Raw genomic sequence first — 110,405 nt, 5'->3', positions numbered from 1 at the left:
AAAATCCGCGTAAAAAAACGTTAATTCAAAAATTGGCGTGAAAAAAACGCGTTAATTCGAAAATCCGCGTAAAAAAACCTCGTAAAAATCCGCGTATAAAAAACCGCGTAAAAAAACCTGACTGTATCAGTATCACAGGCCTCTTTATTTTTTAAATATCTGTATAAAAAATCTGTTCCGGATAATCGAGTTTTCAGGATAATCGAATCACAGAAAAAATATTCAAATTTGTGGTTAACGAAGATAAAAGAAATGTTTTCTATTTTTATTTTATTTGTATGATGCAGAGCCGTAGCCAGAGATAATTTCTGAGGCGGAAAGGGCTAAAATTTTGAGAAGTACAAAAAGACATTGGACTTTGATTATTTTTACTCAATTCGAACATGTCCCAAAACCGAAAAATGTGGAATTATTGAAAAAATTTCTCACAAATAACCTTAGTAACGGAAACATTAATTTACCATCCCGCCTAGTGGTTTTCAACAACTCAGACCAAGTTATGTCATCTGTTCCGAAGAAGCTTTCGGTCAAAAAGCTTGTTTTTAGCGTGCGAAACTCGTTATTCAGCCCTTGACGGTCAGTTGCTGATAGTTATTTAGGGAATTGTAACATCAAATCATTTAATTTTTTCGATTTTATGAACGTTTTAGGATTATTTAAAGCTGTCGGTCTTACAACAGGATTGGTGAAATCGAATCGCTTTGCAATTTGTTCACCGAATTCTCAACAGACATTCCGACAGTAATATTTCGAAACGTCAACTTTCGCGCATTGTCCAACCCACATCGATACCACCATAATCCTAATAATGTTTTTTTCACAAAACTTTGAAAATCGATTAATCGAATTCCACATTTGAAATTGACGGCACAGACAAACAGACGTGCCACTTGATGCCGATTTCATCGACCAGAAAAACGACTATTTTGAAGTTTTGCTTAGTGGGCAGTAATGCCGTTAGTGTCGCTATAAGCAAGCGTGCACATTCATTATCAAAGACAAACACTGTCAGTGATCCCATGGTGTTGATTTAAGTAAGCGCGCACACCCATTAGCAAAGACAAAAACCGTTTTACGTAAATAAGTTAGTAGACCATGTGACCTTATTACATAGTGGCGCATGAGTGTAACGTTTCGAATAAGGACGAAGATTTTTTAGGATTTTTCTTCGAAGAGGCACACCTGTTTATCTGTGGATTGGGTATTGCTTTTTTAGTTCAAATATCTGTAAAATACAGAAAAATCTGTACATGTGGCATCCCTTGACAGCTTCTACACAAGCTATACACACACAAAAATATTACCAAGCGAACACGTAAATATAGCGTAAATTTACGTAAACCGGAATGTTTTCACTGGATTAGGTACATAAGACGCATAAAAATTGGTGAAACGACGCAGCAGCGCAATAAAATGCGAATACACTACAGTCGCTTTTTACGCGGGGGATACGTGCCGCGTAGAAAAAAAAACTCGTAAATTCCGGAACCCGCGTAATTCTACAATCCGAGTTAAGAGAAACCGAAATCTGCGCAAAAAAAAATACCGCGTAAATTCCGGAATCCGCGTATAAATAAACCGCGTAAATTCCGGAATCCGCGTAAAAAACCGCGTAAATTCCGGAATCCGCGTTAAAAACCCGCTTAAATTCCGGAATCCGCGTAAAAAAACCGCGTAAAAAGAAACCTTAGTGTACCTAAATTCGGGTAGAAATTTGTATGGAGTTTTTGATATTGATATTGGTATTCAATTTTACCTAAATGATGACTTCCGTGCAGGTACTCAAAAGTAGGTAAATCACTTTTACCTAAAAGCACAGACAAACAGACGTACCACTACATACAAAGTTCTAAGAAAATTGTGGTTCAGACTAACTTCTGCGACACCTACTGGACATATTCCGCAAAAGATACATTTTCAGCGTTTCTGCTGGTTTTGGCAGCACGATGCTCGAATACTGTCAACTGAGTTCAAAGGAAAAGGTACATCAGCGCCACCACCGCTGCGGCGGGAATATTCCGCATAACTGATCCACGAAAACAAATCTGTTTGTCTGTGCTAAAAGTTACTTCCCGCCATCCACGTCCGCCATTACTGCTAAATTGGCTTTAATTTTTAGAAAATCTGCGCATTATAAGGAGGATCTGACAAAAATCTACAAAAACCATGGAAAATCAGCAAATAAATGCGAATTACCATGAATCGAATTCTAAACATCATCGTTTTGCAGACAAATCTGCACATTTGGTATCGCTGCCAGGTTCGAGCCTGTGCTGCCAGATTTGTTTTTTTTTCGAACAAAATACACACAATGTGTAGACTGCACATATTTTTTCGAAATCAAAAGTATAACATGGAGTGAGCCTAGGGCTAGACACATTTATTTTCACGAAAAATATTTCAGTAATAGTGTTCGATGTTGGTCAATATATTTTGCTTTTTTACCGTTTTAAATGGCATTTGCTCGTTGACCGAGATCTACGTCACAGTCCAAACACGTGCTTCTGTTTACCTTTTTTTTGCTGCTAATACAGACAAATGTCTTCTTCTTCCTCACCTGTGTGTACCTCAGTGTCCTTGGACAGCGCTGCTTCAATTCTCCCCATAAAAAATCTTACTATCATATTCGATTGTAAAACATGTTGCGTATAAAACCGGTTTTCAATCGATTTGAATGCTAGCCACTTTTCTTGGTTTGTATTTTCAAATATTTGAATATTTAAATTAAGTCTTATACTTGATAAGTATGTTTTCATGTTTTCCAAACATTTTGTTCCAAACTACGACTAAATATAATTGTAGATAGCTCTATCATTTTGATGTTATTAAGTTTGTTTGGTAGTAGGGTAGGGAACATATTCTAAGCAGCTTTAGGAACCGCCTGTGTATTCAGATGAAATACTCGAAATGTGTTGGGTGAAACTCAAACAGTTGTATATCAATCTGTTCTCTATCGTTTTCTCTGTCAGAACTTGTTTTCAGATTGTAAAACTAAGTTAGCAAACTTCAACAATAATCAATCAAAGTTACCAATCGAGGGACACTATTCCAATCACCCCGAACCTATTTTAATATTTTTCCAAGAAATGGGAATCTACAAAAAAAATATTGACATGCAATAAAAAATCTACAGCTGTTCTGTCAGCTGTATTTGTGATAAATTTGGCATCTAAAATACATCTTAGGTGGTCTTTTTATTTTGTTAGCAGAGGTCTTTGGGGCACTTTCAACTAATCTGAATTTGGAATAAGTTTTGCCTTTAGTGTTATCCATCTATCAATCCACTTTTCGGTAAATTTGGATACATTTTCTGCTTAGCACTTTTTCTTCGGAACGCTTCTATTCTTCAACCAATTGGGTGAATTTGAATCGTTTTCTTTTTGACCTTTTTCTCTCCATAGAACCAATTTATTAATTTGAACCAAATTCAAGATCATTTTCTTAGTTTTTGTTTTGATTTCGAGAGCCTTCCTAAGCTATTTAGGTGAGTTCGGATACCCAATTTGCTTTATCCGTTTTCTAGAGGCTTTTTTAACATAATTTTAGACGATTTTTTCTGCTGTTTCTTGTTTCCTGCGAAACATTTTACAGCCCTTTTTGGTAAATTTATGATCATAGTTTATATTTAAATAACTTTTCTGCTCTCAAATGCCACTTTTGAAAGATTCACATACCTGTCAAAGTTAACCCTTACATGCTCGGTGCAATTATATATATTATCAAAAAAAAATTCTAACTCCGTCAAAACTCAATCAAATTCATACAAACAAGTTTCCAAATAATAAAAAAAGTATTGAATTTACTTACAGTAATCTTAAATAGGGGTGAATTAATTTAAATTTGGAGAAGTAAGTAAAGTTTAATAAAAGCTCAAAAAAATTTATTTTCAACAATGATTATTCCATACCATAAAAAGTTATACAGGTGAATTTGTAGGAAACCACAGAGGTTTAAATTTCAGAGCTAGTTTTTAGACTTTCGCAACAAACCGAATTGAAATCGATCTAACGATGATCAAATGAGAGCAAATTTGGCAAACTGCAGCTTGTGAACCAAAATTAATACCCTTAAATACCGTTGTTTTCGTTCCCAAACTAGTTATGATTGATATGTTTTAGCTTAGGAATTATCATTTATCATGAACATGTCGAAAAAAGCACATTTCCAACAGAATGTATAGATTTCACGGGTGATCAATTTTACCCCGATTTATCTCATAGTACCTTATAGAATTCTCGAATTTATTTCATACAGTAGATGATAGAAATTTTTCCAATAGCCAAAGAGGTTTTCTAAAGCACATACCAGGACTTGTTTTGAATATATACTATTTACTATATGTACATGAAGCTAGTTAATTGGAAAATATTATAAAATATGATCAATTTCACCCCGTTCCATGGTACTTAATTGAGATCAATTTTTAGCTACTTTTCTTGTTAGAAAGGTGTTTCTCTGGTCATTAGAACAGTTTCCTATTAAATTTGAAATGCATTCATCGCAAAATGTCCACGCTTGCCCACGAGGGGGGACGGGGAGTCTATAATGACGATTTTTGCGTCAACGTGGAATGTGGACGGCCCCTTGCTACCTCAATAGTTTTCTCACTCCATAACCCCACCTACATTAAACTTAGGTAACATTCTTATATTAAGTAACGCGAAATTGGCAATTTTCAATACCTCCCACCAATCACCACGTAACGCATTTTCCATGATGGCCTCGCGCATTGTGACGCTTCGCTTAATACCCCTCCTCCCCTAAGTGCGTTACGTGTGTGACGCATTTTTTCCAACGGTCACAATATAATCCTTTGGTCACTGGGTCGGCTATATCGTTACATGTATTTATATTGTTAAAAGTTTAAGTGTAAAAATTGTTGTCAGTAAATGTTTAAGCTAAAATTATTCGTCAACGCTCCATAGTTTTATGCTTGAGTGATGTTTAATTTTTGCTTAATAGCCACGGGTGGTGTCATTAGAGTTAAGGTTTGTAAATATTCGATTCATTTGGTCAAACGTCATTTTTTCTATTTAATAATATATATATATATATATATATATATATATATATATATATATATATATATATATATATATATATATATATATATATATATATATATATATATATATATATATATATATATATATATATATATATATATATATATATATATATATATATATATATATATATATATATATATATATATATATATATATATATATATATATATATATATATATATAGATATATATTTAAATTTGCGTTTCTCGTTATTTAAAAGAAAGATATGATGTTAAAAATCTATTAAATAAATTTTCATGTAACTAAATTTAAAATAAAATATGTATTGGTAAAACGAAACAAGCGTTAGTATACAAAACAAAATGCATGTGTTCTAAAATTAGAATAAAATTCTATATTCAACCCTGACACCAACCCAAACAAAAACGATAAAAAAAATGTAAACCCTTAAACTCTGATACGGCGAGAAGGACAGGGCGGTGCGATGCGAGGCAGGGAGGGTCTGCGATGGAAACCGGACTGTTAAGGGATAAAAGGGGCCGGACAACAGATTCTCGCTCTCTTGATAATATTTCACCCGGAGGCGTAAGTTGTGTGTGGCCAACCAAGGCAAGTTATTCGACAAAGTTAGTGTCGTGTGTGCTCGAAAACGCCATTTCGTTCGTTGGCGGTACTTTTACGCCATTTTGGACATCAAGCCTGTGCAACCAACCGGTGGGAAGAAATTCATCGTGCCCGCAACTCCTCCGGTGAATTGGCTGCTCGTCATTAGGCCAATATTCGCCAGTAAATCCAGCAATCATCGGCCATTCGTCATCAGGCCAAGACTGGCTGAAAATCCGAGATTTCCTGTACCTGAAGCGGGACGCCGCTGCGTCCGTTACATCACGAAGACAACTTCAACGACGAGCATCGATCATCGTTCCGGAGCCCCCTCGCATCCCTTCAGTCGACCAACCAGCCCAGCAGCACAGAACGGAAGGTCATCTGTGATACGAAAACTGCTAAGTGCTCAGTGAATTTTGCAGCGCTCCCTAGGGGTGGAAAGTACGCTTTTTACACGGAAAATAAACAGAATTTATACTACTTTTATCAAAATCAATCAAACACACTGGTATAAATCTGTCGGCGAAAACATTACAGGTTAACCCTGCTAAGCATCTGTAAGAAGGAAAACACATTATTTCTAGGGGCTTGACAACTTTATTTCATGAAAAATATTTCGGTAATATTACACGATATTGGTCGATATATATATTAATATCTATCATTTTTTTATCACATTAACTTCCCAACCATAGCGTATAGGACATGGTGAAACGGTTTGATCAACAAGTAGGCACGAGTTGTGAATTGCTTCTAAAATAAATGAATATCAGTAGCAAGGTATGTAGCTTTACCGGATTTATAATTTGAATGCATCGAAATAGTATATTATAAGATGCGATGAATTTTGGTCATCGGTTGTTTTAATAAACATCTTTAGTCTTTGGCATTTTTTTTTTGCAATATAGCCGATTGTACTTTTGACATACCGTTTTACTATGTTTCTATACACCAACATCACAACGACGATAATATGAATTCAAAGAGTTTTGATGTAACTAGAGGAGTGTCTGAAAATGCAACGATAAACACTTAGTAACAATGAATACAATCGAATTTTGCTCGTTGCACTAAATTCGTAGCCCAACTAGTAAAGGATTTTCACTCGTTGGGTTGAGCTATCTAGGCTGCAAGATGACACCGGTTGTTTCTTTTTGTTAGGATTACTAATCACTCATTGGGTTACGCATTGTCTTGCCCCTAGCATCCTTCAAAACAGCTGACTCAGATACCGGCATAGATAATTGTAGAACTGTTCCTCTGTTGTTTTTTAGTAATCTACTCCTGTGAAAATAATCAGATTATTAACACGAGTTACATAAAGTGAGAGTCGCATCTTTTGTTTCAAGTCTCTAATTACCATCTCGTTTAGAGTCCTCGTAATGAATATTCGTATATTACGTAACGTGAAATTTGGCAATTTTCAAAACCCCCATCAACTAAGTAACGCAAATTTGCATGGTGGCAGTGTAACACTTCGCTGGATACCTTTTCTCCACCTCTCCCCTGAGCGCGTTATGTATTATAGGAATGTTTCCATATATGAACGAACGCTAGGGGTAAGGCACTATTGATATACAATGGTGATTCGCTCACCGGTTGCTCCTTAGTCGGGGGTTTGTTAGTTGGGCCCTAATCCATCTAAAAAGCGCTCTTATGTCAAAATTGAACGTCATTCAAATGATGCAAGAAACCCGAAAACTGAATAAATAATAAAATAAATTTTGACTTCTCGTACTTGAGTTTATTTGTCATTGATTGTTGATGGTTACCTTTGATTACTCGAAAAAAATGACATTGATTACTTCGGAGTAATCTCAGGTTACGACGCATTTCGAAACCCCTTGAAACGAACCTCTTGAGATCCTTTTTTAGTGTTCTGTAAGGTTGTCACTTTCGGTTGTCAGCAGGGATACCAGATTTGTCAGCAAAACGCTGATTTGTTTTGATTCGCAGGTATGTGCTTTTTTTTTCAATCTCCATCCCGCATAATCAATAACCATAAACGGATGATAATCCATATGGTTTAACGATACCCCATACAGTCGAAACTATATCCCGAACTAGTTGTTAGGCACGTTTTATGGTTATTGATTATGCGGGATGGTTAACTACATTTTTTTCCCTATGACTTTCTCAAAATGTGTGCAGATTTTTACAGACTTCTGCCTGCTCGAGCGCATTTATTCGAATCACGATTAGATTTTTATCAGATTTCAAAAAAAAAGACTGCACAATGAAACCGGTACCTTTTACAATCGCATTATTCGTTGCCCTAGAAACTAACCTGGATTTACTTAACCTTATTCTGCTTATTTTTATTTAAATGGCATGTCGCATGTCGCATCAATGAGTAGAAAATCTATATTCTCCAGAATGGACTAGAGTCAATCGGCAAAACATTTTATATAATCTAATAAGAGGATGAAACTAGTCATCGGCAAACATTTTATATAATCTAATAAGAGGATGAAACTAGTTTATAAATTTCATTTCCGAATAAAGATGTGATTCATTTATTATAAATATTCGGAAAATTTGCGTTAAAAAATCCATCGGTGCCATGATTTTTAAAAACTCAAAGTACTTTCTTGAGTTGAAAAAAAAAACTAACGAGCTGCATTTTATATTCTAACAATTTTCAAAAATAACCGTCTATAACACATGGTACAATTGTAAATGGAAGAATTGCAACATTAACGGTTTAAAACGCACGATTTTTCAATAACATTAATTGTGGTTCGTGTTTCAAATCAACATTTGTCGATTACAATACCTTCGTTACACTATGACAAACTCCACAAATGTGAATAATTGCGAATTTTTTCCAAAACGTTTTTGCATCGAACCTAATAGATTGTATTAAACGGGTTAAACTGTTGAAATAACCGTCAATTCAAAACATCGAATAAATTATGCCACATTATACCACTGGCAAAGCGGCATAAACGTATACGACAAATATATATTGCCCGAGAGCACAGAAAATTCAATTGTCATTTTTCAGTCCTTTTTGTGTGCACTTTCTGTTCGATCATATACCTGATGTTGACCTTCCGTTCTGTGCTAACACTCAGTTGCAGTTGCAATACACGTCGTGCCGTGTTTCAGATATGCCACTCTGTGTAGAGCGTGGTTTAGACATGGCTGCCGCTCATGCCCCGGCTTTGTCGGAAAGCCGATTACGGATTTTCTTTTCTTTTTTTTTTTATTCTAATTATTATTAATAAAATAAAGGCCCAATCGCAGAGAGCATAACGGGGCCGGAATTACTGTTGGAGTAGGGAAAAGCCTGCTTGAGTAGAATCAATAAATATTTCTGCTCAAACAGGCATAAAAACCCTCTCATCTTTTCATATATAACAATACAATTACAAATAAATAACAAGTCACAGCACTTAAAACTAGAAAATCTTCAAAAATATGATTCTTTCAGCTTTAAGAGTCCAAAATAATGAATTCAGGAGCATTCACATTCTAGTTGAGCCCGTTGAGCACATAAAATCTGAAAAGAAAACAAAAATGTAATAATTAGGAACATCAATGAATTTAAGAAAGGAATATAGAAGACGCATATAAGGGAAATCTAAATTTGCTAAGACATCACGAACAGGGACATTAGGTTGCTTATTCCGAGCTTTAAGAGAATTTTCTAAATTCGATCTAGCTTCACGATATAACGGACATGACCAAATAACATGTTCAATATCGTGGTAACCCTCGCCACAGGTGCAAAGGTGATCCTCTGTGAGTCCTATACGACGAAGGTGAGCATTGAACCAGTAATGATTGGACATAAGCTGAGACATCACACAAATGAAATCACGACCTACGTTCAATTTCTGGAACCAAGGTCTTAAAGAAACTTTAGGAATAATGGAATGACACCATCTTCCTAGTTCCCCATTGTCCCAAGAATTTTGCCAGTTCATGGGCGACCCTCGACGTATAGAACCAAAAAATTCATTAAATTGAATAGGTCTTTCATATATGTCACCATGTACCGTGCCGAACTTAGCTAATGAATCTGCCATCTGATTGCCCTCAATTAAAGAGTGAGAAGGGATCCATACTAATGTAACTTGTGATGCAATTTCGGATAAAGTACTCAAATGGTCGCGTATTCTATTTAAAAAATACGAAGAGTTCTTTAAACTTTTTATCGATCGGAGAGCTTCAACAGCACTGAGGCTGTCCGTGAAGATGAAGTAATTGTCCATAGGCAAATTTTTAACAATACTCAATGTGTATTGAATAGCAGCCAGTTCTGCGACGTAAACAGAAGCAGGGCTTTCGAGTTTGAAAGCGACGGATAAATTATTGTTATAAACACCGAAACCGGTAGATCCATGAATTATTACAGTTTATATTTTGATATTTTCACGAAATAGATTTGGAATCTGTTGTATACGTAGTTGATCTGGGATACTACGAATTTCATTCAACATGGATGTATCAAAAAATAAGTTAGAATCAAAAGTATCTAATGAGTAAATATTATTTGAAGAATGTGATGCAGGGTTAAAATTTTGAGACTTGTAATTGAAATATACAGTCATGAAACGAGTTTGAGATTGAAGTTCCACAAGTCTTTCAAAGTTATTTATTATCATTGGGTTTAAAATTTCACTTTTCACAAGAATGCGAGAAGCGATAATTAAAAAACGTTCTTTTAAGGGGAGAACGCCCGCTAATACTTCTAAACTCATTGTATGAGTTGAGTGCATACAACCTAAAGCAATGCGCAAACAGCGATACCACATACATAAGACATACGTAACACTGGCGTTTTTTTCTGGTACACGTTGCCCCATAGTACTCCGTACCTCGCCCTGTCAAACTGCTCGATAAATAATGAACAAAATGAATTTTCTTTTTCTCGGCCTTATCGAGCCCCAAAGAAAATCCCATAAGGAACTGTCGAAAAGTTATTTACAAAATCAATGCAGCATTTTTCGAGTAGGAACGAGACAAATGCAGGGCTGCGCAGGAACACTGCCTTCAAAAACAACTCAAACAGAGGTTTTTTTTACAGAGGTTGGTACTCTCGAGTAGTTCATTTTGTACCAACTTTTTTGGAAGATTTCTTCCTGAGTGTTACGTATGTCTTAAGTATGTGGCGATACTGTATTCGTTCCAGTTTTATTATATGAGTTTTTCGGCAGAACAAAAACAAAAACATCCGTATTCCAGTACTGATAGAATTGTAGTTTGGTAAAGTTTAATAAGGTCCCCTGGGTGCGCTCCCCACCATGAACCAGTTATTGTGCGCAAAAAGTTAACTCTTTGTTGACATTTTTGAATTAAATATCGAATATGACTTTTCCAAGTGCATTTTGAGTCAAACCAAACACCAAGATATTGGTGAACTAAAACTTGAGCTATGGGTTCTCCCACTAACATAAGTTGGAGCTGAGCTGGTTCATGTTTTCTAGAAAAAACCACGAATTAGTTTTTTCAACTGAAAATTCTATACCTAATTGTATCGCCCAATTGGTTAAGTTGTTCAAGGTATCTTGTAAAGGTCTTTGTAAATCGGATGCCCTGGGACCTGTGGCAGAAATCACACTATCATCAGCAAATTGTCTAATAGTACATGAATTTGCCAAACAGGCATCGATATCATTAACATAAAAATTGTAATGTAGTGGACTTAAACATGAACCCTGTGGAAGACCCATGTAACTTAATCTAAACGCTGACAAACTACCATGAGAAAAGTGCATATGTTTTTCTGATAATAGATTGTATAAACAATTATTGAATTTGGGAGGAAGTCCTTTTTGATGAAGTTTATCAGAAAGGACATTTATAGAAACAGAATCAAAGGCTCCTTTAATGTCTAAGAATACAGAAGCCATTTGTTCTTTTTGAGCAAATGCAAGCTGGATTTCTGTTGAAAGTAATGCAAGACAGTCATTTGTTCCTTTAGTTCTACGAAAGCCAAACTGGGTATGTGATAATAAATTACCACTTTCGACCCAATGGTGTAAACGATATAAAATCATTTTTTCAAATAATTTACGAATACAGGAAAGCATCGCAATCGGACGATATGAATCATGATTAGAAGCAGGTTTTCCAGGTTTTTGGATAGCAATTACCTTTACTTGTCTCCAGTCATGTGGAATGATGTTTAATTCAAAAAAATTGTTGTATAAATCTAACAACAGTTTTTTAGCATTGTCAGGTAAATTTTTCGGTAAATGAAATTTAATTTTATCTAGACCAGGGGCATTATTATTGCAAGTAAGAAGGGCAGTAGATAGTTCGGTAATTGAAAATGGTAGTTCCATTACAGATTGTTCAGAAAAAACATCACGAGTAATTTTTTGAGCAGAAACAGTGTCTGGACAAACTTTTTTTGTGAAATTTAATATCCATTGATTTGAATATTCTTCATTTTCATTAGCCACAACTCGATTTCTCATTCTCCTAGCAGTGTTCCAAAGAGTACTCATGGATGTTTCTCTAGAAAGCTCATTAACAAAACGTCGCCAATAACTACGTTTTTTGGCTTTGATCAAGTTTTTGAACATGGATTCTAGCTTTGTATATCGTACAAAGTCTTCGATTTTTCCTTTTTTCCAAAAAACCTTATACACCCTAGATTTTTTAATGTAAATTTTTGAGCACTCTTTGTCCCACCAAGGAGTAGGAGGTCGTCTTTTAGTTGAAACGCCAAGATATTGTTTCTTTTGGGCTAGTATTGCGGAATTCAAAATTAAACCCGCAAATAAATCATATTTTTCAAGTAGCGGAAGGTGTTGTACTGCCTCTAGAGCTTCTGTAATTTTTGTTTTATAAATTTCCCAATTAATATTTAATGTAAGGTCATACGGAATGTCGACTGATGGAGTAATTTTTGGCCCTTTGTTAATTGAAATTAAAATTGGTAAATGATCACTACCATGAGGATCGCAAACAACCTTCCAGGTGCAATCTAATCGCAATGACGTTGAACATAATGATAAATCTAATGCGCTTGGACGAGTCGTTGGTTTCGGAACACGTGTCATGTCTCCATTGTTTAAAACAGTCATATTGAAATTGTCACAAAGATTATATATCGATTATATAGCGTATAATCGATAGCGATAGCGATAGCGTATATAGCGATTATCGTTGTAAGATGAACCCCAAGCTACACCATGTGAGTTAAATCTCCCAATATTAAACGCGGTGAGGGTAGAAGTTCAAAAATGTCAGAGAGCATTCGTTGTCTGATTAGTGCTTCAGGAGGGATATATACAGAAGCAATGCAGAGATCTTTTTTTTTTTTTATTCTCGCTTATTTTCCGTCGGTCTAGTTCCGCCACTGTTGTGGCCAATCACCGACGCCCAGGGAGGCGACTCCACACCCAGGACCCTAACCCACGACCCGTTTATTAACGGACCGGCGCCAACGGCTTTACTTCCTCATGCGATGGAAGGCGTGATCCCAGAGATTTTTCGCCTCAGAAAATCTCCCGGTGTCGGCTAGGATTGAATCTAGATCAGTTGGGTTGGTTGTGAGTGTGTATTTTAATTTGACAAGCTACAGACTCGATGCCTTGAATTGAAGGTAAGTTAATTTTATAAAAAGAATAACATTTTTTTATCCCTAAAAGTAGACCTCCATAAGGAGCATCTCGGTCTAATCGTATGATATTGTGATTATTGAAATTGAGATTGATATCTGAAGTGAGCCATGTTTCACAAATAGAAAACACATCACATTTTAAATTATTAATCATAGCTTTAAACGAATCTAGTTTTGGTATGATACTCCTGCACTTCCATTGTAAAACATGTATAAAATCATTAGTTTCGGACGATAAGTTAGTCATCGAAGGATATTAATGTTGAAATGAGGGGCCATTGAAAGGTAAGCTGCTTTAAAAATGTTTTGAAAACAGGGAGTAGTGAAAGAATAATTTTTTTTTAGAGGGTCCGGTATGTTTAATGATTCAAGGATCCAATTTATTACAGTAGAAAATTTCAGAATTCCTGATTTTGCTTGATTAACTGAAGGTGTGAATGAGTTATCACAGTTTTTGGCTGATAGTGGTGGGAATTCTTGTGTTAAATTTAGGTTTAAAATTTTAGGAGGAGTTTGATTCAAATTTTCAACATCATGATTGGATTTGGGAATATTAACTTTTTTATTAAGTGTTATTTTAGGACCTTTGTTGGGAAGTTTCGGAGGAGAAAGATTTTTTCTTTTTCTAGACCCACCAGGATTAGAAAAAGAAGGACCAGCAAGAATGAGAGTACTTGCTTCGGATTTTTTGAGGAGATAAGAATAATTACGTTTAGAGTGGTCTTCAAGAGACCGTTTCATTTTATTTTTATGATGAATGTATAATGAACATTTCGTTAGTTCATGTTGATTTTCACCACAATAACAATTATTATTCTCTTGATTGCAAGATTCATCAAGATGATTCCCCCCACATTTGCCGCATCGGCTTTTATTGCAACAGTAGGCAGAAGTATGGCCTAGCTGTTTGCAATTGATGCAGTTCATGACTCGTGGAATATATAGGCGAATAGGCACGAGGACATTGTGAATGGAGATGTGAGATGGTAAAGCAGATCCAGCAAAAGTGACACGGAATGAATCTGAAGGGGAATATATTTTCTTTCCTTCTACGAAGGATACGGATCTCAATTATTGACAATCGAGAATTTTAACCGATGGAATTGAAGAGTTTTTGAAATACCCAAGTCCGTCTTTTAAAAGACATTCACTGGATAAGCTGGAATCGGTTACAACACCGTCAATTTCTACATCTCGTGCGGGAACATAAACATGATATTCCCTGGTAAAAAATTCTGATGTAGCAATTTTATTAGCTTGAATAAGGTCCGTAGCCACAACTCTCAACTTGTTGGGCCTGACCTTAGAAATTTCAGTGATGGACTTGAAATGAGACTCTAAGTCCTTGGATATCTGAATAATGTTTAAGGGCTTTGATTTAGGCCCTATTTTAGGTCGGAAATAAATAATGAATGAACCAGTCGATCCGTCTGGATAAAGTTTAACGCGCGGGGGAATTGAGGCAACAGAGGATAGAGGGTCAGGAGGTTTCGGAGTGGCGGGAACAGGATCGTTCAAATTTTTCTCATCCACTTCCATTGTGTGTAATGCACACTATGGCAGGGCAACAAAATATGGAAATAGATTATAAATAAATGAATTAAGTCTAATACTTAGCTGTTATAAAGTTACAGAATTCTTGATTTCTATATAGCTTGATGAGCTTGAGTTGTTCCTAATCTCTTGTAATCATCAAACCCCTGGAGAACTTTGAACAGGGTATCCTGAAGAGCTGTGAAACTTGAATTATTCAGGATCACTTGAAATATTCAAACTCCTCAAAAACTCTGGTCACGGTATCCTGCAGAACTGCAAATCCTGTTATTTCCGATATTGAATAATACTTTAGATCTGAAATTATAAGAAAATTTAATGACGGTAGCAGCTGTAAATAACTGCGACACTTCCCAAGCGAAGGTTGCTGAGCTTATGCACGGATTTTCTTAAAAGTTTTTTTCCGTTAATAATACACGTTTATTCATAAAAAAAATAAACCAGTTTTTTATGTACATCTATCTCTTTTGACAGCAGTAGTTTTTTTTTAATTTTAGTTATCACCCGTAAAAAGAATGTACATTCAATATCTTAATATATCTGTCTTATTTTTTATCAAATATTTTAAAACCTTCTTTTTGAGCTTCATGAGAGCAATGAATAATGAATAATTTCACCTATAATTTAATGTATAGGATGATAGTGTACCATTGATGACTCTATTGAATATTTTCTTTGAGAGTTACCGCACTCAACTTGTATTAATATTTATTATAGAGAAATCATGAGCACTCAAATGGAAGATTGTAGTAAAACAAGACGTTATAATGATACCTATTCGATCGAGAACACCCGTTCGATGTTATAAGAATTTATTGAAAATCGCATGATGCGTAAACCAAAACTGCGAAAGAAGTGCAAGATTGATGAAAAAGCACGTGGTTCGTTCTCGAACAAAGAGCAAGGTACAGTCGCAAGTATGCGTGAGAGAGAAAGAGAGAAATTAGTCCCGTTATTGTATATCTACCTTTTCCAGACTTCATTTTCCACCCAACCCCATCCTACGTATAAAACAAGCGTTTTGCAAGTGACTCAGCACTCTCGCTTAGAAGGCAGATATTAGGGCGCTCATTAGGTTGAACGAAAAACGGAGAGTGAGCAGTTGAGCAAAGTTTTATCGAATCGAATGATCCGTTGCGGTGCTGTTCACTATCTCTGGATCCGCGGCCGAACACGGAGCGTTTTTCTTCGAGTCCGAGTGTCTTGTATTAGTTGTTTGTATTACAGATAATAGTCGAGGAAATTCAGCAAATTCCGGGCTGCAAATTCTCCCTGAGAGCATTGCGACGTTATCCTTAACCGATATTGCGAATTTTACGAGTTAGATTGCTTAAGAAAATTCGCGATTTCCATCGGCCGTTTTCTTCTGTCAATTACCGGAGTATTAAATATCTAGTGTATTCGTTTCCTTTTTCGTTTAGACGAAGCGTTCCAGGATTCAGGGAGGCTTGTTAAGTGTAAAAAAATATCCATATCTGGATACCGAGTCATTGCTGGTAGATCGAAAAGAGCGAAAGACGGAAAAAGTGTTTACGTAATTTCGCTAAATTTTCGTTGTGTAATGTGAAGAATCATTCTCGTGTGTGCCACGAAGAGAAGGGCAGGCCAGTTTTAGCAAATTGTTCAGCGTGTAGAGAAAAGAAAGACGAGGATACCGATTTTGTGTGAACGCCCGTGTAGTGGTGTAAGCCCATTTTGTGAAATCTTGTCTCCTCCGCCAACTTCCACGCCGCCGGTGTCTTCGAGACTTGCGGTGAGTTTCGCTCCAACGGACAGTCTAACTGACTGCGCGCACAGGACCTTTTCAGTGGTGGTGATACGTTGCTTGTTGTGTAATGGCGTTTTTGCGTTCGGTCGTTCGGTGCAATTGTTCGGTGTCGCGAAAATTATCGTCTCCAATATCCCTCAATAGTGGACCGGTATCCAGTTTCCAGCGGGGATTACTATTAAACCAAGTGCTTGCTGCCGCAAGCTACCATGCTTCTTCGATCTACATAAAACAGGTGTTAGCAGGGGGTCAGTTCTACCAGCGCCGATTCCGATCGGTAGCCGCGACAACCAATGCAGGAGGAGTTCACGTTGCTAAGCAGCAACATCAACAGCAGAATGATCCCAGTTCACCGCAGCGAGATCCGTTGGATGTTGGCTTCAATGATCCGAATGCTGCGTTCAAGAGTAAAACTACTTTCGAGCTGATCCGGGCCTATTTTGTGTATATGCTGTGCTCCTCCGAGTTCCTGGTCGAGAACAACATGAAGGTAAAAGTTTTCAGATCTTCCGATTATGTCACCAGAAATTTACTCGAGTGTATGAAAAGTAAAATTAGATTTGGAACCTGCTAGACCTTCATTACGTCACAACAATGATCTTCCCTTGGCAACATTTATGTCTCGTCAGCAACCACACATTTACACTTTATTTAAAGAGTTTTGATTGTTTGTTTTTTTTTTCTGTTCGATAATTTTATATCACGCGAGCCCCTCTCGGCTATCTGTACTTACCAGATCAAACCGCATTAGTATGTTTTTAAGGTTGAGAACGACGTCAGGCAGCAATCGACAATCAGCAAAGGTCGCCACTTTAAACAGTGTAACGTTATCCACCATCAGTATTTTTAACTTGTAAATTCCGTTTTAAATCTGTACAGTATTCGTACATTACTCATAAAAAAAGGATAAATGAGCTATGCTATGTTTGATACGTATCGATTCCAATATTTGTTTGTGTATTTTTTTTTAATATTTTGATCGTGAAATGTTTATGATAATGATGCCTGCACCCCATCTTCTCCTATAGAAAAAAATATAGAAATATATTGAAAAAACACATTAAGCAAAAAGTTACAAAAATAAATATCAAATTTAGAAAATCTATAACGAGCGTCTTAGCAGAGTGATTGAGAAATCAAAGAAATAGTTATCGGTTTCCGTTATACTCTACTAAATTTTTTTTTTGGAAATAAATATTCAAATTCAGTCCGCAAATATATATTTCGACTGTGACATACAGTCTTCCTCAGTGCTTATGTGGAAAAATAAATATCGTGATCGATACGATATTTGTTTGTTACGGCATAACTCTAAATGTACGATGAAAATCGAAAAATTAGTAAATGATATTCCAGTGCCAAGAAAGAAACCACTCTGAGGTCATGGACCCTACCTATTTAAAACAATAAAGGGGTCATAAAAAACATTTAATGAGAAAAGCGGTAGAGTGGATAGCATGAAATTTCAAGGGAAATACGGCTTTTTCAGTCTTAAGGGTGTATCAAAACGCTGCTATGTCTTATGCCCGACGTTTCGGCCTTTGGACTTGGCCTTCTTCAGGGGATATAAAGTTGTACCGTTTTTCGTTCAGCGTACAAAGCGATAGGTTGTCATACTGATCGATAGGTTCTCCTTCAAAGTACCACATCACAAAGCACGATGCGTTGGTGGATTTAATTTGACTTATAAGTTAGAGTCCATCTTGGTGTTACCAGAGGTGCGATAAAAAGCCCGAGAAAACGAATGACAACCTATCGTAAAGCTTTGTACGCTGAACGAAAAATGGTACAACTTTATATCCCCTGAGGAAGGCCAAGTTCAAGGCCGAAACGTCGAACATAAGACATAGTAGCGTTTTGATACACCCTTAAGACTGAAAAAGCCGTATTTCCCTTGAAATGCCACTTCAAAATTATATGAGATTCCAAATAGCAATTTTCAAATTTTCCTTAAGCGAAGGCTACTGTGATGTAGAATTCAATTAAATTAACAAAATTACATCACAACAATTGATAAAATTTAAATAAAACAAAAATTTGTAAGAGAATCAAAAAAAAACTTTCTTTGGTCAGTACCCTGAGAGATTGTCTCACTTTTATTTTATTTTTAAAAATAGTTATGAATAATTGTTTCTCTTTCCTGACAGTCTCCATTGAACATTCATGAAAATAGAAAAATGTAGTAAAATAGAATTTTAAAAATGCAGGTGTTTCGTTCCGATTCAAATGCGACTTTTTGTTTATTCGATAAAAACTTCACAGCCAATTGTTGGTAGTGGTACAGGACAATTGCCGGGCTAGTGTAACGATGTTATTGGCTATAACGGTTGTTATACTATCATTGTACCTCGAAACTAAAACGGGGTCTCCTACAAAATACAGAAAATTGAAAGGTGGTATCGTGGAAAGCAGAATCACAAAAGGAAAAATATTTGATAAGGCAGAATCAGAATTGACATATTCACAGAAGGCACGAAAAGTAGAATTTCAAATATCATCGGTTACCATGGTAATGTGGTTGGAAATGTTTGATGTCTAATAAAATGATAGCGAACACAAAAATCTGCATATGTAGAGCCAATAAGGTACATACGAAGGAGCGGCAGATGAGCGTGGTTGCAAGTGTTGGATAGCAACATTTTATGCGTGCTGAGATCGTGACGTCACAACAACCAATTGAACACAGTTTGGCGTAGGAAATATATGGATTTTGTTCGAAATCGTATGAAATTATGTTGTATTATGACACTTTCAGAAACAACATGTTTCTTCCAGGTGTTATCATAGATTATGTTACTATTTTGGAGAGGGTTTAAATATAGAAAAGTTTCCATGAACTTTTATCATTTATTCCGTTTTCTCATTTTGGCCTACCCCATATGTTACAATGTTTTGAACCTCCTGGTTATGTGTGTGACACAATCAATCTAATCAATGACGAATCGTTGGTCTTTGAGTTTTCTAGTTTCTTTTTGACAATTGATCTGTGGTTGAATATCGTCGTAAGTAGAGCACTCAGGTATTGGTTGACTCGCTTCATTCAATAAGCCACCGCCGACCTCAATCGAACGCTTCCGCTGGTACTTTGAACCTGTTCGGCCGAAAAAGCGCATCTGCCTCGTGTTGCCTTGAAAGCTCTGCTACCAGCTCGATTCTGGCCTTCGCTCGCACCGTCCGTGAAGTGTAAAAATTGTTGAACAGCTGAAACGTGAACAATTACTGCTGGACAGCTACGAATGGTTAATTGAAACATTACCTTCCGATACTGAAATGCACCGGGAATCCATGAACCTGGAACCTATGCTCGAAATCCTCTGGCGAAAATGTTGTAAACAAATTTGCAACTTTGCGGGAAGATCTGTTACCCGACAGAACAAACGCCAGCGTTTCTCAACATCGGGATTTTTAGGAGAAGCATACATTTTGGCCTAATAAACTGAAACACACCATTATTGACCTGCACACGACGGTATTTGCGTTTTTGGTAACCGTAGAACGTTAAAAAAAACTAAAAAGAACAATTTGTCGAAAATCCGCACTGAATGCCGAACGTAAACTATTGTTGTGACGTCACAACTTTTTACTCGCCATCTCTGATCGCATTTTGAAAACTTATCTGCCACTCCTTTGTAATTTACCTTATTGATGTAGAGCGTTGTTTCATGATCAGAACAGCTTACTTTCGAGACTTCACCGTTTCACTTTGCTTGTGCTTGATATAGTGATGGATTTTATATAGGTGTAATTAATGGAAAAAAATTTTCCCTGAGAGTGCCCATGTTGAAATGTTAAGAATAGTTTTAGGTAATTTACCTAAACCAATTAAATTTGAATGAATCTGGGGCTTAAGGTACATTTTTGTTCTGATCATGATATTTAAATGAATTGACGTCGGATTTGCTATAAATTATTATTTCTGTAAACTAGACAGACAGATTGTTTCGATGAACGTAATTTGTTTATCATTACATGTGATATCAATGACAAATCATTGATCATTGATCGGTATACTGACAATGTTTTAGCCGGATTTTCTTCTTGATATAATTGAATGCAGCAGATTGAACGTTTCGAAAAATCTGTGGCATTTTAAAAAAATGCAGGATGTCGATTTCAAAATAACCTTTTTTAAGGCAGAAGTGCCCTTTTGTTATCGAACTGTAGTCCAATTCAAAAGCCCTATAATTCAATGATTAATGAAATTCAAACACAATTGTCCACTCGTTCCAGGAGCTAAAAATAACTGCACTTTTTCTCACCACGAACCGTATAGGAAGTGATAAAAAATTATGCCACATTCATCCACTTGCTAACCCGCTTTTACTGACGAGTGTTCTAATAATAAAAGCAAATATATCGCATGTCGTCGCGCTAAACACTGAATGTGCTCATAGGTGTCAACTAGCCGACTTCTTTTTCTCGTTTCATGTCTCGTGGGGTTTATATCTTTTCGCAAAAAATCCTTGCGAATGTTCTATTGCTCAGTTGTATTTAAAAATATATGCACGAGACTACTATTTTTTTCGGGTCATTCGAGCTGTACCAGTGTTCAGAATTGCTGAAAAAAATGTTTTTGTTTGGTACCGTGCTGGATCAAAATCCGTACACCTAAGCACATGATAATCTTCGACGGTCAATATAAAATCAAGAAATCACATATTGCTTTAAACTGACATGTTTAGTTATAGGTCTACTTATATTTTATCACTATTTTCCAGCAAAATGATTAAAATCACTCCGAAACTCGAAAAAATCATGTTTAAATATAACATGTTTGAATCAAAACCCGTACACTTTTGAATCGAAATCCGCACACACGCGATATAGACTGGATCAAAGTCCATACAACAATAAATCAAACTCCGTATAGATGAAGAAGTACAAAAATGAACATCTTTTATTTATAATTTATCTTTCAATTACCGAATAAGTATATTTTGACGATCAACTGGCTCCAAAAGTTTCACACGGTTTTCTAATTTTTGATATCAGCTGAAATAGTGCAATTTTTGTAGCGTTTCGTAGTAACCGGAACGCCGGAACCTCTCGAAGCTTCCCGGTACGACTTTCCCTTGCGCACCTCAGTCACAGCTCGTTTAAAATTGTTTGCCGTATATTTATACTTGTTTTCTTCCATTACATGCTGAAAACAAGAAGAAAGTTCAACCATATATGCATGATACACACGCTGTACGAATTTCGATTCAAGCAAATAACAAGAATCAAAATCCGTACGGCACAGTTTTTGTTGAATAAACACAACTTACACTATTTATTAGACAATATACAGCTCGAAAATGACAAAGACTTACCTTTTCCATCAATTTTAAAAAGATTCACAGAGTAAAACACTTATATCCCACTTGAAAATCGTTTTTATCTGAAGAACGTTTCCTTAGTAAATTCTCTAACGATACAACGAAATGACAACTGAAACCGATACACGATTGATTTTTCATTTTTAATATTTTTATTTCATGGCCTACTGGCGCATAGTTTAATTTAACAGAAGGTCAACAACTCAACGGATATGTACAAGTAACTATTATATGAATTTTCATTTATATAATACATAAAACTGAAGAAAAACATCCAGGTGTACGGATTTCGATACTGTACGGGTTTCGATCCAACACGGTATTTACGAGTTTGAAAAATATAATTAAAATTTGTGTTTGAATAACGGTGAATGTTACCAAGCAACCCTCTTGGTTAATTCTTTGCTTAAGGTTACGTAACTCAATACAAGTTTCTAATGATCAATATGCAATTTTGTACCATCAACTAAGATTATGCAGGCGTTGCATCCTTCTACACTTTTGACAGGCAGTGTTGCTAGCATTGACTATTCGAGACATATGTCTATAAAACGTAAACACAAAAAATCTTATACTTTATTGACAGAACTACGTCACACACATGTACAGTCACATGTGAGCAGGAATTATTGCCTTGTAGCTTGTGCACATTACAAATCACTAGGCGGAATTAAATGGCTCATGTACGCTTCCACACCGGCGATTTGCTCAAAGCAAGTGGGATCGAATAATTTACATCGTCTAAGCATTCTCAAACACACGAGACTAATGTCGTTCGGACACGAGTCATGCGCAGTGCACCCGGCCATATGATTCTGACAAGTCATAGCAGTATCCATGGGCGTAGCCAGAATTTCAAATAGGGGGGGTGGGGCAAGCTCTTCAAAATTTTTGAAGTAAAAAAATGGTACACTAAGGTCGCTTTTTACGCGGCTTTTTTTACGTGGATAGAATTTACGCGGTTTTTTACAAGGATTTCGAAATTTACGCGTTTTATTACGCGGATTCCGGAATTTACGCGTTTTTTTACGCGGCACGTATCCTCCGCGTAAAAAGCGACTTAAATGTGTTTTGAAAAATAGAAATAAATACTAGTCTTTAGTGATTGTTACATCAAGTCAACCAGTCAAAAGTTGTCCTTGACATCAGAGTGGAAAATTTTATTATTCTTTGTCCAACCTCGAATATAAATAGATGTTCTTTACTAAAAAGTCTTCAGTTCATTTAAACCTTTGGTCATATTATTTTGGCGACGAGGATCTTAAGAATCCACGAACATGGCAGAAGATAGAGTTGATCAGCAGCCGCAACCGGGAATTCAAGATATGATTCACAAGATGGCCCAAATTGTACAGCGAATAGCGGTCCAGCAGCAGCAGCGTCAGTATCAAACCCCGGAGCAGATTTTGGAGTCCCTCTCTTCGAACATCATCGAGTTTGTCTTCGACGAAGAACACGGAGTTACGTTCGGACGTTGTTGTTTAACCGCTACCAGGACCTCTTCGAGAACGATGCAGGCCAGCTGAATGATACGGCGAAGGTACGTTTACTTCTCCGAAAGCTGGATACCCATTCGCACAGCCGCTATCTCAACTACATCCTGTCAAAGCTTCTCAAGGACGTGAAGATTGAAGACACAGTCAAGATTCTCAATAAAATTTTCGGGCATCAAACATCAAACGTTCCGGAAGCGGTTCATGTGTCTTTTCACGATTGTTGTTGACCATCTGCCGATGAACACTCAGCAAGCAGAGAGCACTCAACCGCTGTTCAAATATTGTTGACCTCAGCCAGGTTTTCACCCAACGTAATGTGCTGAACGGGCGTTCAATCGTGCATGTTTCCATGGTAGAGCAAGTGCAATTTTAACTGCCTTCTCAGTCGCAGGGAAGAAAGAACGGGCTTTAGCTAGCAGGTCTATAAGATCCAACTCTTCCAAGTTCTTACGATCTGCCTCCCCTGCCCCCCTCTGGCTACGCCTATGGCAGTGTCACACACTTGTTCGTGTTTGCCATTATAAATCTGTCCGATGTATACGGTAACTCGCCGTTGCAAACTGTTTGGCACTCTTTTCGCTCACGATCTGTTCCTCGTCACGCTCCTGTCTACTATTATATTTTCGTCTGTATCTACTGGTAGCTAAGCAATTTCTGCTAACATTTTGACCTAAAATTTGCAGTGGTGAAGAAACATGTTGTGAAAACTAGTATGATGATAGAAAAATATCGCCTATATAATAGTAGTATTAGGTCTTATCCGTTGATCGTTATCTTCGCTATGTACACTTCCATAGAATTTAGAATTGGGTACAAACATCACTGTGACAATCGTGAAAAATGGCTTTTTAACGCTTTTAAAATATGCCGTACTCAGTAACTTAACAATCTAGATTACGCAGTGTGAGTTCAGCTTGTAAACACACCATTAACCCCACTAACTAAAATTAGTGTTGACAGGTGTGTTACCGTAAAATTATCAGCTCCAGCAAATTGATGCGACTCATTAAATGTTATTCAAAACATGTCAGCTCAATTTATTCAGATGGCCGAACGGGAGGTGAATGAAACGATTGTTTCAACGCTCTTTCTCGTCATGTGAGTTTAAAATAAACTAACTAATATTATTAACCACACTCCGAAAAGTTGTTTTCAAGTGTATTAATCACAAATCTAAACTCAAGTAGTAAATTACCATTACAATACCCATACGAAAAAAAAATCACCAAGTAATCATTGAAAGAAATTAAACAAATGTGAAATACTGTTTAGAACACTACTAGAATATTTATGTTTGTTGACTTATTATCATTATTATTATTTATTGAAATAAATTCATCCATACATCAATGGAATATTATAATAGATATTATAATGTAATTATATTATATTTTTCAACTTTCGATATGCATAATTTGAATGAAACATTGGCTGTGTTGATTTTTTATTGTTGTGTCAGTAATGTGGACGCACAGACACATGTTATTTGTACATATCGTCATTTAAGGGGGTGCACCGGTGCGTCAGCGACATTTCGGACGCTCTTTATGTATCTGTTTTAAAGTGCTATTATATTGGTTTTCAACCAAGTGTTGAAGCTCGTTACCTCAAGGTTACAGAGTCCGCTTTGACGAATTTTGGTAGAAGGACCGTTCGGTGTTAGAGGGATTTTTATGCATGCGTTTATTCTCAGGATCCCCCCCTCTCGCATCTTTGACTCTTCCCTCACGCTAATTCACAAAAAAATCTAAGAACCGACATACAGTGGAATGAATACACCTCTCCAGGCAATTATGATTCTCGATACTTGGCAAGAGTAATTAACGAGGCTCGGTAAACAGGATCAGAAGAGTTATAAGCATGGAGACTAGGGTGGGGAATCGTTATGTGAAAAAAGCTTGATAGCATAAAGCCAGAACCAAATGTTTTTGTTCTATTTGGGGCCCAAAACAGTCCTAAATTTTTTGGAAAACGATTGGTTTTGTCTCCGCTTGGCGCATTGCATTTCAAATTTATATGGGGTCATCCACATACCACGTGGACAGATTTTTAACGATTTTGATTATGGCGAAATTTATGTTGCAAATCATGTTTACTGCCATCACTGCCAGTGTACCGGCGTCAGTCAGATTTCCATCAGAAGTAACCTCTGAAACACGTTGTAGATTCTACCTACACCTGGAATATTGACCTAAATTTGTTTGCTTGATCCAGCTGAGAGTATAAACTCGTTACGATAGGTTACTTCTGATGGGAATCCTACAAACGCTGGTACATTGGTAATGTTGGCAGAAAACAAGATTTTCTGCATTTAAGGGGTTATATACCTTCTTGGTCGAGAAAAATGAGGGAAGTTTGAATTTATTTTTAAGTGCATAGCACCATTTTCATTGTATCAAAGTGGTATTTTTCTGAAAGTACAGTTTATCAACAACAAAAAAATACGTTTGATTTTGAAATATACCAATCATTACTGGAGTAATGGCCGTTTCCCCGAAACACTATTTTTTTGCAGAGGCTTGCGGTGATCTTGATAGAGACTCAGCGGGTCAACCGAAATTAACTCATATTATTTCATTAGTTTAGAAGTGTGCCGGGTCCTTGAATGGTCGCTTTTATGAGTATTTTGTTTTCAGTGTAAACGGGAACGTTTTTCCCAAAAAATGCACCTTTTGAGCGCTAAATATTGCATTAAAATGTAACTGTATGTTTCAAAAAGCGATCGTTCAAGGACCGGCGAATTTAATAACGAAAATTTAGAAAACCCTAAATCAATCCACCTAGCGATCAGACCCAGCCTTTCTCATCCATACTTTATATTTGTATGAATAGATTTACATGAACGCTTCAATCCAAAAGATGTATATTCACTCTTTAGGTTCTAAAATATTGATGTTGTAATCTATAAATATAAAAATGAAGTCCTGTCTGTCTATCTGTCTGTCTGATCCATATAGGCTCGAAAACTACCGAACCGATCGACGTGAAAATTTGTATGTAGGAGTTTTTGGTGCTGATAAAGGTTCCTGTGATAGTTTGAGACCCCTTCCTCTTCTGGAAGGGAGGGGTCCCATACAATTAGAACTTAAATTCCTGCTCAATGCAAGAACAAACCAAGCAAAAAACTTTCGCTGTTTTATTAACAATTTAGGCTGATACAAATTTTAAAAAGTTTTTATGTCAACGGTTATCAAAGTTAGCTAAGGGGAGGGCAAAAAATAAATAACACTGAGAAGAAAAAAAGGAATAGCTTTCATACAAAATTGTGTGCAGGTTACGACGTTTGTAACTGGTATGCAAAAATGTGTTTAAAAATACCACATTATTATCATTATTAATCATTTGACTTGTCTTTTGATGACACTTTCACTGTAACTGGACTTGTTTGTTGCTAAATTAAGCATATACGCTGTCGAAAAGTAATAATATTAACAAAACGGTATGAATTTTATTTTTCTTCCCCTTCAAATTTTCAACATTTTTGAAGGGGGGGGGGGGGGTGACATAAAATGAAAATGATATTTGTATCGGCCTAACGGTTGTTAAGTTCGATTATAATCAAATGAAATGGGAACATATAGGGCAGCCATACTTTGAAACCACGTGTTCAATCATAATTCATCAGTTAACCCTTAACTAGCCCGCTCATCTGATAATAATATTGATCACTTCGGTTGAGTAGTTTATGAGATAATGATGATTCGTGATTTTCACATTTCGATACATTACAGACGAAGTTACAGTTCGATTAGAGTAAAATTCAATATGGTGTTATGAGGCAGCTAGACTTATTAATTGACACTAATTTTGTGAAAATCGGGTCAGCCATCTCTGAGAAAAGTGAGTGAGTCCAAGTAGTCTTCGGAATATGTTCCTTTTCATAGCTGGATTTCACATTTTCAAACATAGCAGGCAAAAAATTTGTCCGGTTGCAAAACAAATCAATAGGGTCTTATGGGGCAACTAGACCTTCCATATGACACTGATTTTATGAAAATCGGTCCAACCATTTCTTAGAAACATGAGTGAGATTAAACAGTCCCCAGAATACGTTTCTTTTCGTAACTTTTGAACCACAAGTTCAATCTTTACAAAATTCAAAAGTCAAGGGTTATTCAGGTAGCCCGTTCATTTAAAACCAATTTTGTCCAAATCGGTTGTGTGGTTTTAGAGAAAATTATGTTTCATGATTTTTACATTTTTGATACATAACCTCTAAATTAAAAATCCGATTACAATAAAATTTAATAGGGTCTTATGGGAGAACAAGACCTTTCATTTGCAATAATTTTAATGAAAATCGGTCCAGTCATCTCTGAGAAAAGTGAGTGAGAATAGAAATTTGCACATACACACACACACACATACAGAAAATGCTAAGCTTGTCGAGCTGAGTCGAGTGATATATGCCATTAAGCCCTTTGTAGCACTTTTATACTTTCGGTTTTGCAATTGATTGCTATACCTTTCTAGGAGGAAGGCAAAAAAAGATGAAGGAAATCGGTACAGTAGTTTTCCCGCAATCAGGATCACGACAAAGTCATTTTTCGGAAAACACTATTCCGAGATAATCGCGTGTAAAACCAAAAATACTTGGTTCTGGAAAATCGATTACTTTGCCCCACCTCAATGGAGACTAGGGTAAAAATATAAAAATCCGTCACTTACCAGGGTGGTGAACAAAGTACCCTTCTTTCCGTCACAGTCGTTAGAGATGCAGAGAGAAACTCGGTCTTTACCAACAATGATTGTGACACTTTCTTCTCCTTTTTCTAACCCGACGTAAGAGCGTAACCGGCGCCGTTATTGATCTTTACAAAAAAAGCAGAAGTCGCTGAATTGTGTACATTGAAGATGGTAGATTAATCCCAAACAGCCACCAAGTGGTTCTTTATGTAATTTCACTAGCTCAGATCCCTACAAAATGTGCGGTCGTCAAGCTCAGGCTCAAGAATATTGCTTCCGAGCTCTGGATCCATATTCCCCCCTAAATTCAGTTTTTGGACCATTGTGCACTGTGCAATTTAAATGCGTGCGGCTAAAAGTTGACACATTTTAAGTGATTTTTGTTGCCTTCAGAGATGCGAAACTGAAAAGCCCTCTCTATCGTAACCGTGGAATAGTGCTAAGTGCACTTTTTATCAAACCACTAAACAAATGATTGTGTAACGAATCCGCGGTGCGCGGATATGTAAAACCGGCTTGAATCGTCTCGTGATCTGCGCTGATTGACGACACTAAGACGGTTGTTGTATGCATACAACTTTGTTGTTGCAGTTTGACGTATGCGGAGTATTAATATTTTATCTTATTTTGCTCTGCAGTTGTAGCACGAGCACAACCTTTTACTTTTGCGCTGCTATGAGTAATGTGGGTATGCAATAATTGCTACCGCGTACTGCCGGTGTCGTTAATTTTGTATACGTCAGATAATATTTATTGTGTTACTCAACTACAATGTATTCATCTCTGCAGTAAATAAAATTCCAAAAAAAAAAAAACAAGTTAAGCCTTCATTCCAGATTCCAGTGATTTAAGTATGATACTTACAACACTACGGCGATAAGCTGTTATTGTGAAACCAACTTAGAAAAATTATCTCCACAGTGTCAAATAATTTGCTATTGTGTGTGAAGTACAAAAAATTATCGTCTCTCTGTTTACGGCTTGACTAGGTATAGTTAGCAAGCATATACCTCAGTTTTTGCGTTGTTCTCTTCGTCGCTCTTTGATTTGAATATTTATTTATTTCCAACGGAAAGTTTCAAATCAACCAATTCTTTCATAGCGATCTTTCGAGGATTTAAAAAACGAACAGTATTTGAACAATTTGAAATTTTTATCTAATTCATACCATTCTATTGATTCATTTAAATGGCACTGCCAATAACAAAATGTTCAAATGGCTTAAAACTCCTGCTTAGAGTCCCTTTTTCATTCCAACCACATTTTGAATTAGTAATTGCGTTACAACAATTAAAACCAAATCGTCCTTGAATGACTGGTATTTCATTGTACAGGCTGTCCCAAAAAAATCGATGTTGAAAAAGTCAATGTGCTCAGCCCTAAATTGAAAGATAATGTTATTTATAGAATTTTTGTAGAACATTTCGACTTTCTAAAAAATCGTTTTCAGGTTGCCCAAACGTGATTTATGAAAAAATGACTTTTTCAAGCTACAAAACCACTCTTCTACACTTTTTTCAACTCTGTTCGGTTCCTAAATCTTTTCATATATTTTTTTATTTTTGTGGCAATGTTTTTGAATATTTTGCATGGTTTGGTTCAGCATCGCATTCAATTATTTGACTCACAGAGCCCATTGAATATCACAAAAAAGTGAATTTTTCTCATAATTTTCAGATAAAACCCTTCAAAACACATATAATTTTTTTTATCAAGAACTGAAATATTTACTACAAAGCGGGATTTAAATTAAATATTTACATGAAAAAAGATCCTTGATATCTTATCGGGGGACTGAGATGTTGGCGTTTTTACATGTGATGGAAAACTATGCATTTTGTTAAAAATGCAACTAAAGCTCAATATCTCCATTGCACAGTGTTTTATTTTGCCGTTTATGTGTATAATTTCCTAAATAGTGATTCAAATGTTGATTATAGCCATACGGTATGTTCGGAAAAGTTTCAGGATATTCAAAAAAGCATCTTTCAATGGAAAAAGATGGGTGATCAATCCACCAATGAGTGAGATAAAAAATTTACTTTTTAATCAGAATGAGATAGACGCAAGGTGTCTTCGACAAAGTTTTAGGTTATCTTAAAACAAGAAACTTTACCAAAGACATCATGTTTCTACGAGCGGGGGCCTGGTGTGGTTGGTAACGTCTCCGCCAACCACGCTCGACGCCTGGGTTCGAATCCCACCGCCGACATAGGTGTCGATGGTTGTGAGGTGGCGTGATCCACTCACAACCAACCCAACTGGTCTAGATTCAATCCTAGCCGACACCGGGAGATTTTCTGAGGCGAAAAATCTCTGGGATCACGCCTTCCATCGCATGAGTAAGTAAAGCCGTTGGCGCCGGTCCGTTAATAAACGGGTCGTGAGTTAGGGTCCTGGGTGTGGAGTCGCCTCCCTGGGCGTCGGTGATTGGCCACAATAGTGGCGGAACTAGACCGACGGAAAATAAGTGAGAATAAAAAAAAAATCATCTTTCTATCTCTTACATATTATGGACAACATTGAGTTTTCTATTAGAAGGCACTGAAAGTCGCAATTTTCGTTCTAACTTTTTTCGCAGATTTTTCCGAATTTTTAAACCTTTTACTAAGTTATCAGTCATCAAAAAATGCATTTGTTTGCTGAACATTGTTATTTTTTATCTCTCAAAATAAAACAGTTTTTTAACATATTTGTTAAAATGCATAGTTTTCCATCACAAAGAAAAATGCCTATATCTCAGCTCCCCGATAAGATATCAAGTATGTTTTTCAATGTAAATTTTCGTCGTCAATCCCGCTTTGCAATGAAAATTTCATTTCTAGATCAAAAAAATTTTTTATTTGTGTTTTGAAGGGTTTTATCTGAAAATTATTAGAAAATTCAACTTTTTTGTGATGTTCAATGGGCTCTGGGAGTCAAAAAACTGAATGCAATGCTGAACTGAACCATGCAAAATATTCAAAAACATTCCCACGAAAAAAAGAAAAATATATGTAAAAATTTAGGAATCTAACAGAATTGAAAAAAGTGCAAAAGAGCTTAAAAGAGTCATTTTTTCATAAATCACGTTTGGGCAACCTGAAAACAATTTTTTAGAAAGTCGAAATGTTCTACAAAAATGCTATAAATAACTTTATCTTTCAATTTGGGGCTGAGCACCTTGAATTTTTCAACATTGATTTTTTTTGGGACACCCTATAATGTACATACATATAAGAGTAATCAAACAGGTTCTTCTATCAATTTGCTGGTAGCATTTCATTCCCAACCGTGTGTTCAAAGATAAATTGATAATCTTCATTTAATGATCATATGGACAATAATGCACATCGCATGCAGTCTGCTTTTTATAGGCTCAGATTAAACGCCTTATATAGGTCAACATAGATAATATGCACACGTAAATGTCTACCCCTATTGAATTAGTGTTGTTCACCAAGTTAGGTTTATCCCCTGTATTTGTATATATTTGTATCGCGTAGAGGGTATTTGAATAGCTCAATTACAGGGGTATTTTCAGCAAAGAGCTACAGTTTAGGTAGTCATCTACATATTTAATACTGGAAAATATCACTTGTTAAAAATAATTGTTCAATTATGTCTACGTTGAACTAGTTTCGTGACTGCGTGTTTATACCTAGGCTAACAACACAATACTTCCCGATGATACTCACTACGCAGGTCCGCATGGTGCACTTGAAGGACACAAACCTACTATGTAGCTGACAACGTAGTATTAATGTTTTCAAGTTTATATTATAATTCATTTAATGGTTTGAAAAAAATAATCAATTTTCTTCACTGTTGATCTGCTCGACAGCATCACAATAGTATGCAGGCCTTTAAAATTGTTATTAAAATACATACTGGTTGATTCGATATCATAGTAAAATCTCTACTAGTCTTGTATATGCTGTTTTTATTGTTACATTATCCTATTTGCGTGTCAGCGATGGATTTGACAAAACATTTTGGTCCCAACAGGTCAACTAATCATCATTCTTCTGTATTACAAGAACAGCGTTTGTTTATTACATGGTAAAATGTGTCTGAATGAAGTGAAAGCTTATTGATATTTGGAAAAAAAAGTTACCTACTTAAGTCATTTTAATTAGCCGATCACTCAACGTTTGTAAGCAAACCTGTTATAATATATTTTAGATGAACAATAAACCGCAATTAAGCCCAACCTAACAATCGTTAGTCAAATTATTTTTTTTTTCAAATATTCGCCTCATGATTTAAAAGTTTAAATGTCTTAGAAAAAATTACCGCTGTTCGAATCTTCAACCTGCATTAAATTTTCATATGTAAATTTCATCCTCGGAGGATACTTTTCTATTTTCCCAAACTTGAAAGAATATGAATTTTTTTATTCATTTTAAAATGTGTTTCCAATGGTTCAAATAGCATGGGTGTTTTATAATTGTGATATCCAGCATTGCTTCAATATATGAGTTTTCTATGTAGTGCACATCAAAAATTGCATAAATACACCAATGTACTCCACATTTCCAATACCAGATGCCTCCTTCGCTCGGTGGTCCCACATGGTAGTAACATGGTAGTACTATGATAATATTTTTTGGAAGCTTGAAAGGCATTGGGCAGAAGTAGTTGTATTTTGGACCCGATGGCATTTTACGCATTTTACAAGATGCTCGAACTCACTGATGGAGCTGCTTGTATGCATTACAAATCTGTGCCCCAATTCCCAATTGATGAAGCAAAAACAGAGCAAACGGGCTGAGCTCTCAGGATCAGCGTAAGAGTAAAAGCGGCAAGTGTGGGTTAGGAATTTGCCGATTATCTTCAAATAGTAAAAAGCAGAACAGGGGCCAGTTGAGTTCCGTAATGATGCGTAGGTCATTTCGAGGTTACCTAAATAGCCTTTTGGTAACCACAAGGTTGGGATAGATAAACTGCTTAGCTTGTCTGCAACCCTGCGCATGTTGTCATTCAGATGCTATTTCTAACTTTTTTCATATACGTCTTTAATGGCGAATGTATAAGTACCCCGTACCCAGAAACGGTTAGGGTTCAAAGAACAGCTGGGCAGATCCTTGTTAATTTCCCTGTATTTCGTATTGACCGGGTACCCAAAGTAGCATAACTTTGTTGAGGCTGGGAAAGCTCCCTGAATCTTGTATTGCACTCCAGTCTGGAGACACATTTGGCATACTTTAATGCCAGTAGTGCAGCCTGACTATCTGAAGAGATTCCAATTTTTGCATGTCTATAGTTGCGCTTTAGACATATCGTAGCGCAGATGTAAAAAGCGTATACCTAGCGCCCTTGGTCGATTTTTCCTATCGGATTCGAGGCAAACACCACCTTCGCAGGGTAGTTGTCCGGCATTCTTGCAACAAGCCCTGCCAAGCGTATCCATCCAGCTTTAGCCACCTTTTGAAAACTGAATTCGCCGTAGTGTTTCGCGACTTCATGGTTCATCCTCCGCCCTCATATTCCGTTCTCCTACATGCCGCCAAAGATCGTCCACGTACACGTCGTTCAAAAACTTCGAGCACTCGCAAACAGGTGACCAGTTTTTCCGGCCCCATCTTTATAGGCCATGTTCCGAGGCCATTCTTCCCAATCGATTTGTTGTTTTTCAGCTGGTTGATGGCACCCTTAGCACGTCTACGTTTGTCGCACCGACGGTATCGCTTTCTCGGCCGCCATGATCCTCTGCCTGGGCGCCATTCAAGTGCCTTTCGGTCACTTTAAGATCGTCCGTCAGTTTACTTCCATCTTTATCCCGGCATGTTTCGGCTCGCGGCACAAAGTTTCTGCGGGATGCGTTTAGTTTCTGGTAGAACTTTCTCGTTTCTTGAGAATTATGCAGCTGTTCCAGCTCTACTTACTTCTCCTCCTCCTGCCGGCGCTTTTTCTCCCGGAAGAGTTGGATTCACTGCATCTTCTGTCTGTGTCTTATAACATTCTATCAAGTGGCACTGCTCGTCTTAGCCGCCCGCGCAGTGGTCTCCTCATCCATCGTTCTCCTATATTCGTCGTCGAACCACTCGTTTCATTGGGTTCGTCCCACATGCCCAAAGACGTTCTTCTGCTACGTTGTTGAAGGCTGTTTTGGTTGATGGTGTTCGAGAGGAGCTTCCTCCAGTTGGTCCTCTTCCGGAAACGCAGCTTTGAGCGAATCCGTGTAGTTTTCGGAGACGTTAGGCTGCGCGAGATCTCACCGGGGCGGGTGTCGGCACCGAATATTGTTAACAACGAAGCGTTTTGGGCGCATCTTAACCAGGTCCGAGTCGACGTTGGAGCTCCAATAGGATCTGACGTCGATGATGTCTGAGAGATGCCGAGTATCAATCAGAAGGTGGTCGTTTTGTGTTTCTGTCTGATTCGGTGACCCCCAAGTGTACTTGTGGAGGAGGTTGTGCTGGAAGCAGATACTACGTACGACAATGTTCTTGTAGGCGGCAAAGTCGATAAATCTTAGGCCCATTTCGTTGGTCAGCTGATGTGCGCTAAATTTTCCAATCACCGGTTTGTATCCGGCCGATCTGAGCGTTAAAATCCTCGATGACGATCTTGACATCATGTTTTGGGCAGTGGTCATACTCACGCTCCAACTGCAGAAGTGGTGTTAAGAACCGTTTGCGTTCAAATTGCATCACATTTGCATTACGCAATAAAAACTACGTCATCAGTATAACCAATTACTTCGTAGCCAAGCTGCGATAGCTGCTTGTTAAGGATAACGTCTACCACCAGTGACGATCAGGGTTGCCACATTTAAATCTGTATTTTCGTTTGAAAAAATCTGAGCATCGGTATCTGAAACAAAAATATCTGTAAAATAATCTGTTTTGTCTAAACATAAAGAACTTCGTATTTCTTAAGTTGTTATGGTACATATATCCATTTTTGAGCTGAACGTGTGAGAAATCGAAAATATATTCAATTTGCTTTATATTCAATGCATTGAAATTTGGAGTGTTCATTAAAATTAATGTCAGTATTGAAAAATCTGTAAATCTGTACTTTTTGACGAAAATCTGTATATCTGTATATACAGATTATGTAACGTTCCTTAAGCCCAAAAACCTGTAAAATACATATTAATCTGTATATGTGGCATCCCTGATGACCATAGCAAGGGAGACAGAACTCTTCTCTGAGGACACTCTTTTAATTGCCTCTACTGTGCTGTGGATGTGTTTCCAATGCAGCTGTGATTTTCCTGCTCGAAAGCATTGCTTGGATCAAGCGCATTGTATTTAGTATTGTCGACTCCTTTATTTTGTAGAGCCGTTTAAATAGATACAAAAAACGTGTTATCGGAAGCTCTCTCAATATCAAGAAACGCGTAGACCACTGTTTCTTTATATTTTAGTGACTTCTCGATCTTCGTCACTAAGCAGCACAGAGCGGTTTCAGTTGATTTACCCTGTTGATAAGCGTATTGACTTTTATGTAAGGTTAAATCTTTCTGGAAGTCGCTGCGGATATAGTTATACGTGATTTTCTCCATAAACTTGACGTCAGATTTAAAAGTCTGAATGCTTTGTCTTTTTTGCTCGGCTTTAGTACAAACACTACCCTAACGTTCCGCCAGCTATCCGCGATATGTCCCAGAGTGAAGCTAGCTGCAAAAAGGCTGATGAGTTCGGACATCAGCACGCCGAATGACTAAATGGGTTCAAGAGATTTTGGTGCCCAGCTGATAAAAGTCTACATGAACAATCGACGAGCAAGCCCTGCGGAGCCACGTGACGTTGTGCGTCTGGATCCGCGGTTCTGTAGCTCTTTAACGTTCGATCTGTAGGTCACTGTCTAGCCAGGAAAGTGGATCCGTAAGAATCTCCAGTGTTTCTTTGCTAGTGACTGTCATACTACCATCTTCTTTCTTCAGTCGACTTAGACCATTCGTATGATATTCGGCGTTTCGGCAGACTGTTTCGTTAACGGATAGTTTTAAGCAAAAACTTCCATGGTTCTGGAAATAGGCGGAGGCAACGACCTACGCTTGTTGGTTTAAATAATCGTTAGAACTTCTACCGCTGTTGGATGAATCCTGTAATAAGAACAAATTCGATATTTCTATTTAAAAGAATTTCCATCCTAGGATTTGACTGTTGGCTGCAATAGATTAACTTACGGTTTTTGTTTGCCAAACCAAGGATCTTGGCATCATGGACCATTGGTTCTTGGATCTTCATCGGTTCTGGTAGAATTCCGATTGGCGCACGGTTGCCATCAGCGGTTGCGTTGGGTTAGGCTGTATGTGCATCTTCAGCGACAGGCTCCCGTTGCAGCAAACGGCAGGCGACAGTCATGCGAGTCTCCGAACGAACCTTTCCTACCTTTGTAACGAAGCCTATTGCGCCTGTTAGGTTGGCAAACTGTTGGTTTGACTCCACTATCACCCATTCGACAGTTTTTCCTGTTACGTTGCTATGGCATACCGCCATGCACGTGTGATGAATACGTTATTCTGGCTTAGAAGTAGACGGAGAATTCTTTCCGAAGAAGAGTGTACTGTCCTGGAAGTACCCTGTGAATCTTAGGGTCTTGAGCAGGTCCTTCGTGTGAAAGACATGAAAGTGTGCTTTTTTCCACGGGAGGAGGCCTTTTTCAATCGCCAGCTCCTAAACTGGGAACTGATGCCAGGTGATTCCTGGTCCGCAATGCAGTCCAGAATGGCATCGCGAACAGTTTTTAACTGTTCAGAGGTAAGTAGGAAAGGTGGATAGTCGATCGAGATGATCGAGAGGCTTGAGGTCTCTAGCATTTTCCTTTAGGTTGCCGTGTAGGTCCGGTTTTTTGCTGATAGAAGCCTGAGTACTTGTGTTTGGCGATGCTGTCTTAGTCAACCGTTGTCGCTTATTTGAGACTTGACCTGAGCGGTCAGTCTGGTCGATTGGTGGACGAACTAAGCTAATGACTTCCTTATGTGAGTGGCCTTGGCTTTAGCAGTTGTGCTTGTAGGACCTTTGACAGCAGCCAAAGGTGACATAGGTTTTTCCTTGTCATTTGGTTGCGACCGGGAAAACACTCCGTCGGGCTCTCCTCTTTTATTTTCGTAACTCGTGGGATCAAAAAAAAAAAAAATAAAGGGTCCGCTTCGTGACACAGTAAGGGTTAAAATATTGTGGGTGGCGTCAGGCATTCCCCAGGCTTGTTCAGTTTTTGTGAGTCGTTATCGTTTTCAAATTTCAAGTTTGTTCGACGCGAAAATTGTGCGAAAAAAATGAGCCTCTACTCGCACTGAAGATAAAGAAAACTTAATATGCTGACTGTTGTTCAAATGGAACGACTACACCGGATTTTGTTTATTTTCGTTAGCTAAGCTAGACACGACAACCGGGAGTCAGTGAATTAAAATTCTGAGTTTCTAGTTTCTATGGTAGCTATTTAAATTCTTGAAGTGATACAAGATATCATTCAGGAAGATATGCAGATAAATGCTGTGAAATTACTCTACATACCTGCTGTTAATGAAATTATTTAACAAAAAATAGTTTACACAACTCTGGTATCCTAAATCAACATTCAAAATTTGTTTTATGTTTTGATATTTCCATGATATCGTACACTGGAGGTGTATCCGTACATTTGCTTTTGAGGTTTGTAGTCATGATTACATAACAGTTTATGAGAATGCCACATTTTCATACGGTCGGTGGTGACGTCTTTTGTGCCTGGCTACCAAGTGTCAGCTCTGCCGACTCTGGCAAATTAAATTGAATTTTATAGCTTAGACATTTTGCCATTCTTCTTCTCTACTCGTGGCTAGCTTCCAGATTTGGCGACTGTCTGGTTAACTGCTACGACCTTGATGACTGATAAACGTGACATTGATTAAGCGAACGACGGTCGATAGCTGCCAACGGAATGGTTTTGTTTTATCTAATTTTATTTTCTACTAATCTGTACAGTGTGAAGCATGTAGTGATTATTTTCCTCAACCGAAATGTTTGCATTTGTAACTAACGGCCAATGTAACTCTTCTTTCTCTTCTTCAAACATGCCTTTCTCGAATTGGACGAATCTGTAACAAAATTTGCAACATATCCATCGCAACCCAAAACTGTTGCTTGATCTCCGACTATACATATACTATATCGAATTACCAACCAACACCATAACATCGCATCGGTTGCCACAAAAATGTCATGCCAATTGCAGTTGATGAAAATTGCACAAACAATCCTAGGCGAAAAGCTGTTCACCCTGGTGATGAAATACACCTTCTACGGTCATTTTGTGGCTGGTGAAGATCAAGTCAAAATTGTCCCGACACTCGAAAGGTATATTGCTAGCAATCGTTCTCATTTGTTTTGATATTCTCTTTTTCTGCCTTTTTGTTTTTTGTTTCTATATTTTCTCTCTTTTTTTGGTTCGCTCCGCCATTCTTCGGGGGTCGCGTGACTATCACATTGCCCTCGAAACCAAAACCTGATCCGGCTTGAGCAGCTCATGAAGCTGACGAAAGCCATTATCGGGGACAGATTGTTCATCCAGTTGATGAAGTCAACCTTCTACGGACATTTTGTCGCCGGAGAGGACAGAATCCTGATCGTGCCAACGCTTGAAAGGTTTCTATCCGATAACGCGGGCTGGGGAGTGGAAGTCCGGAAAGAAATATGCGCGATTCCAGCATAACATGTGTTTTGTTTTGTTTTACTTTGTCCTGTTCTATTCTGTTGAGCGGTTAAATCAATTCGGGTTCAGCAATCCGAACCGCTTTTGTGCTTGTCTTTCTTAAAATATGTCGAAAAAAGGAAACATAATTCTCAAAAAGTGAAAATCTTTTTCCTTACATGAAAGCGAGCGATTTAATTTTTTTATTATTCTAGTTTGCGATTTTTCTTTTTATTTAACCCGTTACTGACTAATCGTTTCTACTGCTTTTTAATTGCATGTCATCACAAAATTTTGTCAACAACTTGTTCTTTTAGTTTTGTTTTGTCAACAAAAAATGTTAGCTTGTTTTTAACTATTTTAAACTTTAAATTTTTAATTTGTTTCAAACATTCATTGGGTTTTCTGTTCCAGAGTGATTTGAAGTGTTAATTCTTTTATCACCAATAAAAAATATTCTTCACCTACCACTAAGAACATACGACTTAGAATGGTAATGAAAATAAATTCACGCAAGTCTACCTAAAAAAAATATCTTTTGAAACATATTACCTTAAGAATGCAGACATTTTTTTCAAACTGTTTCTAAAGAAACATCTGCGACATTTCATCGTTGTACATCATTAGCGAGTGTACAGCATTGAAGTTCTTTCTACGTCAATGCAACTTCAATTTCCAATTTTTACAATAATTTATATCTTTAGATATGTTTTTTGTGTATTTGTGAATCTACTAGATAAAAAGTACTATTGTATCTATTTTTTTTTTCAAACATCTCAAGACAATTCCTATTTTTATTTCCCGCCTGTCTTTTTTTTTTTTCTTCACCTATGCCCGCCTGTCTTTATCCAATGTAGTTTAGTACAGATAACTAAAATTGTTTGTAATAAAAAACGCTTGACAGATTACTAATCCTTTTCTTCTGCCTTTTCTTTTATTTATATATTCTTTGGATATATTTCCAACTTAAACCAGACTGCGCTCGTTTGGTGTTAAACCTATCCTAGACTATTCGGTTGAGGAGGATCTGTCTCAGGAGGAGGCAGAGAAACGAGAAGTGGAGTAAGTTAGAAAATTTGAATAAAAAATCTATGCAGCTAAAACAAGTGGGAAACTTTCGCTATTGTACTTTTTCACAGAGCTTCGGTATCGTCCACCGGAACGAACCTTTCCGGGGAAGCAACCGCCCTGCCCCAATACAGTGTAGACAAAACGTTCGCCGATCGACGCTACAAAGTACAAAGTGCCCGTACTTACTTCTACCTTAATGAGGCTACCTGTGAGCGGAACATGGAGACATTTTTAGAATGTCTGGATGCCGTTAAAGGTTTGTATTATAGAATATGATAAGTCCTACTGCCGACGATGGCTGAGTGACGATTGAATGTCAACGGTGGAAAATAATCTATTTTTGCTACTCATGAGTATGTGAGCTTGCCAAATGATGCTGCAATAGATAGGTATGGGGTATATACAAATGGTAATAACAGCAGAACTAAGTTGCGCAATTATTTTTTGTGTTGATCACACTTGCTAGTTTACGTTAATTTTGTGCAGAATTAAGGTTTGGTGGAAGAATTTGAATCCAAAACTCTACTCGAAAGTGTAGGATTCGACTCTAAAAATTTTCCTCGAAACTGCTTTGAAATACTTTGTATGAAAAATGTTTTTTTTCTTCTAGATTAAAATAACAATTTTTTTTTACAAATTTATTATGAAATTCTTTTGTTCCGTATTTTCTTTAATTTTTATTTTCAATGATTTTGTTCTACATTTTCAAACAGAGGCAAGATTAAATCATTTTTTTTTTTAAAAAGAATTACGTAATGAAAGAATATTTTTTTAATATTCGTAAAGATCGGTGGAACTGTGATTATAATGATCTACTATTGAAATTTTAGTGTGGTTTGATAACGTGATCAATTTTTGTTCTTGTTCAAAATCGACATCTCGAGAATTTCTTGGGTTTCCCGGAACAAATCCAAATGTGACCAACGTGTTCCTAGATCAAAGTGGATCAAATCTTGATATTTTGTTACGAACTTCTTGTGTCAAATTGTGTTCTAAACTTGGTCTCGTTAATAGTTAAAATATAACAAAATAAACATCTCTATCAAAACTACTTACTGATTATTACAAATTATAACAAGCTCTGTAAGGTTTTTTTACAGAAAAAGATCAGAATAAGTTAGAATGTACAATATTTTATTAATTGAATACACACTTTTGAACATTTAAGTGTATGATAACAGAATTTGATATAATTCTGTGCTTTTTATCATTTTGGCATATCAAGAATATAACAGGCTTTGTTATTTCTATCAAGTACTGGTATATTTGTGTTACCCGTTTGTTATAATCGTTTGATCGGGAAAAGAGGAAAATATGTTCAATTTCAAATGCTAATGAGTCTGTTAGTTTTCGATTGATTTCCTTTGTTCTTGCAGAAACCGATTGGAAAATTGTAATTTGATTATTCGAATTACTATTGAACATTGTCGAGCCTCGTTGAAACGCGAAATTCGACCTTGTTCGCTTAATGCTTACTTTTTCAAGCACGATCGACATAATTATACACCTAGTGAATCGAGAATGTACTATGTGGCCTATATAAGAGCCAAATTCAGCTTAAACCAGTCATATTAATTCTGAAAAGCGCGTATGACAACAGCAGCAGCAGTGGCCGCGGGTATCAGCAGCAGTGGCAGTGGATAGCGGCAGCGATAGTGGCAGAGCCAGCTGGTGCAGCGGCACTTCCTCTAGTAAAAAGCTGTCTTTGTGTGGTAGCGGGCAGCATCAGTAGTAGGTACAACAGCCGACACTTCCTCCTGAGGAAAGGTACCATATTTTGATAACACACAAACGTTCTGGGATGCTAGCAGTCAAAATATGTGAGCCGTCAAATACAGCGAAAAACTCTGTCATATGTTGGCATATATGCTGGCAATCAATCTGCTACCGTTAGTTAAATATATTGTGGTATATTTTACGTTACTTTTTACGCACTGTAAGTTCGTTCTGTCACTATGGGTATCAACCCAGACAACCAGAAGTCGCATAAGATTGCACGAATTACCTCGTATAAAGTTCTATGGTGGATCAATATCGTATACCTGTATGAACAACGCATGTGTTTCATCGCATATGGTGTTGTTTTGCGAACTTCTTGCGATGAGTGTAACATACTCGCATAGCAATACAGATAAACTCATATCGTGCCTGTTCAAACCTGTAGTAATTCCACAAAGTGATGATTATACGTATAAAGCAAAAGTCTCCCATAGCACATCGTATTGCATATAAATTTATTCGCAAAAGGTATAATTTTGCAACACCGTTAATGACTAAATTCATGATAGCAAGCCCAGACAACTCCGAGACAACTAAAAATGGCATACGATTGCATGGATTACCTCGTATAAAGTTCTATGGTGCATCACTAAGTACTACGATAGATCTTTACCTTATATGACCAATTTCATCGCTTATAACGTTGTTTTGCGGAGTTCTTGCGGTAAATACGTCATAAATCCGGATTGAAACACCAATTAACTTCTCCAATGCAAACTCGCAGTTAAGTTACACATTGACGACTATGCCTGAAAACCGGAAACCATCCGCAATACTACATCGTATCACATTTAAATGTAGTCGCTACACGGAGTTGCTTCTTCTCAAAAATATGAACCACGGAAAACATCTGTGAACAACTCGGATCAACTATGCACTACTTTGCTTCATATCTTTGTTGAAGACTTACCTTTAATTGTTGTTGAAAACGGCAAAATCACTTAATTTTGTTTAAACAATTGACTCAGCTCATCGAGCGACCATGACAGTTCAACCGAAATATAAACAGCGAACATTCCCGCATAAATTTACAAGCTAACTCGCAATACGAAATCTAATTAGATTCATGCTTTACGATGTCTCATGGTGATTTATGTGATGAAATTAGAAAGTTATTACTAAAATTAAGAGATTTTTGACAGCGAGACCACGGAGGAGTGGAATGAATGCTACTTGACAATCTAAGAGTTGAAGGTTCGAGCCCGGATGGATACCCAAACATTACAGCGTGTTCTCACAGGAAAAGAATGTTAGAAATTGAAGACTTTCATTTGTAATTTACTATTCCTTGTAATATGAATAGCAAGGGATAAATAATATACAATAATTGCTACTGTTCCCTGTTTTTTTTATTAAAAGGAATGATTTTGGTCGCATGTTCTAGTAAACTGAAACGTAGGAATACATGGCGAACATCGCATAGATATCGGAAATAATTCGCTAATGTTGACTTATGAAGTCGCATTGAGTATTAAAAGAACCCATAGCGTGTATTCATATATCGCTTATAGTTTCGTTTCAAATCGCAAATATGAAGTTGTGAAGTCACATTAAACAATGAAACAACTCGGATAAGTAAACAAGCTTTAACAGTTAAAGTCGCATATATAAACTTTTTTCATCGTAAAAGTGTTTTGATATTTTGGAAATGCACGCATATCGTATAACTGCACGTACAATGCGATGACTGTTTGCGTTATACGCGTAAATTGGTTGTCTGGGAATGATAGACTTTGCACTTCACCCTAAGAAGGTATGACTTTTTTGATGAAGTTCCTTACCTTCATTAGTTCAGCAGACTATATTTCGTTATATGTAAGAAAAATTTTTCCAAACATACGAAGTTTTTGCTGAATTAATGCGCCAGCGGGGGGCCTAGCGTAGTTGGTAACATCTCCGCCAACCTGGGTTCGAATCCCAACGCCGACATAAGTTTCGGTGGTTGTTGGGTGGCGTGATCCACTCACAACTAACTCAACTGGTCTAGATAACCCTAGCCGACATTAGAAGATTTTCTGAGGCGATCTCTGGGATCACGCCTTCCATTGCATAAGGAAGTAAAGCCGTTGGTGCCGGTCCGTTAATCAACGGGTCGTAAGTTAGAGTCCTGGGTGGAGTCGCCTTCCCGGGTATCGGTGATTGGCACAACAACAAAGGCGGAACTTGACCGACGGAACATAAGCGCGAATAAAAAGAGGATCAATGCGCTACATTGGCACAGTGCTCTGAAGTTTCTACTTCAAAATAACAGAAACGACATATGTTATCTGTCAGATTACCTATTTTTTAATGTGACGAACAGTGTCCAGTCAGTAGGCCAGTTAACGCACCTTGTAGACGGCATTCAGCGGAGTGATTAGCAGATTATTCATGAACTAATTACTTTGAAAAAAATTCCCTCGTCCAACACTCCAGCTTGACGCCCTATTTGTAGACGGGGCACACAACATCTTTTATCCTCCCCTCCGGTTTTCGTTCTTTTCCCAAATCTTGGCGATGACCCAGTAGACGGCTCCAACCAGTGTTTCTCCACCGTATTTCCGCAGCTCGTTGGGAAGTTTGTCCACTTTAGCAGAATTCAGCCGCCCAAGCTCCTTCTTCACCTCCAGGTGATTAGGGGCTGGAATCCGGTTGTTTTCTCCTCGTAAAACAAGATCTATTACCTTACCGTCCTCGCGCTCTACTGCATTACTGTTCAGATGCTCATCGGAATGCTGCTTTCACCTTACAATGACCTCAATTTCGTTCGGAAGGAGGTTGCCATTCAAGCCCTGCACGCAATTTCAGTCTTCTTGTTGGCGCTTCTTCTTTGGAAGTATTTAAGTAGAGTCCATTAAATATACAGGCTGTTCAATGAGTTCAAATACACTTAAAAATGTGTTAAGAAAAAGTGCAAGATATCCTTTTCTAAATCAGTTTTTATTGATGCAATGTTCATTGAGAATATTCACGACATTTTATCTGGGATCACCCCCCTTTATGCTGTATGACGAGCTCAAAAGTTTGAGACGTTTCTCAAAAAAATCGTACGCGGCACGCACCTGGCTCATCAGCATCTCGTTATAATCTAGAAAATGAGCTTCTTGAATTGGTCTCTAGAGCTCATTTTAAGTGCTCTGTTAGCCAGCATGTTTGACCATACATAAAAGTCTAGGGACTAAGGTCTGAGTAGTTGGGAGGCCGAAAGCCAAAGAATCATCGAGATAATCAGTCAAATTTTTCTGACACCACGCTTGGACAATATTCGCCGTGTAGGGCGATGCCCCGTCCTCTTGAAAGACATAATGCTCCTTTTCGTAGAGGTACCGAAATTCCGGGGCCACAACCTTCTCCAGAACCTCGGTCTCTTTTTTCTTGCTAAACACCACACCTCGATACGCCCCCCCCCCCAAACCATCACCGATGCTGCGCTCTGGTACCGCAGGATGTTGATGTAGGACAGGAGGATGCTGGCCATCGTCGGTTCCCTCAGCCGAGCATTTTGGACATTGTGCGGCTGTTGCAACACAGAGTTCCTCATCCGTCCTTTATCGTGAGCAGTAAATAAACTACAATTGACAGCAAGTCAACTCCGTGCGAGTAGGTTAGCGTATATATGAGGCTAAAGTCGACATTAATACCAATATACAAAATGCACATGGTGCGCACCTACACAACGATGAAAAATTGTATTCGAACTTATTGAACACCCTGTAGAAGATTTTTATAAACTTTAACTAAAATTCGGAATTATCTTTAAAACATAAATTTACAAATAAATTTTTAGACCAGTAATTATCTATGCTGTACCGATCTGGTCCAACTGTTGTTGAAAAAGAAGAAAAGGTGTAAAAAATTTGAGATGTATGACGTTTTTGCAAACAACGCGATTTTTACGACGTTTAATCAGATAACACGTTTTACGACGATTTTTCATATACCGCGGTTGCAACATTTTTTGTATGGTACGCATACCCTGTTTAAATGAATACTTTACTGTACTTGCTAATTACAATTTCGATTCTGACAAAGTATACACATAGTACCTATTTATACTTGGTTTCACCGCATACATCAATGTTGCACTGCAATGTTCTTTTTCACTACATTCAACGGTGCCAATTTCACCTGAGATCTTTTTCTGCAACGTGGCATTTCACGATGTTCGATTCCTCTACGAATTCGAATTCTATTTCCGTCCAAATAGGGTCAATGCGAATTCAGTAGCAGTTGCCTGGTGTGTCACGTGCGTTTGAAGTTTTTTCAGCTTTCGATTGATCCAAAATTAGACCGGACACCGGCTGTGCAGAACGTTTAAGCGGTATCCACAGCTGGTCAGAACATCAGCTAAACAGAACCGAGTAGCGACGTTACTTCTAGTCCTGCTTCCTGCGGGGGCTCGCCCCGGTTGAGTGTCATTGACGTCACACAAGCCGGTCGATCGCGTTTATAGGGAAACGTCTTTTTCTCTAGCAACTATATGGCGTACTTACATGTAACGGTTTCGATAGGTGTGTATGTGTGAGACGAATGCAAATCGATTTTCCGCTCCGTCTGCACACGAGCTCCCGTCAAAAATGCATTATTTTCTGGCGACTCGATTAGGTGCGGGGTAGGATTTCCACATCAGCCGTTTCGAAAACAGCACGAGCTCTAGTGAGTTGTTGCAACGGATTCCTGAACGGAACAAAGAGAGAGAGAGATGAGTGCACGGTAGAGAACAAGTGAACTATTTTTCCGGTGACTGTTTTCGTAACGGTGAGAGTTTTGCTCATGATGATAGTTTACAGTTGAGCAGCGGTTACTAAATAGTGGGTATTTCGCCAAAAAATTAAATTTTCGGCTTATCAACAAGTTTTCTTTCCACAGAATATTCATCAAAATTATATCAGTTGCATTTAGTGATATTTTTCCATGATTCATGTTAGTTTATCAACACGATGGGTCAAAAATATTTTGTTGCTAGAAAAGCACTTAAAAAAGGCGATTCATAATCAACTTCAGTTGAACCAGTGTCCAAAAAAATGTGTTGAGTAGCAGCCTATTCAGCTGTTGTCAAGTAAGAATTCGCTGCACTGTTTGGTCTATTATGGTACGAAAAAAATCGCCTCATAGCTTAATAAGCTGTAATTTAAAAAATGGGTTTTTGGTTGGCTCATTAGTTTAATAAATACGTGGCCAAAATTCTCATACTCAATATTTCTTTATTGCTTTTATTGCAGGTGCAACATTCGGTACCGGTATTACGGCAATCAAGTTAACAGCTCTCGGAAGGCCGCAGCTATTGGTAATTGGAAAATAAATCAAATTTCTTCGACGTACTGTTTTAAAGTTTTGCTCTTTTCCTGTAGCTCCAACTTTCTGAAGTCATCATGCAGGCTCGTAGCTACATGATGGAACTGGCAGGTGCCACCGGTAATGTGCTATCACATCACAAAACTATCAAGGATTTGGAACGGTATTTGAGTAATGTGGCAGACAAGAAGGAAGTGAAAGCTTTTCTGGAAAAAGTCACCTCGGATAAAGATGGGTAAGTGAGTTTATAGGCTTGTATTAATCTGTCTAACCGTACCAACACTTATTTGTAGAATTTTGCATCTATTCCCCTGGACGGGAATCATTAACGAAGACTGTGAGCTGAGTGAAACGTTCCGAGTGCCAGATCCAGTTACCGGACAAATGCGTCGGTTGATCTCACAAATACCCCCTAAAGAGGAAGAAATGTTCCGCAATATGATAAGACGATTGAACACTATTGTTAAGGTTTGTTTCTAGAGTTATTGACGATGCTATGTAGCCTCAACATACATATTATTTTGTTACAGGCCGCTCAAGATCTAGACGTACGCATAATGATTGATGCAGAGCAGACGTATTTCCAGCCTGCGATATCCCGCATTACCCTGGAGATGATGCGAAAGTACAATACCGAGAAAGCAATCGTTTTCAACACCTATCAGTGTTACTTGAAGGAAACCTACAAAGAGGTGCATTGCTTTGCAACGTAGAAAATGTTTGTGTTTGTTGTAACAACCATTTTTCTTGTCCTTAGGTTTGTACTGATCTACAGCAGGCCAAACGACAAAATTTCTACTTTGGTGCTAAACTGGTACGAGGGGCATACATCGAACAGGAACGGGCCCGCGCAGCTGCTCTGGGGTACGAAGACCCCACGAATCCTTCCTTTGAAGCAACTACCGAAATGTATCACAAAACTTTGACTGAGTGTTTGAGGAGAATAAGAGTATGCTCCATTGACGATACCTTTTTTTGCGATTCATTTGTCACAATTACACATTTTGCAGATTCTCAAAGACGCTGGTGAGGATCCGAAAAAGATCGCTATTATGGTTGCATCGCACAATGAAGATACCGTCCGATTTGCGATTGAAAAAATGAAGGAAATCGGTATCCACCCGGAAGACAAGGTGATTTGCTTCGGTCAGTTGCTTGGCATGTGCGATTACATCACTTTTCCACTGGGTTAGTATTTTATGACGGGTTTACCTGTGCAATTGAATTACTTATTGAAACGATTTCTTCAACACACAGGTCAGGCTGGTTACTCTGCATACAAATACATCCCGTACGGGCCGGTCAATGAGGTTCTACCGTACCTTTCGCGACGTGCCCAAGAAAACAAAGGTGTTCTACAGAAGATCAAGAAGGAAAAACGTCTTCTGCTAAGCGAGATTTTGAAGCGACTGGCCAAGGGTCAGCTATTCTACAAACCGAAAGGCAACTACGTGCCGATTTAAGCTGGTGCTAGTGGATACTAGTAGAATGCACCAAGGTATTTTAATAGATGAATAACGAAAGTTGAAATTTACGTCCAATAACACACAGGCACTCTCAAAGACCCAGATCGAACACACTCACAGAACTCCACACGATCCAGCTCCGGACCGACGGATCTAACCTATGAAACTGAACGTGTGTTGTGAATGTACTATTAGTTGTACTAAGACCTTTCGAGCTGGTTTGTATTTCTCCCTGAATAGTCAGCTGCAAACAAAAGCCAGTAAAGATTCGGACATCAACGAACAGGCTGAAAAACCAAAACGAATACGTACTATGCCTAGTTGATAGTAGTTGGTTACATCGCCTGTTACTGGATAATGGCGAATGGTATTAAGAAATAAGGCGAAAGTTATGATATTTTCGAAACCGTATATGCTCACCCTCTCATCAATAGAAGAAATTTGCATAGAACCCATGTCAGAAAGTACGGGCGTCTATTCAACCGGTTATTAAAAGTTGTCTGCTATTAGTGAGATGGATTGATTATTTGTGATTGTAATTTTAGTGGCTTGTACGAATAAGGCGAATAATTATGAAATAAATTTTTATTTTGTCGATCAAAATAAATCTGTTTGCGCTCTCAACGTAAGTTGGAACCGACGAGAGAATGATATAGTTCTTTTTTCAACATCCCTCTTTTTCAGTAAAAAATTAGTTTTTTTTGTTACCAAATTTATCCCTGCGTAACCGCGCATAGTAACGGCAACAAAAAGGTACGCTAACACTAGCTGTATAATAAACAGTAAGAAGTACAGAAACTGCCTCAGGTCAACTAACACATGTAGTAGGGAAATATGTAAAAGAAGTCAATATCAACCAAAAGCAAGTATGTGTAAGTGCTAAAGACATATACAAACCCCAGCGAAAGTATCTATCGAAACATCACGCTCGGAATGCTGAAACATGAATCTCAACAAGAATCTCTTGGTGTAATTTTACTAAACTGCTTTAGCAAAAATGGAGAGCGTTTATGTCAGCCTCACGTCGGTGAGCCATACAGCATTTTTTGCAAACTGTTTCTTGGTCAAAAAACTTGAGGAATAGTTTACTATAAAATGTTAACACACACTTACATTGTTGAATTATTCCTATATACCCAAAAAGGCTGTTTCAATTACATATTGGTAAAGCAACTCTGAATGAAGAAAAAAATAACGCACCCAAAACGACACTGACTACAATTCAAATATTGACAATAACGAAGTGAAAAGGAAACACATAAAACTGCTAAAAACACAAATATATCGTAAATGAAAATTTAATATTCAATGGTTAATATCATATGAGTGTGTAACGTACATTGTAGGATACTGAGCAGGCATTAGCAAATTTGATTGTTGAAAGCTACAAAATGCGTGAAAGATTACACTCCGCATTCATTATTGGTGGAATTCTTACTTTTATTGTAAGTTTATGTGCTGAAATAAAAACTAGAAACGAAACTAAAAACAATTAGAATTTATGACAACCATTAAATGAAGCGTAAAAAGCAAACAGCAAACATAAACGATCGAGAACTAACAGATGCAACCGTTCAATAGTCTAGGAAGAGTGATGCAAATCAAATTATAACCAGTATCCAGGAGGTCATCAATGAATGAAACTGACCTGGCGCGGTCCGAGAGCCGTAGTTGAATTTCAAACTGTTCTAACTGTAAGCTGTGTAAAAATATTTAAATCCAAAATAAAAACACACACTGATCGACAACCTGCGTTCAAATTCTGGATGCGCTTTTAGTGTGGATGACACTCCCGGGTGGAGAGTAATTTTACTCTTACAGCCTCCTCACCCTCTCCGATTGGCCGTTACTGAAGAGAAGCAATTTGTTTATTTATATTTGGTACCGGCTTAGATCACAAGACAGTAAGGATGCTGTTGGGGCCAAGCACAAGTGTATGTGGTTTATTGTATAACAGACAATAGAATGCTATTGCAGGCGAATGTGTCAACAAACCACAGCATAACAGCAGCACAATTCGTACTAGTTGACATAGGCCCCTATTACAGAAGATGAGCTTGTCCGAGCGTCTGTATCCCATGTCAAGGGCGGCTCAAACAGAGACGGAGCAGACGGCTGAAGTATGAAATGCTGTGCGACAGTTACACCTAAGGCGGCAGCCTCTATAATACCAGTAATGAGAATGGTCTTATGTTGGTGAACTTCGCCGCAGCCAGAGGAATGGCAATCTGTAGCACATACTTTGCACGGAAAGATATCCGGAAACACACGTGGCAACACCCCAATGACGAAGCCTGTTCTTAGATCGACCATATTCTGATCGAGGGTCGGCATTTCTCTGATGTCATCGATGTGCGGTCCTTCCGAGGCTCAAACGTCGATTCAGACCACCATCTCGTGGTAGAAACGATTCGCGCCAGGCTGGCCAACGTATACAAGACAAGCATTTCGAGGAGTATATGGTTGTCAGCTGACGAAGTTGCTGCTGAGTATATTCGGAAAGTTGATGAGCGGATTGGTGAATTGGTTGGAGACCTGAGCTAACAGTGGAGGCAATACAGCGCGAGAGGTGTTGGGCACGAACACATGCTAGGCCCTCCTGATTTCCATTTAGTGCAACTTGGCTCAGTCACTTGAAATAGTCCTTCAAAGTTGTACTGCCTCTCCATCCCGTCTTCCTGAGTTACCAGTGCATTGATTTTCAAGTTTTTAAGTATACTGAGGTGTCTCTCTTTTGTTCTTTGTATCCTTAGTGCGTTTTTTTCCCGCTTTTTATTGTACAAATAAATACAATGGAAGTAATCTTAACATTAGCATCTAGTACCTTCGAAGGAGTACTTCGAATTGCTCCCGTGATGGAAATTGTGGCAAGTCTTTGCAACTTTTCCAGCTTCTTCAGAGCATACCTGACATTTGTTTTTGGCCATCATACTAAGGACGCATACATTATTCTGGGTCTAATGATAGCTGTATAGATCCAATAGATCATTTTTGGCTTCAATCCCCATTTGTTACCGAAGGTTTTTTTTACTGATCCATAAGGCACTTGTAGCCTTACCTAAAACTTTTTCCATGTGCGAACTCCAATTTAATTTGCTGTCTAAAGTTACTCCTAAGTAGTTGACTTCTCGAGAAAGTTTTAATTTCGTCTAACATGTAACATAATAACATTGGTTTTCTTTGGATTTATCGATAGTCCCTTCTTTTTGCATCACATTGTAGTTGAATTTAGAGTATGTCGGAGCCTATCTCTGATTACGTGCTCGTATTTTCCACGAACTATAACTACTGTATCGTCCGCAAAACCAATTACTTCAAAGCCCTGTGATTCTAGTTGTGTCAACAGGTCATCAACCAGTAGTGACTGCAGCAGGGGTGAGAGAACCCCTGGGCATCTTTTTGCAGTCCTTATTGTGACTGTTGAGTTTTCGTGATTGCAAGTTATTTGTCTTTGTTGTAACATATCAAACATCCAGTCAACGATAGTTATGTCGAAGTTACGCTTTATCATAACATCTTTCATAGAGTTATAGGATGCATTATCAAAAGCACCATCGATGTCTTAAAATGCTGCTAGCATAATTCCTTTGACTTCGAATGTTTTTTTCCAATTTTTGTTACTAATGTATGAAGTGCTGTTACTGCTGATAAGCAAATTGATATTTATTCAAAGGTTTTGGCTTCAAATATACTGACTTAATGTGGTCATGACGAAAGGCTAATTGGTCTAAACTATTTTGGGCTCGTTTTTTCCTTTTTATTAGCTTTCGGAATAAAGACAACACAAACTTGTCGCCAGCTTTTTGGATATATTTTAGCCTTAAGCTTGCTTTAAACATCTCAGTTAAGCATGAGGTTAAACTACCGTTGCCCTCTTGAATCATAACAGGACTATTTTCGTCAGAACCTGGTGATTTATATGGTTCAAACGAATTTATTGCCCATTTAACTCTTACATGATTAAAAATACAACTTGCTAGATCTTGTGAATTTTGCCCAGCTGCACCTACAATTTCATTGGGTTCATTGAAATTAACTATTCTGGTCGTTTCTGATCCATCGTTTGGTTCCAACGAAGTCGCACTTTCGCTCACGACTGGTGAGGATCCTTGGAAATGTTTATGTGGCGGTGGACGTGAAAACACCGTTGTTATATTTTAAAGTACTTAAACCATTAGAATGATCTTGGGATAGAACTTCTTGTAACATGGAAACAACTGGAGTACATTCGATATATTCGCATGTATGCCTCCAGTTTCTGCATTTAGATTTTCTTATTTGTTTATTGTACGTAGTAAGAGCTTTTCTATATTCATCCTCTGTGAGGTGCGCTTTGCTTGATTGAACTCTTTTCGCGCCTCTTTCCTTAGATTATCTAATCTGGTGTTCCCTGTTTGTTGATCGAGTCCTGATCGGACAACTGTGATTACACGCTTGAATGATTCTATTTGTTACTTAGACAGAAGCATTTTCAAGTTCTCCATTTGTGTTTATAATATCATCCGGGAAGTTGCCTCCCGCTAATAGATTAGCGAACTGGATGGACTTACCTTTTGGGCTATCGACTCGTTTGCAGAATTTATCGAGTAATAACACCCCTCAATTCTGTTTAATAGACTACAACCGTTGCAGAAAGCCTTTGGTGCTTATTACTGGAGTTACTTAACGATGAAATATATTTCACTTTCACGCTCACTTCACTTTTTGAGACCTATTCCCGATTTCACCCCAAGTGAGGTGACAAGAATCACCTCCGTAAAGTGAGATTGGCAGTGAAGTGAAATAGAGAATAGGATAAGTAAAATGAGCGAGTTTCCCAGCTCAAAAATTTCAAGTCCCGGAAAGTCGATTGAGCTGAAGCTTTGTATGAGGACATTTTTCGACAAGAGGAAACTTTTGAGGCCTACCGCTAAACGAAATTCGAAGGTAAATTTTTCCCTTACGTTCCACCGGCCGCAGCTCAAAAATTTGCAAGCCCCAGAAAGTCGATTTTTCTCAAGGAAAAAAAAGATTTGCCTTGTTACTGGAAATTACATATATATTATCACTAGATAACAAATCAATCGATTCTTAAACTTCCCTATCTTCGTGAAATCATTTCACCGTTCAAAATGGTCGTGAAATAATTCCACGCGAAACGTCGCTTTTTCTGTTTCCACTTCACTCACATGACACTCATAATAACCCACATTTCACGGCAGATGTCACCTTGCGACGTATTTCTCACTTACGTGAGTCCCGTAATAGGACTTCATTCACTTCGCTCTGATTTCACCGTGAAGTGACTCCCGTAATAAGCACCTTTTTTTCCGAGAAGGGCGATCTACGGACCAATTGCTCAACTTGCGTCAAATTCTTGACAAGTTTAGAGAAGTAAACTTGTAGACTCATCATCTGTTCATAGACTTCAAGGCGGCATACGATTCAGTTAAGCGCAATGAGATATTGTAGATTATGCTTGAGCACGGTTTGTCAACGTAACTGATTAAACTCAATCGTGCGTCAGGATATAGGGCGTAATTTCGAACCCGTCCATGACATTAGGCGGTCTAAAGCAGGGTGACGGGCTCTCGAACCTGTTGTTCAACATTGCTTTGGAGGGCCCAATACGGAGAGCTGGTATGCAAAGAAGCGGTGCTCCTTGGCTTTGCGGATGATATTGATATCGTCGGTATCAACCGCAGAGCATTGGAAGAGGCATTCGTGCCTTTCAAGAGGGAAGCAGCGAGAATTGGACTTACCATCAACTCTATTGAAACAAAGTACATGGTGGCTGGTGGAGAGCGTAGCATTTCGTCGAGTCTTAGTCCTGAGATTGTGATAGATGGGGATATCTATAAAGTAGTCGACGAATTTGTGTACCTTGGTACTCTCGTAACGTGTAACGGCGACGTAACGTGAAAGTGACGGATTGCAGCTGCAAACACCTTTTGCGGTTTACGTAGCCAGCTGAGGTGTACCAAGCACAGTGCTGATAAAAGTCATTTTCCCCAGCAAAATTCTTCGAAAATTACAGCCAATCATTTTCAATTTTCACTTCCAATGATCGCAGCACTCTTTCAGATACACTAGATTTTCGTCCTAGTAACGTGCTGTTATACTCAGATGAAATAGATCGCGCGCATCGTTCACGGTTACGGAATAAAATCTGACGACAAATCCAACCAAATGATCTTCACTTCAAAGCGAAAAAGAAAAACAAACAGTCCACTCAACCAAAATGAACCTCACCGGAACACTTTTTCACTGACACTGACCGATGCCTTGACAATCTTCGTTAACTGATAAACTGATTTTGTTGTCTTGCTTTCATCGCATGAAATATAATGAGGTGTTTTGACAGTTCACTTCCATGCAAAAAGCGGGAAGGGAGAACTCTGAAAAGATTGTAAAAAAATAACGTTTATGGATGCTTTTTTTCACTTTCACTCAAGAGTGTCAACAAATATCAACCCTGACCAAGCATACCAACATGCGAAATCATCAACGAGATAAAATACGGCAGGCTACAGAGGGCTTGACACGTGGCACGAATGTCGCAGGAGCCAGCGAAGACAATATTCAGAAGACTCCAATATAGGTCGGCGTATTCGTGGTAGATGTGTTTCAAACCCGTACCCGATCCGATTACGATTTTTTTTCGGTTGAAACCTGAACTCGACCCGAACCCGTAATTGTAAAACCCGAACCCGAGATTTTACAGTCGGGTGTCGGCTTTACAAACCCACGACCTGAACCCGACATTTTTAAACCCGACTTTTTCCTCAAACCCTGGGACGTTAACAAACTGTCGCCATAAAAGTAAAATAAGTACCACAGGAAGGCTGCTGGGGCCACGCACAAACGTGTGAGGTTCACTCGAAAGAAATACATAAGTTATTATAGCGAGTGACAACCAAAATTTTGGATTTTTTTCTACTGCTGTCAACAATGGTATATGTACTTAAGGAAAAACCGATTTATTTCTCATACAATCGTAATCAACGAAAATAAATGTCGAATGCACCTCTAGATTCTAGCAATTAACTGTTTGGGGACTTAAAATCCCAAAGAAAACTTCGATTGGACTACACAGATTCGTTGAGTTGCCTATACAGTAACTGTTCGCTAACTGGGCGAAGATCACTTCTCAGTTATCGAAATCGGCTCGCTAACTGGGATGTCATTTCAAACGTAAATGAACACCGAGGGGGACTTTGATGAACAGCAGGCTAGTGCTGCTTCGCGACAATTTCATAAAAGATTTAAATTTTCAAGTCGATCGCCGATCGTCGAAGTTCTATTCGTGTTGTTACTGTTCATGTTGCTATTAGATCGCAAACTAGAAGGCTAAACTAGAAAGTTAACCGCAAAATCAACAAGAAACAGCATGGCCCTTTAGGGTTCCCTATTTACGTACCTCTCGATCGTTTTGATCATTGACGTTTGTTGTCTTTTTAAGTGGGAATCGTCCCAGTGGTCCCAGTTAGCGAACAGTTGCTGTATTGGGTTGGGTACAAATGGGGTCGAATAGTTGTTCAGGAACGTTTATGTTTATTGCCGCAATGTGAAGATGCTTAATATGGCCAAAACACATACCTCATATCGGCATGATGGTTGTGAAGAAATGGGATCAACATTTTCTTCAAACATTCGTTCTGTTACATACCTTGCATGATAGCCAAACCACTGGACTTGAACTATGATTTTGACAAGAAGAACGAAAGCCTTTTTTGATCATTACTTTGGCCGGTCTTCTACTACTCTTCTGGGTAACTGTTGGTGAGATTTGCAGAAAATTATACACAGTCGAAACCCGGAAGACTTTACCGTGAACTTTTTATCAGAATTTTTGTGCAGTTCAATTAGAACTGTTCAATATGCTTGCACAAGGCTTCTTGTTTTGACACCATTTTGATCAGAACCAACCTTACGTTTACATACAGAGAACTTACATTTACTTACATCGATGACGAACCTACAGCGCAACAGAGAGGGGAAAGATTTCACTTCTATACCACACTGCGAAAAACTCTCGGACACATTATACTCTCTGCATATGAGCCGTTGCGAACCAGAGTGGTCTATGTGTCATCGAGCAAATTGTTCAGGAGAAGCCATGTTCGAAAAATCTCTGAATGAAATTCTGTTCAACGGATTCTTTCAAACAAAATGTTCTAATATAAAGGTTATGAAGTGGTTTAACATTGAGATACATAAAGTTAACAGTTTTTTTGCGAAATCGGTGATTTTATCTCACCAATGTAAATAGACCACTCTGACTTCATATATATATTCACTGGGATCCTCGAATCGTTTCGGAACAGAGTGGTCTACGTACACAAATCCGGTAAATGACGGTAAATCGTATAAAATGGCTAGTGTCAAATGTTATATGATACATATAGCATGTCACATGTAAGATGTCACGTGTTACATTACATGTAACACAAGATATTACATATTATATGATATTTTACATGTTACATTTTTCGTGTTACATTACAACATGTAACATGTTACATATCACGTGTGACATGTACAAAACAAGTGGCATGTTCCTTATCACATGTAATATGCTACATGTTACGTGTTACATGATAGTATTACATCGATTTATGTACATAGACCACTTTGTTTCGAAACAAAATTTCGGACGAATTTTCAACACGAAATAAATCAGCTTTAAAATACGATTTTTCGAAATTTTCTTAATCTCCCAACTTCAGCTTCTTGAGTAGATGCGGTTTATGCAAAAAACTCATTTTCGAAAAAAATGGTCTTTAGACCACTGTTCCGCAACGGCTCATATATACAACCGTGTCTGAGATCAGCAACATAAACTGCGCCATGGCAGCCATTTCCAGAGCAATGTATCGTAGGAAAACCGGTAATAAAACTTAATCCTATCACTCACAATTCACTTTAAATACTCTCTATATCAATAAAACTGTCTTTATTTTTGGTACGAAGTTCAGTTAAAAAAAGAACAAATACTAGCACAGTCGTTCAACACATTATGGGTATTCATGTCGAGCTCGTAAACAAATACCCAGCCGTAAAAATACACAGTTTACGGCTGAGTATTTGTATACGAGCTCGATGTGAAGACCCCTATTATTTAAAAAGTATGCTCAACATATACACTCGACACACGCGACGTTCGAAATGCTTGAACTCGCCAGCATTTTATAACTAATAGTGCAAAAAATACTCCACTTTTACAAAAAAATACGCAGAACGATTTCAACTGCATTTGAGTGGTTTGAATTAATAGCCAGACTATCGGTGCACCTTCTAAATTCTACTTACCTAATGCAGCATTCAAAAATTACGTACCGCTAATATGAGGGGAGCGGGTACGCTTGTGCGTTTATAATTGTTTAGTTGCTAGAAAAGGCCAAAATTGTATTTCAAAAAATCCTATTTATTAAGCAAACACTTCTAGGTAATGGCGTTGCTTTTTGTTACATATGGGGGTGGGGGTCGAAAAACTGTTTTTTTATGTTTTGTGATTCATGTAATGTCGCCCAACTGCCTGCAGATAGACAGAATCACCTGTTGCATCAACTTACGTTTGTTCACAACTATGAACTCCGTCTTATAATGCGCCAACCCTCAGCTTCCAGGAATGCATCTAATCTTTATGCGCCACTCGTAGACTTTTCATCGACTATTAAGCATATCCTTAAAAAAGCCTCCTAATGACATCCTGTAGAGCGCCAATTCTATGAGGATAAGACCTATGGATTTCAGTAGCCTGCGTAAACCGTAGAACGTTCTCTTTGATATCGCTTTTCATCTTTTCACTCTACTGCTAACATTGTCACTTATTACGAGAGTACCACCAAAGATATACGACTACTGCGAAGATATTCCCATCTATTACAATCTCAGTATTAGTGCTGACAACAAGTTCACGATCACGTATTCTTGTGTTGTGCAACCATGAGTAGAGTTGTGAATTCCGTGAAGCATTACGCATCCATTATGCCAGCAGCGTCAGTCTTGAAGGTTTATCCAGAACTCACTCATAGTTTTGATTTTCTGTACTAAACCACTGAGGCAAATCGTTCTAAGAATAAATGTTTCATCGGTGTCAAACGAAGGCTAATTATCTTTTGCATAATATAAACGCTTCTAACTTTTATAATCATTATTCTATTTATTCAAAAAAATAGTTTCTTCTAAAATCAACGCAGTTTGGTGTCTCTTTTCGAGCTATTTCGATTTAACGATTCGTTTTCGTAAGTACCACCCAAACTTAGCAGAGCATCAGCCTAATAACATCAACATTAATCAAAAAGATCATATATATCTATTCATGTTTTGCTCTCACGGAGCTGCATTTGTCAAAAATGTGCACTTGTTTTTTTCTCAGAGAAATTATCACATTTATTTTCACTGCATTTGAGTGTACTAGAACTTGCAGTAGAATTCTTAGAAGAATACAAAGTAGGGATAATCATTTGACGCTTTAATTGACTTTTGATGAATACGCGATCAGTGTGAATATCGGAATGTAGCAGCTTTGGAGATCTGTTTTCCATTGAACAGGTAACAAAAGTGAAATAAATTATCGATTTGATTCTATTGTTCTCTTCGATGTTTTGCGCGCAGCGTGGATTTAGTTTCGAAATTTCGAGTTCAACATAACAATTTCCTCTTCACTCTCGTCTTCAGTAGATGAAATGGGTTCACGCTCATCATCAAAATAAGGTTGGAGCTCTAGAAAACAATTTCGATCTTAATGTTGTAGGGAGTTTTTTTCAGATATAAAATCAACTTACTCTTCGTCGGTGCTCGAAAAAGTTCTGTTTCGCCTTCCTCATCGTCGTCGAAGAGTCTTTTAGTTTGTTCACTCTTCTGTGGCAGCATGGAAAAGTTGTAATAATAGCGGGAATTTCGCCGACGGTTCTGTATGTACGTGAAGCACATCACACCGCAAGCAATTATGGCGACGGAAGCGCATCCAGCTAGGATGACGAACAACAGTCTCGGAATACCCAGCACTCGCTCGTCGCGCTTCAGATGGAATATCACACCCGGCAGCTCTCCCAATGAGCCGATGTGCAAGGTTCTAGATATGAATATAACATTATGATGATGATAATAAAAAAAAATTGGAGGTAATACCGTTCATCTGACGTGAAACCCGATGATTCTACGTGTAGTACTAAATCGTTCTGCTGGACACCGTCTAGTTGAAATTTACCAATTGAATCAGAGAACGTAGTTAAGTTGGATACCGCATTTTGTATGTATACTTTTGAGTTAGGTAGTGGATGGTTGAACTCGTCCAGAACTAGACCTGTTTGAGAAATTAATTACATTATACTGTTTATATGATCCTTCCTTTACTTACCGGATATTTTACCGTGTATCTCAATGCTCCCATCTGTTGGAAAAACTTTCATTTTGCTGGGTGGGGCCAGCACAGCAAAGCTTCCGTTGTGTTCAACTAGTTTTTCAGTTGGGAATAATGGCTGGACAACTCCTATACCTTCGCCTCGCATAGTAGTTTCTTCCATGACTATATCTCCCATATCAAGAATTTGGTTTTGGTTCAACGTTATAGATAGAATACGTGAGGTGTAATTGACACAACTAAACTCAATCTCCATAGAACCAGAGGGAAGTATCACTCGAAAGTGTGCCATGTTTGGGGTAACTTTGTAAATCAAGTTATTTCCCCTTACTTTTAAGATTGCTTTGCGAATGGGATTTCCGCGAATGTCACGAACGTAGCCTTTGATGCCAGTATCGATCAGCTGAAGAAAATTAGTCATTCGCTCCAGATTCTGACGCCAAACAGCGGCAATATCCTGCTCTTTCGGCATCTTACAGCAGCCTAATTGCAGTGTGAAGAGAGGCACCTTGTAGAGGTTGTGAAGCTGATTTGTCAAGCGCTGGATAGCATCTGCTTGGTTATGCCGAACAGTGGTCTCTGGGCACTGTTCGTTACTGACGGCAGTGTACTTGTGTCCCTTTACTTTCTCCGCAAATCGGGAGTAAATGGCTACTTTATCGGCTGTGTTGGGGTAGCTGAAAATATCACACTTATTAAAACCAAAAATTACAGCTCATTTCGATTAGTACTAACAAAACATTGTTTCCACCAGCAGCAAAGTTTAATGCTAGATCATATTCTTCTTCTTGAAACATTCGCAGCAGCATGTCCTTTTCGTGGTCGGTTTCCGCGCTCAATAGTTTATCGGCCAGTTCTTCCTTCACCGTTGGATCACACACGCTACTGTTTGCTTTATACTGTTCCAGCAGCATATCCGAATCGATTTGAATAGGAACGAAATGAAGGACAACATTTTTCAGTAACTTGATCAAGGCCGGCTCAGGAATTCTGTATCCAGCCAGTATGTGGCGAGCCAAATTGATGACCATTTCACGGCCAATTGTGGTACTTTGAAACAGCGATGACAGAACCAAGATGTGCAGTTTGGTTTCTTCTGGGGTGCCAATCTATACAAAAATGAGATAGTTCAGAATCGTTGCTCTTGATATTGAATTGGATAGTTAATATGTACTCACATTATCAGTGATTTTGACCGAAGGATACGCCATCGATACTTCATTGTCTGCAAACTCTAGCGATGCAGTTTTGTAGTTTGTGTTTTCAAATTCGCTCATTATTGATCGCAGCTCGAGATCGTTATGGTACCGAGTGTTCACCACGTTTTCTAACACACGATAATCATAGGCAGACGACCAATGCTGCGGATCATCCCGCATCAAAAGGAAATCAACCGTAATCGGTCGTGTTGCTTCGGGAGGGATCTGAATCTGTACCGTCTGAGGTTCATAGCTGGAAAAAGGATAAACGTTAACTAAATGAACATTTCAAATGTCAAAAGCATACCCGGCAGCCTCAGCGGTGACGTTATAAAGGCCAGGTAGCACCATTTTATAATAGCTGCCATCTTCCGTGGTAAATGTGACATGCTGCATTTTGTTCAATTGAACCGATGCGTGCGGGATGGCGTGACCAATTGTGCTTTTCACTGTTCCGGTTATTCCATGTTGTGCCTGCTCTACGTATTTAAGTAATGCCTCACGATTCTGTTGCCAGAATTTGGGCAAATCTTCCGCTTTTGGAAACTTTTCACAACCTACTTCCAGTGTCAGCTCATATGCTCCGCCTACAATGTAGGACCAATCTTGCATTCCTCCAGTTACCGAGTACCATGCGGCACCATTCGTTATTCCTTCCGGGAAACGTTCCCGCACAAAGTTGGAACATGGTTGACCAAGATGCATAGTGGTGTGTGCCTACAATTGAACAAAAGTATAGTACCGGGAAGATAAACTTTGTTTAATTCACTACTTACATTTGCATATGTATGCGCCAAATACTGAAACATTTCATTTTCCTCGGTCGGATTGTTAACTGTTCTTGGATTACTGTAGTCATTGCTATCAGCAAAATCTTTCGGTGAGTCGTCGAAAGGATAGTTGGCCACAAGTGCGCCACCATGGAGGTTCGCCGATAGGACAAATGGTATTGATAGCGACCAATTTATAACAGCTTGAGTTTCCGGTTCTTGATGGAAATTGTACCTATTCCTGCCAAACTGGTCCGGGAAATTTCGATTCAAATCAACTCCGTTGGCGTTGGCTCGCCCTTTAAGATTTTCTTTGTCGTCGGGTTCCGACAGTTCATATCCATCCGGGTTCATACTAAACAGCAAGTGAAGTCGCGTGTCGTTAACCAATCTAGTAACTCTTTCCGTACTGTTGTAGTTTTCACACAGATATTTAGCGAACAGCAGTAACAACTCTCGACCAACAACCTCGTTGCCGTGCATGTTGGCAATGTATTTTACCTCTGGTTTCCCTGGGATGTGCTGACCAGGGTTCTGTGTGATTTCCATGACCCATAGGTCACGCTGCCGAACACTTTTGCCGATGGAGTACAATCTGGTTATGGAAGGGAAGTTTGCAGCTAAGTCGTGTATGAAGCTGAAAAGAAGTAAACATCGTATGAAGTTCAAGGTTCACAACATAAAATTGCTACATCAATGAATAGAATCTCTCATGATATAGACTAAGGTCGCTTTTTACGCGGGGGATGCGTTCCAAATTTGTATGAGCTCGCGTAAAAAAAACGACTTTTTCGAGTTGCAAATATATCAAAGAAAACCGTCCTAAAACGTTCAAACCTCGTTTGAATATGATAGTGGCCAATCTAGAGACCAACATGCAATATTTTAAATTTTGAGTATTTACACCAAAAATTGTGAATTTTTTTGAAAACTGATATATGATCAATCGTGGCCTAAAACGGAAAACGTGATTGAAATGAGGTCGATATCTTGTACCGTTTTTGAGTAATGGAGGAAAGCAACCTGCGTAAAAAAAACCGCGTAAAAAGCGACCTTACTGTATATAAAATCGTTGAGAGAGAATTGAAAAAGAATTGTGGATGATTTTGATTACTCTACTCAGTGTTGCTGATTTCTGGCTCGCTTTTGTGCGTAAAACTTACGTTTCCATTGCAGAAAAGTTGTGATGTTCGAACTTAGGCGTCCTAAGAAAGCCGTACTGGTCTGGTAGTTGTCGGATCACGCGTGGATGCTTCGTTTTATCTAAAACTGGCGACAAAAGTTCGAGTTCGTTAGTCACAATATTTTACAGTAACCATCATTATCATACAAGAGAGGTTATATTTTATGGATACGGATCGGGAAAAATTTTAACACAACCATTATATTTACATTAGTTACATCACCACCATTCACCTGCCTGGCTAGTTGGAAACGAAATCGTCATTTTCCGTTAGTTGCTTAAATCTAAATGCATCAAATGCGCGAAAGTAAGCACTACACCATACACACATACACATTTAACTCCATATCGAATTCCGAGACTAAGGTAACAACAATTATACCAAATAAAACATTCAATGAAAAATCAATTTAGCAGGAATAGTTTTTGAAAATTGCTTTATTCATTTAAATAGCCCTCACATTGGTTGATTTTTATATTCTGCTTTATTATAATTCATTTGTTTGCAGTGTTTCACTAACATTCTTAAAACATTATGCTCTGCTTTTTCTACATTCAGTTTAAGTTTGTAATGCGGTTTTGGTGCCGGCAGATTCATATTCCTGACAAAAATAGAAGAAGAATTGCAACAACAGTTTTGTTTGCGCCATTTTTACAGCTGAACAGTGGAAATTTTACGCTGAAATCATTATTTGTGCAGTCTGTTATAATATTATTCGGGGCGATTTTAAGGGGTTTGAATTACATTAACACTGATTGATTTTTTTGTATACTTTACATTAAAATGTGTATATGTATAAGTATGTACTGATTGAATAAGCAGGCTTCAGCATGTTCAACGTACAGGGGTTGGGTGTATCGTTTTTATAGTTTCGCTTATAATACTTACAGATTCACATAAAGTCTACTTTGTTCGTTTTTTTCTAACTTTTTTTCATGTTATTTAAAATATGTTTGCGTCTTGTTTGCTGGTGCTGTTAATGTTTTCTAGTACTGACCATTTCGATAGTTTTGAAAATGATAGTAGTCGTATTGAGGACCCGCTTGTCGATAGTTGATGGGAAAAGAAGAATAGTAGGGATTGGGTGGATATCGGTTGTTTTTATTAGTGTACCAATAGTACTGTGGTCCCCAGTTGTAGTAGGATGTCTGTTGTCGTCTGGTCTGCGAAATCGGACGTCGGTGTGATGATGGTCTTTTCTTAGATAAACTCACTGGAATAATTAATTGTAAGTGTAAAGGTAATCAAAAGAAGTTAAAAATAGAAAATGTTCGTGTTGAAATGTGATGTTTTCGCAAAAAACTATTAGAATTGTTGATTTATTGAGATGATTTTGTTACAATTAGTTAAATGAGAAAGACGATGAATTAGTTGGTGGCAAGGAAAAGTGCATCATACATAAATATAAGATATAGAAATAGAAATGATAAAATTACAGTTATGTTTTAATGTTAATTTGTAGTGTACGTTTAATTTGCAAGGTAGAGATGAACATAAACTTGAGTCTTGGGAAGAAACGAAATTTTCGGTAAAATAGGCAAAGCAAAAAATAATTATTATACATTATTATCGCAAATAATCACCAAGCGGTATTTTTGTATGAACTGCTGAACTCATGTCGACATTTGTGTTAATGTTTGTTATACTACTTGTTAGAATAGCGAAATATTGTTAGTGCATAGCATTAGTAGCAATGTTTAACACAAAGATAGTAGTATCAATGTAGAATTTGTTTGATGTGTTAGAACAAAAATAGAGTGTCAAGTGGAAAATTTGGACAAGAAAAAAAATTTTGAATTTCAAGAGTATTTGTGTAGAAGAAAAAATAATTTTAGTTATTTCGAACATACGTTTTCTTGGATTAACACCCTTTGTTACTACGATCCATACATTAAACAAAATCATGTTAGACTCTGACGAGATTTTAAATAACTATTCCACTGTTCACCGATTTAATTGAATGACAACTGAGCATGAATAGCGGAACGAACAACCCCTACAGGAACAGGTGGTTCCCGCAGTATGTGCATCAAACCCGTTAAGTACTGTGCCGTTTCCGATCCCCCTTGGAGCCCAATCGGCACTGTCTTAGTTACCTTCATCGGTTGCGTATGACTTAAGACTGAAATTGACACGCAGTGGTTGCTCAGCGGTGATTGTAATTGGTACTTCCTGACTGGGGTAGAATCTGGTAGCAACATGGAAATACATAATGTAATGTGAGATAGTGGAGAGGATGGAGCGATTCCCAACTTACCCAACGGCTTCAACCCGTATCCTGTAGTTACCGGGTACGAGCAAGCGCCAGTACTCTCCTCGGTCAGTAGTGCGAATATTTTGATTAATTTCATCAACAATCACATCCGCATCTTTGATGGGATATCCACTGCTATCTGTTACAAGACCCTGTAAGAAAGGATATCAAATGTTAATCCCACCACAAATAGATTTTTTTAAATGCGCGTACCCTAACACCAACGTGAACCAATTTCATGTACTCAATCAGCGACCTTTTGTTCTTCTGCCATTCTAGTGGCATTTCGCTAGCTTTCGGATATTTACAGCAGCTTAGTTCTAGTGTAATTTCGAAGCAATTGCTGAAAACATAATTAAAGTCTTGCATGCCGCCGTTCAACTCGTACCAATAGGCTCCATTGGTAATACCATTCTGGAATGTTTCGTTGCAGTCTTGACCGTGCTTCATCACTGGATGGTTCTCAGCGTACATGAGAGCCGCGTACTTAAAGAAATGGTTGTCTGGTGTGGGACTGTCTTCGCAGCACTCATGATGGTTTCTAAAGTAGATTAGGGATTTTAGCTTTTGATAAATAGAATAAAAAATTATCCATACATGGAATTATCATAGGGATAACTGGCGACGACTGCACCTCCGTGCAGATTCGCTGACAGTACAAACGGATTTTTCAAGATCCAGTTCATCATGGAAGCAGTTTCCGGTTGACGTCGATTCCGTCGCTGGTGGCGCATGCGATCATCATCGAATCGGTCCGGAAAATCACGGTTAAGATCCACGTTGATGGCGTTGTGGCGGCCAACATACCCGGGAAGAGATTCACAGTTTCCTTCCTGGAAATAATAGAAAACATCAAATACAGTAACGTGGGACAATCTAATCACTGGTGAGAATTTGATAACAAACTTCAGTGGGTCGAGGATTTAAAGTTTAGTAACCCCGGCGGGTGATGCCATATGGTATCACCTGACATTCAGACGTTGATTCAAGTTTAACAATTATACTTGAAAATTTGCACGATGAAACCATTCAGTATATTACAGAATAGTTGGACATTTGATGTGCAATACAGTTTGTGTCAATTGTGCATATAGTATAGTATATAATAATAAGAGTTCAAAGTTCATTTTTTGAGGTAAAAACTGATTTTTCTTCGCCGGGAATGGGTTTTTCCGCTGAGCAATGAAATAATAATGATAACCAGCGTGTTACAAAATTGTCCAATTTTTTTTATCTATCTAAAACATGTTGGTTATTGTTATCCATCATGTGGTTATGCTGTTCTTATCGTTTGAAATTTGACGGAACATTTGCCAGTTTCATTTCCAATTTTATATCATGTACTCCAACTCCAGTATAGAAAATAAAGACGTAGTCCTACGTCAAAAAATAGTCAAAAAATGTCATACATTTTAGAATATCTTACCGGATTACGTATGTATAAAGTAACAAATCCTGAAGGTTTCTACTTTTATTAAAAGAGATGCGAAAATTTTATCGGTGGGTGCAAGATTTAGGGATGTGCTGACGTGCAATGTAATCATTTCACCCGCTGCTTTTCGCACATAAATGTGTCTGGGAAAGTGATAACAGCTCGGTTGGATCATAACAGATGCCCACGCTTAAGTAGTGGGAGAGCGAATGACGAACAGGGATGAACTATTTATGTGCTTTGTGTTTGTTCTCTATCTCAATCAATGATGTTAGAGATTTTACACCAGAGCTTTATGATTCACCACTCAGGGACTATATCTCGAGAAGATGTAAGCGAACCAGAGTTTAGTAGGTACTAACAATTCGCTGTGGAAATTTGACCTTTTTGTCGAATGGTAACTATTTTCAAAGATATGACGGACGGATTGACGTAGTGCAGCGGTTCTCAACCTTTTTTTGTCCGCGTAACCCTTGGCGGAATTTTTCATATCGATTGTACCCTCTGGCTTGGAACGTTCTCGCAGAATGGGAAAGAGTAGTGGTAGATCATGTTGTGGTAGTACAGGTTTCAAATTATACTATGGTCATGATTTAAAAGCAAGATTGAACAGCAAATAAAGTATTGTAAAGAAAAATTGCTTTGTCCGCCATTACTCATTTTTCTTTCGCGTACCCCCTGAAGGCTCACGAGTACCCCCAGGGGTACGCGTACCCCAGGTTGAAAAACGCTGACGTAGTGGATTTCTAGTTCAATTTGGTGTACTTTAGGAATCAGTCCTTAGTCGGCCGTTTCTTGTAATTATGAGTAAGCCTACGACAAAACTTCTTGCAGTGATAATTTTCATGCCAGTAAAATGATTGTACCGAAGGACTTAGGTTGGTAAATGGCTGGAGGCGTGTAACTTGACACTCTAATGTGGTCACGCACCTCTGTCCAGCAACTCCTAGCCCAACCTTCACGAGGTGCCGACCGGAATATAAATAACACAAGCGGAGAACGGGTAACAAACGTATGACTCGGAGCGGGCGGCTGAATAATTGAATCCATCAGCAGGATGTAGGTATCGCGATCCTAGTAAGGTAGCATACCGAATCCTCTTCTAAACACGAAGAACGAAATTAGAAATACCGAACGGAACAATCGGCAAAGATTTAGGCTATGAACACGGAAACAGAAAACGGTAAACGATTTGAAATTCGGTACTTGGAACGTCCGATATCTCAACGACCCGCCAGATCGCGGCTGCCTTACTCGAGAACTACAGCGTTAGGGAGTTGAAAAATCACAGCGATTCGGGAGATTCTATGAACAAATTCCGGAGAAAGGGAATTCCGGGCAGAAGACCCTATTGCACACACTTTTTTCAAGTACCCCATCTACTATGATGATGCACTAAAGCAGCGGAACGCGGCGTCAATTTCGTATTGGTAGGAAATCAGAGAACATCAGGTAGAGGCTCGTAAGCAGTTGCAGCTAATTGGAAGGAACACTTTTAAGCGCTATTGAACAGTGAGGATCAAGATGACCATACAGGAACAGGATGAGGGTTATGAGCGATGAACAAGCTGTAAAACCACCAACACAGAAGGACGTTAAAAGGCGATTAAAGAGTTGGAAAATGGCAAGCCCGCTGGGAAGATTGGTGTCTCGACTGTTTCTCAATGAAACTAATTAAGCTGATGATGGATCGAATTGATGCGCGCGGAGAGCTGGCGGGACATCAGTCGCGTTTATGACGTTAGATGGACTGAATCAAAGGGATGCGCTCTCAACAATGAATAAATAAGCATCGCTGCATCTCCATTAGTAAAAACCGCGACACACTATCCCGCACTACAGCTTACGGTTAGGACTACTCCGGATTTCTGCTGCACGGTTGATACTGTCAGCAAATATCTTAAAATAACAATATAGTTCACTCTCGAATTTCCCATATATTCCCGTGAAGACAGACAGGGAACACCCCCTCTTGTGGTAAAAAAGGTAACCAAACTCATTGCACAGTGGTACAGTAAGGCAATTTAGGCGGACATAAGCTTTTCGTTGCGATTTTGGTTTGCGGTTTAAAGCCATAGTTTTTGTAAAAAATTGTTTCTTATACAAAGTCCTCTATTTATGTGCGAATGAAAATTATGGTGGTTCTAAAATCAACGAGATAAAAACAAACTAACTTGTTTTTATTTGCATAAATAATTGTAAACATTCATTGGCAAACTTGTAGACCAACTAATTCTAAGTAACTTAAAAAAAAACTTTTTTAGACATGAAAGTTGGTTTCTAAAAACAGTCTTTTCGCTCTATTTTTTCAATTCAAATTTAAAAACAAAGTTTTCTTCGGTTACCTTTATCAAAAATACGCCAATTTTGACGAAAAAACATTGTCGATATATTGTACAGTAGAGATGGTCGGGTTTCGGGTTTTCAAACCCGAAACCCGAGCCCAACCCGTACCCGACGGGTTCGGGTCGGGTTCGGGTTTGAAAATTTTTGAAAGTGTCGGGTACGGGTCGGGTTCGGGTTCTGTGCAAAAAATATTTTCGGGTTCGGGTCGGGTTCGGGTTTGAAAATGTCGGGTTCAGGTCGGGTTTGGGTATGAAAACCCGAAACCCGACTGTAAAATCCATGAAATCTCGGGTTCGGGTTTCACAATTTCGGGTTCGGGTCGGGTTCGGGTTTCAAAAAAATAAAATTTTCGGGTTCGGGTCGGGTTCGGGTTTGAACGAAAAAAAAGTTTAGGGTTCGGGTCGGGTTCGGGTTTCGACCGAAAAAAAAAATTCGGGTTCGGGTCGGGTACGGGTTTGAATAACATCAAACCCGACCATCTCTATTGTACAGATGAAGACACCAACTATTTTCACTATTTCTATTTTAAAAATTGGCCCTTTTGATATATTGATGTATCCGTTTAGGGCAAACATAAATAATATTTTTTGGTATCATTTGAAAGAACAAATATTGTATAAATATTGTGAAGAAATACCGAAAGTTGCTTAAAATCAGTTGATCTATAACTGTGCCGATGAATGTATACATTTATTTATCGAAATAAAAAGTTATTTTTTTCATTTAGTCGATTTCAGGACCACCCTAATTTTCATTTGCACATAAAAATAGACTAAATATAAGAAACAAGTTCTTAGAAAAAAATTTTACTCTGAAACCACAAAATCACCTTACTGTACCACTATGCATTGTTGTTGAATTGGGTTCGCCACGGAAGGCAGAATTCCGAAAGGCAGAAGCACGAAAGGCAGAATCATGAAAGGCAGAACTCTATGACCGTACACACAAGGCAGAAAATTTCAAAAGGCAGAATTTCAAGGGCACGAAAGGCAGAATCCCAGGTAGCAAAACCTGACCCACGATAGCCAAGTGCGTGATGACAAATTGGTGCGAATCCTGGTTACGGTATCAAAGCTGCTACTCTACTTTTATTATTAAATATTATTTGGTAACCAGACATAATAACTGGTCACAAGCAATGACCAATTTTGATGTGAGGTACAAATCAAGCCTAATTATTAGATCCAAAACGCACAAACTGGTTTGGCTCAGGTCTTAAAAAGTCTCACGGCATCGCGGAGAGAAATTTTTCGATGGTAGGTATAACTTACACTAGTCTCCACGGCTTGTTGATTATAATTAACATAAAACAATTCATGCGGCGAAGACGCATAATCGAGGGCAAGGAACCGAGGCGGCACAAAGCCGCCGTGGTTTCCGCGGTCCGAGCCGGCCGCCGACCCGCCGTCGGAAGCGGCGGCCTCTCGCATACAAACAACTGATCTACTGGTTTTCTAGGATTATTCAAACAGGTTTTATTTCCCTTAGTTAAGTCCAAACGAGCGGTAGCGAGTAAGGACAGCATACACTTGGACAATAGAGTCGGCCAAAGGCCGCGAGTGTGTGTTGTTAAAAAGAAAATAGACCATTTTTCGACTCTGCCATTCGTGCTTATTTTGATTCTGCCATTCGTTATTCTGCCTTATGAAATTTTCTGCCTTTCGTAATTCTGCCTTTCGTGATTCTGCCGTTTGATTTTCTGCCTTTCGTAGGAGACCCGTTGAATTTCTGTGAGCGTGTGACATTCTCACACACGAAACTGAATTTACTCGATTTTAGATTTAGTTGACTCAATTTCATACTTTCACAGAAAAAAATATGTTGCAGATTTCGTGCGTATTTTGTTTGTATGTAAAACTACCGCCATTCCGGGAGTTAAATATTAATAATATAATACATGTAGTTTATCGAGGCACGAAGAAGAAGTATTCAAATAATCAGGCCACGACGTGTAAATGGTAAACTAGTCCCAAGTTGCTATATACGTGGTTCCCTGTGTAACTTCACTAGCTCAGATCCATCACGGGAAGCAACTACGAAATGTGCGGCCGTCAAGCTCGAGCTCAATAATCAGGCCACGAAGTATACAATTGAATGAATATTTCAATTACCTCGTGAAAAAGATAAAAGGAGAAACCGCACGATGGTTGTCAATAGTCGTATATGGTTGTTGTGCAGCTTTTAGCTTGGATAACACTTGAATGTTTCATCAATTTAACAATTTAAGTATTGTAATTGGTTTAAAAGCTTTATTATATTATATATAAAAGATATTCAACAAAACAAACATAATTAGTGATAACAACTGTTATGCAAAAACTATAATTTAATGTTTAGTTTTCTTCATTTTGAATGTATTTTTTTGTTTTTTTATCCCTTCGAACTTTTTGCTCTCGAGTTCTAATCTTCGTATTCATCACTTGCAGCTTTGATTTAACCAGCATATTTATGTATTTACTATCTGACCTGGCAAACTTCGTCCCGCCTATTCTTGTGTTTAATTTAATAATTTTTAACATTCCAAATTCATTGATTTCTTGCGATTTGGTTATATCGTTTGAAATTATTGGTTTTATCGGAATGACAACATCCTCGACTTTTGCCTTTAGTACATCACCTCTATTCCAAAAACACTCATATTGGGTGGTATTCAGTTATTTTCGTTGTTTTCCAGAAACTGAAAGTGGTCATCTTAGAATTCAAGATGGTGTCCAGGGTCAATGCTTGGCTTCTATACATTATTTCGATTACGAAAATATTCATATGCAGTAATGTTCGGCTGTTCCCCAGAAGTTGCTATCTTACAATTCAAAATGGTGTCTGAGGTCAATTTTTAGCTCCATGCATCATTCTGGTTAAAGAAACACTCATATTGGGTGGTATTTGGTCCCTTTCGGCTATTTTACAGAAACCGGAAGTCACCACCCTGGATTTTAAAATGGCATTTGGAGACAATTTCTGGCTCCTGAGCGTCATTCTGGTTTAAGAAACACCAATAATAGGTGTTATTTAGTCATTTTCGGCTGTTTTACAGAAACCGGAAGCCACCATCTTAGAATTCAAAATGGTGTCTGTGGTCGATTCTAGCTCCTGTGTATCATTCTGGTATCGAAGCGTCTCATATTGGATGGAAATCGGCCGGTTGAAGAAATATCCATACTACAATATCGCACGCTTAGCCTTGGGGCTAATAGCGGTCACGATTAACTAGATTAGTTGAGAGAATTCGTTATCGATATTGTTTTGGCTCATTTTGTATGTGTAGGATAAGTACAACGATACACCGTGCCCCAGTGCTGAGTCGAGAAAATTTCCAGCTCGAAAAGATCCTCGACTCGATCGGGAATCGAACCCGATATCACAACCGTGTGGGAGAGCTAGCCGACCGACATCGCTAACCACAGATTCACGACCACAGAAAATACCAAGAAATACCCATATTGGGTGGTATTTGGTCATTTTCGACAGTTTCCCATTCACCGGAAGTCGTCATTTTACGATTCATAATGTTATCTGAGGTCGATTTGTAGCTTCAGTGCATCATAACAATCCCGGAAATACCCATAATGAGTGTTATTTGGTCTTTTGCCACTGTTGTTTAGAAACCGGAAGTCGCCATATTGGATTTCAAAATGGCATTTGGAGACAATTTCTGGCCTCTGAGCATCATTCTGATTAAATAATCACCCATATTTGGTTGTTTTTGGGTCATTTTCGGCAGTTTTCCAGTCACCAAAAGTCGCCATTTTACGACTCAAATTTTTGTCTGAGGTCGATTTGTGGTTTCAGTGCATCATCACGATTTCGGAAATACCCATATTGGGTGGTGTTTGGTCATATCTCGCTGTTTCTCAGAAACCGGAAGTCGCCATCTTGGATTTCAAACTGGCATTTGGAGACAATTTCTGGCCTCTGAGCGGCATTCTGGTTAAAAAACACCCATATTAGGTGGTATTTGGTCATTTTCGGCAGTTTTCCAGTCACCGGAAGTCGCCATTTTACAACTCTAAATATTGTCGGAGGTCGACAAACGTACAAACCGTGGAACACCACTAATGGATTGCCTCATACATAGGCGAACTTTATTATTATAAAATATTCGGCCGAGTCCACTTCACAATAAAATGTGCATTTTTTTCAGTGTACCCATTAGGGTAATATTATTGTCAAAAGTTACTCTTTTTCGCATGTCGTGTAGAACAAATTCGGAAGTGGCGCACCTAGCGGTCGAAAAGGTGACTAACGCTTCTGTCATTTTCAATTTGTCTTCATAATTTCACGTAAGTGAACTATATTGGTATTCAATATATTTGCTGTCAGCTATGATTTCAATAAAGCGGACTATGATAGCATCTTCAACATTCTGTTGAATATCAATTGGAATGAGGAACTTGACTACAACAAAACCGACACGGCAGTTCAAGTATTTTCGAACATCATGAGCTATGTTATTGATCGTCACGTATCTAAGCGAGTTGTATCTAAATCTATACGTCCACCTTGGCAGACTAGTGAATTGCAGCGTCTAAAACGCTTTTAACGAGCAGCTTTGAGAAGATACTTTAAGTTTGGAGGATTATCGCTGCGAGACGAGTACTTAAAAGGTAACTATACCTACAAACGGATTAGCAGAGAATGTCACTCCAACCATCAACGCAGTGTACAGAATAAGCTGAAATCGGATCCAAAAGGGTTTTGGAAATATGTCAACGAGCAGCGTAAAGAACTAGGACTTCCTTCAACGATGTTTTACGGTTAACGTACGCAATCGGATTTGCAGAAAATATGTGACCTATTCGCTCACAAATTTTCCAGCGTGCAATGAATCACTGTCGTTGAGTGAAATATCTTTTGCCGCGAGCAACGTATCGACATCGACGTTTCGATGATCCAGTCGGCACTATCTAAACTGAAGCCTTCTTTCTCGGCCGGCCCACGCCGTGTCAGAATCGGAATATTATGCAACTTCAATGCACCTCGGATTTTTCTTCACTAAAAGTTAGTCTAGGGTCTAAGCTTTCAGATGAAAGTGGTTTTAAAATATTCAATCGGGGAAAATTGAATTTTTTGAATTTGATTTTTTTTCAATTTTTCCATCATTTTTGTCCGTATATGGAGACGCTAGATACATTGCAACATATGGTATGGTAACGATATAAACAATGTCTGTGTATGTGTGTGTGAGAGAGAAAGAGAGAGAGAGAGAGAAAGAGAGGGGGAGGAAACAGTACATTGTAGTAGTGTGTACAATATGACTTTTATTGATAGGTTCCACGGTACTAGTACTGTGGTAAGTGATAACGATGAATGCTGATTGCTGTTTCGGTAAAAGACGGTGTCTTCAAAAATGGGCGATCATCTCAAGAGCCGTTCATATGAACCGGCCTATGAAAATTAACCACGGTTTTTTGAGTGTGCTGATCGTTCGTTTGAAACAGAAGTTTACCAAAACATCGCATTTTTTTGTATGATATATCTTTTGGTTTCGATCTATGTCAATGTATTCATTGTACAAATCTTGCGTTGCGCAAGTCACACATTGGTTGTGCGAAATTCGAGCAAAAGTTGTGAAGGGTTTTGAGCCAATTCGACCAGAAGTTGGCAACATTCTATCAAAATTCAATGAAACTTTGTGAGTGTGTAGGCCTTACTATCCCAAGCAACTTTGCTCAGAGAGATTAGAGTGATGAAAAGATTACTTTTAGAAAGTGTCTGAGCTTTTATAGAAAAATATCGACGAAATTGAATCTGAGATCTTACACTAAAAAAATAATTTTGAAAACAAAAAGTGATTTAAAAAAAATGGCTTAGTTTTCTTGTCAAAATACGTTTTTAGATAGAAAATTAAGCTGCCTAAAACTCTCGTTTTCCGTGTACGGATAGGTTTTCCTCTCAAATTAGTAAAACTTACCATCATTTGTTGGCTTGTTTCGAATGGCCTTCGAAACCTCATGATATTGAGAATTCCCAGCCAGTATCGAAAGGTTTTGTAATTGTGCACTCTCGTTGCATTTATGCACTTTTTCAATCACTGCACACATACACACATTGTTTATTTCGTTACCATACTATATATTTCAATGTACCTATCGTCTCCATACATGGGCAAAAATGGCGAAAACATTGAAAAAATTTCAAACTCATTTTATTCAAGTTTTCCCCGATAGAATATTTTAAAACCACTTTCATTTGAAAGGTTAGACCCTGAACCAACTTTTGGTGAAGAAAAATCCGAGGTGCATTGAAGTTGCATAATATTCTGATTCTGACACGGCGTGCGGCCCTGACGGTATACCCGCCGTTCTACTAAAGCGATGTGCTACTGACGTATAAACTCCGCTTCGTCATTTATTCCGCCGTTCACTCTCGACTGATCTCCATCTTTATGGAAGTTCATGTTCATGTTTCCGAGTCATAAGAAAGGGGGCAAGAGGAACATCGAACATTAACGGGGAATCTCCGCTCTGAGTTCAGTCTCGAAATTATTCGAGTTGGTCGTGATGGAACCGATTTTTAGTTATTTTAGGCCTCTCATCTCTGACACGCAACAAGGATTTATGCCGAAGCGTTCAACGACGACAAACCTTTTAACGTTCACTTCATGTGTAGTGGATATTATGCCCAAAGGGTTCGACAAAATCAACCACGACCGACAGCGCTATTGCAAAACTAGCCCGAATGGGTTTTGGAGGCAATATTTTACGTTGGCTTCAGTCTTATCTTGCGGATAACCACATCTCTGTTAAAATCGGAGTCAACCGATCGAAATATTGTCATGCTGCTTCCGGAATTCCACAAGTTAGTCACCTCTGACCGTTGATTTTCCTTTTATACTTTAATGATGTCAATTGCGTTCTCAACGTTCTCAGATAAGCTTTTGCTGACGACATTAAAATATATGCCGAAGTTAGATGCTCAGAAGATGCTCTCAGTTTACAACATGAATTGGAAAATTTTGCTGAATGGTGTGATATAAATAGGATGAATTTGAACTCGGATGAATGTTCTGTGATTTCGCTGACCAGGAAAAAGCGGCCCATAAAGCTCAACTGTCACTTGAGTGCAAACGAGGAGGATGTGTGATGGAATTGGGAGTCCGGACCGATGGTCAACTCACTTTCGAGGAGCATATATGCTGCATGAAATACATATCATTCCCATCTGCATTTTCATCGATTGAGTTATGACCATCAGCGGTTAGAATCGTTATTGCTTTTCAAAATAAATGCGAAAAACAATATAGTTTCTAAAAAGTAATCGCATACCAGTCCCGTAATGGATATTATAAAAAAACTTTTGTATTGAATTTTATTCTTCTTTTTTAATGTTAATTAAAACTACACGAAAAACAAGCTAAAAGTGATCAAAAATAGCCAGACCAAAACCGAGACAATCTTCACCGGAGCTATTGGCATACGCGTAAGAGCGTAAGATCCAACGATGATATTTTGTACGAGATTAAACTATATTTTCATACTTTCAAAGTGATTCATTTACAGCAAATCAAGTAAGTTTGAAACTGTGAACAACAACAAACTGATTCCGTTTCAGTGGTCATAAAGACTAGGATTTGTAAGAAAATATTTTACACGCTGTAAAGCAAATTAAACGCATATTAGTCCCACTAAAATTTATTCCAGAAATCCAAGTGGATCGTGTTTTATTCAATTAAACATTTCAAATCTCCTATCGCTGTTTTCTCCGTTCGATAATTTCGCAGATGAGACTGATATGCGTTTCACGGCAGTATGAACAGTTGCTAAAGCTTCTCGAAATTTGAAACTGATTATGAGAACAACCAAGAATTTCAAAGACGTGTCCTGTTTTAAAAGCTATTGTTGCTCATTAGTCCGCTCGGCGCTAGAATACTGTTGGGCAGTGTTTACCTAAATGCTGTTAATGGCCGAAATTCAGCGAAGATTTGTTCGTTTCGCTTTTCGTCATCTACCATGGAGTGATCCTCACCAGTTGCTCAGTTACGAAAATCGCGCGCAGCTCATCGGTCTCGACTCTTTGCAAGTAAGAAGGTAATACATCGGGGCAGGCTTCTATGCGCTGGATATGTAGCCAGACTGCCTGACGAGAGAGCAGCCAAAACTATCTTCAGCAGAGAACCAAGAGGAGACCGTCGACTCACTGGTAGGCCTCGAACTCGGTAAATGTGCGCGGTGAGACAAGATGCACGAAGTGCTGGTGTACGGAGAATGGATTCTCAAGTCAGAAGAAGCTGCAAATCTCTAATTCGTTCGGTCTTAGGCAGGTAAACAGTCCGTCGGCCAACAAATAGCGAATTTCTTTATTCCACTGTGTGCGGGCAAAACTGCCGTGGGATAATAAAACGTCATCGCCATTTAAGACGCAAGTAAGAAAGAGATGCCAGATAATTGTTTACGAACTTGGCACGTGCAGTAGTGGGTTGAAGCTGGCAAATTTTACAGTGCGCTTCGGGCAGCACGGCAGGTCAAAATCGAGCGAATAAAGAAGGGTTTTGACAGCAGTTAGTGCGCTTCCAGGTCAAAACGAGGTGAGCTGGTGGAATAAAGAAATTCGCTAAAAGTAAAGTAAGAAGCACATAGTTCAAAGGACAGTTATGAAAGCCATGCCATCGGGAGAGCAACATAAGTATTAGAAATGGAAAAAGTGTCTTTAAAACTCTATTGATTGAGACACGAAAAAAAGAAAAAGAGAAGTATATTGAGAACACTGAATATAGGATGCTGAATATGCCTGATTATAATTTTTACATTTCTCGCGTAATTTTTCAAAAGGACCTAAGTAACAATGGGAGATTTTCTCCTCTCTCACTTTGTTTCGTTAATTACGTCGCCATTGTAAATATTTTCCAAGCTTTCTTCCCCTTAATCGAGAGATTGTAATACTGTCTTACTTACTATGCATTGAGTGTTATGAAATATGGAAAATATAACATAGTTATTGATCAAAGAGAAAGTGAACAAAGAGAGTCTCTCGATGTTAGATAGGTCCTTTTGGAAAATTACGCGAGATTTACTGAAAAAGAATAATTAGGAAACGGAACATAACACAAGGATGGATTTGGAAGGATTACCTAAACGATAAAACACAACTTGCCCTATTGGTTGAGTCAGATGACAAGAGGAAAAGCAAACGAGTAATGGTTAAATGATAGTCAACCGACTTTTCATAATTTTCAGCACTCGTCGAAAGCCAACGAGTTGACTCTTCTATGCATAAACTGAACTAAACTTTAAACACATTTTTGCAACAATTTTGTATTTTACTCAGTAAAACGAAACCAGCTAAATTCTAGTGGAAGCTAAAATTTGATGAATTTGTAGTGTAAAAAATTCATAATTAAGCGAAATGAATTTCCATCATTTTCCAGTGGCTAAGTTGATACCGGACGAGATGAATTTCCGGTCAATGTTACAGAGCCGTGACTACCCGTCCGATAATTAGCACGCGATTATTATCCTCCACGCTTCAGTGACAAACAACATCGTTGAGGTGGAATTATTAGTATTAAAATCTCAGAACTGCTCTACATGAATAAGATTCCCTATAATCGATTAGGTACATTTATCACAAATCGCAGATCTTTTCCATTGACGCAATTCATTCTGGGTTTCTTGACATCTTTGTATACTATGCTGCAGGGGCGACTCGTGGCTTTTAAATCTGCCTGTTCAACTACAACTTCTGAAAATCGTAGTTCGAAGAAGTAATCACAATCATGTCCGCGTAATCACGCAAGTTATTCTATTTGTAAATATCTGAAAGTGGAACTATAAACCAATAAAATACGAATATAAATTTGCGTTTGAAATATATTTTTTGCCTGGCGTCTCCGTGTGCAGTGCACAGGTTGAACCTATGGACGAGTCGCCCCTGCTATGCTGTGAAAATGAACGAATATGCATGACATCGATGTTTTCAATGCAAAAATAAGTAAAAGCTAACATTTCTGTTGGCTTGACAAAAACTTTCACTGATTTTATATCACTGTGAGTAAAATCTGTAGAACAACGTCAACAGCAATTGAATGTCGGATAAGAGCGATGCTAATTAAAACCATTGTCCATCATTCAACAATATAGTGGCACAAAGAGAACTGTTTAGCGTGAAAAGTATATTATGCAATATGTTGAAGCATATGTAATGAATTAGAATCGACGGCATTGCTTCCGAAGACAATTATTTAATCAGATAATCTAATTTGGAAAATAATTCACTAATGTACCTATATATTTGTAGTATTTTGAGATTCTCACGATTTCGGAATTGTTGTCGGTATTTTCTGTTACGTTATATTCAGTAATGAGTTACAGACTGCTCCACAAATTTTCTCTTTTCACACCATGGTGTTAATCTTTAGCTTTTCACGTTCAACTTTTCTGTCCGCATAAAGTTATCAATAACAGCAATCTGTTTCGCTGACTACGGCGAATTAGGAAACAGATTGCACAATATTTAAATACTAGAACACAAAACGATAAACCGAATAAATTCAGGTACTAAAAAATAAAACAAACTACACATATAAAACAAAGATGAAACACAAGGCAAAAGTTTATTTAACGTGTTGATGTTGGTTTATTGCCAATTTGTCGCATTTTATTCATAAAGTTACTTCTTGCCAAACTCAAGCCAATCGCCTACATAATCATTTCTTCCAATATGTCCTGTACCTGTTAGCTGTGCCTGGCACCCGCATAAATGCCAAAAACGAGTCAAAGTTTTTTTTTGTAGAGCACGCAAATGTTTTTAGTGCTTTTTTCAAGGTTAATGTAAATCAAAATCGACGAGTCAACTCGATATCAAACGCTTTATCGTCGCATTTTTTGATTGCGTAGGTAATCAATTTATAAATTTTTACTGAGTGAAACTCAATTGTATGTTACATTTCACCACCTCCGCAACTTTCCTGACGTCATAGATAGGGAAAAAAAGTCACCCAACACTAAACCATGTTATGCTATGCATTAAACACGTAAATCGCTTGATCTTTACCAATCGTACTTACTCTAGAACGTTGAAAACCATCCGGATTCATGGTAGGCATCAGAAAGATGTCGGTACTATTGACCAAGGCACCAATCTCTGAATCATGCTCATAATTGTTAATCAGATACTGGGCCAGGTATATCAACAGCTCCCGTCCAACTGTTTCGTCGCCGTGCATGTTAGCCACATATTTAAACATCGGCATCAGCAGCTGTCGCGGCCGATCGATATTTGGCCGAATTTCGATAGCCAACAGAGGACGTTCTTCTTGTGAGAAACCAATGTTGTGCACTTTCACAAGAGACGGGTGATCTTTCTGGAGCCGTGCTAGTAAATCCTGCAGCTCTTCGTTGGTCTCGTAATGTGGACTCTGTAGGAAGCTTTCATTCTCTATTATGGAACCAGCAGGTGCGATGCCTTTTGACTGCTGCAATGTGTAGCCATTTGCGAGTAAAACACAGCAATTTAGGGCAATCACCAGCACCGCAGATAATTTTTTGCTCGACATTAACATTATCGGTGGTGATTTTTTTGACACGCCTGGCTTTCCACAAACAAGTTACGCAGATTTTTCCGAGAATATTTTTGTGCACGAAATCACTTTGTGTGGATGAGCAGCATCTGGCACTTGAAGTAGCACTCCGGGAAAAGCTCCCTGATATTAGCCAGGAGGCTATTACCACCCACTCACTTGATATTTCCCAATTCCACTATACAGCAGTATTGCAAATTAACTCCCTATTTCTTGAATTGTATACTTGAATGTATACGGTGAATGTTACTTAGATAAAGGAAAAGTTACATTTGCATTCACGTCATATTGCCACCGATAGACTGTGACACTACGTTGCGACACGAGCAGTTTTTTCACTTTTTAATTTTTATTTCCACTCGGCATGGTTGCCAGACATAAAGTTAGTTTGACTACCGTCAAACACAGAATGCAAATTATTGAATACAAAAATAATCCGCTGTATATTTATTGTTTCATCTACGGAACTAGTATCCCTATAATATACAGGAACATATTGTTCATCGATAAATCATACAGGCGGGACTGTACCCCGGGGACTATACAGGTTAATAAATTCTATTCCTGGGGTCTATTAGGGCATCCTTAACAGTGCGCTTCTATTTAAGTTGTTATGGCGACTGTGTACAGCGCGGCTATTTTACCCAGAGTCATGGGCGCAACTAAGGAAAATTTCTAGGGGGGGCTAGTTTTCATGCATGTAATTTAAAAAAACAGAAAAAGGAGTTTTAATAAGCTTATTTAATAATGCTTAAAATAGTGTCGTAACAGCAGCAAAAATCACTTCAAGATAGAATCTCCGAAGATGTACTAAATATCTTGAACACAGTGTCAACGCCAACCTCTTTCAGCAACACTGATTTGATATTGAGGAGAGCCAGGTTTGGTAAATCGCTGCGCAGTGCTTTTTAACAGCACACCCATCCAGTACGGGAATAAAATAGACCCCAGTGTGGTTCAAGGCATAATGCCCTATTCCTACCTCCACGTGTTACCGACTGGGATACGAGCAACCAGGGGAAAACCGGTGGAAACTTGGTCGTATGCTGACAGAAAAGGGGTAGTTGTTCTCCTTAGAGAGCAGCTTGTCTGAACCCAACAGGCTAGGGGCGGCTCAAACAGCGACTGATCCGGACCGAACGGCTGAACTATGAAATGCGGTGTCTCGCCAGCTACACCTATGGCGGCAGCCCCGTCGCGAGACTAAGCATCGCAGCCCTAGTAAGGCAGCATACTAAAATAAACATACTACGAAGAATCAAGAATACAAAACGAACCGGAAACAATAGGCAATGACCCAGCCGACGAAATAAGGACGACGATTAGAAGCTCGGTACATGTAACAGTAGATCGTTCAACGCACCGGATGTCGACTGGATTCTGCTGGATCAGCTAGAATCCCGCCACTTCGACATTGTTGCGCTCCAGGAGCTTTGCTTGAAAGGAGAGAAGGTACGGTGGATTTGTGACCGCAAGGCACAGTACCACCAAAGCGGTGGCACAACCAATGAGCTTGGTAGCGGTTTTATAGTGCTGGGCAGGATGCAGTGTCGTGTTATGAAGTGGCAGGCAATCAGCGACAGGTTGTGTTTGTTGAGAATAAAAGGCTGGTTCTACAACTACACTATTCCCAATGTGTACTGCCCTCACGAAGGAAGACCTTATGTAGAGAAAGAAACGTTCTACGCATAGCTTGAGAAACTTTACGATAGCTGCTCGCGTAGAGACATCAAGATCGTCATTGGGGACATGAACGGAAGGAAAGACTTATATAAGCCGGTGATCGGCCCGCACAGCCTGCACACCGTGGCGAACGACAACGGCCAGCTATGCACCAACTTCGCAGCTTCCCGCGGGCTGGCAGTCCAAAGTTCCTTCTTTCCTCGACCAATGTACAGCAAAACAATTGGCCACGTTCTCATCGACGGCTCGTTCTTCTCAGACATTACATACGTACGCACCAATCACAGTGCTGATCGGACATGACCACTTCGATACAAAAAACTACCAAACCCTGATATAACCGGTAGTCCTCTACGGAAGTCCTCTTGGTGTTTTCGAACGGAAGGTGCTGTGGACTATCTACGGTGTAGTACAAACGGACGACGGATAACGGCGCGACAGCGCATGAACCATTAGCTACAAGCGCTGTTCGGAGAGAACCCCATTGCGCACCTGGCGAAAGACAATAGGTTGCGGTGGACCGGTTGAGTCGTAAGGATGCCGGACTTCTCTTCAGCAAACCCTACCGGCACCAGAAAGAAGGAGCGCAGCGTGCACGATGGCTCGACCAGATCGAAAGAGACTTGCAAGTGATGAAACGTCTGGGGAACTGGTGAAACACAGCCCAAAACCGAGTAAAATGGCGACAACTTCTTGAAACAGCACGAGTTACTACAGCTCTTGTCTGACTGGTAAGATGAGTAAGAGAGCTAGGTTTAAGAATCGATCCTGGGTGCAGAACTAGTTCTTAGCCAATGACTGACGACATCTCAATTTGTGTTGATTTTGATGCTCTGGTAAGTAGTATGTAATGTATTTATATTGAATACAATCATTCTCTGGGAAATTCTAGGGGGGGGCTGAAGCCCCCTCTAGCCCCCCCCCCCGTAGTTGCGCCCATGCCCAGAGTCTATAATAAGAGTCCCGCAAAGATGAAACCAAATCAGTGTCAAACGAGGGTACCAATCGAGCAATGTAAATAAACAAGGTGATAATGTTAGGAGTGGATGAAAAGTGTTGTAATTCAGCGTAACAAAGCATATGTGTTTTTCCGAAGTTTTACTTATACATTTTAATCCAATATTAAACCTGTACACTGGTTCACTTAAATTTAACAAAACATCACCGGTGTAATCTTACAAAACTGTGTACCTTGTGAAGAATTTCCAAAAATGATATTCGCTTATGCATGGTGAAAAACAGAACTGTATAGGTAGTTCTTGGCAACAAACGGCACAAAAACTGTGTTGCCGAAACGATAGATTTTCTCTTCGCGCGACTCTATATACATTAGCGAACCTATACATTAGAGAAATGACAAGACACTCACCGTTAAGGCAACTGTCAACATTAAAACGGGCGAGCTGTATAAATTTGCATTGCCGTTATCCGTTTTGATGTTGACAGTTGCCTTAACGGTGAGTGTCTTGTCATTTCTCTAATGTATAGGTTCGCTTATATACATAGACTCTGATTTTACCCACTCACCCGTTTTCACACCGGTCGTTGCCTAAGACAAGACGTTACAGCTGGTCACCGTTACATTCAACCAATTTGAACCGGCTGCTGATTGGCTGAATTCGATAACGCAATCGTCACGTAGAAGATATAACGAGGTTACTTTTCACTGTAAAGCAGTGATGCTGGAGAGTTATAATTTAGCTATTATAATTGTTCATAAATAATGATGCAAAAGTATGCAAGGTACATGATATTACCACATACATAAGACATACGTAACACTCAGGAAGAAATCTTCCAAAAAAGTTGGTACAAAATGAACTACTCGAAAGTACCAACCTCTGTAAAAAAAACCTCTGTTTGAGTAGTTTATGGAGGTTGTGTACCTGCGCAGCCCTGCATTTGTTTCGTTCCCACTCGAAAAATGCAGCATTGATTTTGTAAACAACTTTTTGACAGTTTCGTAAGGGATTTTGTTGAGGGCTCGAGTAGAGCCGCTATGAATAAAATTCATTCCGTTCATTTTCGTCGAGCAGTACATACTGGTGTTGGTACCGGGTGATGTGGGGCAAAGAGTACCAAAAAAATTCGCCAGTGTTACGTATGTCTAAGAATGTGATAGAAGTATGCTTTATTGAACATAAAATAATAAATAAGAATTGAGTATTATTCGCCTATATATTGAAATTTTAATTTGTTTTATTTTCATTGACCTGCAGAAGTTGTTAAAAATAATCATTCTGGCATCAACGGTATGGAACGTTCAAACAAATTTCGACGGGGATGACGGCCGTTACGAAAAGAAAAATAAGAAGCCAGCTGTCGCGTCTTGTCTTAGGTCGTTGCTATCGTCTCTGTTTGACGTTTCATCCAGCATAAACTTTTAGCAGCGCTGTTACCGGGCTGCCAAATTTGAGAGCACGATGCTTCCCGGAGGCTCGGCTACTATTTCTCTAGCGCGTTTAGCAGCGACCGGTACGGTATGAAGTGATGATAGAGCGCTGCCAAACGGGGTATAGAAGCGCACTGTTAAGGATGCCCTTAGTCATTGCTGTTGTTATTTGATAACCAATCTGATTATAATCATAGACCCATATGCTTTAAACATAGTTAGTATAGACACTATAATACTTAACATGGGCGAAGAAATCTGCCAGAATTTAAAGATCATTGCACTATGCTGTCATCTTTAGGATTTTGACAATTCAGGAAGTTCGCTTTAGGACTTAGAATTTTTTTTTCGGTAGAGCCCAAATAGATGTTCGTTGCGTCAACCTATAGGACCTATAAGCACCGAAAAATATCAAACTTCTCATGTGAACCATGATGTATAAAGACATGGTGTAACGATATGTCAAAAGCAGAATCGGCCATATTGGGAAAAAAATTGCCAGCGAGTAAGTTTGTTTATAAACAACTAGGGCACAAAAATTATCGCATCTCATAATATATCATTTGGATGCATTTAAATTATAAATATGGCAATGCTACATACCTTGCTACCAATATTCATTAACTTAAGAAACAATTTCCAACTTAAAACACCTGAATTTGCGGTATTCAATTGCCTAGTTAGTGAGGATATATCAACAAACACGAAAAAGTTATTCGCTGTTGCATAGTGATGCTACGTCTCCAACCCTCCAAAGTGAAAAAACGCTTCCTCACCCCGCGCCTAGTTTTTGGTCAAACCGTTACACCATGTTCTACTCATCATGATGTCTTAGATCATGATGTGAACAACATCGGGCGTGACAACGAAATCCGAGCTCCTGGCAGCTCTGTGTTTGGATACGTCTGAGGAAATGCTGCCAGTTTGTTGTGTGAAGTAGTGCATTATAAATTTATAAAAATGTGTTTCATTCACGGAATAAAAATTTATTGGGGGTGCAGTAGATTTGCTCATACTTCATCGTAACGTGTGCAGATTTACAACGTCGAGCAGTTTCTTGTATATTAAGCGAGTGAATTTTTTAAAAAAATCTCTGGACCCTTTCGGGCAGATTAAAATTTTCCTGCAAAGTGCCAGGGGTAGCAAGCAGATTTGAAATATAGTCATGCCACAATTCTCGCCAAACATGTGAAAAGGGCTTATGTGCCATATGTAAACAAGCCAAGTTTTCTCGTTTTTTGATTAATACAAGCGAAATCTGCCCTAACCAACAAAATTTATTGATAAAAGAATTTACTCTTAATCAAACAATCTCATTTGTACTGGAAAATTCATCTTGTATTCATTGAAAAACGTGAAATTGTGGCTTGTTTACATATGGCACATGGGCCCTTTGCACATGTTTAGCGAGAATTATGAGTAAACTCAATTGTCTTACACTCAAAATATTTTTCACATTATTGTTACGTGAACTTTCCTGTACTTAATCATTTTTTGTTTTTTTTTTATTTTTTGTTATTTTTATGTGACATACATAACATCTACATGAAAATCACATGCATACCACATACATAAGACATACGTAACACTGGCGTTTTTTCTGGTACATGTTGCCCCATTGTACTCCGTACCCCGTCCTGTCCAACTGCTCGACAGATAAAGAACAAAATGAATTTTCTGTTTTCTTGGCTTTATCGAGCCCCAAACAAAAAATCCCATAAGGAACTGTCAAAAAGTTCTTTACAAAATCAATGCAGCATTTTTCGAGTGGGAATGACACAAACCACCTTCATAAACTACCCAAAAAGTGATTTTATTCAGAGTACCATTCGAGTAGTTCATTTTGTACCAACTTTTTTGAAAAATTTCTTTTTGAGTGTTACTATATACATAAGACATACGTAACACTCAGGTAGAAATCTTCCAAAAAAGTTGGTACAAAATGAACTACTCGAATGGTACCACACTCTCAATTAAATCTCTGTTTGAGTTGTTTTTGAAGGCAGTGTACCTGCGCAGCCCTGCATTTGTCTCGTTCCTACTCGAAAAATGCTGCATTGATTTTGTAAATAACTTTTTGACAGCTTCTTAGGGGATTTTTTATTTGAGGCACGGTAAAGCCGAGAAAAAGAAAATTCAATTTGTTCATTATTTGTCGAGCAGTTGGACAGGACGAGGTACGGAGCACTATGGGGCACGTGTACCAGAAAAAAACGCCAATGTTACGTATGTCTTATGTATGTGGTGTTACGTATGTTATATCTATGTGGGTATACCACATACATAAGACATACAACACTCAGGAAGAAATCTTCCAAAAAGTATGGTACAAAATGAACTACTCGAATGGTACCACGCTCTGAATAAAGTGTTTGAGTTGTTTTTGGAGGCAGTGTACCTGCGTTTGTCTCGTTTCTACTGGAAAAATGCTGCATTGATTTTGTAAATAACTTTTTGACAGTTCCTTGTGGGAATTTCTTTGGGGCTCGATAAAGCCGAGAAAAAGAAAATTCATTTTGTTCATTATTTGTCGAGCAGTTGGACAGGACGAGGTACGGAGTACTATGGGGCAATGTGTACCAGAACAAAACGCCAGTGTTACGTATGTCTTATGTATGTGGGTATACTCTGAAGGAATTGAAAATTTTTCATTAGCAATGACTAAGTTTTCCTTACTGAATTGTTCGAACGGTCGCAGCTTGGATGCAATCCGGATCAAAGTGGCAATCCTTTACACAACAATAAAATATCACTTTAGATTTTTTTCCGACATCAAAAAATTTCGTGTTCGGTTGTGTTTTGGGGTTGCAACTTGAAAAACAACAACAATAACAAACGTACAAGCAGTGAAACGTCACCCGTGGATTGCCTTATTGTTTTATTATTTGTACTGGCCTTAAGGGCTTAACACAATGGATACGTTGTGGCTTCGTTTGCGGAAATTTGACAGTTGCCCATACATTTTCTGTCAAATTAACGTCAATGCAAAGCAAACGTATCAATTGTGCTTGGGCCTACATTCACTGCGAGAAGAATTGTTGAGCTATTGTGATATATCTGGGTGTCGGCTGTATCCCGCACTTCTGGCGTGCTTATTATTTGTCCATGCTTGTGTGTAAAATTCTTTTTCACGTTTAACTGCTCTACGCATCCTGATCTACTATACTGACACCCGTTCGCTCTGCCTCTGTTTCATGTGTCTTTTTCTCTGGCCAGTTTTATTATAAGAAGGACTTATTGTGACAAGAGAAAGTCACTCAAGATATTGAGGATAAAGTCATGCTCAATTTCTTTCACATCGAATGGCCTGATTCTATTGAAATTCAAACTAATGACCATCTGCTTGTCAAAGCGGACTATGTAACATTGCGCCTATGCAGCTGAAGTTATGGTTAAGAATAAACTTTTCGAGTGGTCCCTATCTTGGAAAAAATCGGTTTGAGTAGTTTATAAGGGAATTAGGAAATTAATTCAGTCAGTTGCCCATCAACTACGTGAGAACATTCAAAAACATACATGCCTAGCTCACAACCGGATTTGAAATCTGTAAGTTTAACAGCTATAATAGATCGCTTCTTAGTAAAATCGTAAATGAAACAAATTGTGTAAGGAAATTGAAATAACTCATTCTCCCAGTTGTCGTTTGAGATATGCTGAATATGATTTCGCGCATTTTCACCGAAAACATTGCGCTGTAGTTACTCGTTCATGTGTACATGCGTAAGTTTACTATACACTGATAAGATAATCGCCGATATCATTATTACTCATTTCTAATGTATAAGTGTAAGTTGTTTTTTTGTCGCAGTAAATGAGACATTCGCATTTGCTTATCGTTTATATTATTTAGTGTTACGGAGTACAAACTAGTCAACAATATTAAACAGGAAGCAAAAATGGCCAAAACTTCACGCGACAATTCAGAGTTGATTAAAATTAGACGACCAACAAGTCTTACCAATAGTTTCACTAATCGGTCTGCGAATCAGAAAAGGTAGTCCCTAAAAGTATGATCCCACAATACGTATGCGAATAATGTGTTTTACTTTCAGGCCACCTCATCAACCGCAGGCTAACAGAGGATCAAAGGTGATAACTATTAAATAATTAAGCAGTCATGGCGATTACAATCCGTTATTTGTTTCAGTTCTTTGCAGAAAGCTCTGCTGGAATCAACACTATGGAACAATTCAACAATCAACAGCATCAGAGGCTCCTCGAAGAAAATAAAACACGCTACAATCAAAATTTGACCTACAATTCTTTGTTAGCATCGCAGAGAAAACTGCTCGAGGAAAATAAAATATTAAAAAGTCAAAATCACAATTTGAAGCAAGAGAATATTGAACTTAAACAAGCATATGAAGAGTTACAGGAAAACTATAACACTTTGTTAGATTCACAGAAAAGCTTTGATGCCGGTAAGCTACTAGTATTCCTAAAACTGAAGCGTCGTACGGATAAGGAAACACTTGAAAAGCGTAACATTATTCAAAGTGAGTATGATGGTGGCGAATACTTGGGGGTAACTAAAAGATGTGTAAGCTTTTAGATGAGGCTTGCTTCAATACCTACCTGGAACGAGTGATAATGAATAGCGATCCTCGAATTCCTAAGATCGTTTTTGAGTGCGTGACAATCATAGAATCAAACGAGAAGTTTATGAAGGCTGGCGGTCTTTATCGGGTATCAGGGAATCATAATGTTATCCAGAATCTACGCTACGATATAAACGCTGATAACTACAAGAAACTTCGCAAACAGAAAACACCACACGAGGTATGTGGTATACTTAAGTTGTTCCTGAGGGAGTTGAAGGAACCGCTTGTGTCGTTGAGTCTACTCCGTCAGAAGATTCCAGGTCCTTCGGACATGAGTAGGATCCACTATTTTTATGTTGCCTTCTCTGTGGGACTGATATTTTTTCTCTACAGTAAATAACAGAGTATTGAAGGTACTGGAACTTGTAAACTCGCTGGATGATCTACGGAAAACCACATTGGGCTTTCTCATTAAGCATTTATGCAGGTAAGTAAGAGTCGAAGGACCTTAATAATAAAATTAGTGTTTGAAATGAAAATTTCGACCGGAATTCTGTTTTTTGACAACTTGAGTAAATTAAAAAAAAAAAGGAACCTCGTATGAATGATTTTTGCTCCATCTGGTCTTGAGGTACGATGCTGGCCTAACAAGTCAGTCTTTGTAGGTTCGAGTCCCGGCTCGGGAGAGACTGTTAGTGTCAGTAGGATCGTAGCGCTATTAACCACTTTCTGAATACTGGGTTCGCTGAAGAGAAGCTCGTGGTTCATCTCACGTCTTCAGACTTCGTTTTTCTGCACACCTCCAGAGATGGTTCTTAGCCCCGATGTTCAAAAATTAAGAGCGCTCGAGTCTTCTTCGAGCATAGTCCATGTCTCATGCCCGAAGAGAACGACCGGTTAGCGTTCTTTGCAGAATATACTTGGTGTGGGCATTCAGGAACGACTTCCTCCGATAATACGGTTTCTCCCGGCTGGTATCGTTGTTCTCAATTACCAGAGAAGTAAAGTACACAAACTCGTCGACTACCTCGAACTCATCCCCGTCGATTGTTAACATATTGCCTAATCGTGTCCTGTCGTGCTCGGACCTGGCTACAAACATATACTTTGTATTAGACGTGTGTGCCTCAGTCGGGTATACTGGTCTGCCACCGGCTCAAATTTTATACCGATAATATCCACGTCATCCGCAATGCAAATAAACTGACCTGATCTGTGGAAAATCGTGCCCCGCATGTTAAACCCCGCCCGTCTAGTGCGACGGGTTACATTGGGCAGGAGAGACCATCACTTTGTCGAAGCCCCTTGTGGGACTTGTAGAAGTCGAACGTTCCACCCGAAATCCTCACACAACACTTCTCTTTTCCATCGTAGCCCTAATCAGCCTTGTCAGCTTACCCGGAAAACCATTTTCCATAGCTCTCGTCGGTTTATTGTGTCGTATGCGGCTTTAAAATCGACGAAAATATGGTGTGTAGCGACTCTAAACTCGCGGTACTTTTGGAGGATCGGCAGCAGTGTGAAGATTTTGTTAATTGTCGATCCTTCCATAAAACCGGCCTGGTAACTCCCTACAAATCTGCTGGCCAATAGTGACAGGCGTTGAAAGATGACCTGGGAAAACATTTTGTAGGTCGTATTTGCTCGATAGTCCTCGCAGTCTAGTTTGTCGCTCTTCTTGTAGATGGGGCAGATAAATCGTTCTTTCTACCCCTCTGGCAACTGTTCTAGAGAAACATTTCAAAAGGCCCTATCTGCTTTGATCGATTTTTTTATCGATCACTTGCATTCAATCACCACAACTTAATAAACACCTTTTATGACACGTTATTTGCACAGGTTGATAGCGGAGGGATCACTCTAGCCTTCTGAACGAAAACCACGCTTGGGAGAGTTACTAAAGCTGAACCATAACCAAAATGAAAAGACGCTCCGGAAAAACAAAAAAAGCAGATAGGACCTTTTGAAATGTTTAGCTAGTGTTCTGTTTCCCAGATCTCGACGATCAGTCGGTGCTGCGAGCTGGACAATTTGTCGGGGCCCATTTTTATAAGTTCCGCTCCGATGCGATCCTTTCTTCTTGGGCTGCCGGATCGCATCCTTAACCCTCTAGTGCCCAAATAAGTTTTTAGACGGACTTCGAAAAAATCACTATGAAGCTTTATAAACATTTTTAAGTTCTTAATGAAACTTTTAAGAGGTTCAACTAAAGACCGTCCAAAGGCGGCACTTAATTTTCAGACGGGATCCGAAAAATCACTATGAATTTTTATAAATATTTTTTAGGTATTGATTGAAGCTTTTTAGAGATTCAACTGAAGACCGTCTAAAGGCGGCACAGGGCACTAGGGGGTTAACTTCGCTTATTGTTAGGGGTTAGGTGGCACTTTTTTCCTTGATGAGTTTGACTTACTGCTTCCGTTTCAGTCTATGTCGCTCTACATTCTGACGGGTGGCTATATTCCTCGCGCTGCTTTCTTCTCGTTCAAGATCTGCCTGTATTCTTCGTCGAACCATTCGTTACGTCGATTCAGTTGCACGTTTCACAGAACTTCCTCCGCAGCATTGCTGATAGCTGTTTGAATGACGTTTCAGCGATCCTCCAATGGGGCTTCTCCAAGCTCATCCTCTTCTGGCAGCGCAGTTTCGAGCGATGACGCGTCCTGTGCTGCAACATCGTGTTGCTCCAGCCGCGCGACGGTACCGTATGGTTATTACAACGGATAGAAAAGTGCCGACCATTTATTAAAACGTGGTCGATTTGTGTTTCTGTTCTATTGGGTGATCTTCAGGTGAATCTATGGTGAAGGTCATGTTGGAAGAAGGTGCTACGTATGGCCACGTTCTTGGAGGTGACGAAGTCGATTAATCTGAAGCCATTTTCATTCGTCAGTCGCACCTCGTCTCTTTCCAGAATACCTTCTGTAGCGCTACGCATGCGGAAACTTCCTAAGAAGTTGAGAGTGCCCAATCGTTAGCCCGTTTTCGTTGTCTAGGTCCAAGCTGATTGTTCCGGTAATTAACGTTTTTGCGTTCGTTGCTAGCAACCAACCCCGCTATGTCTCAGGTGGACCATCGTGGTGCCATTGTTTGAAGTCCTGGGCACTACCAGGACTTGGAATTAACACTGCGTTACTTAGAATGCTTCCGTCGGTGTTGATCCCAAGAAATTCCTTTCCAAGGAAGGAAGCCCCGCCCCCTGTCAGCCTGCGACCAGCAGTCCCACCGGAGTTGGTAACCCGGTCTCTTCACTAGTTACTCGTACATCAGTTGTTACCGTGAGAAGGTAGGGGTCCGGTAGCTGGAATGCTGGGTTTCACTTGTGGTACTGTTTTGCGGCTTTGGTCCAGCCGATAACCAACCGGTGTTGAAGATAATGTGAAAATAAAACACTTAATAGAAGATTCGTTTAAAACTTTGAATCTGAAAAGAAGTAACTATTAACTTTTTTTCCTTGAAGAGTTGGACTTGCTGCCTCCGTTTCAGTCTATATCGTTCCACATACTTGACGGGTGGCTCCACGCAGCATTGTTCCTCGCGCTGCGTTCTTCTCGTCCATGATCTGCCGGCATTCTTCGTCTAACCACTCGTTACGTCGATTCGGTTGCACGTGGCCAACCTGAGCGTTATAATCCCCGATAATGGTTTTGACATCATGATTCACTCTCCAATTCGAATTCGTTTTTGAAGTCATCGGTGTTTCCGAGGTGTGGGCTATGCACGTGATTAATACTAATGTTGAAAAAACGCCCCTTCATACTTAACCTGCACATTCTAGGACTGATCGGCCACCACCCGATCACCCGCTTTTGTATTTTCCCCACCACTATAAAAGCTACTCCTAGCTCATGCGAGCTTCCATAACTCTGGTAGATGGTATGACCAACCCTGTACGTAAGCATCATCGTCTTTTTCAGTAGCGCTACGATGTTGAACTTGCGGGTCTTCGATTTCCCGGAAAGCATCCCGGTACTTCCTAGGGAGTTGGGATATCGACAGTTCCATGTTACAAGTACCCGATATTTTGTCCGTTTTCGTTACCTAGGCCGATTGTTCCGTTCCATAAATGACGCTATTGAGTTCGTTCGTGTTGTTTTTTATTGGTGCTGGCCTTGCAACTAGTGAATAAGCCGAGCCATTGGCATCCCTATACCGAGTGATAGTGAATGACAATGAACTCATGTCCTGGGCTCAAACTCATTTGTGCCCAGCGTCAGCTGTCAGATAAAGGTGTATGAAAAACGGCGGTGATATGCTATCTTGTTTACACATACGTTGTCTGCCCTTGAAACATGGCGCGATGCAATTAGGCTGGAATAAGCAAACTATGTCGTAGGAGGGCCGTCGTAGTGCCATTGTTTGAAGTCCCGAGCACTACCAGGACTTGAGATTAACACTGCATTACTTAGAACGCTTCCGGCGGTGTTGATCCCAAGAAACTCCCTTCCAAGGGAGGAAACCCCGCCCCCTGTCAGCATGCGGCCAGCCCTCCACCGGGGTTGGTTACCCGGTCTTTCCACTAGTTACTCGCACATCAGTTGGTACCGCGAGAAGGTAGGGGTTTGGTAGCTGGAGACTCGGAGGCTGAGATTCACTAGTGGTAAATGATTGGCATTTTCGGTTCAGTCATTCAGTGTTAAAGATCATGCAAAAATAAAACACTGAATTGAAGAATCGACTACAAGATTAGTCTTTGAATCAGATAACAAGTACCTAAAATCCCAACAAATATGACGTGTAGTGAGAGAAAAAAAGTATCACAAATTAGTGTTTAGAAGCTGGAAAAACCTGTTATTTTAAACATACAGTTGTTCGCTTTTCAGAATCGCTGCGATAGAGGAAAACGAAATGGACACCAAAAGTCTCGGCATTTTGATGAGTTCCTGCATATTCAATGAAACTTTGACTGACGTATGCCCGGAGCGATTTGAGACGACGAGTGCAATTCCACGGCAATGTATTGTGACTATGATGGAGTCTTGTAACTTTATTTTTAGAGATTAAATCACTGTTTTAAAAAATATCTGTCGGTAATTATATGAATCAGAAAGTCCGTTTAACAAATCGTATTGGCAACTGAGCGGCTGGTTTCAGAACTATTTCAGCTTTTAGTATTGGTTCATAAATGGGCGATGGCAGTTCCAAGTGAAAACTCTGAAGAATCTTCGTGAGAGATGCTTTTAATTCGTATTGTGCGAATTTTTGACCTGAAATAGAATGTGCTTCGAAATGTTTGCCCGAAAGTTATTCTTGATGCTGCTTACCGATGCAATTTCTGCTCCCAGCGCTGAATGGAATGTAAGTGAAAGGATTGTACTTTATTTTTTCTCCAAGAGATTCGAATCGTTCAGGAATGAAACATTCAGGGTCTTCGAAATACTCTGGATCCCGATGCATTTCGAAAATGTTGATACACACGCAGGTTCCCTTCGGAATAATTATATCTTCAATCTCAGTATTCTCAGTGGCAAGTCGGGCTATTAGTGGAACGGGAGGAAATAATCGGAGTGATTCTTTGATTACCAGGTCCATATAGTGGAGATCATTGAGAGTGCTGAAATTTAATAATTGAATTTTTTCAATAGTTGAAAATAGGGGTATACATACTGCAAAGTTAGCTCCCGCAAGTTGTGTCCAACCACAGCATTTATTTCATCTACCATCTTTTGCTGAACCTCAGTGTGTTTGGCGATATTGAAAAGAAGGAAGGTTAATGCTGATGCAGTGGTGTCATGACCCTAAAATAGTTTCAATTTTTAGTAATTTATTTTCGAAATAAGGTATTCAAAAAACTTACGGCGAAGGTAAATGTATCAACTTCTTCCCTAATATCCTCATCTGAGAGGGCTTTACCATCCACAGTAGATTGGATTAGAATATCCAAAAGCGCCATTTTCTTTCGTCCAGAATCAGCATCAAACTCTGTGCTCTCTTTACTTGATGTTCTATCCAGCATATCTCTTCGTTCATGAATGATTCGTAGCGTAAACTGCTTTGTTTGATTAACAAGCGTTTTAAAACGGCCGAACTTTTTCGTAAAGCGAAATAAGTAAATGGCGAAGAGGTCAAACATTCGCCAATACAGAATTGACATGATTTCCTCCACTGCTGCGGGATAAAACGAGTCCTCGGTTTGAGCATGACATCTATAGCCAAGAGCCGTTTCGCAAAGAACATCCAGGGTGAACAGTTTCAGCTGTGGAAAAATATCCACTGGTGTTCCATCAAACGTAGCCAATTGGCGACATAGAACATCACTCTGTTCGCTGAACACACGTGTAAAGCTCTCGAATATTTTAAAATGAAATCCCGGTGTCAACACTTTTCGCCGAGCAAACCATTTTTCACCCTTCGAGATGAGCAGTCCATTTCCGACCCATTCGGCGACTTTGTCATAATCTTCCGATTTTGAGGCGTATGAATGTGTGTTCAATATTTGCTGGTTGAATTGATATGAGAATTTCGTTAGCTCATGGGAAAAAGGTTGAAAATAGCAGGTGAGTAATGTAATCCTTGCAACTCCATCTTATTCGTGATTAGGGGCCATCCACATTCCACGTGGACAGATTTTTACAATTTTGACCCTCCCTCCCCCTCCGTGAACAACTGCCCATATAAATTCTAAAAATTTTGTATGGACCGTGGACATCACACATACCCCCCCCAAAGCTGTCCACGTAAAATGTGGATGGTCCCTTAGTGATTTCGTTAGTTTTTGCCTTTCTCCTAGAAAGGTATAGCAATCACTTGCAAAACCGAAAGTATAAAAGTGCTCCGAAGGGCCGAATGGCATATATCACTCGACTCAACTCGACGAGCTGAGCATTTTCTGTATGTATGTGTGTGTGTATGTGCAGATTTTTATTCTCACTCACTTTTCTCAGAGATGGCTGGACCGAATTTCATGAAATTAGTTGCAAATGAAAGGTCTTGTTGTCCAATAAGACCCTATTGAATTTTATTGTAATCGGATTTTTAGTTTAGAGGTTATGTATCAAAATGTAAAAGTCATGAAACATCATTATCTCAAAAACTACTCAACTGATTTGACAAAATTGGTTTCAAATGAACGGGCTACCTGAAATACCTTCAACTTTTGAGTTTTATAAAGATTTGACATGTGGTTCAGAAGTTATTAAAAGAAAGATGTTCTGAAGACTATTTAATCTCACTCATGTTTCTCAGAGATGGCTGGACCGATTTTCATAAAATCAGTGTCAAATGGAAGGTCTAGTTGCCCCACAAGACCCTATTAATTTGTTTTGCAATTGGACTATCACTTTGCCTGTAATGTTAAAAAATGTGAAATCCAGCTACGAAAAGGAACATATTCCGGAGACTACTTGGACTCACTCACTTTTCTCAGAGATGGCTGACCCGATTTCCACAAAATTAGAGTCAAATGAAAAGTCTGGCTGCCGCATAACACCCTATTGAATTTTACTGTAATCGAACTGTAACTTCGTCTGTAATGTACCGAAATGTGAAAATCATGAAACTTCATTATCTCAGAAACTACTCAACCGATTTGATCAATATTATTATCAGAAGAGCGGGCTATTTAAGGGTTAACTGATGAATTATGATTGAACACGTGCTTTCACAATTTGGCTGCCCTATACGTTCTCATTTCATTTCATGATAATCAAACTTAAGCAAGCGTTATGTATTCAATTGTTAATAAAGCAACGAAAGTCTATTATCTCAAAGATCACATTACTTATTTGAACATAACTAGTGTCATACGAACGAGTCATCTCTCAAACTTACAAATAACAAATTTCATAACAATTTGATATGTGGCTCAAAAGTTATGGAAAGAAAATAAATTGCAAGACTATTTAAAACTATACCTGCTTTGATCGATATATGTGACCTCAACATAATTTAAATGTGGTATCGTACTATTTGAACGTTCCAAATTCATTGATTCCTTGCGATGTATTTAAAGTCTGCAAATGCACGACGAATCGGCCATAGGATATGATCAAAGTCAAAAGACAAATCGTTTGAAATGATTGGTTTTATCGAAATGACACTAACCTCGACTTTTGGCTTCTGTACATCGCTTTAATTCTGAATATAATTATATTGGGTGGTATTCGGTAACTTTCAGCAGATTTTCTGGCACCAATCTGACACCGGAAATACTCATATTGGGAGGTATTTAGTTATTTTGGTTGTTTTCCAGGAAGTAAAAGTGGTCGTCTTCAAATTCAAAATGGTGTCCAGGTTCAATGTTTGGTTTCTATGCATCATCTCGATTACGGAAGTATCCATATTGAGTATTATTCGGTCATTCTCGACTGTTTCCTAGAAGTTGTCATTTAGCAATTCAAAATGGTGCCTGAGGTCAATTGTTAGCTCCTGGCATCATTCTGGTTCCAGAGATACTCATATTGGATGGTATTTGGTTATTTTAGGCTGTTGTTCACAAACCGGAAGTCGCCATCTTGGATTTCAAAATGGCATTTAAGATAATTTCTGGCCTCTGCGCGTCATTCTGGTTGAAGAAACACCCATATTGGGTGTTATTCGATCATTTCCTAGGGCTGTTTCCTAGGAACCGGAAGTCGCCAACCTAAAATCCAAAATGGGGTCTGTGGTCGATTTCAACTGCTGTGTATCATTCTAGATCCGGAGATTCTCATGTCAGACGGAAATCGGCCATTTTTGGCTGTTTTCCAGAAACCAGAATTTGCCATCCTACAATTCATAATGGTGTCTGAGGTCAATCTTTAGCTTCTTGTAACATTCTGGCTCCGGAGATACTCATATTGAGTGGTATTTGGTCACTCAGGGCTGTTTTTCAGAAAACAAAAGTCGTCATTTTGGACTTTAAAATTGCCTGTGAAATCAATTTCTGTTATCTGGGCGTAATTCTGGTTCCGAAAACATTCATATTGAATGGCATTTGGTCATTTCCGGCTGTTTGCAAGACACCGGAAGTCACCATCTTAAAATTCAAGATTGTGTCTTTGATCGATTTTTAACTTCTGTGCATCATTCTGGTTCCGGAGATTCTCATATTTAATGGGAATCGTTCGTTTCAGGCTGTTTTCCAGAAACCGGAAGTTGCCATCTTAAAATTTCAAAATGTTGTCTGAAGTCAATTTGTGGCTCATGTGGTATTTGGTCGTTTGCCGCTGTTTTTTCGAAACCGTAAGTCGCCATTTTGGATTTCATAACGGCCTTTGGAGAAAATTTCTGGTTTTTGAATGTCATGCTGGTTAAAGAAACACTCATATTGGGTGGTATTTGGTCATTTTCAACTGTTTTTCAGAAACCGGAAGTCGCCATCTTTGAATTCAAAATGGTATCTGTGGTCGATTTTAGCTCCTGTGTATGATTCTAGATCCGGATATTATTATATTGGGTGGAAATCGGCCATTTTTGGCTGTTTTCCATAAACCGGAAATTGCTATCTTACAATCCAAAATGTTGCCTGAGGTCGATTATGGAACATATTTGTTTCCACTAAAAACATTCACCTGCCAAATATGGTTCCATTTAGTTGATACAAATGTACTTCATTTGTATGGAACCCCTCTCTTCCAGAAGAGGGAGGGGCGCCGAACCATTATGGACATATTTGTTACCTCTGAAAACATTCACGTACCAAATTTGGTTGTATTTTCTTGATTGGTTCCTGAGCTATTTGAAATTTGTGTTTCATTTGTATAAGACCCCTCCTTATAGAAGAGGGAGGGGTGTCAAACCATTATGCACATATTTGTTACCTCTAAAAACATTCACCTGCCAAATTTGGTGCCATTTAGTTGGTTAGCTCTCGAGATGTGCAGAAATTTGTGTTTTATATGTATGGTACCTGTCCCTTCCAGAAAAGCGAGGGGTGTCGAACCATTATATACATATTTGTTACCCCTGAATACATTCACATGCTAAATTTGGTTCCATTTATTCGGTTAGTTCTCGAGATGTGCAGTAATTTGTGTTTGATTTGTATGGCACCCCTCCCCTCCAAAAGAAGGAGGGGCCCCCTTCATATGTATGGATTACAACATCATTATTTTAGAACCTAAAGAGTGAATATACATTTATTGGATTGAAGCGTTCATGTAAATCTGTTTTTACAAAAAAAAAGTAGAATGAGAAAGGCTGGGTCTGACCGCTAGGTGGATTGAATTAGGTTTTTTTGGGTGATGTTATTGAAGAATTCTTGTATCACCCGATCAGAAAGACAAAACTGATTATTTATGTGGATTGCTAAGAAAGATTAATGTGGTATGTTTTTGATTTTCCTCTTTAAATTGTTTAGTCAGTATCTGCTAAACTTTGAATATCAAATTTCTGAATGCTAAATTTTAAATACCAAATTCCTTAATATTCGCTAAATTGTCTAACCTCTAATTTTTTTCCTGGTTTTTATCTTGATTCTGTCGCGAACCTAATCGACTCCAGTATATTGATTGAGATAGGTCGCATACCTTCGAATAGCCTTACCACCAAGACATCAAATTGTTTTAGGTTTATGACAAATGATCGCCTGTTTGTTGCCCTGTTTCCTAATGGAAAAGGTTTTATAAATGTGACCTGTTCACTCAGTGAAAAGGTTTTATAAATGTGGAAAATATATGAGTAATTACAAGCGATAGGGGAGACATTTTTTCAACTGTCATACCCAATTTCAATCAAATTTTGCCGTTTTTCTAAATTGAATAAAAAAAAATCAATCTAAGCTTTATTTTTTAAAATCACGATAACGATTACTAGAATGTTGAAAACCGGTACGTTCAATGGAATTGTGTTTTCGGTAAATTGGTGTGTAGTCAAACTTACTGTGCTGAGCAAAAACATGCACGGTGAAGAATAGTATTTTCTTCAATAAAATGTGGTATTGTTGAAATAAGAACTAAAAAATCTAACTTTTAATTTTCTATCTAACAAGTCGTTGCTGTACTACAATAAAATTTGAATTCATGTGTTTTTAAGAAAATATCACTCTGAGAATTTTGCCTGGCTGTTTTATGTAAACTTTGTCAATTAGAAGTGAACAAAAAATATCAGTTATTGTATGTACAAAGTTACACATGGTTTCATTGTTCACCTCACAGAATTATACCCACTCTCAAATAAATTTCTTTTTAGCGTCTTAGTAGAATGGAATTGAATGTTGAGAATAGGTTATGTTTCCATTTAATTCTACAACAAAAAAATCGAATACCCTTTAATCGAATACCATCCGCCGATACGTATTTCGGCTGCTACATGCAACCGTCATCAGTGCTTATGTGGACTGTTCACATAAGCACTGATGATGGTTGCATGTAGCAGCCGAAATACGTATCTGCGGACGGTATTCGATTTTTTGTAGTAATTCTACTAGGAAACATAACCTATTCTCAACATTTATACCCACTCTAAAAAACTGATAAGGTACATACCGATATACTAACAAAACAAATACTTGCTCAGAATTACCTCCGCAATCTCCGGTTTTGCGAACACCAACGTGTAGTCGTATGCGAAACATATTTTATACGCTTTACCATACACACGAGCGTACTGTCGTAGCAGATTGAATATGGCTATGTAGAAGGTAAATTGGAAATGAATTATTAAATGAACGCATGATTGAGAACAAAACAAACGAAATCAAAACAAATGTAGTCATTCTAAATAGTATGTTTTTCGCTTTCAAACGAGTTAGAACAAAAATGTTTTCGTAGAAACTGCCTTATTTGGTGTGTGCGGATAGTTACCAACGGAGTTTAAATTCACGAATTCCAGCGAGCTTCCTAGTACGGGCCATTCCGGGGGACCGGGCAGTTGTTTGAAGTTGGTTAGTTTCAGATGTGTGATGAAGAGTGTGGTTGCTATACCTATCAATGACAAAAGGACTAAAACCATTGTCAGCGTGTTTGATCACGAGTACACTACTTAGAATACTTTAGCGCGGGCTGATACATTTCACGAACGAAAATAACAAAAGTCAAAACAAACACAATGCGCTTGCTTTGCGCGTGAATATTTAAGGAATGAACTTTTCGACTTAGACGCGTTGCTTTTTGCATTATGTTTATAGGACAAAAAAATCAGTGGTGACTTCAATGATACGCTGAACGATGAACTATGTTCATTTTCAAAACGAATCGATGAATATGGGAAAGTTACTAGAACGTTTGTTGAATTGTAATATAGCAGAATTTGAATACACGAGATTATTTACCGCCAAGCAAAAAAGGTGATCATTCTAGTCACGCGCATATTGTGTTGGATATTGTGAAGTGTTGTTATTAGTTCAGTACAGAGACCTGTTGCACTCCTATATGCATTTGCGTTTCAAAGATGAAAAAACTGTGTTTTCAGCCTAGTACGTATCATTAACAAAATCGTGTTTCGCGTAGTAGTATTCGCATTGATCAATTTTAAACTGTTTGCAGCAATTAGATCGTTAATTCTACAAATAGTTTACTTGCAGTTTAATATCATCTGCTCATAACCAGTTTCGTTGAACTCAATTAGTTATTGTCTACAACAATTAGAAGATAGACTGAAACGATTTGGTAGACCCTATCTTGAAAGTAAGTGATCTTCCTTTTATCTAGCTTCGTGCTATATATTATTCACATTTTGAAGCAGTTTCGCAACAATGTTTGGCTGGATTGTTATCGTGTGTTTCTTCGTTCTGCTATTGCGTATTTATCTGCAACGTAGACGTTACGTGAAAGCCTTCGAATCGATTCCAGGTTCGAAAGGATGGCCTGTATTAGGAAATATCGTTCAATTACTACAGTACAATACAACAGGTATGAAATGTTAGCTTAGAAACGCACTTTGATCCTTCAACTTCTTACGTTTAATTTCAAGAACTTCATGAAATGTTTGTTAGTTGGGTGCAGCAATATGGAAGTCGTGTTAAAATCGACATGTGTGTCAAGTTTTGGATACTACATAGCTCACCGGAAGATATTGAGGTAAGTGAAATGAAACATTTAAAACAAGTTTTTAGCGGATAAAATTCCTTCACATCGCCAGAAAATTGCCACAAGCACCAATTTTAATCGCAAATCGGATGATTATGGACATCTGGTAGAATGGTTAGGTAGTGGAATTTTGTTAGATCACGGTGCCAGTTGGTTTGTAAAACGCAAAGCATTGACCGATGCATTCCACTTCAAGGTGCTAGAGAATTTTATACCAACTTCTCAGGAACAATCGCAGATTTTGGTGAATAAGTTGCTAAGTTACGGAGGGAAACCCGTCGATATTTTTCCGCTCCTGAAGTTGTACACTCTGGATGTAATTCTGGAGACGGCGATGGGAGTCACATGTCAAGCCCAGCTCAATGATTCCGCTTACGTACGGGCAGTTGCTGGGTAGAACGCATTTGCAATAGTAGTTCATGTTAACGTATAAGCGATTTTATAATCATTTCCAGCTTGAGTCACATCACCTACTGGAGAATGTTTAATGTGATGGGATTTTCCGATGCAACATTCAGGTTCACCAAATATTATCAGCCTTATCATGAGATGTTGAAGGTAAGTAATGATTTCACGATGGACGTTATTACGAGACGCCGCCAAGAGCTGGCCTCTGAATTACCGAGAGAGACCACTAAAACTGGCGATGATGAACGCAAGAAAAGAATTGCTTTGTTGGACAAATTATTGGAAATGGAGATTGATGGAAAAAAGTTGTCGAACGAAGAAATAAAAAATCAAGTCAACAACTTTATGTTTGCGGTAAATATTATTAACAGTTTTCATCCAAATCTTTCATCAAATCTTTCACGAAGCTTAATTTTTAGGGTCACGATACTACTTCCAGCGCTCTGACTTTTATAATATATTTAATTGCAAAACACTTGGATGTACAAGATCGGCTTTATGATGAAATCCAAACCGTTGTGGGCGATGGCGATATTCCAGTGCTAAACTCAAGGTATAGTTATATTGTGGACTACATGGTACTTGCGAGGTGGATAAGTTTGCGATTTTATCCACAGTGTGCTGAATCAGCTGAAACACCTGGATGCGGTGATTAAAGAATCGTTACGCCTCTACCCTCCAGTACCTTATTTCTCTAGAACAATCGATAAGGAAACCGAATTGTCTGGAGTGTTATACCCACCGGGAACTACTGTTTCACTTGGTGTTTATTTCATGCATCGGAATCCTCTCTACTTTCCTAATCCTATGCAGTTTGACCCAGAAAGATTTCTGAAAGAAGCTGGACCTGTAACGCGAAACCCCTACGTGTATATTCCATTTAGTGCTGGCAGTCGAAACTGTATCGGTAAAAAAATTCATCTTCTGACTTTAATGCATAAAAAAAACCAAACCACCTTTCAGGTCAAAAGTTCGCCATGAATGAAATCAAGGTAGCGCTTTTGTATACAATGCTGTTTTGCCGGATAGAACTGGAAGATCCTCATTTGGTGCCGAGGTTAAAGGCAGAACTAATTCTTAAACCAGATGGCAGCATACCGGTTAGATTTATTGCCAGAAAATCAAAAAACTAACGCTGATACGAATGACTCCGAAGACTTTACTGAACCCGGATCTAGAGTTATAATATATACACAACTATGATTTTTGATATATGAAAGAGTAGAAATATATAGTTTGGTGCAGGTTTGATTTTTGTACACTCATAAATGTTAGTTTTCATTTCGCTGCAATTTTCAGTTGGCAATTTAGCGATGTAACGGGTGACAACTAAAAATTTGGATTTTTTGGAGGCTCTCTTATTCCACAGCAAACATGCTCATAGAGAAACGAGAGCATGTATATGAAAGCTCTTTTTCTCTCCTCTTTGAGCCAGTATTTTTTTGTTTTGTTTATGCCAGCCTAGTTCTGTTCAAAATGGCGTCGAAACAAGGAGCATTGCACAAGCGCTAGAACTGCACAACAATTTTGGCAAAAAATTCACGGTAAACCATTTTTAAAGCGAAAATCTTCCGGTTTCTATTGTGTATGGTTTCCTGCAAACCCCAACTATAATCCGCCAGGAAGGAAGTAGAAGACTAGTCAGAATGCTGAAAATATTTTTGATGTTACATGGATGTTGAGTTGTACTGCAAAATATTATTCACCACCCATTTTCGGCAAGATTATCCTTTTTGACATGTATACTAGGGTGGCAATGGAAATTAGGGGTGGGAAAAACGACTTACAATGATTCAATGCGAAATTGACAGTTCATACCATTTCGGCAAATTTCGGTTTCGAGCGAACCATCAGTTTTTGTGCGCTCAAAGAACCGTGGTTTATTTTAGCGAGCCGCTTGTTCGTTCGTTCTTTTTCAAGAACCAGTTAATATGAATCGCTCGTGACTCGTTCGTCGTTCGATTTCGTTTAGAACACACGCTCAACAGTTTCGTTTTCACGAATGAAGTTCCTCAGCAAAATTGCAGCTCAAATGGACTTCGGGAACACGTGGCTTTCCTCCTGATCTGCTTTTTCTAGAGACTCAGATATTTGGTACTAAAAAAACTTTCGATAACGAGAATTTCATTAACATTTGTATTTGTGCGTGTTGTTCTTTGGTCAAAAAGTGAAACTTTAGCCGCTTAGAGGCACGTGTTCCCGATGTCCGATTGAAATGAATTTTGTGTAAAGACATTTTTCGAGAAGACGAAAAGTTGAGCCCCGCTTCTAAACGAAATTCGAAAATCATTTTTTTCTCATACATCTCATTGCCACCTTAATGTATACTGTCTGAGATCATACTTGATTCTATTTGGTAACCTATTCTCTTCATAATCACCATATTGGGATGCAAGACTTAGCACTCTTCTCGTGTATCTTCCTATCTACATTTATCTCACTGAAAGGAATCCCCCGCTGACATTTTTCCGAAATAGTGAATATTTGAGAACAAAAAGGGTAAAACGCACAAAATTGGCGTTGGTTACGATGAGGTAAAATATGCATTTTCCAGTATTTTATTTTCAAATAGTTGTGATCCTCGGAGAAAAACCTTGTTGATCTGCTGGATAATGCGTACCAACCAAGAGAAGATCGGGTAACAAACCCCGGTGGGAACTTGATCGCATACCGGCAGGGAAGGAGGGCTCTTTTGAGTTTTTGAACGCCTGTCCTCCATGTTAGGAGCTGCTTAAAACGCCATCTCTACTCCAGTTTAGGGGTTGGCCGATTACCGTCCTCGTGCCTACGTGGGACTCTAAACAGGAATGTGTACGATGGTCCTTCGACGAGACAGGATGTTGGTCGAATGTGCAGGTTGAGAATCCAAGTCCGGTTCCTTAACAGTAGCATCATGAACGTACACAGCCCTGACCTCGGATGTACCGAAGCCGACAAAGATGAACTCTACTCGCAGTTGGAGTGTGAGTACGATTACTGCCCAAAACAAAGAAGATCGTCATCGGGGATTTCAACGCTCAGGTTGGCCAGGAGGAGGAATACAAACTATAGTCACTGTATGTTTTACTAGTCTGGCGCAGTGGATTCGGGAACCAATTTTAACTGTTATAACGGGAACCAGTCGTATTGAATTTCCATTGACTGGTTTCCGTTATAACAGTTAAAATTGGTTCCCGAATCCACTCCGCCAGACTGTAAATATAGGGACTGTAATACAAACCGGTGATTGGAAGGTTCAGCGCGCATCGGCTGACTCACGAAATGGGCCTAAGACTCATCGATTTTGCCGCCGTAAAAAACACGGCTTTGCGTAGTACCCGCTTTCAACACAACCTCCTACACACCTGGAGGTCGCCATATCAGACAGGAGTACAGATCGACTACGTTCAATCAATCATGATCCGGTTGTTCGGTGACAGCCAGGAAGCTGGCTCGTCGGTCCAGCCGAGCAAAGAACCGGCAAACGGCGAAGCCACGGATTGGACCACCTCGGTGAATAAGAAGCGGCAGAAGCGGGAACGATGCGCGAAGCGCGGCGACCGCAATAAGAAGCCGCAAGGGGCGAGTAGGCGGAGCAAGGGTGACGCGCTCATTTTCAAGACCGATGCGTCTAAGTACGCCGAAGTCTTAAAAGGCCATGAGAGGCGCACCCAAGCTCAAAGACCTCGGCACGGACGTCAGGTCAATTCGTCGGTCACGCACCGGCGAGATGATCCTCGAGCTCCGCAAAGAGGCGAAGGGCAAGGGCTGTGCCTATAAAAAGACGGCCCAGGAAGTGCTAGGCGAGGAGGTTCAAATCCGAGCCCTCACTCCTGAAGTGACTCTCCAGCTTAAAAACCTGGACGAGATCACCGAAGGGTGCGACATAGCACAAGCCTTCGAACGAGAGTGTGGAGTGGTAGTGACCGCAGAGGCAGTTCGTATCCGCAGGGGCCCGGCCGGCACCCAGGTTGCTACCATAAAGCTTCCACTAGCGGAGGGTAACAAGGCCCTGAAGAAGGCCACGTTGAAGGTGGGTTGGTCGGTCTGCCCTCTGGGCACCTTCCAACAGCCTGACGTTTGCTTCAGGTGCTTTGAGCGGGGGCATAAATCCTGGTCGTGCAAGGGGCCCGACAGGTCCAATTTATGCCGCCGCTGCGGTGGCGCAGGCCACAAGGCACGGAACTGCGGTGCACCTCCCAAGTGTCTGGTATGCACCGGTAAACGGGACGCCAAACACGCCATGGGAGGCCCCACGTGTCCGGCTGCACGGCCGGCTACTAAGCCGCAGGCCTGAGGGTGATACAGTTAAACCTGAACCACTGCTATGCGGCGCAGCAGTTGCTACACCAAGCGGCTGCTGAGTCGTTGTCGGACGTTGCCATCGTCTCGGACCCATACCGCATCCCAACCGGAAACGGTAACTGGGTATCGGACAAGTCTGGGAAGACGGCCATTTGCACGACAGGCAGGTCCCCGGTTCAGGAGATTGTGTCGACCTCCAGAGAGGGGTACGTTATAGCCAAAGTGGATGGAGTATTCTACTGCAGTTGCTATGCTCCGCCAAGTTGGTCTACCGAAACGTTCGCGCAGATGGTCGATCAAGCAACCGTGGAACTGACGGGCCTATGGCCGTTGGTGGATGCGGGTGACTTCAACGCTTGGGCTGTCGAGTGGGGAAGTCGCTGTACAAACCAGAGGGGCCAGGTCTTGTTGGAAGCTTTGGCAAAGCTCATTTTAGACTTGGCTAACGTTGGTACAAAATGCACCTACAGTAGAAACGGTGCCGAATCGATTATCGATGTGACGTTCTGCAGCCCGGGACTGATCACGAACTGGAGGGTAGACGACAGCTACACAAATAGCGATCACCAATCGATCCGCTATGAGGTAGGCGTGCGGAAGCAAGCAGCGAGTAGGGCCAATATTCCATCCTTCTACGGCTGGAAAACATTGCATTTCGATGCAGATGTTTTTGGGCAGGCAATTAGATGGAAGCACGAAGGGGGTGAACTGCTCCCGGATGTGGACCATCTAAATTCGATGCTGTCATGGGCGTGCGACGCCACGATGCCTAGGTCTCGTCCGCCTAGAGAGGGTAGGCCACCGACATACTGGTGGAGCGATACGATAGCAGGCCAGCGCAATGCATGCCTCCGTGCAAGACGGAGAATGCAACGCGCACGTTCCGACGAGCAAAGAGCGGAACGCGGTGTCACATTCAGATCCGCTAAGGCAACGCTTAAGAGCGCAATCAGAGCCAGCAAACGAGCCTGTTTCGAACGACTCTGCGCCAGTGCCAATTCGAACCCGTGGGGTGACGCCTACAGGATCGTTATGACCAAGACTAGAGGTGCGCTAGCCCCGGCCGAACAATCACCAGCGATGCTAGAAATGATCATTCAGGGCCTCTTCCCAAGCCACGAACCAAGTCCCTGGCCCCCGGCTGACGAGTCACCACCTACCGTGAGTGACGGCAGCCGTGCAGAGGCTGACGATGCGGTAAGGGTGACGGAAGATGAATTGATCGAGATCGCAAACTCTCTGAAGGTAGGCAAGGCTCCGGGACCAGACGGAATCCCGAACTTGGGCATCAAGACGGCCATCAAAGAAGCCCCCGGGTTGTTCAGGGCGGTCATGCAGAAATGCCTTGACGGCTGCCTCTTCCCGGACGTGTGGAAGCGCCAGAGGCTGGTGCTGTTGCCGAAGGTTGGGAAACCACCAGGTGACCCATCGGCATACAGACCAATCTGCCTGCTGGACACGGCGGGCAAGTTGCTTGAGAGGGTAATCCTCAATAGACTGGTGAAATATACAGAAAGTGAGAACGGTCTATCAAGCAACCAGTTCGGTTTTCGAAAAGGTAGGTCCACGGTGGATGCAATTCTCTCCGTCACCAGAACGGCTGAGGTTGCAATCCAACGCAAGAGGAGGGGCATTCGTTACTGCGCGATCGTCACGCTTGACGTGAAGTACGCGTTTAACAGTGCCAGCTGGGACTCCATAGCCTTAGCGCTACAGAGTCTCAGAGTGCCGACGCCGCTGTACAAGATTCTGGGCAACTACTTTCAAAATCGAGTGCTAGTGTATAACACAAACGAGGGTCAGAAAAGCGTTCCGGTTACCGCTAGTGTACCGCAAGGTTCCATTCTGGGTCCGGTACTGTGGAACGCTATGTATGACGGCGTGTTAAAACTAACACTCCCTCCAGGGGTGGTGATCGTGGGCTTCGCCGACGACATAACTCTTGAGGTCTATGGCGAGTCTATTAGAGAGGTAGAGTTAAAGGCCGCGCTCTCAATACGCGTAGTGGAAGACTGGATGCACTCCAGGAAACTGGAGCTAGCGCACCATAAGACTGAAGTTATTGTTGTAAATAACAGAAAGTCTGAGCAGGAGGCATCGATTAGTGCCGGTACATGCACTATCGCCTCAAAACGCTCGTTGAAGCTTCTGGGGGTTATGATCGACGACAAGCTCACGTTCGGGAGCCACGTCGATTATACCTGCAAGAAAGCTTCCATGGCTGTGGCAGCGCTATCTCGCATGATGGCAAACAGCTCGGCGGTCCGTAGCAGTAGGCGCAAAGTCCTTGCTAGCGTGACCACGTCCATACTCAGGTATGGAGGACCAGTGTGGTCCAAGGTATTGAATACCTCGTGCCATCGCGGCAAACTCGAGAGTACGAACAGGCTAATGTGCCTAAGGGTCGCGTGCGCATACCGAACAGTGTCGTACGAGGCGGTTTGCGTCCTGGCTGGCATGATGCCCATCAGCATAATCGTCAAAGAGGATGTAGAGTGCTTCGACCAACGCGACACGAGGGGTATTCGCAACACCATACGGTCATCCTCAATGGCCAGGTGGCAGCGGGAGTGGTCTAACACTACAAAAGGTAAATGGACACACCGACTCATTCCAGAGTTAGCAGGCTGGATTAATACGCGCCATGGGGAAGTAACCTTCCATCTGACACAGATCCTGTCAGGCCATGGCTGCTTTAGGCAGTACCTGCATAGGTTCGGGTACGCCGAGTCCCCTATGTGCCCCGCTTGTACGGGTGCGGAAGAAAGCGCAGAGCATGTGTTCTTCACATGTCCTCGCTTCGAGCGGGTACGGTACGAAATGCTGGCAATAAGTGGGATGGACACCACGCCAGAGAATATAGTGCGTAGGATGTGCGAAAATAGGGAAATCTGGGGTGCGGTCATCACGGCAGCATCACAGATCGTTAGTATCTTGCAGGGCACCAATCGACGGGAAACCATCGACGTGGCCCAGTTAGTTAACGGTTAACTAACTGGCCTGTATAGGCTGCTCTGGTAACTAAGGTAACTAAGGTAACTAAGGACAATGACACCATCCGTGAGATCCGGACTACTCCGTGCCTACTATGGGCTCCACAAGCGATTGCGGTCGAACAAACTAATGTCGAATTCGTTTTACGGCATAACTATCCCGTCCCGGACTACGCTTTGCAGATAAAAAAAAAATATTTTCCGAGCAGTTGCAATGGTGTGCGTAATACCAGAGGTAACTGTCACTTTTGTTTTGGTAATTATCGCCATTGTCTTTTATCGTATTTGTACTACTGTACGAAAAATTTGCCAATTAACTGAAAAATGACAAACTAACAAAATAAAATAAATAAAGTTCAACCTGATGTTTGACACGCGAAGAACGATAATCAAAGCAAACCGATTTTGACACATTTTTTTTTTTTGATTTTGACACATACGTGTGAATGTGTTGGTGTCTTCAAAACTGCACTCTGTTTCTTGTGCGGACTGTCCGGGACAGAAAAAGGGTAGTCCGGGATAGTCCGGAAAATGTAAAAAAAAACAGTGATAGGACAAAGTGTAGTCCGCGGGGTAGCTACACCGCAAAAACGAAAACGACCTAAGCCCCCGTACGAAGTGTAACCTGTACAAAATGCTCATAAGACAGGTTGTTCTCTACGGGTATGAAACGTGGACAATGCTCGAGGAGAACCTGCGAATGTTCGGAGTTTTTTAACGACGGGTACTAAGGACGATCTTTAGCGGCGTGCAGGAGAACGGATTATGGAGACGCAGGCTGAACCAATAGCGGAAATAATGCAAGATGGGTAGACCAGGTGGAGCGGGATCTGGCTAGGAGTACACGGTGTCCTAGGGATTGGAGAGCAGT

At 39.3% G+C, this 110,405-nt stretch overlaps 5 protein-coding genes across 13 annotated transcripts; 3 read left to right on the top strand and 2 right to left on the bottom strand.

Moving 5' to 3' along the window:
- The first annotated feature begins 15,916 nt into the window (after positions 1 to 15,916).
- Positions 15,917 to 49,999, top strand: LOC129732922 (proline dehydrogenase 1, mitochondrial). 2 transcript variants are annotated; one of them, XM_055694385.1, is made up of 11 exons: positions 15,917 to 17,031; positions 38,482 to 38,603; positions 39,625 to 39,711; positions 39,789 to 39,976; positions 46,701 to 46,765; positions 46,830 to 47,008; positions 47,067 to 47,241; positions 47,304 to 47,465; positions 47,531 to 47,722; positions 47,784 to 47,961; positions 48,031 to 49,999. In XM_055694385.1, the coding sequence occupies exons 1-11, from the start codon at positions 16,609 to 16,611 to the stop codon at positions 48,234 to 48,236; spliced, it is 1,977 nt and encodes a 658-aa protein (XP_055550360.1). In that variant the 5' UTR covers positions 15,917 to 16,608; the 3' UTR covers positions 48,237 to 49,999. The 2 variants fall into 2 exon arrangements, with proteins under 2 accessions (XP_055550360.1, XP_055550359.1); XM_055694384.1 differs by lacking the exon at positions 38,482 to 38,603 and adding an exon at positions 38,194 to 38,315.
- Positions 50,000 to 58,356: 8,357 nt separating this feature from the next.
- Positions 58,357 to 80,644, bottom strand: LOC129728481 (carboxypeptidase D). Its single transcript, XM_055686927.1, has 14 exons — positions 79,774 to 80,644; positions 65,591 to 65,826; positions 65,207 to 65,534; positions 64,997 to 65,145; positions 64,836 to 64,927; positions 62,719 to 62,824; positions 61,562 to 62,192; positions 61,093 to 61,502; positions 60,765 to 61,038; positions 60,322 to 60,695; positions 59,584 to 60,263; positions 59,355 to 59,529; positions 59,009 to 59,298; positions 58,357 to 58,946 (listed from the first exon to the last, which is right to left on the bottom strand). Exons 1-14 carry the CDS (start codon positions 80,266 to 80,268, stop codon positions 58,846 to 58,848), a joined length of 4,341 nt encoding a protein of 1,446 aa, XP_055542902.1. The 5' UTR covers positions 80,269 to 80,644; the 3' UTR covers positions 58,357 to 58,845.
- A 7,201-nt stretch (positions 80,645 to 87,845) lies between these two features.
- LOC129729017 (WW domain-containing protein tag-325) lies at positions 87,846 to 93,906 on the top strand. Its single transcript, XM_055687495.1, has 7 exons — positions 87,846 to 87,907; positions 88,212 to 88,355; positions 88,414 to 88,450; positions 88,509 to 88,857; positions 88,914 to 89,237; positions 89,296 to 89,389; positions 93,726 to 93,906. Exons 2-7 carry the CDS (start codon positions 88,258 to 88,260, stop codon positions 93,904 to 93,906), a joined length of 1,083 nt encoding a protein of 360 aa, XP_055543470.1. The 5' UTR covers positions 87,846 to 87,907; positions 88,212 to 88,257.
- On the bottom strand, positions 93,861 to 100,890 carry LOC129732684 (cytochrome P450 4d2-like). Its single transcript, XM_055693781.1, has 6 exons — positions 100,626 to 100,890; positions 100,345 to 100,451; positions 94,700 to 95,341; positions 94,510 to 94,640; positions 94,167 to 94,456; positions 93,861 to 94,109 (listed from the first exon to the last, which is right to left on the bottom strand). Exons 1-6 carry the CDS (start codon positions 100,771 to 100,773, stop codon positions 93,946 to 93,948), a joined length of 1,482 nt encoding a protein of 493 aa, XP_055549756.1. The 5' UTR covers positions 100,774 to 100,890; the 3' UTR covers positions 93,861 to 93,945.
- On the top strand, positions 100,490 to 103,526 carry LOC129732681 (cytochrome P450 4c3-like). 8 transcript variants are annotated; one of them, XM_055693774.1, is made up of 9 exons: positions 100,490 to 100,705; positions 101,345 to 101,447; positions 101,506 to 101,672; positions 101,734 to 101,840; positions 101,902 to 102,242; positions 102,305 to 102,611; positions 102,677 to 102,810; positions 102,875 to 103,164; positions 103,221 to 103,526. In XM_055693774.1, exons 3-9 carry the CDS (start codon positions 101,516 to 101,518, stop codon positions 103,388 to 103,390), a joined length of 1,506 nt encoding a protein of 501 aa, XP_055549749.1. In that variant the 5' UTR covers positions 100,490 to 100,705; positions 101,345 to 101,447; positions 101,506 to 101,515; the 3' UTR covers positions 103,391 to 103,526. The 8 variants fall into 8 exon arrangements, with proteins under 8 accessions (XP_055549749.1, XP_055549752.1, XP_055549746.1 ...); XM_055693777.1 differs by having other exon boundaries at positions 101,503 to 101,672; XM_055693771.1 differs by having other exon boundaries at positions 101,334 to 101,447.
- The last annotated feature ends 6,879 nt before the right edge of the window (positions 103,527 to 110,405 follow it).

Source organism: Wyeomyia smithii, chromosome 3 (assembly GCF_029784165.1).
Source record: "Wyeomyia smithii strain HCP4-BCI-WySm-NY-G18 chromosome 3, ASM2978416v1, whole genome shotgun sequence".
Classification (NCBI taxonomy): domain Eukaryota; kingdom Metazoa; phylum Arthropoda; class Insecta; order Diptera; family Culicidae; genus Wyeomyia; species Wyeomyia smithii.
This window is presented reverse-complemented; position numbering and strand designations above follow the sequence as displayed.

What these genes read in the sequence shown, in the direction of transcription:
- LOC129732922 (XM_055694385.1), top strand. Translation starts at nt 16,609, where the DNA reads ATGGCGTTTTTGCGTTCGGTCGTTCGGTGCAATTGTTCGGTGTCGCGA. An exon ending in ATCGTGCCAACGCTTGAAAG is followed by an intron (nt 38,604 to 39,624) that starts GTTTCTATCCGA and finishes AACTTAAACCAG; the next exon opens with ACTGCGCTCGTTTGGTGTTA. An exon ending in TTACATCACTTTTCCACTGG is followed by an intron (nt 47,962 to 48,030) that starts GTTAGTATTTTA and finishes TTCAACACACAG; the next exon opens with GTCAGGCTGGTTACTCTGCA.
- LOC129728481 (XM_055686927.1), bottom strand. Translation starts at nt 80,268, where the DNA reads ATGTTAATGTCGAGCAAAAAATTATCTGCGGTGCTGGTGATTGCCCTA. An exon ending in TGGTTCACGTTGGTGTTAGG is followed by an intron (nt 65,146 to 65,206) that starts GTACGCGCATTT and finishes CCTTTCTTACAG; the next exon opens with GGTCTTGTAACAGATAGCAG. An exon ending in ATACGGGTTGAAGCCGTTGG is followed by an intron (nt 64,928 to 64,996) that starts GTAAGTTGGGAA and finishes TGTTGCTACCAG; the next exon opens with ATTCTACCCCAGTCAGGAAG.
- LOC129729017 (XM_055687495.1), top strand. Translation starts at nt 88,258, where the DNA reads ATGGCCAAAACTTCACGCGACAATTCAGAGTTGATTAAAATTAGACGA. An exon ending in AGGCTAACAGAGGATCAAAG is followed by an intron (nt 88,451 to 88,508) that starts GTGATAACTATT and finishes TATTTGTTTCAG; the next exon opens with TTCTTTGCAGAAAGCTCTGC. An exon ending in CTCATTAAGCATTTATGCAG is followed by an intron (nt 89,390 to 93,725) that starts GTAAGTAAGAGT and finishes TTCGCTTTTCAG; the next exon opens with AATCGCTGCGATAGAGGAAA.
- LOC129732684 (XM_055693781.1), bottom strand. Translation starts at nt 100,773, where the DNA reads ATGGTTTTAGTCCTTTTGTCATTGATAGGTATAGCAACCACACTCTTC. An exon ending in CAAAACCGGAGATTGCGGAG is followed by an intron (nt 95,342 to 100,344) that starts GTAATTCTGAGC and finishes CAATTCAACCAG; the next exon opens with CAAATATTGAACACACATTC. An exon ending in TTGATACATTTACCTTCGCC is followed by an intron (nt 94,641 to 94,699) that starts GTAAGTTTTTTG and finishes AAACTATTTTAG; the next exon opens with GGTCATGACACCACTGCATC.
- LOC129732681 (XM_055693774.1), top strand. Translation starts at nt 101,516, where the DNA reads ATGTTTGGCTGGATTGTTATCGTGTGTTTCTTCGTTCTGCTATTGCGT. An exon ending in GCTCACCGGAAGATATTGAG is followed by an intron (nt 101,841 to 101,901) that starts GTAAGTGAAATG and finishes TCACATCGCCAG; the next exon opens with AAAATTGCCACAAGCACCAA. An exon ending in TACGTACGGGCAGTTGCTGG is followed by an intron (nt 102,243 to 102,304) that starts GTAGAACGCATT and finishes AATCATTTCCAG; the next exon opens with CTTGAGTCACATCACCTACT.